At 38.0% G+C, this 144179-nt stretch overlaps 4 protein-coding genes across 11 annotated transcripts in view; 2 read left to right on the top strand and 2 right to left on the bottom strand.

Moving 5' to 3' along the window:
* BRD1 (bromodomain containing 1) overlaps positions 1–46056 on the bottom strand; it is a 60531-nt gene extending 14475 nt beyond the window's left edge. Inside the window, exons 1-9 of one of the 4 annotated variants that reach the window (XR_014619041.1) lie at positions 45678–46056; positions 39856–41236; positions 27124–27280; positions 20513–20644; positions 19180–19308; positions 18056–18368; positions 17025–17285; positions 13386–13874; positions 1924–2185 (exon numbers count right to left, since the gene is read on the bottom strand). Coding sequence is in view for 3 of the 4 variants with exons in the window: in XM_084299661.1 (XP_084155787.1) it covers positions 13386–13874; positions 17025–17285; positions 18056–18368; positions 19180–19308; positions 20513–20644; positions 27124–27280; positions 39856–41222 (2848 nt within the window). In the remaining variant the exon portion in view is untranslated. The remainder of the gene's footprint in view (positions 1–1923; positions 2186–13385; positions 13875–17024; positions 17286–18055; positions 18369–19179; positions 19309–20512; positions 20645–27123; positions 27281–39855; positions 41237–45677) is intronic. The other 3 variants (XM_084299661.1, XM_084299662.1, XM_084299663.1) reach the window with 3 other exon arrangements.
* A 10493-nt stretch (positions 46057–56549) lies between these two features.
* Positions 56550–82417, top strand: ZBED4 (zinc finger BED-type containing 4). Of its 2 annotated transcripts, XM_084293064.1 has the most exons (3): positions 56550–56699; positions 62371–62440; positions 77166–82417. In XM_084293064.1, the coding sequence occupies exon 3, from the start codon at positions 77571–77573 to the stop codon at positions 81087–81089; it is 3519 nt and encodes a 1172-aa protein (XP_084149190.1). In that variant the 5' UTR covers positions 56550–56699; positions 62371–62440; positions 77166–77570; the 3' UTR covers positions 81090–82417. The 2 variants fall into 2 exon arrangements, with proteins under 2 accessions (XP_084149190.1, XP_084149191.1); XM_084293065.1 differs by lacking the exon at positions 62371–62440.
* A 2010-nt stretch (positions 82418–84427) lies between these two features.
* ALG12 (ALG12 alpha-1,6-mannosyltransferase) lies at positions 84428–103921 on the bottom strand. 4 transcript variants are annotated; one of them, XR_014618771.1, is made up of 12 exons: positions 103530–103660; positions 103137–103253; positions 99497–99686; positions 99213–99345; positions 98521–98694; positions 96754–96948; positions 95381–95484; positions 94657–94880; positions 93765–93934; positions 93502–93577; positions 89304–89637; positions 84428–88234 (listed from the first exon to the last, which is right to left on the bottom strand). XR_014618771.1 is itself a non-coding variant. In XM_084293755.1 (11 exons), exons 3-11 carry the CDS (start codon positions 99659–99661, stop codon positions 89406–89408), a joined length of 1473 nt encoding a protein of 490 aa, XP_084149881.1. In that variant the 5' UTR covers positions 99662–99686; positions 103137–103253; positions 103856–103921; the 3' UTR covers positions 84428–89405. The 4 variants fall into 4 exon arrangements, 3 of the variants coding, with proteins under 3 accessions (XP_084149881.1, XP_084149882.1, XP_084149880.1); XM_084293755.1 differs by lacking the exon at positions 103530–103660 and adding an exon at positions 103856–103921 and having other exon boundaries at positions 84428–89637; XM_084293756.1 differs by having other exon boundaries at positions 84428–89637; positions 103642–103717.
* A 111-nt stretch (positions 103922–104032) lies between these two features.
* CRELD2 (cysteine rich with EGF like domains 2) lies at positions 104033–115943 on the top strand. The gene is made up of 10 exons (XM_084293784.1): positions 104033–104319; positions 105452–105534; positions 106435–106545; positions 108569–108660; positions 109677–109853; positions 111065–111163; positions 112481–112558; positions 112818–112913; positions 113782–113922; positions 115371–115943. Exons 1-10 carry the CDS (start codon positions 104176–104178, stop codon positions 115427–115429), a joined length of 1080 nt encoding a protein of 359 aa, XP_084149910.1. The 5' UTR covers positions 104033–104175; the 3' UTR covers positions 115430–115943.
* Positions 115944–144179: the final 28236 nt, after the last annotated feature.

The raw sequence follows: 144179 nt of genomic DNA, 5'->3' as shown, positions 1-144179 counted from the left end.
TTTGAGGACTACAGTAATTCCACCTGTCCTCCCCCCAACATATTTATCCCTTGCTTGTGGAACGAAAAATGAAGAAAATGAGACTATCAGCAGGAGCAATTTTTCTGAATATCAAGCCCTTAATGATATCAGCTTACATAGTCCAGGAGGCTCAGTTTATACAGTCTATTCGTCAGAAACTGTAAGTAATATGCAGAAATTGTAAGGAATATGCAGTATTTTAAGAAAGGAACCTCAACACTTAGTTTAAGTGAAACACACATATGTGGTCACACAAATGCAGTGGTTCCCAAGTGACAGGAAAAAAAAAACTTGAAAAAAACTTGACAGGAAAAGCAGGCAATTAAATTTATGTGCTTTATGGTATCACTGATGTCCAAAAAAAAACCACAAACAAATATACTACATTTAAATGCTATAACTGGAAATGTGTTTTTGAGATCATTATAAAACTCCTTCTCTCAAGAACCAAGAAATACCCAATCTCCTCCATCTACTGGAAGAAGTGAGATTAGAAAAATTCCCAATTCTTTTGAGGAATTTAATTTTTTTTGGCTCAAAAGATATTACTAAGAAGGTCAAATAAAGAAAATCTGTGAGAGACGTAACTCATCCTGCTTTTGCATGTTAGTAGCCTGGGTAAGTTTGCAACAAACTGGCATGAGACACTCAAATTTTCCAAGAGCTCATGACTATGTTAGATTAAATGAGCTAACACAAACTAGAACTTCATTAGGTCAGGTACTAAACTACTTACACACACACCCTTCACTAAAACTTGAGATTTTAGTGAAAATAAACAAATAAAAATCCCCCAAATCAAACAAAGGCCTTTAATTACTGGATGATTTCTTTTTCATTTCTCCTCTACTTTTAAGTTTCTTCAAAAAAGCACTCAAAGGCAGAACTCCTCTTTTTTTTTTTCTAGAAAAGGGAAAAAAAATCACAAATAATGAAGTTTACTGTCAATCTTAACTGCAGTTTAAAAAGAAAATAAGAAGTCAAAGAAGATCAGCTTAATAGTTGTTCAAAGGTTTCTCTCCTCCCTGAAAATTATGTTTATCATGGAAAGTTTCAGCTTCGTAACAGAAGCAGTTTGTTCTTAAAGTGCAGTCAAAACTTGGGCTGACTGTCTACGTCAAGCAAGTTAGGATCTTCTTGTCGATACCACATAAACAGAAGCAGGAAAAGATAACTGCAGAGAGGCAGCATACGTTTGGAAAAATGAAAGAGGAACAAAACCCAGGATAGTCCAAGGAGCAGCATACTCCATGAACATACAAAACGCTACCACATAACACAGAGCTGTGCATTTTAGACTGCAATCTGATTTTGTAGTTCTGCTGAAACAAAAATAAAGAAGCAGAACTTGTATAAAATTATTCTAAAGCAATTAAAAATGTATTATGCATAGCCTGCTGCAAAGACAAGCATATCAAAACATAAGATGACGTGCTATATTAAAACCACAGCTGAAGAGCTGAGAAATGAAAATAACAGTTAAATAATTTCAACCACTCCAACAAAGTGGGAACATTCAAAAAATGCCTTACACAGTCACCAGCACTTATATAACACTATTTTGGTTGATTTTTACTAAGCAAGGACTAATCAAGTCCTGACTTGTGCACTTACCCAGCACGAGTAACGTTAGCCTTCAGTAAATATATATATATATATATAAAGAAAAAAATGTATTTTATTAAAATTACATAAATGCACAAAATAGAGCATTCTTTTGTATGCTTTAGTTCTCCAAAGAAGATCAGACTGGGTTTTTGGGCAGGGAAGATGAAGATGGAGTGTTCTGAACTAACCTGCTCTCACAAAGCACGTATTTGGGGAATAAAACACTGGGACTAGTAAAAATCTGCGACCAATTTGAGTCACATATACTACAACATGTACAACTTTATAACTTACGGAAATGGGGCAATATATTGAATGAAGAGCATAGTTTCATATATGTCAAAGACTTCCTCCAACAGTGTTCTTTTTTTTGTTTGTTTGTTTTAAGGATGGCTGGTGTCTCCAACATGATCCAAAATAATTACTTCAAATGTAATTGTCTTTCTGCGCTCCAAAATGATCATTTAATTGGATTCCATTCCATGTTGAGGATAACAGAAAATAATTAGGATCCAAAGAGATAAATACCCAGCATGATATTAGTTAATATGAGAACCTGGAAGACAGTGAAAAAGCCATTAAGTCTCTCTGAAAGGAAACAGAGCTTTTAAATAAATAAGCCATCCCTACATCAGTGTCAGAGACAGTGAAAATGATACAAGTGCTCCACGTATTCTAATACTGATTCTCAGCTTAAGTTTAAAAAGGGGAAAACTAGATTAAAGGTTTCACTTTGATTCAGTCCTCTTTGTTGAAAGAGAAAATATATATAAGTCACTAAAAGCACAGAAAAAAATCTCCAAGTGCATGATACACATCAAGAACATGGTTTTGAAATGCATCGAAAAATCCCTCCAATAAGAAGTAGAAAGAGGATGACCCTATCTTAAGAGGATTTATGTATATAAGTATGCACAGAGAGGATAGAGGAATACTTTAAGTTAATAAATAATCAGAAGCTATTGTATTCTTAAACACATAAATGTGCGTATTATAGCAAGAGGAAGGCATCCACAAAGTTTTTAAAAACTGAACTTTACAGTAGATCTATAAATGTCTTTTTCCAACAGGAAACTCTGGAACATAGTGAGAGTAATAGAAACAATTATTCTTTTCTGAATATACAGACGAATATTTGAGCATGTCAGAGTTTACATTCCTTAACTCAGTCCTAACAGGACGCAGACAAAATAGGAGCCAGTTATTCTTAACATGAAGGTGTCAAATTTTGGGGTTAGGAGTCCCCCTGGAAATTAAGTTTTTAAAAATGAAGTTGCTTAAAATTTGGTTTGACAATTGTTCTAAGAAAGCAAAGAAAGCTCAGTGTGAGCCCTTGAAATGGCACCTACATACCGAGTAACAACAGCTTTCAAGACCCTAAACAGAAAATTCCACTTCTGTTGGTTCAGGTAACATGTAATGAATACCGCTTAGGGGCTCACAGAAGAGTCAGTTTGATATGTTTCAAAAGAATGCTTAAGAATTCATCCTATATCTACTAATTTGCTTTGAAAACTGAGAGTAAGAAGTCTCTCTGTCTGCTAAAACAGCTGAACGCGAACTGCACAATAGAAGGGAAAAGTGATCAATATTTAATAACTGCAACTTTCAAAAGACAAGGATTATCTGTTGCTCTTCTCACCGAAACAATGGGATCGTTGTGTTGTAGGATGATTGTTCAAGACAATTTAAAATACACAACTGAGAGGCAACACTAACGGGAGAGTTTGAAAACATTCCAGAAAGAAGAAAAAAAAAAAAAAAAGAAAAACAGAGCATATAAGCAGAAACAAATCATAAAAATTGTTTTAAAACTTCTAGAGAGCATCAGCTGTTCTGGTGGTATAGAAAAGACTGATGACAGCAGTAGTAGTATTACTAAAAGCCACAAAAAGCATACGTACAAGCCTAAGGAATTTAAAATTCACCAAAAATTTGGATTATTTAGTCAGCTCTAGTTGATACAATTTATGATGTGTAAAACACTCACAGATGGTTGCAAAATACAAGGCTCGAGAGCCTGAATGACACATAGATCTATCATATGTCATTCTGGATACAAGAAATACAATGACCATAGAAAATCATTAATATTTAGGAACATTTACTTCTAATTATGTTGGCCAAGACTACTTATGAAGACTTAAGATCAGTTTTCTGTGTTTACATCTAGCAAATTCTGAGATAAATCACAAAAAAGGAGAACTGAAGGGGCATTGTTAAAAACTTTGTTCTCAACTTGTATCATGAAAGAGCATGAACACTGCCTGTCAGTTGATCTTACTACAAACTGCCCAGAAGCACCTACAGAGGCAGACTATGCCATTTCCTAGTAAGTTATTTTTCTTACGTTATTATCTTAAGGATTTTATACACAGCTTTTACCAACATATTTTTTTCTTCCTTCTTTGAAAGTAAATATTTCCCTTTAACTGGGGGAACACAATTGCTAGGAATGGTATCAAAAGGAAAAGAAACAGAGCTCTTACATAAGCATGTCCAACAATCCTACTCTATTAAGAAAAAAAAAAAAAAGCATGCCATTTACCACGCATTTCCCCTTTTAGAGAAATTGGTTCTTAATTTCTGCCTCATTCCAGTACAGTGAGCAGAAACTACAGTTTCCTCTATGGATGCTGAAGGAACCAGCGCTGAAGGACACTGGTTACTTCAATGCGAAGCACAGAAGAGAGTTATCAATTAAAAATGCCCTAAAAAAAAAAAAAAAAATACCTATCTACCTATCTCCAGGACTATCTAGGATTCACAAGCATATGTGCCACTTGATACCATTTCTATTTGCAAAGCCTTACAAATACTACCCAGAAAAATCGATGAAAAAACAAAGAACAAGATTCAAGAACATTATTCTGTTTCTTCCCAGTATTTTCTTGTTTCTCTGATAAGCACTTATACTGATTTTTTTGCAGGAAGTACATTGGTCACCACCAACGCTTTTCTTGCTCTCTTGTTCTGTATTCTTGCAATTACAAGACTGCATATACATTATATATGACTGGAACTGAAATCGTATTTTATGTATAGTAAAAATGTCCAGGTTATATTTATGCTTCCCAGCAGTAGCCTGTATAGTGTTGTGCTTTGTGCTGGTGGCTACAAGAGTGTTTAAAATGCACCAGTGTTTTGGCTATTGCTGAGCAGTGCTGGCACAGCATCAAGGCTGGCTCTCAAGGCCAGCAGGCTTGGGGTGGGGAGGGAACACTGCTGGGACACTCTGACCCCAACTATCCCCCTAAAGGGATATTCCATACCATATAATGCCTCACACAGCAATAAAAGCTAGGAGAACGAAGGAGGAGGTGGGAACATTTATTATGAATGAGTTTGTCTTCTGAAGCAACTGCTATGTGTACTGAGGCCCTGCTTCCCCAGAAGCCTGCTGATGGGAATTAGAGAATAATTTACTATTATTATTATTATTCTGCTTCTGCATATGGCCTTTGCTTTCCTCTTATTAAACTTCATTTATCTCAACCCACAAGTTTTTTTTTTGTTTGTTTGTTTGTTTTTGTGTGTGTGTGTGTGTGTGTGTGTGTGTGTGTGTGTGTTTTAATTTGTTTTTCCTCATGTTATTTTCTCCTCCTATTCTTTTAAGGAGTGGGAGTGAGTGAGCGGCTGGGTGCACAGAAAGTCAAACCCCCACAACTGATTGTATTCTCTTTGCAGAAGGTTATTGTTCAAGTAGTCTACCTCAATTTCTCAGTTTATTGGATTTTTCTGTCAACGTCTGGTGTTTAATGAGTCTTCAATCAGCATTCATATTTAAAGTGTGTAATATTGCCTGCCTTCTTCAACAAACCTGTGAGTTTGACCATCTTAGGGGGCGTCCTTGTCAAACAAACAGCTGAAAAGCAGTTATATAAAAATGGGTAACGTTACACAGCTACTTAGTACTGCCACATTGATCAAGTTCTGCAAGACAAAATGATTAGGTTATAATTCCCATCTCCTTACGGTGACTGACACATAGGTCAACCTAACTCTGAAAAAGACTGTAGATGTTTTATAATCTTGAGCAATTACTAGAAAAAAAAAAAAAAAAAAAAACAAAAAACACAAAACAAGCAAGTCTTTGTGATATAGTGTCATGTTTGACGTATCACTGTTTTTACTATTTTTTCCCTGAAGTATTAGTGGAATCTATTACAACAGCTCCTATTGTGATCTTGTGATCTAGCTACAAGAACTTCAAAGAATAAACTGAAGAGTAGTTTCATGTTGGAAGACAGTGAACTAATAAACCAAGAAGAGTACATAGTTAAGCATCTTCTGCATATATCCCCAGATTTACAGGATTAACTTAATTGTCTTTTCCTAAATCTACTGGAGATAATTGCTGCTACTTTGAAGATACCAATGGCATTTCGTCAACACTACGATTATGTGGAAGATTATGAGCATTAGAGGAAAAATAAGAAATTTTAGTTCTAAAATACCAACACTGTATTTTCCTATAGCAGAGAGCATCAAAGTGCCAGTTCCCAATCACTCTATATGTGGAAGAGATTGTCTAGGCATTTCTATCTAAAAAGCATGCATAAGCATACACATACAATAATACACAGCACCCCAATTCAAGTGTCATCTCTGCTGTAACTACTTCAATCCTACTTGGCTGAAAGGATCCCTACTCCTTATCTGGCATTTCCAGTTAAAAAGGAAATCTTGCCTGAGGTCTGACTTGAAAGGGCGAAGTGAAACACTTCCCAGGCATTTTCGATAAATCAGCTCAGGGAGGAGGTTCTTCTTTGACAGTGTATTGTGTAACTGCCGCACATGATTTTCTAAACCAATTTTCCTTCATGGAAAGGAGCCTTCAGGACATGAATTTCCTTTTACTTCCAGTTTTCAATTTTGTTTACAGTATTGCCTCAGCAGAAACTTTCATCGTTTATCTTCCTTCTGACATTGTAAAAACATTTTGAACCTCTATTTTTGCAGAGGATGCAAGTCCAGCACTCTACAATGGCAGGATCCCCTCCCTCTTCCAAGTCATTATGGGGGATCTTTACAATCTGACAGATTACAGGCACAGAAAGACTGTGCAATCAAGGGAATGATTGAAGGCTGACAAAACACTATGACATTCCTGAATTTTGCTCTATCAGAGCAGAAAGAGCTAGAAAAATACAATAAATGGAGGATTAACAATTTATCACTTATGGGTTTACAATTTACTATGTCACATTTTGTACTTCAGGTGAATAAGAACCATTGTACAGGAGAAGAATGAAAAGTAACGTGTAACTAACTGATGTAAGGAGTGATCCAGACATAAGAATTACATCTCAGTATGGACAGATTCAGAGAACGTGTATGACACAGTGAGAGCGTACACACCACCATGTTCTGTAACTCTTCTTTATGCAGAAGGTCTCTTTGTGCTTGTAACCATATAATCTTTTCTCACCTGGGGAAAAAACTAACAAACCACCCTCTAAGAGTGTGTTTCATCTTGTGGGGACTGTCTCACCCTCTCTCCACTCGTATTCGAGCAAGACACCTGTATTTTTTCTTCTATTTTCATTGCCTGAAGTTACCACTGGAGTCATATTCATTTTTATGATCATCCATCTCTTAAATCAGACCTGTAGGCAAATTATGTTCTAAAGAGGTCAAAAATAATGGTGATCTGTATGATGGTGATTTGATGAACTCTGGTTCTGTACATTCCTGATACAAGGGATTCTATAACACCAAAGCGTGAATTTTAAGGTAGGTTACTACAGAGCCCCACCACCAAGGGAAGCGTGTTCTTAATTCATAAGCATAATATGGATCTCCAAACTTTTTTTTTTTTTTTAAATTACCTTCAATAAACCCCAGTTCTCATCCCACCATCTGTATCACACAGAAAAATGAGTTAGTGTTAAATGCCGCAGATGAAGCACAGAGGGTACTATGACATTTTATTTTTTAGAAAGCCAAAACTGGGCCAAGAATGAGCTAAGCAGTCCAAAAAATATGAAATGACAAAATATAGTGAAAGCCTCCACAATTCCTACAGCATCAAGAAAAACAGAAGGGCATCTAGAAATATTTTTATTATTATTATAACAGAAGATTCAGTTATATTGATCTTAGAAAACACAGCAACTCTAAGTTAGATGCTAATAATTGTCTTTTTTGTTATTCAAAAGATAGTGCTTTAAAGAGATTAACAGGTTTAAAACCCAAGAAAAGTTTCTAAAATTGTATACTTTAGCTTATGCATGCACAGACTCCACAGAAACAGAACATTTATCCATCAAGCCCCACTGCTCTTGACTATGCTGCTCTAAAGAAGCACTAAGCAAAATGGTTTTTAATGGTGAGGAAGTTAATATCATACTTTAGATGCAATCAACCAAAAGGAGTATTTATGCTTAAATGTTGATGCAACTGTTGACTGGTTTAAAATAGTTTACATTCCTGTCCTCCTTACTTATGCTCTTATTTTATTCCACATGTATTACAAAATCCTACCCTATTTCTCAAAAATTTTCAATAAATCCAACTAACAAAAAATTTAGTAGGGCTGCCAGAATTATTGTCTGAAGCATTAGTGGGCCAAACACAACATGAGCACTCTTCCTTTGCCCCCCTCTTCTCTCCATAGTCTGCCCCCTGCTCTAGGGGATTTGTCAGTTTTACGGTGGCCTACCACCCCATTTTAAAAAATAAAAAGGCAATTTATCATAAGCAAACAAAACTAGACTAACATTTCCCCCTTCACCACAGAACTGTTGGCAATATTCTAGTCAAACTTAGCTTCCTCTGCCTCCTTGGTACTTATGTGTTACTGTGCAGTCTGGTTCTATCCTGACAACTTAGCAGTCGAGCTCCTTTAGTCCCCGTATCTGTACACTGAGAAATTTAACAAGCCAGGGGACAATTCCTTTCAAGCCTTCACAATCTCCAATGCTTTGTTTGCATTTACACCTTAAAACACTTCATGCTTTGAAATTCCTGGAGAAAGGCAGCTGACGTTTTTGGACATCACTAAGTGCTTAAATATCTAAATTTCATGTCATATTTTACAGGAAGCAATCAGTATGCATCTAAAGAAAAAGAAGAAGAGTAGATGTAATTCAACATATAAAGAGTCTGGATATGTCCACAGGTTTAGTCAAATTACTGCATTTTACTCATGAATATACAACAGACACTACCATTCTTATCTATGATAACCAGACTTCAATAATTCTGTTTTCAAAATTCATTTTTTTCACTCAGCTAACTCTAGCTTAGAATTTTCTTTAGATAGAGAACATAAATTATGTTCTCAGTTGAGTGTTTCTTACTTCCATCTCTTTCATTAGAGAATGGTGATTGAATTCTGCACATGTCAGCTTGGTTAAAATTCAGGGTTCATTTGTGCTCCAGAGGCGAAGATTTAACAGAAATCATTTTGAGAAATCCAAGAAACAACATGTGTTCTATTTTACCCCACATACAACCTCTGTCCTTATCATACCAAATAAAATTGATTAAAAGCGTTCATCCCTACAATCTGAAACATATAACATACAAGTGGAATCCATGTACTGGTTACTTAAAAACAATTCTTAAGTGCCAAAAAATATTTTGTAGTAGCCAGGCAGAAACAAAAGTCAGGCCAACGCTTATTAATAGATTTATAAAGGTATAATTATGTTTGTTGTATACTGACAACTACACGCAAAGTAGTTATTACAAAACAATAATCTCCCCTCTTCCCCCAAATCTGTGTTTTTTGCAGTGTTTCTCAAATTCAGTGATCCCTGTTTTAAATGCATGCTTACATCTGTTTCAGTGCCCTAAGGAAATCTGTGCAGCTGGAAGTATGAAGAATACTGAGTAACTAGAGTTACACCAAACTATTACTGCTGCCTAGCCAAGAAGTAACTGAAAACTGCACTGTAATAGTCATTGTTTGCAATTCTAAATCTGTGGTAAGTTAAAGTATTTGCTTTAGAATGGCAAGTTTTAAATACATAGCTTCTGCTTAAAATATAAAGCACAAACACTGCAAGTGTAAATTACTATCCTACATTTATGAAAAGCAACTGATAAAACCAAGAGCATCTTCAAAAATTTAATCGAGCCTAATTTATCATCTTATAATAACCAATCAAAAGGCATCTCAAAACAGTCACTTTTCCCAGGATTTCATTTGTTTGATATTGATAAAAGCAAACTTTTAAATGCTTCATAAAAATCTCTCATATATATATTGATCAGCTTTATTTTCCTCAGATGTAATAACTCCACCATTTAATTTTCTGACATTAACCTGACCTGATGAGAAGGACTAAGGTTTATAACAAAGAGCACTGTAAGTATGTGATAGATACTTTAGGAGGGTCATTGAACTTGCAGCAGTTAACTTTTGACACACCAGAACTTCAAGAATCATACAGTGATCTCCAGCGTAACCAAAACTGCCAGAGTAAAACCTCTCTTCTTGCTGAAATTATTTGATGCTATATAAAGCAACAAGATGATTTATCTAGTACAAATAGAAAAAAATTAAACACATCTCCCCCAGTACGTAGTTTTCAGTTTACAAATAGCAACCATGGAGAAAGAGGTATTATGTATATATTATCACATACATATATGTATGTATGTATGTGATAATGCCCCAGTAGAAGAGTATTGCTTCCAATTTCTTAAACAAGGATTCAAATATAAAGGGAGGCCAGAATATTAAAGACTGCTTTTGGGCCTCTTTGAAGGATAGATAAATCATACTGTGCAATTATCAGTTATTTCTGAAAAAAAATCTAGTATTTCAATAATTATTTTGTATACAAAACCAGTAACATATGGGACACCATACTTAAAGTAGTAGACCAATGGATCCTGTATTTAACTTTCTTGCAACTAACTAGCGAGCGTACCAGCCTCAACTGTACTCCAGTATAATAGAGAGAATAATAGCAGGCAGTCAATGACAATACTGAAATGTCAGACAAAATAAGTACGGTTTCACCTAACTAGGTAAAATTTGGAGTCTTCTTTTGAACCTCATGTAGAAATACACAAGTGACATCAAAGGGGGATACTTTGAGGACAGGATAAGGCGAGGAACAAAAACAGCAAGGCATCTCTAAAGAATGACGGAGAGAGGAAATGAAATCAAAAAACAACATTGGTAAGGAGGAAGAGATGTGACAGCAGACAAACTCCACAGCAGTGCCTGACCAGTAATGACACCCAGCAGCCTGGGTGCAGCTCTTGACCAGTTTTTCTTTCTAGAGACCAAATTTTCTATGTATATTTGTATATTAAGTGAAGTCCCTGTTAATGTAATTTTTCTTCTATCCATTAGAACTGAGGATATTTAACATTCATACGAGTAAATCATGCAATACTCATTCTCTCTAAATGACAGTGATCGATCACGGAGTTGCTAACTCACAAGAATCCATGTAAGGAGCCTGAAGCATGCCTTATCTACCATGGCATGTCTCAGAAGGGAAAGAGTCACGTCTGATGAATTCTTCTCAAGAAAAACATTTTACCAGCAGTATTCAATCACACTTCATTGAAAAAAATTCCAAATAGAAATTGTGTGTACAGTAACCTTTTTTTTTTTTTTTTTTAAAATCTTATCAGAACACAGACATCTGCATGAATCTACAACAGCTTGCATAGGCAAAACTAAAATAATTCAACTAATTTTATATCTTGGAAAGTGTTTAAGGTTTGTGCTGGTTTCCTGTTAAATTGTAGCTCAAAATAGCTGCCAATTGCAAATTGGCTCAAATTACTGTGGAGACATGTTTCAAAATAATGTAAGGAAGAACGTCTGCAATGTAAAAGCAAGATTTTTGTTTCAAATTGACAAAGAATCACAAGAGTAAGATTTAATAAGTTGGCACATCTGTATGAACAATATATGCTTTGAAGGAAACACGTGCTATTCAAGGAAAAAACAGAATACTTCCAGTTGAAAATAATTTGGCCAGAAGAGTTCAGTTAACAGACAGTCTCTTCTTCAAGCAAACAAAAACATAAACACCTCCCTAAGTAATAGTTCTGCATAGATTTTATTCCATGCATAATGCGTATTCCATTTCTTTCAGGAAGAAGTTATAGAATTCTATTTAAAAAATAGTAACAGTAATAAAAATCTTTTAACCCTTTGGATTTTATTCCCATTGTTGACCTGCATATTATACAATAACAAAATACCTAGAAATTCTGAAATGGGAAGTCTATTAAAATCAGAAGAAATTATTCATAATTCTTTTAATGTAATTAAAAGCATATTTGCCCCATGTACATGCACTGCACAGAGAAAATGAATGACATGACAGTTTTTAAATGTATTCAGCTAGTCCGATTTACTTATTTAAAGAATTAAGTCAGTCTTCCTATATTAAAAAAAAAATTTAGAACGTTTAAGATAACGGTTTCATAGTTCAGACTAATTGCCTGCATGATCTAGCATAAAGTGAATCATTAGGCATGTGATAAAATGCAATCTGTATAAAGACACATGATTTTACTGTCCAGATTAAAGACCAGTAAGTTAGAATATTTAGAAACCAAAGCTTTTTATGTCATTAAAGAAGATTAGTACACTTCTACCAACACACCACCTTAACCTGATTTCTGCTTCAGAACTAAGGTATCAGATTAGATGTATGGGCTCCTTCCAAGCTTTCATAGAAAAACAAAACAAACAAAACAAACAGGGATTTTCCAATAAAAAAAAAAAAAAAGACACCAAAAATATCTCTGCACCAAAACTTATTATTTTCTTATTTTATTTTTCTAGCAATAAAATAATTTCCCTTCTCTTTTGATCATTAGAAAACAAACTAAAAGCACGTCTCTTAGATTAGGTTGATCTTTTAGGTCTGCTTTTAAAGCACATCTTCACAATAAACGTTTGAAATACATTTCTATGTCTTTCATTCAGAAACAGAAAAATTGCATGCTCTTTTCATACTTGCATACAGGCTATCAGTGTAACAATGAAACAGAGTGCTTATTTCAGAAGGTGATAATAGAAGTCATAGCAAGAGCCATTAAGGAAATACATAAGTAATTTCCTTATGCTGCTGTTCCTCCTCATATAGGGTTTTATTCAAACCTCTCCAAACAGAACTATAGTTTGCTAATACAAATTGCATTTATTTATCTATTTAAAGTGCACAGACTTAAGAAGAAAAGCACAGGAAATGTCGTCATTATTTGGGATTTTAATGCTTCCATAAAACACATGGGTAGGCAAAGCACATCACACGTATTCATCAGTTTCACAATGTGAAAATATGCTTAGCTTGTGCATTATATCAAATAAATGCAAAATATGCATTATATCAAATAAAGCCACACATGGAACGTACAGTTTCCATGCTCCTTGTAAAAATTCTAGTTTTGGCACCATATATGAAGTTTCCTTTTAATTTAACAGGGAAGTTCAAAAAAAAAAACCAGCTGATTCGTATTTCTCATTGGATGCAACAATAGGAAATAAGAAAACAAGTAAATAAAAATGAAAATATCACCCACCCAGACACGTTAACTTGAAAATTCCATTGCTAAAGTGAAACTGTGAGAAAGGAAAACTTGGTTCACTAAGTCCAATTGCAAAGGGCCAACATAAAGAAAATGATATGGTAATTTTCTGAACTGTAACTACATCTGAGTACTGAATCTGAGGAAAAACTGTTCGAGTGCTAAAATCTGAAGATTAACAATTTCAGGTATGTTAACTTTTGAGATGCATCCATTCAAATAAGTTTTGTAACATTTACCTGTATCCAAGCGCTTTACAGGGGACTCATCATCAACCTCAGAATCTCCACATGCACTCCTTGATCTTTTCCTTGGGTGCAGAAGTGTCTCCAACCTTGGAAGGACTACAGACAAAAAGGTTTTGGTCCCTAGCTGTGGAGAAGTTGGCTGGGTTTCAGTGTTCTTTGCAGACTTTTGGGGGCTTATACTTTTCGATTTGCAGAAGAGAATGGATGTACGTCTGTTTACATCAGTTGATGACTCAGCTACAGCAGAAACAGTCGACTCATTGAGATTACTGTCAAGTAAATGTTCTGGAGTGTGTCCATTTATTTCTTTCTGAATGGAAGTGCTATATAATTCATTATCAAATTTTACTCTTTTGTAAAGCTTACTCTGCTCTGGATTGAGTTCTACTGGTTTGAGGGTTGGTGGTTCTGAATTAGTCTCCAAGTTTGAAGGAAGAGGTAATGCATCTGATGGTTCAAGTTTAGGGGGAGATTTATCTCCTGAAAAAATTATAAATAGAGTGTGATTTTTGAAAACTTGTCGTTATAAAGTCTATTATAAAACTCACTATAAATGTGCAGCCCACCAAATAAATTGTTGTTTGGAAACAAAGCATAACATTTTAAAAACAATTCTTGTCTAGCAACAATCTGTCCTAGTTAGTAGTTCCTACTTTTATACTGGGAGTCTAACATGGATAGAAAAGTAGGTGTTTATAGTTGGTGTTAACAATTTACACCTGGATCAGTACTTCTTACTTCTCATGCAATTATGTTAGTTTCATTAACTAAAAACTAAGAAAACTACTTTTTTTTTTTAATACCAAGTTGGGGTGGTGGATGATTATCTGTTAAATGCACTTACACTGCCATTCAAGTAAAATACTTGATATAATACATTTTACAAATTTTGTATATTCACCTTAACTGCCTAAGACAAGTTTTATCAGATAGACATTTAAAAAGTGGTATTTGTAACCTGATCTACTAGAGTAAGTTAAAATGTGATATAAAATTACAGAAAGGCAATTTCTGCAAAGCTGTTTACATTTGTGACCAGCAGATTCATTTGCAAAACAAACAACAAAGCATCCCCTAAGCCTTGCAGCTTTGACACTTGTTGACAAATACAGACTTGACAATGCAGACTTGATAGAAGAAGTCAGAAAAACCACCCTCTACCAATTTTCTTTCATCCCATTTTTTTCTCCCCTCATTATCCTTTCCCAGATTATTTAAATAATTCCACACTGGGAGAAGACAATGGAGATGTAAGTGTGAGCATGAACAACTAGTTTCAATTTTTCATCCCAAGTGATGGGAAAGAAAATATATATTCTACTGTTGCAACATTCCTAAATACAAGTAACAGGACTACCTCACCCGTCAACACAAAAAAGATGATATACCTTCAATAGCTTCATAGATGTTAAAATTTATAGCTTCCAAGAGAATCTTTTAAGATGTGAATTAATAATAAGATGCTTATTCTGTATGAATAACTGCATGAGACCAATGGAACATTTATGCTGTCAAATCAATTTTTAAAGTCTAGTTAATTTTCTATGTCACTTGATAAAAGACATAGAACAGCAAGGGTTTAAACCCTGTATCTGTAGTGAATTAAATACTATCTACGTATTGTTTTGGCTTAGCAATCTTTACTTTGAAATCAATAACTATAAATTAAAAATAAATAAAATAAAAAAATAACTAAAAAATAAAGCGTAGAAGAACTCTGCCCTATCATTTAAGGTTTAATTGAACAATAGCACAGTTCCTATTAAAAATATAGTGCTAAAATAGTGTGACTATGCTCACATCCTTTGAAGGCATGCAAGTATTAGAGTTGGTAAATAATATTTCTGGAGCACATTTAGAATGAAATTTAGGGTCAGATAAGCATATTTACAGTAGCACCAATTAAAAAAAAACACTGTAGTTTAGAATATCCAAGATCACTATTCTTTTTGAACAAATTCTATTTTTCTCACAATGAATTAGAAAAGATTCTCAAAAAGACTAAAGCACAGAAAAACACTTAATTTAGACACTGAAAACTAAATTTCACTGCATTATTCTGCCACCACATTTTTAACATAATCAGAAATTGAAAAACAGAATTGCCAGGGGTTAATTCACAGCTCTTCTAGAATCAGCTTCTGTAATCCTGGGCACAGGATTCTCGTGGCTACCTTCCTCATCTCTCTTTTTTAGATATTTGTTCTCTTTCCTCTAAGTATTTCAGAACCAAAACTTGAACTTGACTACTACTCTTCGCTGTAACAGCAATGCCAATCAACTCTGGATGATGATCTTTATAATTTTTAAACATATTGTTATATTGTTATATTCTTTATAATTTTTAAACATATTGTAAATTTAAGAAAACAGTTACTGCTCAGTTTTAGTCTATTATTTGCACAAGAGCTGCAAAAGTTAAAGGCTGAGTAATAAAAATGTTAAGCTACAAGTAATAAAAAGTTAGTGTATTTTTTATCTGACAAAGTACATTGTTAAATGACTATATCCAGAGGCATCATCACTTGAAGGAGATTTAAATAAATAAATAAAACAGCATTAAACATCTTAAGAATGTTTAACAGCTTCACAACGAGGTAAATCACATGCTGATCCAATTACAATTTTTCTACTGTTGTCGTTCAAATCTCAAGCACATTATGTTTGGAAACCACTCTTAGTCACAGTAAGAAACAAACACTAAGTTGCTGTTTGAATGGCAGTTAAGGACAGTCTTTTTATTCACTTCACAAAAATTTTGATACCATCAAGCTGCACAGGACTGTTTTATTTATTATCATGCTTCCACTTTCCCTTCCGCTCTTTCCTCCCACAATTCAGTAGTGTTATGCCAAATGAAACATGCCTCTAACCCTCCTAAAGAAAAATAATTAGCTTTTTAGAGAAGAACTGATTATAAAATAAAACCTCTCAATAACATTTTTTTTTTTTTTAAAAGACTGGATTTGTTTGCTTCATTTAAAAATGAGCAATAAAGACCTCAGTAACTGTATTAAAAACAAAAGAATCAAATACAATATTGAACTGTAACAAAAAGTTGGGTCTTTCAATTATGTTGCTCTCACTGAAATCAATGGGAACTAGCCAACAGTTGATGTAGTTCTGAGACCAGTATTTCAAGGAGGAAGAGAGCCACAAGGGGAAGGGCTGGTTAGATTTAGCTGCCTTGGTTCTACAACATGAAGTTTGATCACTCCCATCAATAGTTAGCTTTATTAAAACAGAAAAGAAACAAATAAACAAACCCTACCCTCCACCCTCCCCAAAGAGCCTGCAGATCATAGAAAAGCTACAAATGACTGTACAAGAGCCAACATTTTCAACACGGTTGACTTAGGCTCACATGATCCCTAATACATATTTTGGCATTTAAGTGGATTTCTGGAAGTATGAACACATTTTCCACTCAGACAGTTGATTCCTTCTTGTATTACTACAGTGAAAAGAGGTTTTAACTAAAAGGATCATTCTCATATTGTACTTAAGCGGCTATTTATCCATTTAAAAATGAAACATTATATTCATTTATTACACTTTAATTCACGTGATTAGAGCAGCTGATTGAAGAAGTCCACAGTAGTACTAATTTAAACAAGATATAATTCTTACCTTCTTCTTCTCCATCCTGTTCTAGTGCTGCACTTTCTTCTTCAAAACTTCCAATACCTGATTCTATTTGAGGAACTTGGTTGTGTTGCTGACTTAATTTGTTGCGAATACTGCTGATTTCTTTCTTTAAAAGCTTTGCTCTTTTGCTCCTTGATCCACTGGATTTCATTGCACAGGTAAGATCAAGTTTTTCTAGCAACTCTCTCAGCTGTTCTTCCAAGGACATATGCACTCTGTTCGCAGGATTCAGTAATCTATCCACTGAAGTCAAAATATGTATAATTGAAAATGTGTTAGTGTTTCCCACATACTAACAGAAAAAAAAATAATCACGTGCTGAAATTGAAAACTTATCAAGAAGCTACTTAGATTAGTCTCAGTCGCTTTCCATTACCAGTAAAGAAATGCTGGCATGAATTCCAATTGTATAATGTTACTAAAATTCTTCTTAATCTGAATTTTGTTCAAGAAATCTAAGCAGTTGAGCAAGGTCAGAAGGAATACAATTAACCTTTCCCACCCTATCAGGTAATTTCCTTCTTGTCAAAGAGCAGGGAGAGATTAGTTATAAAACTAGTGTTATTTTCTTTCACTGTCAACAACTCAGAGAACTGATGTGCATTTCTAAAGGAAGCTGTTTATTTCCCAGTATTACAAGTGTGCTTGATTTTTTTTAATTCAATGGATTATTTAAAAATATACTGAAGTTTATGCATGCTGGTAGTCATTTTCCACTATATATGACCAGATACAACATATGGAAGATGATGCTGAACTTAAAACCTTTTTTCATGTATCTCTTTAAATTAGGCTTTAACATTGTTTTCCAGATTCTGATTTTGACAGTGCTTTCTAATGGCAGATCGAGTAAAAGAGAATCAACTGAAACTTTCAAACACTGTCTTTAGTGGAGAAAACAAATTCTAGTCAGTAGACTGAACAGCTACAGTTTTAAGCATTTGTATGGAGTTTACATACACCAAAAATGCGACAAGACAAAAATGTTCAAAAACAATCCAAAAACATCTTACCATCTTCCCAAGAGAAAGGCTGTGGTGACTCAAGTTTAGGCCGTTCAGGTAAGTGCATTCCAGTTTCATTATTATAACCAATTCCTTCGGCATCTCGTCTAGCTTGCCTGAGAACTACGCCTCCTTGATCTCTTAACCGCACTGCAGCTCTATAGAATATTGTATCTTTTGCATTGTATTTCATACAGTTATCTATGATAAGATTGAAGTCTTCTTCAAACTCACTGAGGTTTTTATAGCCTTGAGCATCTAACCGTTTTCGCATGGTAGAGAAATCCATAGGATGTTTTATGTGATCCAAATAGTCTGGAACCTTTGAATAAATATTTAAAACAACAACAAAAAAGGGTAAAACTATGATAAAATTTTCATATTATGGATAAGATAATATCAGCTACTAACTGATCTGCGTGTTTTAACATATTAACACCTCAGATCAAAAACTGCAAAATGTAGCAGAGAGTTACATATCTTGATATTGTAAACATTTATACACCAGTAGAACAGTACATGTCACAAGACTTTGTAGCGTAAGTCTACTAACAGATGCTGAAACTACTTATAACATATATGAAAGAAACACATAGTTCTAAAAATGTGTGTATTTGTGTATAAATACATTTAGATTATGTATTATAAATATATTTTGATTATTGCACACGTACAATACATGCATACTGCATACACACATATATGTAAAAAACCACTTTACATATATATTTCTATACATGTATACATGGATATGCACGTATGCATACATACACACATGTATATATCGCCTATTTTCCTGGTAAATGAAAAACAATTTTACCTCCAAATAATAACATACTATCCATATTTCAATTTTTAAGACGCCCTTCAAATTTTCTTTATCAAAGAATCTTATAACAGAAGATCAGTATGTTGTCATCTTATTTGGCACATGTATTTGCTAAAAATTATTTTGGTATATGAACAGATTTTCATAGCAGCATAACCGAAGTTACCAGAATACAGATTAGAAAGTAATACTATTCGGTTGCAACACTGCATTCTGTGATGCCATGAATTGCTTCTACTTATGTTTAAGTATGACTTGGTCACACATAAGGAAAACCCTGGAAAAAAATAAGCTTAAAACATACCTCCTTAAGGTTCACTGGCTGAGCAAATATACGTGCAGAATCCTTTTCCTGCAGCTGATCCAGAACTGATCGCAGAAGTACAGTAAACGGAGTAAGCTGAAGTTCCATAGCAACTTGCTCAATCTTGACCTAAAGAAGTAATAATTACGTAATGAATTACTTTTTATTAAGATACTATTTTAATGTAAGTTGTCTTGCAGCAATAGTACTTTAGATATGAAAAACATTAAAAAACACTACTTCAACTTCAGCTGAAATAGAGAGTTTTCAAAAATAACACTTCTAGATCTTAATGCTACTTTCAGTATCATCAGTTGACATGGGTCTAACACATGTTTTCAGCTGATAGCTTTATAAAAAAAAAAATCACTCATCCCTTTGTTGTACACTCAATTTCAACTCTAGCTTCTCATCCTCTCAGAGCCCGTTTTTTTAATCTGTAATAACTGAATTTTGCTTCATTTTTAATAGTAATTCTTTTCTATTAATAGTAATTCTTTTCTATAGAAGTTATTACATAAGAGATTCATATTTTTCCAACAAAAATAACAAGAATTTAAATGCAATTTATTTAAAGTTAATCTTCATTTGTAATGACATCTTCAAGATGCAAAAAGAGAACCTGAAGAACATTTACAGGCTATATAAACCCCAAACAAATGTAATTTTAAAGACTATGTCCTATACAGATTCCAAACATCATTTAAACAACCAGAATCTACATCTTCAAATACTTGGTCACCCTTCAGAATTGTCGTTATTTTTTCACAATATTAAAACTCCTCTACAGTTTATTTTCAGGACATTTCAAGAGTTATCAACACTGAAACAGTTTTGTTAAGGCAAAAATAAATTATTTATGACACATCTATGGTGTGGGTGCATACACATAAACAGACAAAGCACGTTTTACAAGAATAATTGAAGAGTCCTAAAGGCAAACTTGTTGCTTTCACAGTTTCATATAAAACATTCTCTTCCTGCAGTACTGCTTCCTCCCATCTCTTGTCCTAGCTATCTTAACCCTATAATGCTGTATGATTTAGATGCAGCTTTTTGGTTTTTGTGTTTTATGACAAACAAATAAAAGTGTTCCTCAATAAAGGGACCTATTGGGAAAATGTGATAATCAAATTTTATACATTTCTTCAGAAACCAATTAACTTTACAATGACTCGTTAAGTAACTTTACATATTTTAAACAGCTTGTGTGAGAGTGCATGCACAAACAGCACAGACTTTGCACTACAAAAACTGTGTGAGAATACTTAAATTATTTTTCCTTCAGAAGAGTTTCACCAAATTAAAAAGTAAAATTAAAAGGAACATTTACCTGCTCTCTTTTTAACTTTTCACGCTTACGTATAAGTTCAATTAATAAACGTGCCCTTTCAAGATCATGGCGCAGCCTTTGCCAGTACTTCAATTTTTCTTTTAAGGCTTGCATTTCTTCATCATCTTCTCTCTAAGAAAAGAATCAATAATTTTCAGGAAGTGAAAACACTAATCTCTTTCTATAAGCTAGTTTTATGCAATTATATAGAAGTATTCACTGGAAAGAATAAACTTTTTTTTTTTATATACATATACATACTCAGTAATAAACTTCATACTACAATTCTTAATTTTTTCAACTATCTAGCTGAAAGCAAAAATTGTAAAGCTGAAAAGGCCTATAATGAAGGTTATTTACATCAGAAAAAGCAATATAACAAATAGCAACCCAGCAAAAACTTGGTATTTTCACACCAAAATCCAAACCAGGAAAACTAGCCCTGAAGTGGTCAGTCACTTGATAACCCTTGTAGATCCCTCCCCACTAAACTATTGTATTGTATTTTATTCTAAGGATCACCAGCTTCTTCAGAAACATCACACAAGCCTGGTAGAAATGAACTCTTACTGTGCTCAACAGTCCACCTCCCCCACCCTCAGAAGAATCAGGAAACGCTTGTAAAAGCATCAAGATCATTCTGACTAGTGAGAACAGGAAATGAAAAGCAGATTGTCAAATAAAATACTAACTTCAAATGGTACTGAAAAAAAAAAAAAAAAAAAAAAAAAAAAGATATCCAGTCATACAACCTGGATGACAATGCACTTTTAGGAAGAATTGTTTAAATAGTACTTAGTTGGATCTGTACACACAGAATACAGCCTTTCCTCTTTGTTTTTACTATTTTTCATAAGAAAAATAAAGATATTGAAATAATACTACCTACAGTATTCAAAAGAGATTTATAAACTCAGAACTGTGGTAAAGAGTAGAAGTCCTGCTACTAGTACCAAGTGCACAGAAGAAACATGCTTTGGAGGATTATTACATTTTATGAGAATACTTTAATAAAGAATCTCATGAAAAGACCCACAGTTTTGTATGCTGGCCTGGAACTAGCATAATGCAATATACATTTGGTAGTTTTTTTTTTTTTTTTTTTTTTTTTTTTTTTTTTTTTTAACTAAAACAGATAAGCAAATCATAAATAAATTTCGTAAGTTATAAGAAAGTAAAAGAGGATTAAGGAAAACAGGCTAAGCAGGTGAACAGTAACCACACATTACAAACTGTGACACTCATAGAGAAAACATCCCTAATAGAAGGTAATTATAAGTCCTTTAAATAAAGCTTGTGCAATTTTTCAGCCAAAAGGTACTAAAATTGAAAAAAAGAAAAAAAAAAAAAAAAAGGCTGTTTAAAAATATCTAATAGATCTGTGAGTGCTGAGTAATCTACAGAATATTTTAGTGCTTTAAATGCCTTGGAAAAGTAAAGATTAATACCCATGGAAACTATGAAGATAGTTTTATTCAAATAAAACTTCTTAATAAGAAAAATCCGTAGTTGTTAACTAGCTCTGTATCCTGGTACAGCAATCTGGTAACAGCAATTTGTTCCCCTTTTCAAAATAACACAAAAAAGACTGAAAACTGTAACTAGAACTTTCTACTTCCCTTTCCTAAGGTCTTTTACCACTGACAGTTATTTTGGTTTTCATTTCTTTAAAGAAGCTATGTCTCGAGTTAGACACCTAGTAACTGCTGAAGGTCAGAATATTTCTGAGTAAACTTTGATAGCAGTACAAATATTAGTACGCGCATTTTTAATTCCATAGAATTTCCAGAGACTCACTGAAATAGAAAATCTGCACTGACATTAATTGCTGTTCTTGTACACCCCTCCATCTCCAAGTCCAGATCCCACATGTGGAGAAACAACCTGTTGACTGACATATTTATACTTTTTTTCCCCATGGTATTACTGTTTTTGAGAGTCAAAATTCAGCTCTGGCCCTTGTCAAAAGTGGCAGTCCTACCCTTTTGCTTGCACTCATTCAATAGTCTGTTCTTTTGCCTAATGTAATTGCATAGTTCAGATTGGGGAACTGATTCTGCTGAAAGCTAAGACAACAAAACCATAGTAGTTCTAAGGTGTCAGGAAACCTAAATAGAGCAAGAAGAAAAGTAACTTTGTTGGAACAGGTCTGGTATAGTTCATTTGGCTAAATCTAAAGGTGCAGCTGCACTTAAAAATATGTATTTATAAGATTTTTAAAAAACTAAACCACTTGTTTCACCTGCTACAGATATGTCTATGAGATAAATATAATATTTCATTCTCTAAGATAACCAGGTAGGTTTAAATGTGCCAATGTGACCCAAAGCATCTACAGCACCTTGTCTGCTTTTTTCTTGGGCATACATACACTATGTTCCCTCCTTGAAAGTCACTTGGGACTAGGGATTAATGGCAAACTTACAGTTTTGCATCACTTATGTGCAAAGTGATGTTGGCAGTTATACTAGCTGATACCAACTCTTTTTATACTTTATTAGATAACATATGCCTTAATTAAATTAAAAGATACAGGCAAGTTGAAAAGAACTGTTGATGCACTGGCTTCCTGTATCTATCTACTGAAAACTTGGATAAAACAAGACCCTTTCAAAATTTTAATTTCTCAAAACCCTGCTGACAAGCACATTTTCTATTAACTTCCTGATAAAGAGTTCTTCCCTCCAAACCTTTATTTCCATAACAAAGCCAGAAAAAAACTTCTTGCTGACAACTTAAGACAAATTTAGAACAAAACTGATGCTTTACAGTGAACATAGTTCTTACCAAACACCAAAAGATGCATTATCCAGGAAAGCTAAAACTGATATTTATTAATATTGCGTGAAAACACTTCTAAGTCTACACACAGAACATACACCAATTGAGAACTCATCTTCAGCTCCATCTCTGACCATAAAGCACATCGTACCAAGTGTCACTGTACCAGCAAATCACTCCTTATCCTGGATGTGAATATATGGGGACAGCCTCACTCCTTACAGGGACTGCAATTTAACAAGAGCCAAACAGGAATAGAATTACTGCTATAACACTGGATCTTGATTGATAGAGTTAGCTTTATTAAGATTGCCTGCTGCTATTCATATGCCAGCCAAAACCATTTTGTGACTGCAATTAGTGTTCTTACTGAAATCTTCACTGCACGTATAACCTTAACCAGCAGCACTTTCAACTTTTCCATTCTTTTTCCAAATAGCAGTTTTCAAACAACCTCTCTATAGCAGCAACAGCTATTCCACTTTAATTTCATGTTTTATTTTTATTCAAAAAGTTTCTAACTGCATGAAAATAATGGGGCTCTAAGTTTATTATTTCCAATATCTTTCCTGATTATGTAGGTGGAGAAAGAAGTGACAGCACAAACCATTCTTTCAGAGGGTTCCTTGCTCCTTCAGCTGGTGAAGTGCTACATAAAATCTTTTTTGTTTAGAACCATTTGTTGATAGATATCACCTTCAAAAGCCCAACATAACTAACCTCTAACACAGTCATTAAGAAGTAATTTTTAAATCATAGGAACACTTCTGCCAAATCTGTTCTACGAAACAAACATTGAGTAGGGATCACAAACACTTGACATCTTGAAATCAGTTTTGGGTTTTAATTCAGAATCCTGATCTTCACATTTCTGTTCAATTTAAATTAAAACCAAACAACAACAAAAAAACAGAACCACCTCTTCTGAATCTGTATTACACTGGCACTTATGTTCCTGTGACTGACTGAAAACCAGAGTTTTTGACATTTGGACCTCGAACCTAAAATCAGGTAAAAACATCTTTCTCATCCAGACCGAAATTAACAAAATCACGCTCACTTGCCCCACTTGACTGGCAAAAGTAATTTGCATCTCAAATTTCTGAGGAGTTTAATAAACAGCCATAGCTGTTTTTAATATATATATATATATATATATATTTTTATATACAGCTATGGCTGTTAATTAAAGGCTTCATTATGGTTTGGCCTACACTTGAGTAATGAAGATGACTAACACATCTAATTCTTTGTAGTTATGACTACTCTAAAAGGTATTATAAATACCTCTAGATGATGTTACAGAGAAGACAGTGTCACACACAGGGCACTTGCTACTCACTGAGCAGCACTACCTACATGTTTATCATCAAACAGGTCAATTTAAAACTCAACTTTGCTTGAAAGTTGCATTTTATTTTCAAAAGATGAAGTCCAATTCAATTGTAATTTTTAAGAATAAAGCTTAGCAAGTTCTCCAATTTTTACAAAAGCAACAGTTTCCAATTACTTAGAAAATATTTTCATTATTTACTTAGTTTAAAATAGCATTTTTCTAATTCTGTAATTAGAAAAAGAAATGAAGTAGTGTTTATACAGGAGTGCAAACATGTAAAGGCATTTTAATCAGCTCCAATCCAAGGTCTACATTTGTAATATTTAATGTTTGATCATAATCCTTTTGTTGTGGTAGTCATTATTTAAATCTTTACAAATGTTGCAGTTCTGATGGAACAGACCACACCATCTCAATAGCAGAAGCACTTCTCAATTACCAACTAGTAAATAAATGTTTTTCAGACACCATAACTATAGTTTAAGTCTGTACTTCCACACGAGTCCTGGACTTTTTTGCTTGTTTTTATTTATTTTAAGGACTCAAGTTCACTTAATATTTTGTTGATGTTGCTTTGATGCCCACTATCTGAATAATTAATCTGAGCTATTATCAGGTTAACTGTCAGACACTACTTTGTAGAATAAAAGCTTCTATTACAGAATTAAAGGATTAATCAAAAGAATAAACAGTATAAAAAGGGAACAATATCGAAACATACAAAAGATAACTTTGAACGTAAATTGGCCACTTGTTTAATTCCACATGAAAGGAATAAGGGCATCTCTCCTGTGAGGAAAGGCTGAGCGAGCTGGGACTTTTCAGCCTGGAGAAAAGAATGCTGGGGGGACCTTATCAATATATACACATATCTGAAGGGATGGTGCAAAGAGAGTGGAGCCAAGCTCTTTTCAGTGGTGCCAGGACAAGTGGCAATGAGCACACAGCAGGCTCCATCTGAACATCAGGAAGCACTTCTGTGTTGTGTGGGTGATGGAGCGCTGGCACAGGCTGCCCAGGGAGGCTGTGGATCTCCCTCCTTGGAAATCTTTGGAAGCCACACGGATGTGGTCCTGGGCAGCCTACTCTGGGTGGCCCTGCTTGAGAAGGGTGTGGCCTCCAGAAGTCCCTTCCAAACTCAGATATTCTCTAAACTGATGATTAGTAGTTTTATGTACAAAAACATAAAAATAATAAAATAAATGCACACAAAAAGGACAGATCAGTAAGGTAGGAAGGAATGCCGAGTATTATTTTTGTGACTATACCAATTCACGATTGATCAACAAATAGCAGCGTAATACAAATGAAATTAATAGTTAAGCTACAAAGGGGGAAAATTTTCAATTTAATTCAAATAAATGATAGTAATATACAAAGTTTTTAAAGTTATAGAACACATTCTGAAGATCTCGAGGTTACTTTACAGTAACAATTCCACTGGAAATCAAACACCTGAAGAATGGAGAGAACTCAGAACTGATATTATCAGTTCATTTTAAAAGGTAACTGGAATGCAGGAAGAATTTTCACACCATGTTTCACAGCGCTTCAAGGACTATTACATGGATCCAGGTATGGAATACAAAAAAAAAAGTTTTAGTTACTTTCAAAGTTACTCAGTGCCTTGAAACCAAACAACAGAAGACCTGCTTAAACCTCTAATGTTGCTAAAGTTGTTCATATTACAAAAATGAGAAGCAGAATAGAACTGCTTTATGATTGTGATACAAATCTGCATTGATTGTTTTTCTGTGTTTTTTTTTTTTGTTTTTTTTTTTTTTTTTTTTTTTTTTTTTTACAAATTTTAACTGGTAAATGCATACAGCTTAAATAAATCAAAGTTGTTTAAAGATAGGTTGAATTTAACTAGAATAAAATATAAGCATGAATTTATGCCTGCCTATAACTCCACTGAATTGTGTCAAAAGTAAAACTAAAAGTTGCATCATCAGGCCTTTGAACTTCATCCACATCTTGTTCTTTCTTTTATTATTACCAAACAATGTGGACAATAAGGTTCTAACTTGAACACAGAACTCATATGATGTTTAACCTTTTACTCTGTAAAAGTTCATGTTTTTTGTTTATTTTGTTGGTTTTTTTTTAGTTATGCATGTCAAAGAAGAAATCTGTTTTCCATCTGTTAATGGATGGACTAACTCATGGCACATTGATGAATGATTTCTAAAAAAACACAAATCTAAATCAATAATACTAGATAGTTTTGTTGAATATTTTGTGAAACATTTAGGCAAATAAAAGATTACCCTGTGCGAATATTTTTTCAGATTTCACAAGTAAAAAGAGTTAAATAAAAAGAGTTAAACGTGACTTGAATTTGAAACTGTACATTAAAAGTAAGGTAAAGCTTTTACTCAATGCTGAAAAAGAGAAAGTTTTTACTTGGTGCTATGTTTCCTGATTAATTCTTTTACTCTTTAAAATAAGACTTTCTGATTTCTTTTTCTAAGTAAAAAATTATGTCACCTACCTGTTGTGTGTTTCTTTGTGACTGTAAACTGGACTGCAGCCTTCTCAACAGAGGAACACCATTCCTAGACAGCCTTTTAAGCAACCAGTAACTGTGCACTCGTTCAACAAACTGCTTCTTCCGCTGAATGGCCACCTGATTCATAATCTTATTTAATCTAAAATATGGAAAAACTGATATTGTATTTTTTCCAGCAAAGCATAAAACATATTTGTTTAAGGAAATTTAACATCAGGTGTATATATATATATATATATATGAATGCATACTGTACCAACAGCAGTGTAATGTATCACCACATTTTTCTTTCAATTACATCACTTTCAGCACAGTTATCTCTCAACAGTATATTACAATCAGAAATACAGCATCAAGCAGATGTATTTAACAGATATGTTAAGGTACTTTAATGCTAACTGATCCTTAAGGACATCAATTTTTTTCATGATCATTAGTTTTCTCAAGAACAATTCCAGATTAAGGCTGATAATAAAACTTAATGTACATTTTAGAATAAATTTCCTTCTGAAAACAAAACAGAAAGCTTTAAAACCCTACTGAAGTTTTTGTATCATTTGTTGCATGTTTAATATTATCTTCACACAGAATGAATAATTTGTTTCAAAGACAATACATCTACAAAATTTGAACATAAAAACATGTGAATAGTCTCTGTACTTGTCAATAGAACTTGTATTATTGATCTACTGATATGAATCTTTTGGCAAATAAAGGGAAGAAAAAGAAACGTTAAACAGCTAAACACTTATGATTTTTACACGATGCATATGAAAACATCCACACAGAAAAGCTGCAACAGGGGATGATAAAAAGTCAAGCAAAGTATCTTGATTAAATAAACAGCATTTTCTCCAAACTCTGTTTAACACACAAATATTGTTCACATTGCACTTTCCTAGAATCTAACATGCACAACTACCTCAAGCGCTATTTTTTAAAATAATGACAAACTTGCCTGTTAAAACAACAGGAGTCTCGCAAAACATGACATAAACAGCTCAACATTTACAAATATAAGTTCCTTTGAAACAGATCTTCAACGCTGTGCCTACAACATTTTGAATTCACAGTGCAAAAGTACAAAACCTTGATGGTTGTAGAAGTTTTTGTCTTTCTTTGATATTGCAGGGATTTGTGGCTGATGGCAGCCCTTGCAAAATTAACACCAGGTGTCTCAATACACCAACCACCTGCACTGTCAGAAGGGTTGTTCATTCAGTTGGGTGAGTCAGAGAGAGGAAAGAATTTCCCAGAGCTGGATGCAAGACAGAGTTACAGAAAGGATAATATGAATGAACAAAAATCTGTTTGTTCTCCAGGCAGTATACCTGTAGGAAAACTCTACAATGCATAGCACTAGATCTGTCAAAGACTGTCCAATTAAATTTAATAACAAAATAGGCAAAAAAAAAGTCAAGAGGCATCCATACCATGTACCAAACAGTACCATGAAGCATTTAAATAAAAATTCTGAACACTTACATATTGGTTTTTTGTAGCTTTTTCCCTTTTAGTATTATGAATAAAGCAGTTTCTCAGCTAAATGATAGAAGTAGTCAAATACATAAAATATAAAGTTATGAGTAGTCCTTTAGTAAAATTATTTTTAAGAATGCTTTGGAAGCTTGAACAGTATTCTTCAAACAAACATGCATGCGAGTCTACCCAGAGGCCATTTATCCCTGGTTGTTTTTTCTTGGCTACATAAAAGGTAAGATGCAATAGGTCTACTCAAGATTATGCTACATGTAGCTACAGAGCTTTCAATCATCATAGGGTACAGGCATAGCAAACACAGGTCTTGAAAATACAGTCCCACTTTCTCCTTCAGCATTCTTGATAATTTCTAGCTTAACTTACAGGTAAGTTAGAAAGTCTTTCACTAACTTACTCTTAAAAGCCTTTCACAGGCAAAACAGGCATTAATATAACTATATTAAACTTCATATACAAGTTAGTTGTATACAATCACAGTTAATTATATAATTTAATCAAAAAAGATTACTGTCATCTCTGTCTTGAAAATAGCAAAACCTACTGAAGTGAGTCAAAAAAGCAATCAAATATATACCTATTTGGAGAGATCTGAGAATCATAACTCCACATGAAGAAAGGTGCACTGGCTTCACGCCCATCAGATGTGGCAAGACTACGCAAACATCTTTAATTAGAGCTTTAAGTACATCTGCCATTCACATAACAAACCATTCTATTCTTAGATAATTATGATAGCAGTGTGCTAGAAAAAGCTTTAGGAGAGATGTTTGCAGAAGATATTTTCCAGCTTTCAAAATAAAAACAAGCAGAAGGTAGTTCACAGTGTAGAAACAACCTAACAAGTTGTAGGAACCTACTGTTCTCTCCCTACCCTCCAAATAAAACCAAAGCCTGGCTGTTCATATTTCATTTAGACACCAGGCTTCGGCAGTAACAAGATAACGTGAATCACCTTTTCGTTTCTCAGAATGCAGAGGTCAGAGGCTCTTCACATCACACACATCTACAGAGCAGATGATCTCAATGACTAAAGACATTACATCTGCCATTAGCCCCTGAAAACCCTATAGTACAGTTTGTTGATCAACTTTTTTTTTAGTCAGATACTCCCAGGAAGACTTTCACTGTCTGAAATGCTTCACATTTTGACAGATGATACAATCATGTGGGAGAAATAAGACAGGATTCACCTATTGCCATAAAACCCTAGAAGTAGCTCAGCCCAGGTACTGATTTTGAAGGTCTTGCCCTTGACAGAGCTAACTACCATCATGGGAAAGTCTTACTCGGACTCAAAGATAAATTCAGCTGCGGTGAACTTGAACATACACATGAAATTAAACACACATACGTATCAGTCTTGAACACGGTGCTTTCTGCTACCTGAGCTAGAACTAAGGTCTGAAACACTGAAACTAATTTTTCAAACAAAATTTGAAATCCTTTGATGTCCTTAGGGAGCTTGCTGCATGCTTCACCTCCCCCTCTTCCTCCCTCCAATAAAGAGATGTAATATTAAAGAAATTATTGAAGAGTTAATATATATATAAGTCAGATAAGAGAGCTGTTTGAAGAGTTCATAGTTTTGCAATCCAGGATCTGACTTGCATAAGACAGGACTAACTGCTGTACTATGCTGTCAGCTCCCCCAGGAAGAAGCAGAACTTACAGAAGAATTTAGATCACCTCCCAGAATGACACAAAATACACCAGTGACAGAAATTACTGCCAAGGTACAAGGTACCCATCCACCCTAGAGCTTTTGCCAACTATAACATCATGAAAGAATAATTATCTCTAGTGTTTTTATTTTGTAAAAGCAAGTGTTTACTGTGTTTATTGTGCTAAGAGAATATAAGTCAGATTTAAAGTGCACTGTAAACACAGGTGTATTAATTTAACCCATAGTGCTTTATCTTCAGAAATAATAGCTAAGCCTCATCACAATGAACTACTTTATCTCCCTCTTTTTTTAATATATATATATATATATATATATGTATGTATGTATGTATATATTTGTTGAGACTGCCAAAGAAGCTAAGACTACTGTTCCAGACAGCCCACAAAGAAGGGAACATAGGATCACACACTTGAAAGGCACTACCAGCATTATTGCTTCCTCTATAACTGACTTCAGACATATCAGAAAATGAAAAGTCACAACTATAGTGGCTACAGAAAGCAAGCACGAGAGATGAGAACTGTCCTTGCTGCCCACGTTCCTTAGGGAATGGAGAATTAGTTAAGACAAAATTCCCAAGAAGTCTTCTGAAATGGATGACGTTGTGTTAAACAATTTCCTTTCTAAATACTTAATCAACACAATTAAGCTAAACAAGTTTTCAAGCTGTAATTCAGTGTAGCAAGAATTGATGTTCTCAGGCCTGAAGAGCAGCTCAGCATGGCTCACAGCACATTGCTTTTACCCCTCAACTTTTCACTTATTTAAAATAAATAATATTGGAGCATCACAGATAACCTATAAATAAGATTTATGTATTTCTCATAAGGCTAAAGAGAAACCATTTAAAGTTAACAGTCAGAAAAAAAAGAACATATTTTAGATTTTTCAAAATTTCTTAAACCATAGTTGTTCTCCCATGATATTTGGTACTCTCAATATGTAACTGGTCCCATAACAGAAGCATTAGGTTTCGAGTTCAAAAACCCAATGATACTGATGCCTGTTGTAGCATCCCGACCCAACCATTTTCTCAAGGAACCCTGTCTGACCACTGCAGCCTTTTGATGTTTGGCACCACCAGGCATACTCCCCATTGACTTTTTTTTTCCTGGGGGAATACATCCCAGTGCTATGCAGTTACAAGAACATTTTCAGAACTATTATATATTTGTGCCACAGGCAACCAAGAAAGCGAACACTACTTCCCTCCCCCAGCCCCACTTGTCTCCTACTGTAAAACACTGACATGCGCTACAAACATGATATGGAAATATCTTAGAATCCCATGCTTATCTTAAAAGAGAGACAGTTTGCTTTTCAACTGAAGCTTTCAAACACCATCTGCAGTTCCAAGCCTGAAACTATACTCTAGTTGAGAATAAATTATGGCATTAAAAATACAAGGCATTTACAAAAGCAACAGAAGGATAAGGAGAGGAAACTGTTTTGTTTTGAAAAGGTAAGACAGACTCAAATTTAAGATTAAAGTTAATAAACAAAAATTCCTTACCCAAGCTGTTGTATATCAGCTGCCCTACTCTACCCCTGTCCTCACACGGAGAGGCTTGATATCTCCCCTGCCAACAGCAGTACTCTTAATGGTCAAAGACATCTGAACTAAGATGTGAGAAGTAACACTAGTCCTGTATTTCTTCATTTTTTAGCTAAGTGCATAGAATATTTTCCCTCAACACAAGAGATCTGCTGTTGTGATATTAGCAATCTCAGAACTTCCTCCTTCCTACGGGTGGCTGCCTCCCTCTACCAGTTTCAGCGTAGCTGTCTCTGTGGCAACTACAGCAACTGGTTACATGGAAGAGTAAAAACATTACCTTTTGTGACTATGTGGCAGTTCAGCATTGGAAAGCCAGCAATAGATAACCTACTATTTTCTATTAATCATCACTGATTGCTGCACGGACAATGCTTGCTGTCTAACCCCACTGATATTGTTTTAAGAATTCTAATACCTCAAGATTTATACAGTATCTCTCCATCCTCAAGTTTTCAAAAATACAATCCAGAAAGATAAATTCCATCTTAAGGCTAATTTTGTTGGTTTTTTTGTTTGTTTGGTTGGTTTTTTGTCCCCCTCCACCCCCTGGATTACTCTAAGTAATTCTGGCAGAAGGAACTTCAGATGAGAATCAGCAAGATTCAGTAACAGTAAATACCCACCCACTAAAACCAATCAAATTTTAAACATGAACTAAAACTAGTATTTTAACTACTGTACTTCTCCTAAGCCTGCAGTATTGATTTGTGATTTTGTATTTTCCTTTATCCATCACAGCTGGATTAAAGCTTCATGTAAAATACCAGCAAAGACTGACTTATACTCCATAAAATTATATTTAGCATCACTAGAATACCCAATGTCTCTTGAACTGTGGTAATACCCATAAACAATCGAATGACATTCCACTTCACTGTGCGAATAAAATACCCCTATTTTCAAATACAAAGGCTGCAGAAATGTTTTTAAAAAGCTGTCAGAACAAAACACGAAATATCTAAATTGAATTAATCGTTACTAAGGAAACCGTGCATCCAAGGCTTTCAAGCCTTGCTCAGCAAAGTTCCAGAGAACATACCGAGACTCCCAGGAAACAGGAAAAGAAAAAAAAAAAGCACACAAATATTAACTACAAACGATTACAGTAATTCCACTGACACTGACTGGAAAAGAATTAACGGAAAAATGGAACAAAAAAACAAGCTGGGGAAGTTCCTGCTTTGGGAATTGGAATGAGTTCTGGCACCTGGCCAAGCACTCCTCCTAGCTCAAAACTTCAAAACTTCAGCTCTCAGAGGTGTACGTATTTTATATGTTTTAACATTCCAGATAGTAAATTTGCCTCTCTCTGTTAGGTTAAGTCTGATAATATATTTTTTTTCCTCTGATATATTTCCCAAAGCCTCAAAGTGTCTTCAGGTTCCTATTTATTACTCAAAATTTTATTGGTATTTAATTTGATTTTTACTGAACACATAGGAAACATGCTTCATGCTTCAAGTGACTGAAACTAAGCAAGCAGCTTGGAAGTTTTCTTAGGTAGAAAGTAGAATGTTGCACTGAAGGGCTTAGAAAATGCTACATTAATTCCAGTTGCTTCTCTATTAGTGATAACAGGTTACTTTGTTCCTATCCTCCCAATGAACTCTGTGACCTTCAAAACCTTTGGATAAGGTAGAGGAAAAAAAAAAAAAAAAAAAAAAAACTACAGCAGCAACAAAACCCAGTCACACTGGAAAACTTCCTTAGCCTTCTCAGAAAAAAAAAATCACAAGCACAGATTTCCTTCTGCCTCTTTCTATACATCTTAGGGTCATGACTTTTCTTTGAAAGCATTCAAAATATTTGCTTTCATTGAAGGAGTCATAACCATACTGTCTATGATTTTGAAATATAATCTCTAAAGCTAAACTCACATTAGCAAACTAATAAAATATTTACCCAAAACAGACTTTTGTCTATAATGGAAATTAAAACTTTAATTTACAATTTTTTTGTGCATTTTGTAACTTGGACTATTGAATAAAAAAATAAAAAACAACAAACCGTTCTTAAGACAATTCATACAGAAAATCTTGATTTTGTATAGAATTAGAAGATGTATCACCCTCTAGTCACCACAAAAAAACAAAACAAAAAACCACACATAATGGAAGTTCACACAATTGCTGAAACTCAGAAACACCAAGGGAAAAAAAATTATTTCAAGTAGCTGTGGTGTTTTATTACTGTTAAATTCAGGTCATGAATTTTGACCTCCCTAACTTTAAATCAAACCCTGAGGACGCACAGGGCACTAATGATGCACCATGCCAAAATATCTAAGATATTTTAATTCCACTTCTAAGCTTCTTTGACCTGTACACACAAAATAAACAAAATACACACACAAAAAAAAAAAAAAAAAAAAAAGAAAATTTTACCTATAGTATTTTCCTGTATCCCTTTTGTAAAAAGGGAGTGTTTAAATATGAGGCATCATTTCCACCCTAAGGATGAGGGAGGAATCACCCCCCCAGAAATCAGCCAATATTTGGCTTTTATTGCCAGATACAAATATGCTCTGCCCTCTCCTCCTCCCCCCTCCCTTTTAAATTAAATTCCACTTCTTTTTTTTTCCCTTAAACACATTTACTAATTCTTATCTAAAAAGGCAACTGCAGTCAAGATGAACTGGCTTGAAAATAAAGCTCATCAGTTACTGTTTTCATTATTATTTTGTTTGCTTTAAATAACACTGAGGCAAAGCTGGAGACCACTCTAGAACTTCTTTTCTCAATTTAGGCAATTATTTATTTATTTATTTTTAATTTAAGCAAGAGGGGTAGGATGACTTCAATAGATGACATCTACGCATAGAGAAGGTTTTGAAGTTGATCCACCTGATAAGAAACACCGGTGACTGACTGTTGGTGGCATCCCCTTATACTTTACACCTAAGTGGTTCCACCACCTAGGTGCAACCATAAGGCCTATCTCCATCACGCTCTCCTATAATTAAAATAAGGATCATTGTGGGGAAGTATATATACACACATATGTATTCAAGCTAATAAGCATATGGCTAATAAGCAATGGTCTGCATTTATATGGCTTCATTGCAACACTGGTCCTAGTAGCATTATCCAATGTTTTTTTCTGATGTTGAACTTTAAGTAGTATTTATTGTTATTTTCCCACACTTACGATCTTTCAGAAAGTATTAGAGAAAACCAACGCACTGAAACATCAAAATAAACACCAAGAAGAAACCCTCAAGCCACATGTACAGTCAAGATGCATCATCCACAAGAGCAGACTGACAGTATTTCAAAGGCCTTCATGTATGTTTCTTCCCACTTATATAGTGTTTCATCCATCACTTCCTCTTCATTTATTTTTCTGGTCCATGCTCCACTTTAGAGGCAATGAAGATTCCTGTGTCTAGATATCATAACTACAGTTAATTGTTAAGAAAGTAGGGTAATTTCTACCAGATAAATTACAAAACAAACACACACCAGTTCTGCCTTGAGACACGCAGCTACAGAAAGCCGGTCTTACCACCAGGAACAATGTGCTTTCTAATCACAGCAAAGGTCAACATGGAAAATTCTGGTTATACAAAACACCTAAGTGTTAATTTCTAAAGATAGCTGAAAATATCTTTGTCTTAACGTTTTTTTCTTAGTTATCTGCTTGCTGCTTAGCTACTTTCATAAATACCCTTCATGCTTTTTCAATAGTGTGATGTAACACAGCTGACAGATGAAAAGCAAGCACAATGCCTTGTTCCTATCTATTATTAAAGTGGTGGTTCTTTCGCTTATTTTTTTGTTCCCTGTACAAGTATTGCATTTCAAATGCTTTCTTAATTACAGACATTACATATATACCACATAGAAACAGAAACTAAAAATGAAAGCAAATATTTATATACTTTAAAATGTCTGCTTCCATTTACTAGAGCAGTAACTGCACGAATGGTGTTTTTAATGAAACAGATTACAGTGTCTCAGCATGTATTTCCAAAATACTGAAGATTAAGTATTTTATTTACTTTTCCCCCAAGTATATGTCCACAAAATCCTAGTTATACAAGATTTTTAGACAACACAAACACTACTATTAGCTTTGCTTTTCATAAAGCAATCACATCCTAGATGCCTCTTTCAGCACATAAAATCAAGAAATTACACCAAAACAATGTTTTTCATAATATAGAACCAAGCACTCAAAAATAAGAGAAACCAATTAGTTGTAATGTTCTCTCTGAAAACTTCCTTTGTGCATCCATCCTATTCACTGAGTAAGGTAGCTGTTATAAAGGTTAATGACAGGTAGCAACAGGGGAAAAAAAAGAAAAAAAAAATCACAAGAAATGTGCAGAGCTAGTACAAGTTAACTCATGCAGACAAGAAACAAGGTTTAGATTGTCAAGTCAACCACAAAAGCCAGAATTTCCTAACTCAGAAATTTTGGGCCTGCAATCTAAAGACAATACTTTTTGTACTTAATTAAGAAAAAAAAAAAAAAAAAAAGACTAATTTATTTAACTAGGCAAAATTCAACCATCACACATCATCGGTGAACTATGCACCTGCACCTTGGCACTGCAAAAACAATTTGCCACTGTTTCCAGACAAATTAGCTGGTGACAGCAGGAGGTTGGCATTCTGACTTTATTGCCAAAGCACCCAGGTACTGCCTGTCCCTGTCATACAGAGCTTTGGCTGGAGGCAACATCCTTCTCCCCTGCCTCCTCCCACAAAGTGTGTAGCTGCTCTGACACTTCCCAGAAGCATGAGACTAGATTAAGCTCATTTCTGTACCTTGAAAAGAAAAAGAAAAAAAAAAAGAAAATAAAAAAAAGAAGAAAAAGAAAGAAAAGAAAAAAGAAAAAAAAAAGCTGATGAATTCAATAGAAGCAACAATTTTCAACACTTTATATTTCAACAAAAAATGAGTGGAATTTCTTACTGAAGAGAGAACACACTTCTGTAGACAGAAAGATCTGATGCAAATCATGTATATACATATGAGATTCCCCATTAGTCTCATATACTATTCCAAGTGCTAAGCAACTTACTAAGGAGCCTGCACTGACAGCACTGAAAACTGAAGACACCTCCAGGCTCTAATGTGACATCCTGCACCTTTGAAAGTGGATACTTAGGTATGGACTTCCTAAAAAAAAAATGAGGTAAGAGAGGATAGATGCCCAGAAATAAAAAGAAGGGAGGGGAAACAAGTATTCATCTCCTATTACAACCATTTAAAATCTTCTGACCCTACACTCAGTAGTTCCCAGATGACAAGTCTGTGGGGCCATATAATAGACAGATTATAAATGACTGAGGAATTACGACCTGTGTAATTTGAAGTAGATACAGAAATTAATGAGTTACAAAGAGTTGTCAAAAATTATGAAGTACATTGTTTTACACCAGTATTTTTAACATACCTTGAATGTTAAGACAGATGTCTTACAGTACAGAATTATTATAATTGGTGTCAGTGTAATGTCCAGTCTTCTACATACACTCACCAACAACATACATCCCTTCTACCTTCAGCTAAACATGAAATGTCTAGCTGAACAAGAATGGTTTCCCTGAGCAGGTGTGCTCAATGGCTACATCCACCAAATATTGTCCTGCTCACTATATTCTTCACATTTGTGTACTAATGCAGCTATAGTGTAGATATTAATGATGAAGAAATTACACCAAACCAAATACCACCACAAGTGTGCGCTTCTGATACAGAATACAGTATCAGAAAATTGTATTTTGTCAACTAATACAAATATCTATGCTTGCATCCAGTAACATGAAGCTGAGCATACATGGAATACAGTTGACCCTCTGCAGTTCTGGAAAGAAGTTTAGAAATCAATACCCTTTACAAGTCTGTTCCTTGCATGCAACAACATGTAAAAAGAACTAATACAGTTCTGATGATAGTATCCTTTTAGTGTTGGTGTCTGACAAGTTACCTGTGGCAAGCATTACCAGTGCTACAACTGAGAACATGCATTCTAGTTCTCAACTCTCACATAGCCCATTGTCTTTTGTAGTATATTCAGAGAAGGAGAAAAAAAAAAATCAATCAGGATTGTCTTAATTCAGTCAAAAGGAAATTCTTTTATATGAGCTCCCCCTCCCATGGACAAAAGCACCATTTCAAATAACAAGACTTGTTGCTAACTGTCAACTTAAGCCTTTCTTCAGTGTATCACCAAACAAAATCAAGCAAATCACAGAAGTGAACAGTGTAACCATCTGATGTTTGCAAACACCACACAGGAGCTAAAGGTTGTTTGTCAAAGTCAATATATAGCTAGCTACATACACTAGCAAATCTTATTGCAGGAAGGGATTGCAATCTCAAAACATTACTTATTTAGAATAATTTAAGTGGTTTTAAATGTTCACTACCTGAAACTTTGGATCCAGCTTTCAAAAAGCATGGTTTATTTATATTATCCTAAGAACCTTGTACATGATTAAGCTGCACATGGGAATTGGTGCCTTTTTGGAGAAACTTTCTAAAGTGCTATTATTAACTTCAATAAGAATTTAATTCAAGGGTTAAGCAAACATACTGATGTTGTAAAAGCTGGTATCAAAACAAATACTCAATAAAGGCAAACTTGGTTTTAGTCCCAATAGTCCGATTTTGCATTTTTTTTAGCACAGTGAGTTATTTATCAAATGTTCAGCAAAACCAAAGTTTTATCTTTCTAACCCAGAGCTTTTCTTCGTTACTCATATCCCCAAAACACGTATTTCCACTGCTGAAATGCATTAAAAGTGAAAGAAATCTGAAATGAGACAATACAGCTCTTTTAAACTACGATGTAGCTAATCTAATTGGTTCCAAAACCGTTAACCCCTGAAACAAAGATAAACAACATTTCCATTTTGCTCCATTCTGTTATTACATATGAAAACACCACTTGAACCACCCCCACTTTCTCAGGCAGGCAACACTTCTCTAGCCTCACCAGATCTAGAGCCATCTGCAAGCCCCCTGCTCATCACTGTTAAAATACAAAAACATGGCACATTAAATGTAAAGGGCAACTTCAGCTCTGGTGTTTATATTTGCAGTAGTAATAAAAGCTTCTGCGAGAACTGCAACAGGTACACTAGTAGAAGAATCAGCTTAAACAGAACTTCTTACAAAGAATGAATTTGTAAGTGAAGACATGGTTAGGATTAAAACTCATTTGCACGTTCATTAATTATTTTTTGTTCAAACAAAGATTACACTAAAGTTATAGAACAGATTTTATATCAGAATTGTATGGGAGAGCACATTCGTTTTTGGTTACATGACTAAGAAAGAATGCAACTAATTTACAATCAACTTTTCTAAAATAAAAAAAAGTACACAGGTTAGCAAATTCCTCAAATTCTTCATAAATGCTACTGTATTTGCAAAAGGAAAATGCAGATATAGGAGAAAAATGAAAAATTACTCTGCACTGCAAGAAGAGTATTTCTTGGAGGGCTTGTTGTACCCTCATAGATCTTAAGGTACAAATTTATGCTTAAGTTATGTAAGATGAAACAAGATTCAAATCCTATATATGCCAATTTAATTTTTATTTTGGAGGTCTTAAGGTTAGGAAAAGAAGTTCAGATTCCCAAATTATGAATACATTTAACCTTGAGCTTGGCTTTTTAAAATGAATGTCAACTACACAAGCGATTTTGAATTCAGTGGATAATTTTCAAAAGTACAGCAGACAACTGCACACACAACATCATTTGGTCTGACAAAAAAAAAGTTTCTGAATTCAAGAAGTCAGACCACTTACTAACTTATCTAAAGAAGTTACTGCATTTTTAATGCAATTTCACTAAAGTACAAGGTACATCGTTCACATTAATCCTCTGAATACAGCCTTTAAGGAAGACATAGAAGAAACATACAAAGGCTTTAAGTCAGTATCTAAAAGCATTGGCTTAAGATTAAACAGGTAAATACATAAAGGTTTCTCTCACTTGGATGGTTTGCTTACCTCTGGGGGGGGATATAAGGAGCAGATACTGTTGGCATAACTGTACAGGGTTCAACCACTGTTTTCTTGGCCTTTTTTGTCTTTTTTCTGACTTTTGATGTAGACCTAGCAGTTCTGACTGATCCCTCCTTCCTACAAACACCGTTTTTGATTTCAGCTTCTCCATAAATATTTAGAGGTCTCCGTATGCAACCTGGTGGAGTATGTACATCACAATAGGCAGTCTTTTTTACAGAGAACGTTGTCCCACTGCCAGTTAGTTCTTTCACAGGTTCCATTTTCATATATAGACCAGCTTTTTGAGCACACGTCACATGGAATGCAGTATAGCAGTTTGCTTTGTGGCACTGGATGCAGGCACCAACACCTTTCTGTTTACAGAGGTAGCATGTTAACTTCCATCTGGCCGGGGGAATGTTCCTGACACCATCAATTGGCTCGATAAAAACTGTATTGGCAAATCCAACTTCTGGAATCCACAAAGCACACACAACATGTCCCCAGCGATCATCATCAGTCTTTTTAAAGGCACCTCCCTTGTTTGGGCACAGCACACAGTCTACAGGCCGAGAACGGGACTGCAGACAGTGTCTGCAGAGCCACTGACCCTCAGGTATATATGGCACCCCATAGCATTCCTGATGTACTGCTAAATTACACATATCACAAAACAGGATTACATTGCTGTTCTGACATTCACCATCCATGCATATACAACACACCGCATCTTCATCAATTAAAGACTGATGATCACCCTGTTTTTGGTTCTCACAATAAGACTCCTTTTCAAACCTATCCATAAGGAATTCAAACATGTTTTGTGAAACAACTGACACTCCGTCACTTTTCCGCTTTTCATTTATTATTTCTAACCACGCATAATCTTCCTCATCCATGTCATACTCAACTTCATTATCAAGTTCTTCTGCTGACTTCTCAATGAATTTGTAATAAACTGGAGGTCTCCGAGGAGCTGAAGGGGGACTGTATTCAACAATCCGTACTTTTGGTTCTGGAAGAGGAGTTGTTGTAGCAGGTATACCGTGTGAGCTCGGAAGAACTTCATTTTTCTTTTTCACTTTGTTATTTTTATGCCGTTTGCTTCTTAGACAAACTGGTGGTCTTTCACTATTTTCCTTATTGCTGTTGCATTCACTCATTTCCTGGGCTGTAAGATCATCTTCTAATATAATCTCTAAAGGATCAAAGATACTGATCCTATGCAGGCGACCTTCAATTTCTATTTCAACCATTCTTTGAGCTTGAGCGTACGTCAAGGTTTCTCGTGTAGGGGAGTGCTTAATACTGCATGGGGAAGAAGAATGCCTTGCTGCCGATACTCGATGGCATCTTCCTTTTCTCCTCATTTGGTAATGTTTACCTAGAACGAGAGCAACAGTTAAAACTATGAACTCTGAAAAATGACTTGAAAATGTTAGTTTTATTATACTAAAAGAAATAACTTAAGTCCTATGGCTCCCAAGCCACCTATCCAATTAGAAGAAAAAAACTAGCAACAACAGAAAAATGCTTCTCACCCTTGGTTTATAAGACTGCTCAGGCTTGAACAAAGTAACTTGATGATAAAATGATCTCCTAAATGCTAGCTTCTCTAAGTAAACACAGCTATATAAAATCCATAATAAAAATGCTGCAGAAGAGCTAACGGGAACAACTCTGCATAAGAAAAAAAGAATCAGAAATGCCACAGAAAAATAATAGAGCTGTTACATTGGAATTACTGTATTAAAGATTTTCTTAAAATTGCTGAGTAACTAGAATTGCAATTAAAAATGCAGTTTCTTTTTTTTTCCCCTGAGCTTCAGATTTTTCAGATTTTTTTCCTCTAGGTCTCCCATCTGAAAGTACTAACATAATCCTGAAAGTTTTTCCCACAACTGTATCCAGTGCAGTTTGAAATACATTAACAGCTCAGTTAGTACACCTATGCTTACAGCTAGAAAAACATATATACCTCCAAGTTTGACAGCCTTTTTTTTTTTTTTTTTTTTTTTTTAATTCTTCATGAATCTATTATTCTTTATCTTACCACACTTACCCACAGAAATGGTTCTAAAAGCATTGTATCTGAGAATCACATCATTGCCATGGCCACAAAGTTACCAGCATCAACACACATTTTACTGTTTTACATAACTCCCATAGTAGCAGGTTGAATCCCAGTCAGCGCCAAAACTTTTGAATACAAAGAGATGCTCGAAATGACAAGAACACAATTAAACTTGCAGTGACTGATACAGTGAAGTATGGGCTGCAGTTATGAAATATTCCGCTTGTAATTTGACTTAGGCTCTGAGTACACACTGGGTGCATCTGTGCGTGCACGCATCCCTCAAACCCTTGTCCCTCAATCCATTCTTCAAGAGTTCTCCTCAGCAACTGGAGTAGGCAATTAAAGACAGGTATCTCCCTGTCTTTAAATTCAAGCCCAAGCTCTTTATAAATGACATAATTTCCAACTTTATCAGCTGCTGGAACAAGATCAGCACCCATTACACACAACATACCAAAAAAAAAAATATATATACTTTCTTTTCCCTAGCATGAAGCACCGTGACTAGAACAGGAATGCATTTTGACTACAGAAATTCTCATTAACAGCTTCCATGCTTACACTCTATATGACACATTCCCTTCCCACCCCCCAACAAAAAAAAAAGGCTGAACACTATTACAGAACCAACCAATAACCTCAAGCTTAAAAGTTCTTTTACTCCCCTTCCTAATAAATCATTAATAAAGCAAACTTCAACCTCAGGTACAGAAAAAAAACAACTCTTGATCTTTAATCACCTGCTTAAAGTATTATTAGGGCCTCCTATTTTAATTCTGAACAGACAGAAATACTGCGACACTAACAAATTCACGTCAGTGTCACCTATTAGTTAAAATAACTCAGCTAGCATCAGCACGTATTGCCAAAAGAGCACACAATTACAGAGATCAGAGCACAGTTATTGTCACAAAGCACTGTAGCTATTTTATGAAGAAAATAGCAAAGCCTGGAACAATTAATACACAAAACATCCTGTGCAGCCTGCCTTTTGCTTTTGTTGTCTGACACCAATTTCAAGAAATCCACCTTCAAAGTCCCGAAGGAATTCATTTTAAGGGAAGACCAGACAATTTAGGCAACAAGTGTTAAAAGCAGCTCTTGAGAGGGTCTTATCTATCTGTTATCACAAACTGACCTTGGTTTCCCAAAGAGAAATTAAAAAGATGAATCTAAGCTACCCTTATTATTCATGTAAAGATTAAGCATATTACTCACAGATCTGACTTTTACACAGATATTCCTTAATTCTTATTACTTGTTTTTATAGCACAAGCTCAAAACCAGACAACAGTCAATGTTTAATCATCACACACCTCTGATCTGCTCTTTATAAATAATGGAAGAATAAAAAAGGTTCCACCTCTTCAAACAAGTTTGGAGAAATATTTAATAATCTAATTCTGTTAAATAACATAGGATTAAATTAGACCTATTTCTTAACTCCAGAAGTTTATACCACTAATGCTGTTACAGAAGGCCCACTAACTAGAAACAGACATACGGATAATTTAACTGCAATTAGAAGTTAGTTCCCACAGTTTCACAATAGATTTTGTGATTCAGAGGCCAAAGATATCACAATGACCCTGATTTGTTTATTAACGTGAACAAATATGAGAGATTTTTATAGCTAGTACATGATGTGTCAGTGTACAGCAACCTACTACAGATCAGTATGGTTTCATTTTATGGTATTTTTTGATACTTGTCTTGAATTTAGTCACCAATAAAAACAAACAAATAACAAAACCCTGATCATTTAGTTATGTTCATCTCACACAATTGCACAATTTTGTCTAGATGTAAAGGTCTGTGTTTTCTCTTTAAATCTCTCTTCCTACTATTATGAACAGATACATAACCAGCCAAGATATTCATGAAGACAGCCAGTGTTCTGAACAAACTACTGAGGGAGACATGGGAGGTAGCCTTCAGAATCAAAAATTGTGCTACTTGTCCACATTTAATTATCTAACCTAACCCAGTATTACAGTACTATAATAATAATTTCCAATCTCTCTACACCTATCTTCCTGAAATTCTTAGGCACTGCTGCAAACAGACAACAAGAGGAAGAAACTATTTTGAAGCACGTGCATTCTCACCAAGGACTACTGCCAGAAACGTCAAACTGTATGAATCAGTGCTAAACAGTGGCTGAGCTAACATCTAAGCACCTTCCTTGTAGTATTCAACTGTACATAAAGCTCAATCATGAAGCAAATTATGATTTGCTGGTACAATGGATACCCTACACATATAACGCAGTGAACACAGATCTGGAATTGGCACTAATCTGGCATAATTTCACTGAAACTTAAGTGTGAATAACCTCAGCACTCCAGGAGCCAAAGCAGCAGTAGCGTTGTTTTGTTGCCCTCACAAGTCTTCTATTTGCAAGTGTCCCATAAATATTCCAGAGGAAGACTGGGTTTCTACATAACAAATTCATGACCGGCTTTTGGTTTGCTTTTCCTGGTTAATTATCAGACACCTCTCTTCCCTCTCCCTCTACAGTGTCCCGCAGGCCCCCAGGAATGAAGACTACGCACGTAACTTTGAAAAGCAGTGAACTATGCCACCAGTTTCCAGTCGATATTTAAAAAGCAACATCACGCTTTTAGCGGAGTAATTTCAATATACTTCTGCCACAACTTTTCTGCCTCTTTCAACAAGTCGAAGAGTGTAGGAGGTCAGACAGGAAAGTTTGCAGCTCTTCCCTCTCGGAATTACCTCAGCTGCTTGGGAAGAGGCGCCAGCAGCCAGCTTGCCCCGCCACAGCCCAAGCGCACGAAGACAGCTGTCTGCGAGGGCGGCAGGAGGCGCGGGATCACCAGCAGGAGAGGCACCACAACGCAGCCCTTGCTCACAAACTCCTCTCACAGCCTCGGTCCCGGTTACCTCCGCCCTAACCGCCCCGCTCGGTGGACCGGGCCCCGCCGTTCCCAAGGGGCCATCGGACGCAGCGCGCCCCGGGGCGCCGCTCAGCCCCACACCATGAGGCAGGGCAGGCGAACGCCGCTGGGGGGGGGAGGGGGGCACCACCCACGGCCTCGGAGCGGGAGCGTTTCCCCTCGGGGGAGACTGAGGAGGACAGGGGCGGGCAGAGGAGGCTGAGGAGGACGGGGGGAGGCGGCTCGGCCTCGCCGAGGCCGCTGCGGTGACCGCCGGGGCTGCCGCAACGCGACGCCCCCCCCCCTCAGCCCCCCCAAGGCCTCCCGACCCCCGGCGCCATCTCGCCCCCCAACCCCTCAGGCCCCGCCCCCTCCCTCAGGCCCCGCCCCCGGCGGCTCCTGCGCGGCCACTTCCTGCCCACGCCCAGGGAGCCTCCAGCGCGCACGCCCCCCTCCGCGCCCGATGGTTCCTGCCCGGCCCCGGCATTGCCCCCCCCCCCCCCCTCCTCCTCCCTTCCCGCCTCCCCCCCTCCGCCCCCGGGAGGATGGTTCCTGCCCGGGCCCATCACCTCCCGGCCCTTCCCAACAGCCGCCTCCCTCCCGCCCTCCCTCCCCTCCGCGAAAATACTCGGCCCACCAAGATGGCGGCTGACAAAACAGCCCGAGCGGCGCCCTCCCCCAGACCGCCGCGCTCCGCTTCCCCCCCGCGCAGCCTTCCCCGACCACCGCCGCCGCCGGGCCCGGCCCGGCCCTTCCCTTCCTTCCTCCCTTCCCACCCGCCCACCCTCCCTCCCGGGCCGGTGGTCGGCGGGCCCCGCCGCCCTCCGCCGCCCTGCTCCGGCTTCACTCACGCTGTGGGAGCCGCCGAGGCGCGGCTGACAGACCTCCCGCTCCGCCTCTGCCGCCCTAATGGCGGAGCTCCCGCCGCTGCTGCTGCTGCTGCTGCTGCCGCTGCCGCCCGCTCCCGCGGCGGCGGGCGCTGAGAGGGCGGCGCTGCCCGCGGCGGCGGCCCGGCGCTGGCTGCGGGGCTGCTGCTGTTGCTGCTGCTGCGGCCGGTCCGGGCGCATTCGTGAGGCGCGGCGCGGGTCGCGCTCCGGCTGCGGGCTTCGGCGCTCGGCTCCCGGGGCTGAGCGGCTCCCCTCCCCCCTCGGCACAAACAATGCGGCTTCACCACAGCGCTGCGCCGACGGGGGGGAGGGAAGGAGGGAGAGAGGGAGGGAAGGAGGGAGAGGGAAGGGACGGGAGGGCGCCAGGCACCGCCCAGACCCGCCGCTGCTGCCGCCGCCGCCGGGCGGAGCCTGCGCGCCGCTGCCCGCCCGCCCCTCGATGGCGGAGGCAGCGGCGGGCCGCGCCTCAGGGGACAAGGCGGGAAGGCTCCGGCCCGGCAGGGAGAGGGGGCACGGAAATGCCTCAGCGCGGGGGGATTTAAACCCGGGCGAACAGGGTGTGTGTGTGGGGGGGCGGAACGGGGGAGGGCTGCTTCACTGCAAAACCGAGGCTGGGAGCTGCGCGGAACTGCGATTTATTATTTCTGCGGGCAAAGTCCAAGCTCGAGCTTAGCGACTTCGCTTGGAAGTTCGCTCTTACGTCGTCTCCGGGTCGTGCTTCTGCTTTTGAGTAACTGGGATCGGCCTCTACGTTTTGAGCGGGCAAAAAACGGGTTGGTTCTAGCTCCCTGCGCAAAGGACAGCCTTTGTGGAGTATTATTTTTAGACAGCCATGTTCGAAATCTGGAGGATTTTACTGTGTGTTTCCGTGGGACAGCTGCACCCACATGCTTCAAAAACTTCTGAGCTAGCCCTGTCTGAGGGAAACACTTGTCTTTGCCTATCACACAGAGTCCTGCGTGCAGTGAAAAACAGCAAAGAGTAGGTGTGGCGCTCTTTGCCCATCTGCAACCCTTTTATTTCTTCAAAACAACTTCATAACTCTTTTATAACTTTTTTTTTTAATATATATTTGCCAGAATCCTTTGCCTCAACCAGCAGTTACTCCACCAACAGATTTATGGCTAGGAAATCAGGTATAGATACACCTGTCATTACTTGCAAAAAGTGAAGTAAGGTCCTAACAGCTCAAGTAACTTAGCTAAAGAAATCTTGTTCAACAAGCAATATAAGTACTTTCTGTCTCGCTTCCTTCCCCCCCCCAAGGACCATCCAAGCAGGCTGCTCTCTAGCAAAGCAGAGGGTATTAAAACAGGTAACATTTGTGCACTGCGCTCCCTGTAAAAGCAGATCTGTAGGATCACATTGGCACAGTAACTTCAACTTCTGACTTCAAAAAAAAGCATGTTAACTATACAGGTCATCTGTGTACTGCTTATAAGGAATTACTCTCTGGTTAGATGGTCATACCATCAGTCTCAGAAGCCTTACAAGACGTTGATTTAAATTAATATAGAATTCAGCTTGTGACGGATACCAAAGAGGAAGCAGCGTACTAAATCATATATGTTAGTGTACAGTCAAGCAGTAAAAATGACTAGAAATTACAAATATTGTCAAGAAACTAATAATGAATATAATAAAATCCCTTTTATGATAAAAACCATGTTGTTTCATCTTTTAACTGATAATCCACATATGTATCTGTCCTGCAGCTGTGCAAGCACTTTATAACTGGAGACAAGTTTTCCACAGAGCTTGATGGTGTTCATACTCCCCTGTGTCTGATGCGCAAGTAAGTCTGGCACTTTTCCTTTTTTTTTTTCCTGCCAGGTGGACTGCAGCACATGCCTTCAATAATGCAGCATTCCATACATGTATTTGTACCATTTAACCATCTTTTTGCAGTTTAATCTCATGTTTCATTCTCTGGTAAGCTCTACTTACGTGACTTTGTTGAGATTCATCTTCCAGCTCTGCCTGCCCTGTGCACAAGGCACATTTGGTAAAAACACCCCATCCGTAAAGTGTAATGTCTTAAACTTCACGCTGATAAAAAGAGGAAGTGGTAGTTCAAAAGTCATTTCATTATAAAGACAGTGGCAGCATCATTGATTCCCACGACCTCTTGACCAAGGACTCATAGCACAGCCTGAATCAATCATGACAATGTGTTACAGTGCCAGGATCTGATCTCCCAACTGATTTGAAATGAGAGGCTTCTGATCTATTTTAGCGTAACACAGAAAGGCCTCTGTGCTCCTCAGATTCTCTGCAGAGTTTCAAAGAACTGCTAAGCTTCATTTCCTAGTGCCCATACTAAAGACGGTAAATCCACTTCAAATTACTAACTTAGAGGCAGGGTTCATCAGGGCTCTGGATCCTTGCAATTAACCTCAGGAAGAAGGTATGATTTTTTACTACGGACTGCCCAGGCTCTGGCACAAAATGCATGCAATTCCTTGATACAGTGTTTCACAGCAATGGCACAAAGATCAGAGCAGGCCTGACACACAGTCCAGTAATAGGAGCCTTACACTTTCAAACCTCTTCTCATTGACCTTATGAAAGGCTTCTAGATCAGGATCTTCAATCCTCAATGTTAAATATCTGTGATGTTAGCTCGCATTATTTCAAAATGCAATAATGTATGGTATTACCTGGTATATTTGACCAGACCTGAGCACATGCTTCTATAATCTCAAAGATTTGTTTCCTTGCCTGCTCCATCTCACAACTGAGACCTAGTACCTCAAAATAGTTTTCTTTCCATTTTTGGAAGAGGCGGAAACAATTTTAATGGGATGCCGTTCAGTTTCAAGCAAAAAGATAACTGGCCCTCTGCATGATAGTTTGATGGCAACAGGACTCTCATCACCTTTTTTGGCACTAACTCAGTGTGGGGGGGAGGGGTTGGTCCCGCTCCATCACAATCTTCACACTCCTGCTTAGCAGCATAAGGTTTTGATTCAAGTTGCCACTGCTGACTCACTCTCCAAGAAAGATTTTCACAGATGGAATATCTTCTGCTTACCAGCTTTCACCTGCAGTAGTTATCAAATTCTTAAGACAAACATTTCAAGAGGAAAGAATCGTGTAAACAAACTCAAATGCTATCCATCTGCTCATTTTCCCTTTCATAATCAACCTTTGAGACATTACTACATTGCTCAAGTATATCACCTGCACAGCAAAACCTTTGTTCCAGATTAATAGAGATCAATTTGGACTTGCTGCAGCCCTTAATTTTTGGCAGTGGTACTGATCTTCTTTGGACAGAACTCTGTATCCCTTTCCTTCTTTGAACAGACAGCTGCTAAAGGGACAAGCAAGAGCCAGATCCCATGCCACATGTTCTTTATAAGTCATAAGAACCTTTCAGTTTCCAGATAGATTTTGAACTGCATGCATGAGTCTTCACGCCAGCATGGCGACAACTCTGCCTAACTTCGCTAAGACATTGAACACCACTACATGATTCCGCAAACCAAACTGTCCCCATAAAATTTCCTAAGTCTCACTTCCCCACTATATGGTTTGCTTCTTCACACTCAATACATAATTATATTCCCCCAAAATATGTCTGATAACATATGTTACTGTGGTTTCTCACATCCTGTAAGGCGGATGCTTTTCCATTTCACTTACCTCATCAGTTGTGGTGCTGGCAATTTACTCAGGGGACCTGACTGTGCAAGGCCAGCTGTTCTTAAAAAAAGATTGTTCCCAAATATTGCGGAAGCCCGGACAGCATACACTGTGATTAAGATGCTGCAACTCTATCACAAGACATGTTACAGCAACATGCTGACAAAAACACAACTGTTCATTCTCAGTCTGTATGGTGGTGTAGCGTCCCTGCACCTCTTTTGGCTGATCTCCATGAACTGCTATATTTAAGTACAAATCCACGTATCACTGATCCATCTCCTATATAACATCAATACTTTGGCAGAAAGACAACATCTTCATATGAGACTGAAGAGGATATATGGTCCAAAGTCCTAGATGGCAATTCCAGAACCTTTTAGCTTCAAATACAGAAGAAAAGCATTGAGTCTTTTCATGACAAGATTACTGCACATCTTCGTTGTTCTCTGGTTAGTAAGAATCATGCATTTCCTTTTTAATTTCATTCAGTCCTGAAGATTTTGACCACACTGTGACAAAGGCTTAGGTAAGATGAAATAATATAGGTGTTCACCCCTGTTCACTAACTGCTATGGAATCAAAGTATTTTGGTTCTTTTGGCCTCACTAACTCTTACTTTCTGTATGCTCCATCTTTATCATCCTCAGAAAGAAAGAGGTTCTCTATAAAATTGATAAGGAGACCCTTTAGATCTCCAGAACAGTTCATGGTGATCCAAAAGAACAGCCTTCTCTGAAACATGTTTTAAAACAGACAGCAGTCTCTCTCAGTGCCTCCTATGGTACTGATAACGACAGAGTCCTTTTATCATCAGAGCTCCACCAGAATTCAAGCTACATCACTGCGCTTGCTAAGAAATACCTCTGTGACTTGCATCTGCTGAGCAGTCCTGTGGAATGTTATCTATAGATAATACTTACGGACCATTTGACAGAGTGGTCATTAGGCTGTACAGCTGCTATGCAAAGGTCCTTACCCTATTTCCATTTAAGCATTTGTATGAACTACTGCTTGGAGTCACCTATTTCAAGAAAAGTTATGTAGCCTTTGTAGTTAAACAGCTCTTTGAGAGGCAGAATTGACAAAGAAACCTACTTCCTGCGTTCCTTACCCTTCCACTGTTCCAAATCCTTTAGCATCACATACCTTTGGGATTTCGCAGTTATAAGGCTCTCTTTGCGGATTGTGCATATAACCTTTGCATAATGGAAGGTGGGGCTTGCAATTACCCCCACAGGCACTGCAAATATTAAAAAAAAAAAAAAAACAAAAAAAAACATACAAACAAAAAATATACAGTATTAGAATATATGTTAAAGCATATCTGTGTTACACTTCACAAAAGAATCATCCCAAATTAACTTCTATTTTTTCAAAACGCTGCACCAAAATCACAGAGATTACCCATCTACTCACCTGTAGGTCTTTTAAACAGCAAAACGGAACTACGCTTAATGAAAAGGATAATACAATGAATGTATCCTTGGTGATTCAATATATACAGCCATAGAACTTATGTCAACCACATTGCTGAAATTTCAGGATTGTTGTGAGGTAAGAAGATTCAAAAGCTCAGAAGCAGGTCAGAAATAAAGCTGTATGTCTTAGTATTTCTTCTTAAGCTGATTAAAAAACAAAACAAAAAAAACATTTGAGCAGTTATTTGGACTCATATCTAATGATGTTGTTTACAAAAGAGCAGACAGAGCCTTAAACAAGGAAGTATTATTCCCCTTCTCTCCCGTCATTGCCTCTTTGGCATTAATTATTCAATTCCTAGTGCTTACAGATTGGCACCTTTAATATGTTCTGTATGGTAACTCCACCTGCAGAAGCCTTTATGGGAAGCTATCCCCGCCAAATGGTAATTGCCATTATAATAACCCTTCACTGTTTAGCCTGTTGATTTTCTGTTTAGTCCTCTGAACTGCCTCACTGCACAATCAGACAAACATGATTGCCAGGGCAAGGAAGGCAGCACGAAAGTAAACCCAGGGTCTGAGTGCCCCTTTAGTGTTCCTAATTATTAGGCATCATTAGCTTAAGCTGACAAAAGAAGCTGCATGTTTAGAATGGGAATGTCTGTGTCAATTCACATAGAATAAGTAACTGAGCCAAGTTATGGGCAAAGAGAAAATGTCAGCGGTAATGGGTGGGAATCAAAGAGCAAAACAATAATTGCTATGTGAAAAGTTCTAAATATATCGTACTTACAGAGCAAAGAACTACAGCCACTGTGGCTAAACAATTTACATTGTATTTTGACTTTCTTTTTTCCCCAAGATGTCCTGAGGAACTCAGCAGATGAAGACTATTTATAGAAGGTTAATGAAACAAATTAAATTATTTGAACTGAAAATTTGTGTCAAAAAGCAGCCACAAAGGGGGGGGGAGGAAGAGAGAGGGGGATTGCTCCCCACAAAAGTACTTGTCACACAATGTATTTTTCAAATCAAACATCATTTTCAGTAGTTTATATCTTCTTCCTGTAGTTGTTCTCCTCATCAGGTTTGGGTTTCAGAAGATTTTTCTTTCAACTTGAATTCAGGCAACTGCTTAAGCTGGCATGTAAACAATATTACTAGAAACACATTTTTATTTTCTCTGATAAACTTTATGGAAGGGATCAGGAAAAGGTTAATAACTTATGCTCTTTATGTATTAAATCACTTAGGAGACTTCCAAGGAATTTCCAATTTCTTGCTGTCAGTATCAGAACTTGTAACTCTTAATATCTAATAAAACACAAATTTCGATTTTTTTTTTCCTAGTTAGATCACTCACAAAGGTGCATCTCTGAGAAAGAATCCAGTGTTTACACCTAGTTAATACTTCAGCTCTGGTATAATTAAATTAAAATTCAATCAGCGATGAAACAAATCCAGCCTTAATTACTTTACTACCTCTTCCTCATTCATTCTCAAGGACAGACCTGGTCTGCAGATGATTAAGATGGTATATAGCAGAGGAAGCCTTACTGTTGGAATCCCCAGTCATTTACTGCAGAAGTAATCCCAGAATAGATGGGCTCATTTAGAATTAAAACCTTGTCTCCTCATTTACATGAGGAAAGACAACAAAGCAAGGTGACATCACCTTGTGGAAGTGAAAAAATAAATCAGGAGCAAGATTCTGAATGCATGATATCCACCAAAAAAATAAACAAACAGGAAAACCAGATATAGCTCATACCTTCAGAAAGAGTCCAGAGAAAAGATGTCCCCTGATCACAGAAACCCTACTCGTATGTATCAGATAACAAGCAAGCAGTAATGAGCCCTGTGTAGGTTTTCTTTGCCTTATCTCAGACCTGGCGACCTTGGCCAGTGCCTGGTGCTGGATGATAGAGATCTCCCAAAATCACATATATATAAATCAGTTCTAATATATAATATGGCCTCATAAAGCAAAATGAATCTTAAAAAAAAAAAAGTAGGATCTTCAATGTGATCACTCCTCATAGGACTCCAGATATTCCAGCATCATCCTCATTCCACACAAAGATTAAATATGAATAAATCCTCTGAACTTCCTGTCATATGCACAGCTCCACACCAAAATTACCAACATACACTCCTAATGTGCTATAAATCCAGGACAAAAAAACAGATTAGACAGTTGTTTGTGACAAATGAGGTAATTAATATAAAAGCACAAAGGCATCATGGCTTTGGCAGCAAACGCTGTTTAAACTTGCTCAGAACCACTGCATAATTGTTCATTCTTTCTTTTCTGAGCATCAAGCTTGACACCTTGGATATGATGAGCAGAGCCAAGTGCCTGCTGAAGTTAATGGGGTATGTATGCTAAATATATAAATACTCTCCTATGTTAAGTGTTCTTAGAAACCATACCCTTGTGATACTAAATTGGACATCCAAATTTAGTACTTCTGACCTTTATTTTAAGGTTTTGATTTTAAGTTGGCACTGTCTACACAGGGTCCTGGAAGAGGCTGGAGTCTATACAAGAAAAATAAATCATTTTATTTAATAAGTTATCACAGTGCATACAAGAGGTACCGAATCTTTATGCTTGATTTAAGAAGTATTATTTAAGACAGTTTTTGTCTTAACGATTTCATACGGAAAATGCACTACCAATACACGAGGCATTTGAGGTGAAGCTAAAGGTTTGAGTGATAAGTTTGTTTCTGTTACTGAGTAAGAAGAGGTTTGCTGTTAAATTCTGCTAAAACCAAGTAATAGCAGCAAAATGGTTATTGCTCCCACCACTGGTATTACCAGTATACCATTATAACATTAACTATCTCCAGTAGCATACACATTCAGGAAGACAGAACTACATTAACTTATCATTGCACCATCACTGTTACCATTACTACCAAGAAAAAAATATAAACAGATAAGAAAAATAAATTCAAATTAAGATGAGAAGCTTAGTGGCTGGAGAGACTCTGAGACCACAGAACACAAAGCTCTATCTGCAGCAACTGCACCTCTGCAATCTTCTCATAGCTTCTAACAGCATATTGACAGAGAAACAGATACATTTAAGGAATATATATGTTCTGTCTGTCACAGTAGGAATGGACACCAGGTTTTCACCTAGTTGCCTGCTGATTTTAGGCTTTTATTATAGCCTGCCCTTGTATTGAGGATGACAGAGAGCTATTGACTTACGGTTAGTGCAGTGATATTTCCTTCTTCTCCGAGTCCATAACACCTGTTCTCCAGAGAATCTGAACAGTTTCTTTGGGACCATGCTCTCTTAGCCTTCTGATACTCCACAAAACACAACAGGGAGCTAGGTACTTTGCAGTTTACTCCAGGGACTGAGAAATGAATTTTTGACATTCATTTAGTATCAGATCACTTTTAATTCATGACAGGTTAAATTAAAAGTACAAATAAAAGTGTTTATTCGCTATACCTGAAACAGACAACAAGTTCACAAAAATATATAAACGGGGGGGGGGGGGGGGGGAAGATACTCTTTGAGGTTAAATAAGAAAATTTTTGGTTACTTACTGTCAAGATGCCTTGTGTAAGCTTTCCTAATATCCATCTTTCCAAAGGCTTATGTTCTTTCACATACTTACACCTCAGATTGCATGCTTTATGCAGAATCTATATCTTTAGACTATCACTACACCCAAAACTGTGACATCCACCACAAGCTGGCAGTCTGGAGCCTTCCCCAGGTATTAGTTACTTTCTTTCCTCTACAGTCACCTTATCAGATCACCCCCATCTCTTTGATTTATTCTTCATATTAACTGATTGCTTGAGAGAAGTCTTTTTGAGCTGTTGTGTTCAGATTTTTGAGACTGGCTTTCTTACATTTCTGGTGTGTTTTTGTAGAACAGAAGGAAGTTACAGCTATATCACACTCTATGTGTGATATACATCTATACACTGACTGGTTTTCATGTAACTGAGATGATTTAATCAAAGTAGATAATTTCTTTAACCATAGCTGAAATTTTCATACTAGAACATGTGAAAAAAAAAAAAAAAAGACATTCAGAAAAATGTGTAGAGAATCAGGAATGTGCAGTGGGAGAGTACAAAATGAATTTTCTTTTCTTTTTTTTTTTTTAAACTTACTGTACAGTTTTCAACTATAAATTGAAAACTCTTGAAAGTCATAACTACTACAAAAAAAAAAGTTGTCACATATTCTTATGTTGTCATGCCTTTCATTGTGCAGTGAGAGTAACCATATAATTCCAAGTAACATTCAACACATTGTTACAATTTCATAGTTCTCTAAGACATGCTTTTTGAGATGATACATTTCTGTTTGTTATTATTGCATGTTAAATAATCACCATGATTGCTTGATCACTAGTCAAGAGACTGGTGACAGTGCCTTAGCTAAGCTCCCACATTTGTTACAGAGTCTGAGAGACCTGGCCAAGACCAAACTTTGTTTTTAGGCAGCTGTATCCATATAAATGCATTTTTGTAACAGTGGAAACTGGGCAAGCCGGAGTAACGTTGTCTCAAATTACTCTGGCCTGGAAGTTAGTTGGCCTCAATTTTCTATAGTAGCAGCTCAACTGCAAAAACATAAGTTAAATAGTTACACTGTGGAACCAAGAAGGACTGTCAGCACACACTCTAATACCTACTTTATTTCAAGTCTGAGCAGCATATGAACTTTGCAAGAGATTTCCCAAGGAAGCACTAACTATAACAGACCATTTACTTCATGCTGACCGGCAACATCCACTTGGAAGGCTGAGCAAACAGTACAGAAGTACAGCCATGAAAAACAGTGTAGAAAAATGATTAAGAGCTCCACTATTTCATATTGGAGAAGGGTCAGCTGTTCCCCTTCTCCCCCCCCCCATATGCACACATACATCCACCAAGACATTATGGCCTCAATTTGTTCATTAAAATAAATAAATAAATAAAATCAGTTAACTGATGAAGACGACTCACATCAAGAAACAGGTACTTGCTTAAATATGATGGTTGAAGAAAATGAACTTCTCTGTCTAAACACTGACTCAATTTAAAACATAGCACTGCTTTAGAAAACAGAACAACAAAAAATGGATTTTACCATCAGTATTGCGACTGCTTTTCTCCTGCCGAAGGCAAGATGCGAGTTACCGTCACTGATGACACTGAAGTCAAAGTAACGGGTGCCTATGACCGCCACCAGGAATCTGACAACAAACGTCAAAGCCTCACCAGACCATGTTTCCACTCGGCTCTCCATACATTAGAAACCATCACCTACCCCACTTCATCCCCTTCCCCGAACGAAAAGCGTGGGTCAGTCGGTCCACCTGGGGACCCTGACCGATCCTTCCCAAGCACGGAAGGCAGCGAGCCAGCAACAGCCGGACACCAGAACCGGAGAGCGCTGGGATCCCAAGCCAGCAGGAACCGGCACCACGAACACCACCGATCCTGAACGCCTCTCCTTGCGGCGCCCACACAGGAGCTCAGATCCAGGCGCAGGCAGGAGACGCAGCAGCGGCCCCGTCCCCACCGCCTCCACAGCCGCTCCGCCGCCGCCACCGGCGCGGGGGCGGCCATTTTGCGGCGCGGTGACATGTTGTGCGTCGTGCGTGCCGCCGCCGCTGCTGCCCGCCCGCCGAGCGCCGGCGGCTGCTGCTGGTGCGGTGCCGCCCCTCGGAGCCCGGCGCCTGCGCAGCGCGCCCTGTGGCGGCCGAGCCGGGGCAGGCTGCTGAGCGCCGCGGCGGCGGCGGCGGTCGGCGGCGGCTGGAGACAAAGCGCCCGGCTAATGAATGGGACGGGCCCGCCCGGCCCTTCCTTTTAACCCCTTCGGGCCCGGCCGGGCGGCGGCGGCAGCGGCGACCTCCGGCTTCCCCTGCGGCGGCCGCCCGGGGAGGTGAGTGGCCCCGTTCCGGCACCGGGAGGGGGCCGGGCTGGGCCGGCCGGGGCGGGCCGGTTCTCCCCGCCCCGCTCCGCTCCTCTCCTCTCCGCTCCCCGCCGCCGCCCGGTGCCGGTGCCTGCGCGCCGCAGCCCCTCGCCCCGGGCCCGGCGGCGGTGGTGCCGGTGCCCCCCCCTCCCCCGTCCCGTTCCGGCCGGGACAGCGCCGCCAGGCCGGGCAGGGGGCGTGTGGCGGCGGCGGGGCGGCGCAGGAAGCCGGGGACTAGGCCCGCGGTGCGGGCTCCATTGTCTGCGAGGCCCTGGGAGGGGGCTCCGCCGGGCGGGGGCTGCGCCGGGGGGCGCCGCTCCCCGGGGGCTCGGCGGCTGGGGGGGGGGGGCCGGGGGCGGCCGGCTTTGTGTGCGGGCCGGGCCGGGCCGGTGGGGCTCGGTGCCCTCTCGCACCGGGCCGGGGCCCCGCCATGTGGCCACCGTCCCCATCTCGGAGGGCCCGGGGCGTGCGGGCTGCAGGAGGGCTCCTCCGCCAGGGCTTCGCCCGCGGGGCTGCGGGGCCGAAAGGGCCGGGCAGCCCCAGGAGATGTCCCCCCCCACACACCCCACCCCGGGACCGGGGAGGCGTCCGCCGCTGGTTTCGGTGGCAGTGTAAACAGCGCATCTCTTCCTGCGTGTCCTGTGAAGTTTGCAGCACCGTCCTTCCCCGGCAGAGCCCGGTGTGGGCTCCGGGAAGGTGTGTGTGGAGGGGCTGCAGGGCTGAACTGCTCCGCTCCCCGCTTCCTTTTACTTCGGGGGCCGTGGTTTTGCTTAAAAATGTCTCCTGTAACTCCTAGGGCTGCCCCGAGACAGCTGCTGACAGCAGGCAGTGTTACGGTGCTCACCGGGTGCTGGAGGGTGCTGCACGCGTTAGAGCTGCCTGCTGCACACGCAGTCTGCTCAAAGTGTAAAAACACTTATTAATCCCAGGGAAGTTAAAACAGTCAAAGACCTGCCTTGCTTTAATGACGATTCCGTACATTATCATGAAGTTTAAGTGTTTGGCTTTGCAGCGTAGAAGAAAGTCTGCTCTCCCCCATCCTTCTCCCTGGCGCTTCTGTGTGAGAAGCAGCCATGTGCTGTTTCTGGGGTGTATCTTTGAGAGGTTTCAGGAATTCAGCATGAGCTGTCATGCTGCAACTGTAAGCCAAGCAGAGAAAGTCTTTCAAGCCCCTGTAACATAAACATGCTTCTCAGGCTTTCCTTGTGGGCTGTCTTCCGCGTGGCCCATGGTGTATGTGCATGTTTTGCTTTTAAAGAGTTGTTTCCTTCTGAAGGTTACCTTCAGGAATGCAACATTTCCCTTCAAACACAGACAGGCACCCTTTGGGGGGACATTTGTGGAGTATGTGCTGGGGGTAGTGAAGCCTGGAAGACTTTATCAAGCATCCCCAAGATACCAAGCTGCTTTTAAAAGTCCTATGCAAATACTGGGCAGGGGCTTTCTAGTTATTATTTGCTATGGAGGTTGGTTTGGGGGAGGAAAAAAATCTGTCACTTTATTGTCTGTTAAAAGCAGAAGAACTCCTTTTGTGGACTCTTAGAAATGTGAGTGCTGCCTGCTACAGACCAACAGTCAAGGATCTGCAAGTTCCTGTATATTCGGATATCTCAGTCCTTTGGGATTTACAGTGTTGCTGGTGTCTTCCTACTTTAACAGATGTCAAGGAATTTATGCTGTAGAAGTTCTCTGGATTAAGAATTGATTGACAATATGTGAAATGAAGTAACAGAGCATCTCAGAGGAAAGTGTTTCCTAAACATTTGTACTTTCTAACACCTGTCATCATTTACTGGTACTCTGTATCAAGCAAAATTCTTGTGGATGCAGCATCCCCAATGGTAAGGTCAAAGTCCAAGCCTGCAGTGGTGGAAGGCTGGAAGGTGGTGAGCTTAACTACTGGTACCTGACGTGCTACAGCCTCTGTTTCTGTTTGGCTGTTCTGGCACACCTTAAACCTAGACTGCAAATATCCTGTGTGAGAACTGTGTTTGCAGAACAGCCGATATCATGGGGTCACGGCTGGTTAGGGAAGGGGGGAGCTACTTTAGTGCACACAGTACATCACTAAAACTTATCATTTGGCAATGTAAGAGGGCAGCTGAATTCCACAGATGTTTATTTAAAATGATCTATGTCTTAACATCTTATACGTAATGTAGAATAAATTATATCATTCTATCCATCAATTCTTAAGAACTAGGTAATTCTGAAGGAAGTTCTGGCAAACTCTTGGGCTGTAAAAAATAGTTGCTATTTTATGTGGTCTTTGAGCCTGCTGTATCTTTTTACCCCTTCCCTTTTTCTTGGAAGTTGATTCTAATTTTCTACAACCCCAACCATAGTGACTTTGTTGAGATTTCTCTGTGTCTCTGAGAAATTTTAAATTAAGGAATGCAAAGGTTTTGGGTCATATCTCTGAACACTTAGCAGCATTTTACCACTATTTACCGTAGAGTCTCTATAAGGGAGCATTTTGTAAATCCTATCTTTTGAGGCTTGCTTTTCATTTACAGGAGTTCTCATCTCCGAAAGGAGTGTATCGTGTTATGAGCTTGCCATTGTAATGTACAATTAAAATTTGCTTTATGCAAATAAATATGATTATACATGTATATTAGCTTACTTTTAGGTAGGAAGCACTATTATAGATAGTTTAGTTGCGGATTTTGCACACTGTAGGCCATAGTGTTTAATCCATCATTGTTTGACTTTCTCTTAAATAAGGAGAGTTTAGGTATTTTTACTAGTATCACCTGTAACAAATGTAATTTGCATAATGTTTGCTGTTCTGGTGCACACTTTCCAAATGGGCTTAACAGAAAGGTGTCCTGTTGCATGTGGCAAAAGGACATTGTTTTCTGTACAGCTTCAGCTGCTTATTTTGCATTTGCTACTGGCATCATCAATTTCTGTCAGCAATTCTCAACTGTGAGATTGTTTAATTTCATCCAATTGCTGAAAAAATGGTGTAGTTTCTGTAGCCTAAAGGTACCTTTTAAGTGAAATATGGAACTTTAAGCACACTGAAGAAGGACTAAGAACAATTAAAACTTTAACCTTTTTTTTCCAAAGTGTAGGAATGGCTATCCTAAATTATATAGCGATAAATAGTTTAAACATGGTAACAGAGTTGTGTTTCTTTCTTTTGTAATGAGGCAGAGCATAATGTGATGGCCAGTTAAAATAAAAGCAGCGAAGGACCTTGGTTTTAAAGGTCCTAATTTCTGTTCAAGTGTAATCAGAACAAATTACCGAATTTTTGATGTTGAACAACATGTTGGAGAGTGCAACATCAGTCTTTCCTGTAACCTGTGTAATACTAATTTTCAGTGGATGTTGACATTAGTAAGTATTACCATTATCTTTATTTAAACTTGCAAGCTGTGTGCTCTTCAGCCACTACTGCACACTTGCCTACTGTCTCTCTCCTCTTTCCCCTCCCACTTTGCTTTGTAATGACAAAGCAGCAAACAATCATCCGTTGAAGGTTTAGAGGTCTGCTATTTCATTTTTATAGCTTTCTGAAAGCTTGTTGAATATTTCATTTTTTCAAGTCATGCCTGGTAGTTCGCAGTCACTCTGTCTATATAACATACCTGCTGTACATGTATATTTTTCCCTTGGTGCGGTGCAGTCATTGTAGCTCCAAGTGCTCTGATTTTCTGTACATCTAATACAAAAGCCAGTTCTGGATTTCAGTAGTCAATAGCCTGAAATTTATGGCTGAAAATAGGCATGTTTTGGCCCATGTGATATATTCTAGCAATACTTCTTTGCAATTCTATACAAAATGTATGGAAAAGGTATTTGAAGTTAATAATATGCTAGTAATTGTCTTGTATGACAGTGATCAAAGAATTTGTACCGGTTTTGCTCCAACTGCTTTCATTTCATTAGCATTTCAATAATTATGCCATTTACCTGTTGCTGTGGTTCTGTATGCGGTTTTCCAAATTCGTGTTCTGTGCACAGAAAAGAAGACCAGAGCCAGCTAAAATGACTTTTTCTTTGTTATTCTTTTTGCTAGAAGAAACAATGAGGAGAACCCAAATATTAATTTGAAGTTAATAAAATGTTTGACCCAGCTCGAAACTGTTTTACAGGCATCTTTAACAAATGAGAGGGGAAAGGGGTGTGGTTTTTTGTTTTGTTTTGTTTTGTTTTGTTTTGTTTGTTTGTTTTTTTTTTTAAAAAAAAGACGTGAGGGAGGATAAAGGCACGTTATTTGTACCCTTTCTTGCCTGTAGTATGATGGCAGTGGCACTTGTGAGGAATGCGGGAGAGCCAGGTTAGCTTCCCTTCTTTGCCCTGAGGAGCTGAATCCAGGTCTCCGGAGAGTTCCCTAACCCTGTCTGATGAGCCTTGGGAATGGGGTGGGTCCTGATCACCTTGGCTGTCACTTTCCACCTCGTGTACATTATTTAAATGTTTGCTATAGAAGGGACAGCCAAAGTGTCTCATCTTAACAGTCAAATTAGCCAGACACAGGGCTCTGGAGATGTTTTCACTTGCTTAATAGGGAGTATGGACGTATTTTTAAATGGAAAATGTCAGTAAGAGAGGTTACGTGTAATTCATCCACTACTGCACAGTAAGCAAGCAATCAGGACTTTCCTTCCTCTGAGAGGTGTTTTGCTTACCAAGAAATATAAATCTGTAGGCATGTGTTTCTGTCTAACAATCTGAACATGTGCAGTAAGCACTGACTGTTGGGGTTGAAAGTGCTTTGCTGGCTTAACCCCTGTTGATGCTTGGTCCATATGATGTTTAGAAGAAGAGGACAAAACATCTTCATGACCATTAAACTGTAGAATCCAGCTTCTTTTTTTTGTGTGTGTGTGTGTGTGTGTGTGTTCAGATTTTGAGTAGAAGTTGCCATACTGGGTTTTTAAAGATAGCAAAAAGATGTCCTGGTGTTTTTTAATGCACTGGGGCAGTGAAACAGACAGGGGGATACTCTGGCACAAGGATGCTCAGGTCTGTATAGTCAGTGGGGCTAAAGAAGCAAAACTCCAAAAATATGTCCTGTGTTGGATTGTTTTGGTGGGTTTTGGTTGTAAGCCAAAATATCTGACTTAATGTGCTCCACTTTCAGTCATTCCTTTCTTATACATGGGGAATGAGTCTTGTGCTCACCCTGTGTTATTGCATGTTGGTTAATAGACATGCTGTGTGCAGTGTGTAAGCATGTTTCACTCATTAAAGGAAGGCATAACGAGCTGCCAGATGAATCCTGTAGTGCATTACCAGGTGCCCATAAGCTCCCTTGAAATGTTGTATTGTAGCTCAGACCACTTCAGTGTGTAGTATGTTGCCTTAGTTTCTTTCATTCCCGAGAATGAAATGCCATACAGTCACCCCTAGGCAGGAAAAAAAAATCATGGATCAACACCAAGACATGTACAATAAATGACTTTTAATGTCATTATTTTTTGCTTTTGTGCTCTAGAGTTGAAGATGTCTAACTTTTCTTGACAATTATGAAGACTAGGGATCTTGAAGAAAGGGGAGAGCTATTTGTATAAGTGCAGCTCCTGGAGCTGTGACCTAAACTTGAAACATCCCATGACTTGCCACTGCAACAGTTAACATGACTAAAAAATTCTATTAAAAGGAATTACTTTCTTCTTCTCCTTAGATACAATCATCGTCTTTGAGTAACAGGTATTTAACCTGAAATGAATCCTCCTGCATGCAGTGGAACAGATGTAAGTTTTGTTTTGTTTTTTCCCTCAATGAATAATTGACAGTTTGTTTAGGGTCTTACATGATTGTTGTTATTAGTATTAATTTAGAGTAAGCCAATGGATAAAGCGTATGAATAATTATATATATATGAATTAGCTTGTATGGAATTTAGGAATTTAGCAGCCAGCTTGTGTTAGTGTCTGAGATTTAAAAAACAAGTTTGGAAGCCTGGCTATCTTTACAGTGTTACAATAATAGTAACCAGCTTATGATTTATGGTGTACCTTTTACTCTGTGGTAACAGCTGATACGTTTACATCCTTACCTTCTACACTACCCCTTAAAAAAGGGGGAAGTAACTTGTATGCCCTACATTCATCCTGTACCCCAGTTATACTTGCTTTTTTCATGTTTTTGCATCTTCGTAGATAGAATAAACTGTAGTATTTTCTTTACGGTTTTTGTCACAAATGTTTTTTTCTTTATATATTCAATTTGAGCTGTGAGTAAAGATTTTTGGAAGCATAAGGTTATTTTCATGCATGAAAAAATCATTTATATGTAGATTAACATTTATATGAAACCTAAGAGTAAGTGTTATTCTTGTACAGTTTTTCATATAATGCTGTTCCCCCCCATTTAAACTTTTTTTTTTTTTTTTTTTTTTTTAAAAAAAAACTTTTAGGCTGTCTGTATTATTGGTTAACATGCCTGTTAGCAACAGGTTGACAGAAGGTTTAAGACAGGTAGAAAGGTGAGCTACAAAGTCTTGTTGGGGTCATCTAAGAAAGGCCTCCATAGGAAGTGAAAAATAAAAGCATGACTCATTCATTTCTTAAAGGAAACTTTTCCTAGGTGACACATGTGGAAGATGTGGGGAATTTTGTTACATACTAAGTCTGCTTGTGGATCTTTCATTGTTGAAGTATAAGCAAAAATTAGTAGTGCTTTCCAAGCCTATAGCATAGCCAAATAACAGGAAAGTGTAGTCACCATTTGCAGCAGCCTCACAAGTCAGTTCTTGACCACTGTAAAGCCATCTGATAAAAGGGGCTATGTCACTTTTGCCAGGACACACAAAAGTTAACTCATGTATTTGATGTTTAGTTCTGGTATGCTCATCTAAGGGTCACTTTATACTCTGCACTGTTTCATTATATGATGTCAAACACTGTAGCTTCTTATAGTTCTACCTAAAGTGTCTTTCTAATGTGGCATTCAAGGTTAAAAGCCTCCACTGAAAATATCCCCTTTAGTACTACCTGTCAACTGAAAACTAGTATCTTGCCTTAGCATCTTCAAGCACTATTTTTTGAACTATAACGCAGTTGAAGTAAGCTGAATTGTTCTGGTAGATAATAAAATCTGTAAGTGGTTACTCTTAAAGAAGTTAAATGCCAACATGAGCTCCAATAGAAAAGTATATACCTACTTATATACTTATATTACTTACTTTACTTATGGGTAATATACTTATATTATCTACTTATTATCATATTTGTGTAGTTCTTTGAAGTTCAGATTGTGTACACTGTGAAATAGAGTTGTGGTAGTTCTAGTCGGCTTAAAAGAGCATTCATACAGCATAATCTGAGTTCCTTGCAACAAAGCGTGTGTTTGTTTTTCTTTATTTTGTTAAGGTTTAGTAGAAGGCAGTAATTTTTACATGTTTATTTTGGGGATCATAAAATATGAGGAATATACCAAATATATAATGTGTTAAGTGGTCTCATACTATTTCTTGCTGGGGATTGCTTTTCTGCTTTATCAAATTAGCTTGCAGATAAAAAGATTTCTGCTTCCTGGCATGGTAGTCATAGGCTGACTTTGTTTTTCCTTTGCATTTCAGCATATCAATACGTGATATCTGATGTGATTTACCACTGCAGATTGCCCCATACAGCATATTGAGAATGAATTAGTTATTGCATACTAGTTCCTGGAGCTGAGCATGCATGGCCTGAAGAGCTAGCACTTCGCAAGTGTTCTTTTTGGTGATGTTTCTTCATTAGTGATTCATTAGGCACTCTTAGTAGGATGGGTACTTACACAGAGCTGAAGAGTTTCCTGAGAACAAAGATGGAAATATTAATCTGTCCAAACGTTAACATTTTGTTTCAGTAGGTTGTAAATATTACAGGTCTTCTGCATCCTTTAACATGCAGTATAAGAATTATAGCCTTTGAGCACATATTCAATGTAGTAGCTTTTATGTGCAGTTTAGATCATAGAAGAAGATCTAGTTCCTGATTAAAGGGATCTCATAGATCCCTTGATGTGTCATGAGAAGGTGGAGAGGAAAAGGGCAGTTCTGAAAACGCTGCCTGTTTAGAGCTCCCACCAAACTTTGGGCTCCTAGCTTCTGGCAGCATTTCTTATTTAAGAAATTTAATTATTGACTGCAAAGACATGCTGAAATAGGTGATGGCAATCATATTTTTTATTTACTGCTCTTATTCTCTTTTTTCTTCTGCATTAGAGGTAGGAATAAGATATGCTGATAACATTGTTGGAGCATATCCAGAGACAGAAAGAGAAAACAGAAGGCAGTGGGATAATCCTCATTACATGGGAGGTTTTCGCTTGTTGTGACTTGCATCAGTAGCCACATAAATGACGTGTGGGCCAACTTTCAGAGAGCCAAGCAGTGGGCAAACCATGCTGTTGGCAGTACGTCTGCATTTGATGCTGGGAAATTGGAGGAATTGAGGCTGCTTTCTTCTTTTCTCTTCCTAGTAACGTGGAGTTGTCCTCTGAGATTTCCTGCGCTGTGCGGAGACCGTAATCTGTTTATGGCAGGAAACACAGTGATGCTCATAAAGAACAAGGAGCTTCCCTATCCTTCTCCTTTCTCTAAATGTTTTTATTAATTTCCCTTTTGCATATCTTACAAAACATTGGGTTTATTGAAATTATTATTTTGGCTTTTGTGTAATGACAGGAATTAAACAAATAGAAACAGTGGGGGCTATCTTTTTCTTTACCTGTTCTTGTAGTAAAAATGTCTTAGACTGTGCTCTGAAAAAACTCACATATCTGTATTCTGTGAAATTTATTTAAATTACAGCTTCCATTACAGAAATTAAAGCTTTGCATTTGTTAGTGTAAGTTCTACAAAAAGCTTTATTTTTAATTAAAATTGCATTTCACATTAGCTCCCTGAGCAAAATCCTGTTTGCTCAAATTAAAATACAAGTCTACAGCAAGGGTATAGCTCTCCTATAAACCATTTCTTTTGGGGGAAGAAGACTAAGCTATTTATTTGCCAGGGACAGGAGTGTCTTTTTGGATTTCCTGCTAATGCTCAATGTGGTGCTAGTGGAAACAATGCTGGCTTTCCTGGCTGGTTTGCCTGTGTCGGCTGTGCCTTTTCAGCAAAGTCTCACCTTGTCTGGAAGAAGGCAGAGAGAACTGCGAAGAGACAGAGTGGGAAAAGACCCTTTGTCATGGAGGTTAGGCACGGGCTGGTTGGCAAGTGAACGGGAGACCTCTGTGCATGCTTCTCTCCTTCTCCCCCATGTTATGAATTGGAACGCCTGCTTTAAGAGGGTCAGAGTTGAAGTTACTGGGTTTTTAAACCAGGATATCAGACGGATATGTCAGTTGCTAATGGTGTTCGTACAGTTTCCTTAGAAATACTGAATGACAAAAAATACTTAAAAGTAGCTTTAAAAAGTTCACCCCAATCATGGGTATGGTTGATTATGCCCACGTTACGGGATTTATTTCTGTTCTAGTGCTCATTGGCAAGATAAAACAGTCCTTCTACACTCATCCTGTAAAATTTTCTTGGGTGGTGTTGTGGTTATTATTTTCTGTTTATGCTTAATAAAGTAGATGGGCTTTTCCTTTCATCAAGTGAAAGCTAGATGTATTTCTTCAAATTGTCATTTGAGGAAGAGAAAAAGAGTTTGTACAGAGAATAAATGTTTCTTAGAGAAGCATATGCAATTTAGGGTAACCTGGTTTGAAATAATTTTTTGTAACAAAAGAATGATTAAACATAGCTGTAAAATTCCTTATAAGGTATTTAAAATACTGTTTATCCTCTTGAAAATATTTTCTGTCTTTTCAGGGACTGTGAATTGTGTTCTCTTAACTAACCTGCCTTGATGCGCAGAAGCTATCAGTTCTAGGATATGCCTGTATGTTAAAAAAAGTAGTACTGTGTCTTATTACATGTATACAAATAGGATGTAAGTAAATAATGGAAAACCTCTCCATGAAACTATCACACGTGAAACTATCTGAGGATGTGTAGCTAACTGGCATTAATATGAAGAGAAAGTTACATTAATGGGTAGTTATATATTCTGTTAAACATTGTGTTTACATTTTGTGAGGCTTTTTTTTCTATTAATACTTATAAAGATGTTTTCAGCAAGACTTCCAGGAAGTCTTACCCTACTCTAGGCATGGCATGCATCTCAAAACTCCTCTCTCATTCTCTGCCATTCTGCTTGTTCAGCTTCGTAACCCTCAGTTTTCTGCCTTTCAAATGTCTCATTTTTAACTCTTTGGAATAGTCCTTAAAGTTCTTAAGGTTTCACTCTTGATGGGCTTCAAGATAGACATCTTAAAATATATATATACATATATATAAAACAAAAGTATATGTACCTTGCAAAATATGAAGATAGATTCATCAGGAGAAAGGGGGGAAAAAAAAAGAAAAAATCCATTCCTAATCCTATCTCACATGTTTTCTCATCTGTACAATGCACAGGAGGAAGAAGAGTAGAGTCCTATGGGCTAGACAGAGGAACTGATCACCTGGGGGGAAAGAAGTGTTGGAGGAGCTTTGCTTTGAGTTTTCTGATGCTTTTCTGAAAGCAGATTGCTGTTCTCTAGCAACACAAATAAATGTTCTGTGTTTTGTCTTTAATTCTTTCGGAACTTATCTTTTATTCCTGTGTTTTTGGTTGTGCTTTTTTTCCTGTTCCACAATAATACTGCTGCATGTTCCCTACTTCTGTTCTTATTTTATCTTCTGCGTTTTAACCTCCAATTTTGTTATTGGAGCCTTTGTTCGTTTTCCCTCCCCGCAGCCTCAAATTGTACATGAGATACTGAAAGCAGCTTTGATGTCCTACACTACAAAAATACTATAGGCTAAACAGCACATACTTCAGCTGTTTAAAAAAAAACACACAAAACAAAACTTTTTTTTCTTAATAAAACTTTCTTCTAGCATTGTGTAAGAATTACCCCATTTTATTAGCATGTAATACTTTTTTTGTCTAAAAATGCAAATGGTAATATCAAAATAGAAGCAAAATCTGTTGTTTTCACTTGAAGCAACATTGAACTGATACGTAAGACTTATGAAAATTCTGTTAAGAAACTATTGAAATCAGTGCTTAAAGCATCAGCACTTTAACAAGTGACAGGCAGATCTGCCATTTGGTAGGTGTGAACAATAGCATAGAAATGGATCCTGAAAACATTGCTTAAGTAGCATCACACCAGATAATGAGAAAGAAGGTTCTTCAACTCTTGAGAGACAGTTTGGATCATAGACAAATATCAACATAATTTACTTACCGTGACAAATCTGTCTCTTTTTTTTTAACGAGCAATCTCATAGTAAAAGCTGTGACAGAAATGATTACTGTATGTACATCCTACTTTTTTCTTATAGTGTGCAACTATGAAAGGTAACAAAGGACATGTGAAGGAAAATAGCCCCATTTGAGATCCATTGGTATTTTTAGTGCACTAAGAAAAAAAGATAGCAACAATTATAGGCGTATCAGGTGGATGTGGGTAGAAATACTGTGTGTGGTGATGTGCAATATTATGTATGATGGTAGATACAACATGGTGATGATATTTATTTTTTGTGTAACTTTGGAATGGGATTGAAATTTGATGGGTTTTGTTATTGTTAGTCTTAGTTGTGTGTTCTTATTTTGTTTTTGAAGTAAATGTTTTTTGAAATCGTGGAATATGGATTTCTGTGTTATGGATTATGGACTTTATAGTGTTTAAAACATAGTGTTGCTTAAATCTAGGTAATGAAGGCTGAGTATTCAAATAGATGAATATTTAATAAATTGACAAATACATGACAAAGTCTGATGTTTTCCAGAAGTCAGTTTGATTTTTGTCCTTTATCTGATGCTTGTTTTATCCTAAAACATGCTGAGCCTCATTTGCTAAGGTCAAATGAAATATTTGGGTACTGAGCATGTTTAACAAATCTGGCTGGGCACTTAACAGGGATGCAAGAACTAAACGTCAGATGGAAGTGAGTAATGTGCACGCTAACACAAACACCCTCATTTATATCAGACTTCAAAAACAATGAATAGCAAATATATAGTATTAGAAAAACACACTACCTTTACAAAAGTTAGGAATATCGATTAAGGATATGCTGATACAAAAAGATTAAAAGAAGAACGTTCTTTTAATTTTATTTTTGAGAATGAAACCTTACTTCACTTCTGCTTTATGTGTATTTTGAAATATTTTTAAAAATGGTTGTAACATTGGTCTGTTACCATACTCATACCGTTTGCTCTTTGGCTTTGCTGTTTTAATGAATTATTTTCACATCTTTATTGCATCAGTGTAGAGCAGGTATAGTTCTTTGCAGGGGAAGCTATGGCAGAAACAAAGTTACACTTCTTGAATCTTTCCCGAGGTTTCAGGGAATATCTGAAAATGATGGGTAAAGAGTTCCATGGACTTTCCTATGTTTACAGTAATAGGAGGAAAACACAGGTTTGTTTATTTTAAAGAAAGGAAGAAAAAAAATAAACTGGATTTTCAAAGAGAAGGAAGGTAAATCAGTTTGTGTTGATGAAATGTTACCTGCCTTCTGTGTGCTGGTTAGATTTTAACTTGACGCTGTCCCTTTAGCAAGAGCCTGAGACAAAAAGTGTCAATTCTGAGCTGTGCTGCTGATTATTATCTTCCTGCATTACTTTGCATTTAGTAGTGGCGGGGAAAATAAAGAGAGAGAAGTCTAGAAACTGCTAAACCGAAAAATGTGACTTGATGCTAGCTGGTCTGTCATACAGCTAAATATAAAACAATCCAGATTCCCAGTAAAATTACTTGATATTTTGTGGGGTGGGAGGCAAGGAAAGGGGCAGTATTTACATGTAGCTGATAGTCTCTCTTACTTTTCAGTCTCTGTGCTTTATGTGAATTCTTGCCTTTGTAATTAGGGTTGCATATCTAGCTCTAATGATGATAGTTATGGCTATAATACTTGTCTCTCCACAACATGTTTTTTCTCTGACAGGGATGAATGACTGCTTTAGGCCTCAGCTTACATCAAGCACTGAGGATTTTATCAATGTGAAGAGGCATGAATGATCTTTATGCATTTAGAAATCAGAAGTCTCTGTTTTGTGTCAGGACAGGTAGCACAGAAGCACTGGAGCTCATGTTCCTTCCTTTGAGAGCTCGCATTCTTTCTGCCTCGTATCCCGAGCCTCTGAGCATGTACCTTTGTCCCATGACTTTCCAGAGCATATTTTCATCTCGCTCCTTGTGCGCTACTCTGGATATATTACTTTCTCTTTGTGAATTGTCCTGGCTTCTCTTCTCTTCAGGGAATGTGGGAGTTAAGGGCATCAGCTGCTTTGCCAGGATGTTACCCTGTTCTGTCCAGCAGGAGCTGCCTGGTTCCTGCCTGGTACAGCTCCTACGTGTGGCATCCTGCTTGGCCACCCACCCAGAAAATCCTCAGTCTTGGGAAGTAATTGGGAGTTAACTGCATTTTTTTTTCCCCAATACCAGCCCCAGTCCGAGAGCTGAAACAGTCTTTTCTTATTTACACAAACATATAAAACTGTTTGTCCCCTAGGATTTTTCTATACCAAAATGTTTGTCTCGATCCAAAATAGCATTTCAAAAATATTTACAAAATATTTTTTTATGTTGTCTTTTTTTTTTTTTTTTTTTTTTTTTTAAGAATTGTATCAGGAGTACTTGAGTACTTAGAGGCCCTTAGTGAGAATGAGACTTTGATGGATGAGCCATGTGATGACTTTGTAAAAATTGAAAATCGTAGTGGAATAGAAGAAAAAAATGAAAGATGAAGTATTACAGGCATCCTAAGTAGATTAGGGTCATGTAGGGAAAAATTTAGACTTCTGCAAGACCAAGTAGCTTGTGATTAAACGAGCTAAACCTAGATACTATTATTTCTCAGCAGGGCTGGAAGGCTGCCTGGTAGAAAGGGACACGGGGATATTGGTCAATAGCTGGCTGAACATGAGCCAGCAGTGTGCCCAGGTGGCCAAGAAGGCCAACGGCATCCTGGCTTGTATCAGGAATAGTGTAGCCAGCAGGACCAGGGAGGTGATGGTACCCCTGTACTCTGCTCTGGTGAGGCTGCTCCTCAGGTATTGTGTTCAGCTTTGGGCCCCTCACTACAAGAAAGACATCGAGGCCCTGGAGCATGTCCAGAGAAGGGCTACAGAGCTGGTGAAGGGCCTGGAGCACAAGTCCTGTGAGGAGCAGCTGAGGGAACTGAGGTTGTTTAGTCTGGGGAAGAGGAGGCTCAGGGCAGACCTTATTGCTCTCTACAACTACCTGAAAGGAAGTTGTGGGGAGCTGGGGGTCGGCCTCTTCTCACACATAACCAGTGATAGGATGAGAGGGAATGGCCTCAAGTTGCTCCAGGGGAGGTTCAGGTTGGAAATTAGGAGAAATTTCTTCACTGAAAAGGTTGTGAGGCATTGGAATAGGCTGCCCAAGGAGAGTAGCTGAGTCACCATCCCTGGAGGTACTCAAAGTGTGTAGACATAGAGCTTAGTGACACAGCTTAATGGTGGACTTGTCAGTGCTAGGTTAAAGGTCAGACTAGATAATCCTAGAGGTCTTTTCCAAACAAAGTGATTCTGTGATTCTAAGAATATTCAAAAAGGTTATATTTTTCACTACTTCCATATATCAATCTTAAAGATAAATGTAGAGAAAAAAGTATATGTTGCTAAAACTTTCAATAAAAATACTTTCAGTTTTGACCACAGGGTGGTTGTCTTTTCCTCCAGTAAGAGAGCACTTTTAAGGGTAATAGCTTCCGTTATTTTTTTTTTCCTCTTTACAACTTTTTTATTTTTTATTGACCTAGATACAATTTTGGTGATTGTTTCCCATTCCATTAACTGGATTTTTTTTTACATAGTTGCTGTGAAGTACACAAATTTGAAGTACACTTCAAATCTTTGATATGAAGTTAAGAAAAATGTCTAATATTATTTGTCCTAATTGTTATATTCTGTTTCAATATTAGGTTAGGGTGAAGAATATTCCTGTCAACAAGGAACAATATGCAGTATCGATGGTGCTATTTCCACACTTTACTCTTTTGCGTCCAGATGGAGCATTTGGGGTTGCAGACATGAGGGTATTTTGCAAGCTGGAGAGAATACCTTCATAAAACCATAGAAGTTATGGGTTAATGTAATTTGGAGTGCAGCTCATTGACATTCTGGATTAAAGGAAGTAGCTGCAGCTCCAGATTTCAGGTGTCTAGAAAGGTAATGGAATAGTAAAGCTAGCTTTACTTCCTCTTTTTTTCTCTCCCAACAATCCTCTACAAATCATTAGGTCTTGTTTCTTTCATTAAGTCTAACTTTCTCTACTTTGATCCCAATTATTCAGTTGCATCCACTAGTTCATGCTTGTATATCTGTGCAGGTGCCTGTGAACTTCATTGAGACCTGAGCATAGGACCCACCTCCAGGCAGAGTATAACTAACATGTTAATTTTGCAGTCCGTTCTAATAACACATCTTAATCACTCAGTATTTTGCAAACTGTACGTATGGGTGAGCTGTGACTGATTGTCAGAGTAAGTTGCTATAGAAAAAATCTCTTGCTGTTCTTGTTTTCCTATTCAGGGGGGTTGTAACATGGAAGGCAGTAAGGTTTCTCTAGGCTAGACATTTATAAGGATTTGTTTGCTTATTTTTTTTTTTTTTTTAATCAAATATTCTCTAAGTAGCATAGTACCTGGCATTGAAGTGTAAGCTAATAAAAATTTATTAAAATGTCTCCTCCTCATTGCTTTTGTACTTTTAAGGATTTTCTTTTTACTTGACACTCTTAATGATGTTGCCTGTACATTTTCAAAAATAAACACAATCAGCACCATTTATTCCAAAACTGACATCAATTTCTTCAAATTGTTTTAAATACATTTTAACTACTTCTGACTCCCAAAATCTATTGCTGCTTTTAATCTTTGAAACGAGTAAATAGTTTTGCTTTCACTTTGTCTCCACTTTTTGCATCTTTCTTGAAACCGCTACCCTTGCATTTTACAGGTGCACACGTGTCTATATTTACATTATGCACTTACATAATAGTTTAAAACTACAAACTTCAAATTATTTTCTCTAGACAACTCCTTTCAGGTAGTTGCATTCTGTAATATAATCAAGTCCATGATTTAGCACCTGAGTACTCTGTCTAAAATTGTTTTAAACTTGCAGGGCATGGTCTGCTTTACAAATAATCTGCTCGTAGTTCAGTGTTCTTGTACGCTTTTCATGCTTCTCTGTATGGTAACATGTAAATATATTAACACAATCCCAAAACACTTTTTTTTTTGCCCCCCCTTCCTTCAGTAGTGATTTCTTCAGGTCACGGCAGTGTGATGTGGCACTCTTTGGATCAGTGACATTCTCCTGACATTTCTTGTCAACCACTGTACACTCAGTAATCCAATTTTGAATGGAAAATCCTATAAAATGTTTCTGCAGGCTTCTGACCACAGCAAGCCACTGACTGTCTACTGCTGTTTAGGAACTAATAGTCTGAGAGCAGATTTGAGTAGGTAATTGTTCTGTAGTTTTTCTTTCCATTTATTTTCTTTGAAGATTTTTGTTGCAAGGCGACACTTAATTTTTATTTTTATTTTTTTTTACATTGCTTGCCTATATCTAACTGAGGAGATTTTAAAGACATAAATCCATTCTAATTTTGAGCTGATTGCCTGTAGCCTTCTGTGCCTTTGAAGAAATTTCTGTTTCCTTGAATATCCTGTTTGTTTAACAGCAGTTCTTAATTTTGTGTAGTTTGTGTCCAATGATAATTAAGCTACTTAAGGTGATCATAAGCAAATTCATACTTTATTCTAGAGTACTATAAAATTTTAAAATAGAATGGAGTGTTGTTTGTTTTTAAAACAGATGTATTCCTTCAAGGAATTGGCATAGGAGGCAGAGACTCCTTCTACCCCAGCACATCTTGAGGACTATATTCTAAAGAAAATTTGGTTTGAAGTACCTTCAGGGGTGTCTGTGGGGAGGGAGTTTGGCTTAATTTTACAGTCTGATGTAGTAACACTCAAAGTAACAGAGATCAGACTTAGGTGTTTGAAAGAAGATAGAAGACTTTGCATGTATTTTTTCCAAGGGGCAACCAACTTTGAGGATTTCCTGAGAAGGGATATAGCAGCCCTAACTCATCTCATCTAATAATCTTAGCTCTTCTGCAGATGTGGAAGGCAGCAATCCTTCAGAGACCTGTAACACATACATGAATTAGACCGGATATAACTAATTTCTTTTTGCCTTAAATGTAGATATAACTACACATCAGTAGCATAACCAGCCACAGTACACAAGCACTTCGTAACAGTGCTGATAGCCTAGCCCTCCTAACATCATGAAAGCGTATTACATCACAGATAAGCATAAGTATAGAAATAATACATAGCTGCAAATGGAGAGCCATGTTTAATTGCACAAATGGGACAGAAGAACATGTAAATCAACAATTCAAGAAGTAAAATCTGCAGATAAAACCAAAGGGTACTGAATAAGCAGTAAGGATTTCTGGTGGAACCGGAACAGTTTCTGGTACTAAAGAAAATGAGGTAAGTCATGCCAGGAGCAGATGGGATTGCTTCCCACACCCTTTTTTTGGTAAAGGAGACGACAAGCATTAGAAACCACAAGCAACAGGAAGGAACATTTGAGAAGAAAGATGTCTACCACCATGATTATGATTCCTGCTTTGAGTCTAAATAGCTGCCTTGCCTGTCCACCTCTGCTTCAGCAAACAATCAGGCCATCAGTGTTTAACTGCCTGGCATCATCTCAGTGGTGTTGTGTACTCAATGCTAATGTAGGATAAGATGATTAGGACCTAACTGTTTGAATGTGTAGTGATAATGATTGCTAGTGATTAAGAACCAACCATTGTCAATGTTTATTGTTAATGAATGTCAATCTAGTAAGGTATTGTTATGAACCTTGCAGTTGGTCTCCTTTATCAGTCTTCCAAATCTTCCCATTACAGTTACCTCATGTTTAGCTGTGTTAAGCAGTAAGTGGTTATCAGGACAAGTGAAGTATCTACATGGATTTATCTGTTAAAAGCCTAGAACTGTGCTTTGTGGTATTTTTTTTTTCCTCATACAAAAGAAATTACAAGCTAGAGATACCAGTACCTGTTCTGAGGCAAAGAAATTGTGCTCTACTTCATCAGCATCAGCTTCTAGTGGATACATGTTTTCTGTGAATCTAGTTAAAGATTTGTAATGTGCTTGCTGTAGCTTGGTGCTTGATACATAATTTATGTTTTGTAAGCTCTGCACGGAGTGAATGGTTTGTGAGCATTTCTGTTCTGTGATCCCATGTCACAACAATTTCCTGTATATTCATGATTTTGCATCATTGCAGTACAAGTTCCATATTCAAAACATAGATCCAAATTCAGATGAAAAATATAAAAATCCCGTTTGATTGATTTCTATTCAAAATGTTGACTATTGTATGCTGTCTCCCTCATCCCAGATGCACCTGCTCCATATCATCAACATGTGTGATTTCTAGCTTCAGTTTCAGTCATTATTATATTGAGTGATGTCAATCTAATCTCTGCTGCTGGGACTGTTCTCAAGTGTAATTTTACAAACCTGCGGAGAGTACCAGGTAGCGTGATACTGAGATAGATCTTAGAAATGTAAGATGGTTCTTCTTTAGGTCTCTTCTTTACCTTTCCCAGAATTAGAGTTCCCTTTTGGTATCTGAATATATATTTGTGCTTTTTCTTTCCTCCCCTTGAGAAAAGCAGAGCAGAAACACCAAAACTTTCACAGAAAGAAAAAGGCAGAGTGGCTGCTTTCCTCTTTTTCTAAAAGTTTTGATGGCTCCATCTCCCTTTTCTTAAGATAGCTGTAATAAGCTGATTGCTTCTCCTTTTCCCAGCTCCTTCTGCTGCACTGGAAAAGAGAATGTTATTACTACAATAGATTTTACAGAAGTCTGAAATCCATGGAAAAACAGAGTTCCTAGCTGTTCCTTTTGACCTCTCATGCAAACAGACCATAGAGAATTACAAAGCTGATATGACATTGGTCTTGACACAAAGGAAAAAAACTGTGCGAGTACAACTTTGAACAACCTCGACCTATGTATCGTGTCTTGTAGTTGTGACTAATCTCATCTTTTGTCTGTTGAAATCCTCCTTGTGTTTGAGTAACACATGAAAATTGTGCAACTGTTTTAAAATACCAAATTTCAATTTGTGTGTTTGATCTTCAGTTTAGGTGAAAGTCCCATAAAATCCATTTTGTACAAACTGGACTGGATAGTGTAGCATCGGCTGTGTGGTGAAAAAAAATATTTGCCATCATTAATAAAGTTACCAATAACTAAGTTAATGATGCAAGAGAATAAGTGAGGGTTTGGCAAAATTTAGAACCCTGGTAAAACTGTAGTTAAAAAAAAAAAATCAAGAAAAGAAGGGTCTGACAACAGCAGACATCTCTGGGCTTGTGTGGGGCTGGTGGGGGTTGTTTTTTTTTTTTGAGCCTCAGTGATTGATTATATACATATATAATATGCATCTTCCAGACCAGCTCTTTGTACTGGAATTGTTAGTGGGGAAAATCCTTGCCCATGAGAGAAATTAGCTGTCCTGGTGTAAATGGGATTTCTCCTATTAGATATGTAAGGAACTTGAGCTGGCAGTGCTGCACTGGACAGCAACATATGCACCTGTATATATCTTTGTGTCTGAGTGATGTTGTTGCTATTGGGTGACCTCAGTGTTTATATATAGCATGTGCATAGCCCAGTTGTCCTGAATTAAACATTTCAGTTTTTAATCCTGAAAGTCAAAAAGTAGCTTGTTTCTATGGTATGGTGTTGTCTGGGAGCATTATGGCGTGAATATAACCATGAGGACCATGTCAGAGGAACAGAGATGAGTGTAACTAAATGCTGGACACCCTTACAAAGGTTTATTGCAAAAGGTTGTATTTTTTTAGACACAGCTGTCAATACTGAAGGGTTCACATGTACCAGAGAATACTTTTCCATTTGTTCTTAAGTGCATATGTTGCTAACATGACTAAATGCCTGCTTGTCTTTATATGTGTATCTATGGATATAGTTAGCTGTACGGATATATGTGTGTGTACATATGTATTACACAGTGGTTCAATTAGGATGTAGGGTGAGGTGTATGTATGTACAAGCAAACACAGAAGTGATGTTTGGAGTCTAGATTTTGACAAAGTTGGCCCAGTGCTGTGTGTGTAGACGTGCATTTGCCCACCATAGATTCATTGAATAAATTGTTTTGTTTTAGAGGGGAGGGGAAGGTGAATAGCATTTTGCTGATTTTTTTTTTTTTTTTTTTTTTTACCTTAAAGTGTGGGGAAAAAAAACACACAGAACATCTAGTGCATGTTTTCAGTTGATGTTTACAATAGTTGTTTAGAATGTGTTAGTCACCTTTGTCTTCTGATTGTTTTATTTCTAGATGGTGCAAAGGAATCACAGTTGTCCAAACAAGATGAACAGAATGGCTTCCTTGACCAAGAAAATAGAACATTCATTTTTTAGGATTATGTCTACAACATGAAGCATTTAACAGTAGCTGTCTTTGAGAACATTCATCTATGACCTGAAATGTCCTGATCCTGGGAAAAAAAATGAGATTCCATTAATTAAGTCTATAATTTCTTAATGCAATCTTATGACTAATCATATTTGCTTGTGTACAACACAGATGCAGAATTCATAAACCAGAGATTATTTTAACACGCACATTTGTGTCTGTGCACTCAGTATACAAAATACATCACTTTAATCAAAGTTTAAATAATCTTTTAAATTATCTATATTTATTAATAAATGAAGACTTGGCAAGAAGAATTTGTCAGCCATGGAAAACAGTAAATCAGGTTGCCCCCAAATGGATGGTAATTTTGTCTTGGGTAAAATCAACAACTTAAAAGTAGAGCAAGAGGAAGACACCATTAACTGTACTCTAGAACGAATGGATATAAAGACAGAACAAGATGATTTCAAACATACAGACAGCAGTGATGAACAAGAAGACAAAGAAAAGAACTTTATTAGCAACAACCCTAGCAAATATTTATCCACAGAAAATGAAGATGATTATGGATCTCTTTTTTCTCAGTATAGTAGTACGCTGTATGATGTAGCAATGGAAGCTGTGACACAAAGCCTTCTTTCTAGCAGAAGCATAAGCTCCAGAAAAAAGTCACCTGCTTGGAACCATTTTTTTATATCTCCTAGAGATAGCACTAAAGCAATATGTATGTACTGTATGAAAGAATTTAGTCGGGGTAAAAATGAAAAGGACCTAAGTACAAGTTGTCTCATGAGGCACGTGAGGAGAGCCCATCCTACTGTACTAATCCAAGAAAATGGAAGTATGCCAGGTATATCCTCCTTTCCTTCACCCACGTTGTTACTGCCTCCTCAGTCCACAGATGTTGGAGATCTGAGCTCTATGTTATCCCCTATAAAGCTGGTCAAGAAAATGGCTTCTAAAATACCATCTCCAGATCGAATAATTGAGGAATCTGTTTCTATTGTTTCTTCTGAAGAAATAGCAGATCTCTCAGTTTCTGAAAAATGCAACAAAGAAGAAGTCATGGTTGGGTCATCTCCACAGCTACCCAACAACCAGTATGATGAAACTGTGGAGAACGTAGCAGAAAAAACTGTTGTAATTCCAAAGAGCACATCGGGTTCTAGAAGGAGATCTGCTGTCTGGAAACACTTTTATTTATCACCTCTAGATAATTCTAAAGCTGTTTGCATCCACTGCATGAATGAATTCAGTAGAGGAAAAAATGGAAAAGACCTGGGAACAAGTTGTTTGATAAGACACATGTGGAGAGCCCATCGTTCCATTGTCCTGCAAGAGAACGGAGGTGGTACAAGCATACCACCTCTCTACACTGCACCTCCAACTCTGTTGCCTTCTTTACTACCCTCAGACAGTGATCTGAATTCTATGTCATCCTCTCCTGGAAAACTAATGAAAGAACCAACTTCTGTTTGTTCTTCTCCAGACAGAATCTCTGAGGAGATCCATACTAATCTCTCTTCTGGAGATGCTCTAGTGGAAGATTCAATGCTGTCATCATCTGATGATATAGGTGAAGTCTCCTTTGTTTCCTCACCTGAGAAACAGTGTGAGGGATTAGGTCCGCTAATATTTGAACCTACTGCTGTATTTCAGCAAAATAAAAGGATAATGAAAAGGCTTAAATCAGAAGTCTGGCATCATTTTTCACTGTCACCTGCAGACAGTCTAAAAGCAGTATGTAGATACTGCAGTTGTATGATAAGTCGTGGTAAAAAAGGAGATGTGGGCACAAGCTGCTTGATGAGACATTTATATAGACGCCATCCCGATATAATTGGAAACCAAAAGAGCTGTCTTGATGTTAGTTTGGCAAATTCTCCTTATGCCACTCTGGCTTCTGCAGAATGTTCATCCTCAAAGTTGACTGACTTGCCCACGATGGTTACACATGATAATCAAATTATATTTCCTGTTACTAGCAAGAAGACCTCAAAACTGTGGAATCATTTTTCAATTTGTTCTGCAGATTCAACAAAAGTAATATGTATGCACTGTGGACGTACAATAAGTAGGGGGAAAAAGCCAACAAATCTAGGCACAAGTTGCCTTCTTAGACATTTGCAGCGGTTTCATAACAATGTATTAAAAACTGATGTCTCAGAGACTGTATTATCCTCATCTACGGATAATCACATGCCACTGAGCACAGAATTGTTAGCGTCTTCAACTTTTGATGAAACCAATGACAAATTTTGTGACTCTCACCCAGTTGCCAAAAAAATCACAAGTCTTGTAGCTGAAATGATTGCACTTGACCTTCAGCCATATTCTTTTGTAGACAACATTGGCTTTAACAGGCTGCTTGAATACTTGCAACCTCAGTATTCTTTACCTTCTCCATCTTACTTTTCTAGGACAGCAATTCCCAATATGTATGATAATGTAAAGCAAATAATTATTTCACATCTTAAAGAAGCTGAAAGTGGAGTGATCCATTTTACGTCTGGAATATGGATGAGCAACCAAACACGAGAATATCTAACCCTTACAGCTCATTGGGTAACGTTTGAGTCTTCATTTCGACCGCAGTGTGAGGATTACCATTGTTCAGCACTATTAAATGTATCACAGATTGATTGTGACTACAATGGAATCAGTATTCAAAAGCAGTTAGAGTATTGGTGGGAAACATGGATTACTTCCATTGGTCTTCAGATTGGGATTACTGTTACTGATAATCAGAGTATAGAAAAAACTTTAAATGAAGGTGATCATTCAAGTGTACAATGTTTTAGTCACACTGTTAATGTCATTGTAAATGAGGCTATTAAAAGCCAGAGAATGGTTCAGAATTTGCTTAGTATTGCAAGAAAGATCTGTGAACGTGTTCATCGGTCAGCAAAAGCAAAAGAGAAGTTAGCTGAGCTGCAAAAAGAGTACGAGTTGCCTCAGCATCAGCTTATACAAGATGTTCCATCCAAGTGGAATACATCATTTCATATGCTTGAACGTCTCATCGAACAGAAAAGAGCAATTGATGAAATGTCAATAGAGTGCAGCTTTCGGGAGCTAATAAGCTGTGACCAGTGGGAAGTTATGCAGTCAGTGTGTCATGCTCTTAAGCCTTTCGAAGCTGCAAGCAGGGAGATGAGTACCCACATGTCTACTTTAAGCCAGGTGATTCCAATGATTCACATACTTAACAGGAAAATAGAAATGCTATTTGAGGAAACAATGGGCATAGATACCATGCTGAAATCTTTGAAAGAAGCTATGGTGAGTAGATTGTCCTCCACACTTCATGATCCAAGGTACATTTTTGCAACGCTTCTGGATCCCCGCTATAAAACATCCTTATTTACAGAAGAGGAGGCTGAACAATATAAACAAGACTTAATCAGGGAGCTGGAAATAATGAGTTCTACCTCAGAAGATGATAAACCTGTTTCCAATGGATGTGATATAGGTTCACCATCTACAAATTCATATGGGGAAGATAATCTTTGGTCACTCATGGGTGACATGAAGAAAACGAAAGACCTGAAAGAGAGAGCAAAGTTACCAGAAGAAATGGTGCTTTCTTACTTGGAGGAAGAAGTGCTTGAGCATAACTGTGATCCTCTAACTTACTGGAACTTTAAGAAGTCATCTTGGCCAGTACTGTCAAAATTGGCTGTCAGGTTCTTGGGTTGCCCACCAAGCATTGTTCCTTCAGAGAGATTGTTCAATACATCCAATGAAAGCAACAACTTTAGTCAGTCAAGATTAATGATTGAACATTTTGAAAAACTTATCTTTTTGAAAGTAAATCTTCCTTTAATATACTTCCAGTATTGAAAATAATGAACAAACTGATAGACTAAATCTATTGTTGCTCACTGGATATTAACTATCTGTAACTTGGATTGTTAAATTGCTCCAATAGGGGCCATGTATGACATCTAATCAGTGACTATAATTCCAAATTTTAGTTCCTTTTTTTTTTCAGCTTTCAATATGTCTACATGTGCCTTATTCATAGTACTTCAGGCCAGATATTGTATATATGTTTTTTTAAAAGTTCATACTAGAGATAGCCTGTCTTGTCAAATTATACAAAGTTATGTAGGTTTTAATCCATAATTGTAAATGAACTTTAAAAAAGCTCAGTCATTTGTTTTAATAGAATGGCAAAAAAAAAAAAAAAAAGATGTAAACAGTTCTATTCTGTAGTTTTTTATTCAATTATTATGTAAACACCATAAACCAGGTACTGTATTTTAGTTGAACATTGCTTTAATTGCAACAAAACAGCTTTTGTAGTTGTCGAAAGAAAGCTGTAGATGAAAGATGGAGTTCGAGCCATCTTTTTATTATGTGATGTTCTTAACTGCAAGCCCGAAAGTACTTATAAGATAAAGAAGCGTTATGGACGAAGGTGTTTTTACAGGAGACTATTGACTTAGTATCTGAAAACAAATCTTAAATTTGAGATGATGTGGAACATCGGTTATCCAGCAGTCTGTAGTAAAGCTTCCCATCCCAGCTTCTCCTGTTCAGGTTTTACATTTTAAATGAACTAAAAAAAAAAAATATTCTGGTTATTTATAAAAGCTCTTTGGAAGGTTTATCAAAGTTTATGAATCAATGCTTGTTATTTAATGCTGTGTACAAAAAGAAAAAAAAAAGCAAGAAATCTATAATGAAGACTGTAATGTCATTCTAAAACCTTTTCTAATCTGTAGTGCATCGAAACTGTAAGGTTCCTGATTGTAAAAATTGAGCCCTTATTCCCAAAGTAATTTCAGTTGTGTAGAACAGCCCATCTTAAAGCTCCTAGTACAGAAATAACTTATTTTCTGATTTTCAGTAATAGCCTTATGGATATGGTGCACTGCTTAGAATTTTATGTAGTAGGGTTGGTTCTTAACTGTCACAGGCCATCGGGCAAATGGGACATAGAGCCCTCAAAACTTCAAATAAGGTGGGAAAAAGAATAGCCAGCATTTTAATTTGAAAGGAATGTTCTCCAATTTTTTTTTTTTTTTTTTTTTTTAACTCTAGAAAGATTAATCTCCTCATTTCAGTTTTCATTAAATACTTTTTGGGAAACAAGTCATCATTTGTCTATGACCTTTTAGAAATGTTGTAGCTTTGTTAAAATACTGTACCTATGCCTAATCTAATTTTGCATTTACTATGTTTTAGTGTATTTATAAATGGTGAACTCAGTTTCTGAAATTAAACGTTTTATTTGCAATTTTCTAGTGGTAGTCAACACTGCCTTTTTTTTTTTTTTTTAGATGGATTAAAGACAACCATTGAATAATTTAATTGTAATCATACATATGTAATCAGAACATGCTATGTGAAAAGACTGGTTTTCCATGTATCTCTTTGGACAGAGATACACATAGATTCAAGTTCTCTTAATTTCACTCAAGGTAATCAACAGATTTATTGAACTCTTTCCCAGGTGACTTTTGGGTTTCCGAGATCTTCCTCTAAGCATTCTGTCCTTTCAAGTATTTGAATTGTTACTCAGTCAGTTACACTTAGACCTGAACTATTTCAGTAAATTATATAGTGCACTTAGGAAGAACTAATACCTTTTAAAATACTGAAGACAAAATGCAGTAATTTGTAATACTATGAATAGCCAGCATTTCTCTGTTCTTGTAGGGTTACATGAGAACAGGTACACGTTTTTTCTGCAGTAATAAAACAACTTGTTCTAGTTCATGTATAGTTTGAACTAGGTGAGTTTGAAGCAGTTTATTGAGAAACACATTTAAATGGCTACTGGTTAATTATTATCTCAAATTTTTTCCCTCTACATTTTAACCGTGAATACAGCCTTGACCTTTGTAAGATGTTTAATCTCTCCAAACCAGGAGAGAGGTAGGTGGAGGGTGAAGGAACTTTTCTTGTTTTTAAACAAGGGATAATTTTCACTCAAGACTTGCATATGACTATGAATACAGCCTTAGGCTTAAAGCATTGTAGAGCCACGCCATACCAGCAGGACCTTACTTGAAAATCCGAGTTCTCTGGAAACAAGGATCGTGGCTCCCATGCTTTAAAGCAGACTATACTGTAGCTCCTGCTACTCTTGTGTGGAAAGCTGTAATGATGGCATTCTGAGATAGATAGCCCTCAATTTGTATCTTCTTAGGGATACTTAATTGTATAGTCATGGGTGTTGTCAAAAATTTTCCTGAGAGCATGAAAACTAGTGACTATTTTAAGAAGCAAAACTACTTCATAAAACTACATTTTAAGAAGCAGCCTACTTCATTTGCAAGTGCAATGTACTTTTTTGAAGGGTATTAGCTCTTAAAAATGTACTGTTGCAGTATCAGCTTGGTTATGAATGAATATTAAGCTTATATTAGAGCTTTTTAAGAGACAGTACACAGGTGTAAAAAAAAAAATCAGACATGGAATCTCTTAAATAAAAACAGGAGAGACTGGAAGCACAAAGCTGCTATTTTTTGGATGTAAGTCTTGATTCTTCTATACAAGCTATTTCCATTTCCAGTTCAAGCATTGACTTTGAGAAATGAATGACTTCAAAAGCTGAAAGCTTTCATTGAGGTATTGAGGTAAGTTGTAGTATGCATGGGTTTTGTATTGATTTTTACTTTATAAAGATTATTTTTAATCTTAGTGAATGCTAAGCTTTCATATATTGCAACTTAATATATGTGATGAAATTACTTTATTTGAAAACTCTCTTATTTTTACATCATATTCTCCCAGACTATAAGGAAGTGCAAGCTCTGTTAAGTGGGAGCTTTCAAGTTGAGTTTTTTGCTGGACCAGTCCCTGCAGCAGCATAGTTCCCTAACATGTAATGACTTGGTGCATCCCCAACGGTGATACAAACTTTATTTAAACAGTTAATTTTAGTACATTAGCAACTTCAGAAATAAATTTGGAGCAGATGGTACTAGAGATGTCATAGTAAGGATCCAATAGCTTCTGTGTCTTCTAAGAGTAGGCAGGTGTAACCACTACACATACTGCAGCAAGAAATATTTTGCAGTACTGAATGTAGGAAGGAGAAGAAGTAGATATGTGTAATGGTCTTTTAAAAAAACTCAAGTCTTGCAAAGGTGTATAAGGTATTTATTGATATATATATATATATATATACACATATATATATATATTCTGCAAAAGTAACCTGTGAATAATGCTCCTCCCATACTGCCATTCCCATTTGGCCTCTTTTCCTACCCAAGTAAAAATGAAGTCAACCTGCCTGACTGCAGAATTTGGCTGGTGACCATCTACTAGGAATGTTCATGGCATCTCCCTACCATCCAAGAATACCTTCTCAATTTACAAAGGATACAAATCTCAATATAGAACAGTTTAATTGTGGCATAAGGATGTGATTAATAAAATGTAGATAGAAATGACAAGCTCAAAGCAGATATGTACAGTTGTTGAAATATCTGTCCATTAAAATAGTATTTATTTTCATAACTATACAGAGCTGACAGTAACAAACTGCATTTAGGTATTTCCAAACCCAGGAAAAATAAACCTGTAATTAGTGAATATCACTTTCTAATTACAGATTTACATTTTTTCTTAAAACCAAATATTATAGTCCTCCCACAAGTACATTCATCCTTTGCTTTATTCTTAGCAACAAGGAAGAGTGATTCTTTACCTTCCTGGCAAAACTGACCCCAAACTGCTTTGTTTCATAAAATGAACATACCAACCAGAAATGGCAACCACAGTGATGTCCCCAACTTAAGTATCAGCTTGGATTCCAAAGACTAGCTATGCCTAAACAGTCCTTACTCCCCACCCCCCGCCCTTTTTTTATTTTCCTCTGTGTGAACCAATACCTTCTTTTAGTCTTTGGATTTAAATTGGCAGTTTTAAAGGAAAAGATGGATTCCATTTCAGAAAGCATTTCTACCTTACACTTAACTTAAATGGACAGAAATCAAGCCTTGCTATGGAACGAAAAGCAATTGCAGCTGAAATAAAGCAGAATTTCTGAAAGACTGTCCATGACAGTAAGATACGGAATTTCAGGAGAAGAAAAAAAAAACACTGACTGTCCTTGCTATCTTAAACTAAGGTCTGAAACAGACAACCAGAAGTAGCTGTATTTGCTCATGGTAATCTAAAGAGTTGATTTAAGTTGCATATAAAATGTGTTATTCACTTAAGCATAAGAATCATATTTAATTTAAAGAAAATCTTTGCTGTGAGGTATTCTTTGTCACCAAACCAGCAACTTTTGCAAACACCATTGTAATCTTCTGTGTTGTATGTTAAGCAGATAGTGACAACTTTCATTTTAAGACATAGCTGAGACTAATTATGTAACCAGCTAACTGAGAAAGCTGTGGCTAAACAGTCTTGCTGACATTGGTGATAAACTCAGTCTGTGGTTTTGTTCTTTTCCTGCAAATAGAAAGTGAAGTCATTGGTAAAAGAAAGACTCTTTGAATACTAAATTACAAGGAAACTTCTCCGGGGGGGAATTTAAGAATGAACATAATAAAGTGAGGAAGGCAGCACTAGTCTTTTGTGTAGCTTCTCTTGTATCTGGGAAAGTGCTTAGATGCAAGGGAAACACATGCTCACTCACATTGAAATTGAGATACAGTAAAGGAGTCCATGAATTTTATTATCAATCAATCAGCTTTCAGGCTCTTTAGCATTACAGAAAGAAGTAGAAGTGCTTAGGAATAGTGGTATAGTCCTAGAGCAGTTAACTATGGCACATTCTCCATCTTGTAATGGAGAATTCTCCAACGTGTAATCTGTTTCACCAAGGGGATGTGTGACAGGACCATGGATGGAGTAGAAAAAGGAACACGATCAAACTGCTCCCAAACATGTTATGTGCCTATGTTGCACTGATGTATTCTGAGGGCTTGAATGACACGGATGGTAAAGGAAAGAACTTGAGTAAGGTTCCAACTGTTCTCAGAGAAATATTTCTCTCATTAACAGAGAAATATATTTTATGTCTGATCCAGGACAACCATTCTCCAGCTCTCCTCACCCCCACATTCTCTTGAGACCCACAGCACATACAGGTATAAGGTAAATGCAGTATGGATAAAAATATAGCTCTGAATGCTTTAACAGAATCTGTGAATTGGAAATTATTCCTTGATCCTTTTTAGTTTGTAATGGAAGAGTGAGCTGTTTAATCCTATTTTGAACTTGCTTTTACTTTCGTCATCCAAATATCTTCTACCAGTAAGTCCTGCAACTTTTTGCATGCAATATGCAACTGCTTTATTTAGTTTTACACAAGCTCTCCTAAGCCTTATGCTACAGGACAGTGGTTATCCACCATCTCTGGGCTACTCCTGGTGCCACAACATTTTGACATTTGTGCCCAAATCTTTTGTTAGCCCTACTATTTACAGGAACAAATGTTGCTTGTAAGAAATTAAGTCAAGCTTCAAATGTGATGTTACACAACCTTCTATGACCTTCAGGGAATTTCATAAGACATGCTAAAATTTTGTTCTATAGCAGCATTATACACGTTCAATGCATTTTATTTACAACTCCATTCTGTGTTTGACTGTCATAGACACAACATAATTTACAGGTGGACCATACCATTTTTTTTTTTGCTTTGTTTATTTCAACCTTCAATTACTTGAATATGCTTGCTTCATTCCATTATGAAAAGCTGTAGCCTAAGCCAAGGCTATTTGTAATCAGTCAAGAAAAAGGAGTTTTATGAATGTTAATGACAAATTTATTATGTTGAAGTCCCTTTGTAAGTTCCTAGTAAGTTTTCAGACCATGTCTCTTTCCTGTACCACACCTGTAGCAACTCAAGGCTTCTTCCAACCCTAGCTCCTAAAAGCAAACTGGGTGCTTACGCAAGTTTGTAAAGGGAGTGGGAGATTTCCTTAATGTCCTCTTACAGCTGAGGGGGCTTAAACCCATGCTTTCTTCCATGAAAATATCCTGACATTAATGTATATTAAAAGAGAAAAACTCACTTGTGGAAGGTACTTGCTTTAAAGAAAGGCAACACAAGACATACAAGATGAGAGTATTATTTAAAAGAAAGGTGAGATTGGTTTTATTTTCTCTTCAAATGACTTTTTTTTTTTATTGAAAGTGGCCTTTGGGGAAAATCTGCAGTGATCTTTGCTGCAGTTTGGCAGGTGCCCCTTTCTTATTCAGAGTGTGGGTTACAGTAACACTCCCAGCCTGTGTTGTAGGGGGCTATACTTACTGACTGTCATGTCAGCTACGCAGCCCCTGGTGCTACAGTGTTGCATGGGTCATGATCTACAATCCCAGCCAGGTTTCAGATCGAAGAACTAAGCGCTTTCCAAGAACCACATATATAGCTCAAGATGTAACAGGACCTAAATAAACTTTAGAGACTGCCCAAAACTGCACTTCAGAATCTTTTCTGCCATTTACATATGCACTTTTATTTTCTTTTCTCTCTCCCCAACATATAAAAGTTATATATATACACACACACTAAACAGGCCAAATTGAGCTCATAGCTTCTACCTTCAGCAGCACCAAGGCTGCAAGCAGTAGTACACACTGTTACCACCGCCAGATATTTGTCTACACCTTGGGCATGATAAATTTTGCTTCAGGTTCTCAAGTTACAGCTTACACTGTGGGGGAGTTATATAAAGTAAATGATTAGGCTTAACATATAAGGACTTACATCCTTACTCAAAAGTTTTCCTTCATAGTGTTCCAAGTTCTCAGCTATTTGCACATTTACTTCCTTCTGTATCATGTGAATTAGTTGATGTCCAAATTGGCTCTGAAGGAAGCTGAGTTTTCTTCCAAAGACAAGTCAAATAGATAATACTTCAATGATTGCAATTTCAAGAGGAGCCAGGGACTGGACTGACAAGTTCTGCAGGTCGCCTTTGCCAGATCTTGGTGTGAGGAAGCCTGCACAACAGCCACCCACAGTGGAGCAGGCTCCACCCCACCAGATCAGTTCCTTGATACATAATCTAGAGGATAAAAAGAAAACATGATCCTAAAAACTGAAACATAATGCAGGTAAATGTAGTTCCTGAATGAAATATGCTCAAAGAGTGGAAAAAAAAAAGTTACTCAATAAGAATTTTTTACTCTTGAGTTCTCAGTCAGCAACAAATAGCTTTCTGCCCATTCTTACTTCACAAATAGTGATTTTTTACACTAGTGCAGTCCCTGTCATGTTACAAGTGGTTCTAACTGAAATGTTAAGTTTTCTTCCTTAGTTTACCCCTTAACTTCTTCCATTCTGCAGTCTAGGCAGACATCCCTAACAAAGACATCTAATAAAGAAGAGATTACAGAACATGCTATGTTACAGCATTTTAATTCCAAAAGGACTATTTAATAAAGAAACAAAACAACACCTATCATCTTCAAGTGTACTTGATTACATATTTTCATAGGTAAACTTTTGTACTGCAAATTAAGATACTGCAGTAGAGGGAAAATACTATTTAAAAAAAAAGTTTCCTGTGAAATCCAAGTTGTACTGCTTATTCATGAACTATTGGAATAAATATAACCAATGTTCAAGTCTGTTACAAGACAGTGCTTGCCAAGAGGTCCAACTGCTTTTTAGGTGAACCTTTCCCTTTAATTAGTTTGGTAGCCCACAGGGCACAATTAGGTATTGTGATGAAGCTACAATGAATATGGCTTTCCTATGCTGATAACATCATTCAAGTTTCACACAGGCAATCTGACAACTAAGGGGGTTACAGTCCAGCAGATAAATCAAGTAATGCATCTGTGCACATGTAGATTACATATCAAATTATTGCCATAGCACAATCCTGTTCCATAATGTATCTTATATAGGACAATTAGGACATACCTGTGCTGCATTATGAAACAGACAGCTACCCAAACCAAGTAGACAAGTTTTAATTAATAGCACTAAACTTGGAGGTAGCTTCTCTTAAACACACCTAATAATATCTAACTTGGTATTTGAGTATATATGGACTAGGAATGCATTGTACTATTAATGTAAGAAAGAGGACGGAGCTAAATATCGATAAGTACAAAGATTTTCTGTACCTTTTCACAGAAGCTGAATTGCAGTGCTGGAATGACAATTTTCTGTTGTCATACATTATTCAGTCATCAGCAAAGTTACATCAAAAGACTTAAAATTCACAGTCAGGATGATAAAGGAAGTTTTTCCAACAGTACTAATTTTGGCTTTAAGTTTAAAGTAAAAGGAGGTAGTGCAGTAAGGTTCAGCCCAATTTTACTGATGCCAGGTATATTTGCCAGTGGCCTGTGGGTTGTCTTGTAATGTGATATTTGAAGAGGGTTTGTTTCCATCAGTATGTGTGTGTAAGAAAACATCAGTTGGTCTCCTGGTTTAATATCTTCTCTTTTGTCATACCTGTAAGGAATACAGAAGGCTTGTTTACATTCATACAACTGCAACATTCTCAGTCACATCCCTTTTTAAAATCAATTAGTACTGGGAAAGAAAATGTTATTTTTGAAAAGTTTAGGGAACCAGTTGATCCGGGCAAGTCTTTCTACTGTTACTGTGGTCTACTTCAGGACTCCTAGAAAATTTCTCATCCAGTACTCTGAGTTTTGTGGAAAAAGCAGCAAAACCTAAGACTGCAGAAAACTCCGGACTTATTTCTAAGTTTTGTTCTACAAGAACTCATGTTTGAATTAGACTTTTTTTTTTTTTTTTTTTCCCAAAAGAGTTATGAAACACTTCAGCAGAAACCTCTCTTCTGGTATAGAAACATTAAAGTAGGAGCCCCAGAAAAGAGCAGGGAAGAGGCTTCCTTATACACTGCAGGAAGAACAGCCTGGCAATTATAGTGTTAACCCAGCATTGTTATTTGTTCAATTTCCTGATCTACTAAGTGTTAGTCAGGTCACTTTGGGTCAGCTTTTATAAACCTGTTTGAGTACCTTAACATAGATGTTATTAAATATATACACACACACATATATATGTATTTTATAAAAGCCAACTACTGAGTTTCCAAACTAACATGTCCACTGAGACATTTATTGAAAGGGTTTATATTCAGTCTAGCTGTAGAAAGACTTTAAGTGATGAGAAACCAAGTGACTTAAGCATTTAGCGGGGATGTGAGTAATTCAGGTGTAAGTTCAGTCACTCTGCCTGATCTAAGCTCAGAACTGAGCTGAAATTTCTTTCTCACAGAGATGTATGAACCTAATTTTCTACATCTTGAGCTTACTGTCCCATGAAGACACCGCGCTATTTCGCAACAGTTATTTATTCATTCACTGAAGATAGGAGAGGCAGGTAGAATTTATAGCCCAAAGGCTAGGATGCTCATACTGGACACTTCAGTCCTAATAGAGTCCTCAATCCAACATCTTCAAAAGGGTTTCCCCTTTTGAGTAAGTTAAATCAAGCCCACAACACTCCATAGACCATTGCTTCCTGTATTTCTGAAAGTGCGAGACCTGGGTTCAAATCTTCGGTCTATATTCCAAAAAGATATTCTATGCTAACAATGGGAAACAGTACAGATGATAGAGGTTAAGTTGCAGGTTACTTACCTTTAGTTTATGACATGACAGTCTCAGGTATCTAACTAACTATACAGAGCGTTCATATTCTGTAAGCCAAGTGAAGAGTGGTGTAGTTCACCCTTCCTGTTGCCCTTTTCTGCAAACTACTCTCCACCAGCTTTTGTAGCTCCTGTTCTTAGGTGCCTGACTCCTCCCACCCATTTCACAAGTAGCTTCTTCAAGTCTGTGGCTTTTGTTACTGCAGTGGACACCAGTAATGAAGTGGTGCAATCCCAACCCTAACCACTCTTAGATGCACCTAGGGATAAATCCTGGTTGCATCTTCTGCCATGTGTAACTTTTTTTTTTTTTTTTTTTTTTTATCTGGCTTCCCACTTGCCTGAATTCTCTATGAAAAACTGGAAACAATAACCTCACTATAATTTTACAGCATTCCCTGAGATAGCAAAGTCACTAACATTTAAGGTATTTAAAGCAACAAGCACTGTAGCGAACTGGAGGATTTGTGTGGATTATTAATGAAATGCAGAAGTAGACCTTGCACACCGAGTAGGTGCTTTCTTCTAAAAATCTTGCACACTCATTTAATCTGCTATTTCTAAAAAGGTTGTAATGCCAGTTAGGATAGTACGTGTGTTCAAGCTGGCAGAAAGAATAAAATACTTCATAGCAGCTTAACTAAGTACTAATTTTGCATTTTTTCATCAGCAAATAAAAGGCCTTTCATCTGGCTGCAAGGATTTCTGAATTTTATTATTTTTAAAATACTTTAAGCTTACACAGCATATTTATTCCTGGTTCAAAGAGACTGCACTAATTGAAGACAAGATTGTAACACCTGTTCTGTGTAAGAATCTGCACCAAGCTTCTTTCAGTCACCCTTTGAAGAAAAATAATGGATCCCTTGAATTTTTCTTGAGGCATATAGATCTAATCTAAGCACACCACTGAAAGCTTTTAACTTTTAAGACACTTCTATTTGTGGACTGTAGTTATCCTGATGAATCATCAGTCTTCATAGCCACTCCATCCATAAATCTGTCTATGAAGACGGTAGGTTAGTTTTCACCTATCTGAAAGACTGTCACATCCTTAGTTAACGAGAAAATGGACAGCTGGTGCCACTAACCCCTGCACTATTGTGCTGCCAGACAACATGGTAGTCCTGTGTATGATGCGCTGTTGAAGGTTTTGCCTGACCCTTTTTTGTGAAACCTTATGATAAATCAGCCCTCCCTTGAGGTCTTTTTATGATGGGGAAAAGATAAAACTGATACAAAGTACCCAATAGCTGCAAAGCTATGAACCATCCATCAGTGACGGGGATATTCATTTGCTTTTCAATCCCACTGCACTACAGCCTTGCAAGCAAAAAGTGAAGGAAAAAAGACAAAAACAAGACATCCAAACAAACAAAAACCCTCACCATCTGAAAAAGCCCATTGAAATTAAGCATTGTTTTAGGAGCAAAGTTGCATTTATAGTCACATTTAAGAGTAGTACATGTCTAAATATATTCAAAACCAGAATGTAACATTTTAGCTATCATACATGCTCCATCACTTGTACTCTAATAATTTAATGTCTCTTCCTGACTGTTCACATATTAAAACCTTCTCTAGATTGAACATGTAAAAAAAATGAAATAAACACTGGATTGGTAAATATGACAAATTCAGCTTTTAGCTGTCAGTACCATCACAACATTACAAGAAAGCACAACAATAAAGTAAGGCATAGCAAGCTAGATGATTCCTAGTTGTCCCAGAAGCACAGTTTTCCTTCAAGATACTTTTTATCTCAAAACATGCCAATAAATTAACTGTATTTCTTCATTTTATTCTGAACACCTCGGCTGGGAAGAAAACTCCACGTTCTGAATACATCTTAACAATAAACCAAAATCTGTTTGTACTGCTTTTGTTTTGTGCAAGTATAAAGTGAGGCTTCTCGTTTACATTTTAAATTAGAAACTCTGATTTCAGCTGATGAGGTAGGCCTAAGACCAGGAAGTTGTCCTTTTTGGTATACATCCTGAAAAGCAAACAATGCCATTCCACAAAAATCCCCTACTATTCGTTTAATAACGATTCTGATTCTTAGTATGGCTTGTACATCACTGCTGCTCATGGTAACAAAGCACTCAACTGCTCTCCCTCAGAGCTAATGAACGTGACCAATAGTCCACATGACAGCAACTTCAGTACCATCTATTTGAAGGATGTTCCACATTAAAATAGACTTTTAATATTAACACATAGATAAGCCTCACATTGCAACACATCACTTAAAAACAAATAAAATGAGATTTTCCCACAATTATATATACTGTTCTACAAAGAAAAATGTTCTTCTACTTTTGTTTTTTATAAAATCTAGTGAAATACCAAACATAGCTGTATTAAAGATATTTGGAGGTTTAGTAAGGTACTTTTTTTTTTTTTTAAACACTATTCTGATATCTTTAAAGATTCTATGATATTCAGGCAAAAAATAACCAATACAATTCAAAAACATTGCAGTGATCAATTCCTCAAGTGGCAGCACTGCATATTTCCAAATTCTTTAAAAATCTCTAAAGATTCACATTGTTCTTGACCTGGCTGAATAAATATGCTGTACCAAAAAACTAATTTGTGATGCTTGCCCTGTGTATATTAAAAAAACTAAAAGAAAAAAGGAAAAAAGCAGATGCTAATCTTCAGTTCAAAATACCATGTTCATAACATACCTCCAATCTGAATTGATTTCTAGAAACCGAGAGACTCCTGTTTGTGCTGCAGCCACATCAATATGAACGGAGACCTCTACATAAACAAAAAAAACATTTTAAAATTATTGTAAGAACACTCAGATTATTAAATAAACAGAGTAGGAACAGAAAATATACACAAAAACAGTACAAAGAAGCAATGTCCAATACATATAAAGATACACTATCACTAAAGTTACATTTGAAATTAGGTGAACATACCTCAGAACGGCTTTACATACCTGCTGTTGAAGGTACCAACTCATGAAGCTTCTGGATTGCTACTCCTCCGGGATAATTGAAATGTGAAACATATAACGATGTCCCTGAATAGGCAGCATTAACTACAAGATGCATTATAACAAAAAAAGATCCAAGTTTATACAGCCAGGACTTCCGATAGTTATTCAGGCTGTTGAGAGGGGAAAAAAAATAAATAAGACTTACTTTTGTTTCATAATGGTCATTGATTATTGTTATAAAACTTTTATGAAAACCCCACTGCTAGGTAATAAAGATCAGTACAAAATTTATTAGAATTGTGTATAAGGAATGCATTTATTATTAATTGCTACAAGACTAGCTTCTAGTGACAAACACATTTCAATATTCTCATTAATAAAGCTATTGAAAGCTTATCAGTAAAACTATTTCTGTGTTTTTAACTTCTAGCTATGAATGTATTCTCCTCCAAATAAGTTCAGAGTTCAACTTAAATTTGTATACTCAATATACCCAAGTTTAACTATTTAATACAAACTCCGTATTTCATAAGCTCCACTAATTAAACTACCTTCTGAGGAAAGTTATGTTAACAGCATACTAGTACCCTGGAGTGTCTTTTTCTCTGGTGAATAAAATAAACTGAATTGCAATAGCATGATAGAAAAACCAGAACTCTGCTCTTGACTCTGCCATAGACTTGCCAAATTATCCTTCCAAATCCTATCGGTTTTCTTTCTTAGTTTCCCTCACTAGTAGCATGGGTACGATGATGCAGACCTCTTTTCTAGAGCATCTCTAGATCTTAAGATAACCCAGACTCCAAGATAGAAAGACGTGCATAAAAGTAGTAGTAACAACTTTACTTCTTTTTTACATTTTCAGAAAGAAAAAAAGTAATTTTAAACTTACATTCGTGAGCATACTTTAGCAGCCACTATGTTGAAGACCGGGAAAGTATACATGATAAAACGCAACTCTTTGTGTGGGAGAAATGAATACAAGAAAATAAAGCCCAGTGCTGGCAAAAGTAATATCCGAGTTCTCTTTTCTGCTGCACCTAAAGGTACAAATATAATGCTGCATCCCAACGCACGAGGCAGGGCTGAATAGAAATACCACAAGAAGGGGGAAGTCTTCAAGGTGAAAAGGAGAGTTAAGGATGCTCTCACTAGCAAGTAAAGTACCTATTCTTTACAGTAGCATACATAAATTTTACAAATATGCAGTAGATTTTTTCTGTATCTTACAAATACCCTTTTTTGTATAACACAAATCACTTGGGATATGGTTTACTCCCTTACTCTTTAAGAAATAAAAGCAGTTGCCTAGTTACTTGCCTATCGTCCAGTGGAGGTATATCAAACAACGCTAATAATAAGGAAATATAGAAAAATTACGGGGAAGAAACCTGGATTTATACTGGTAGAACACGAAGAAGCAAAAAGAAAAAGTAAACAGAATAAAGTTTAAATTTAAGGAAAGGTCTAAGAAATGGACATTGCCTCATACACTTCAAATAAATTCAACTTTTCATTAAGTATTTTGTCAACACCAAAACTGAGTCTCAGGAATAGGTTTTTGCTTTAACTGACAGTGTTAAAGACCTTTTTCCCCTCAATGTTTCAAAGGATACTCCCCAGTTGGAACTTTTGTTTAAAACTGTATTATACCAGAGCACTTTCCCTTCAGGCCACACAAGTTGTCTCCAGAACAGAGAATCCACAGCCACTGTTAGCCCTGAAAGAATTAAATACAAATCTGGGTGAATTAAAAAACAGAAAACCAAACAAGCACATCCACAGTGCACACTGACTGACAAGAATAACACAAACTGGAACATGTACTGTAAGCCTCACCCAAAGCCACAGAGTAGGTTGAATCTGTCAGTCTTGTAATGGAAATGCAGGAGAGGGAGGCACTTCTTAATGCAAGTCTTAATAGAAGCATGTCAGATAGGAATCTGATTTGAGATTTTCCCCCACTCCAACCCCAGGTGTGAAATACAATGGTTTAATTAAAGTTTGTTTTAAAAAGAATGTTAGAGCATTAAGTATAATGAATGGTAAGGAATACGTTTTAACTTAAATGATACTAAGTGGATTTTTATTGTAAAGCTGATAAGTTAAGAATTCTGTTACTATTTATTAGGTGGGAGGGAAGAATGATAAGGGATTAAAGGCAGACAAAGAGCAGCAAATCCATCAGTCCCATCTCCTCCACTCAGCTCTGTGAGAATTGCTCTGGTATTTGCAAGCTTTGCCAAGGTGAGATTGGGAGTACTAGTCAAAATTCCCATTGGGCTTCTTACACTATGAGGTACCTCCAAACGCACATGCAATGATCATTCATTGTTTCTACTGTCCACACTGTGCAAAGCACAGCACACTACCAGAGTTCATCATCAGCCATCTGATGACAGCATTTTTATTAGGTAGGCTGGCAGAAAAGCTTACTTATGTGCACAAGCTTTCTGGGAAAATTTCTCAAACTATTGCAGATAATCACACAAGCTGTTCAAATTAATGTAATAAAGAAACAGCAAAACAAAAGAGAATTTTCTGAAACCTCAAGCACCCACAAAGCTGAACTGTGACTCTCCCCACAACCCTTTTGCTCAGCATCTATGTCTGTCACACTTCTATTTTATCCAGGTTTCAGTTTGTCATCACAGCAATAGATACTACAGCTGATGATGCACCTGTGACTAAAGACAGGTACTAATTATACTGAACTAAACATGCACATCCAAGCCAGGACTTTAGATACTGTAAGCATCTAAAGGCAGAGGTCATAGAATCTTTCTACAGCTCTGTGCACAATTAGTTCCTCACTCACAAACATTCTAAGAAATAATTATGTTTGCGGTGTTACTAGCAAATGGGATCACACACAAAAAAAACAAAGCCACAAGGGCCAGGTCACCAGAGAAGACAGGCAAATCTCCAGAATTCCACTAAATTTAGTATGTGGCTTTTTTTTTTTTTTTTCCCTTAAGCAAATACTTACCCAAACAAAAAATTCCAGCAGGAACAGCATGGGAAAGCACCTTCAAAACGGAGACTCTTTTAGTTAATAATGTTACCAGAAGCATGAGGCCTAAGAATATGGCGAGCTCTGATCTGAAGATTATAATTGCCAAAGCTGAGAACCAAACAAACTGCCTCTGCTTCTGCTGTATCCAATATGTCAATGCCAGCAGCACTGTAAAAATAAAACAAACCTGTCTGAATTATTTGTTTCCTACAAGGTAACGCTTTTATTAATACAGGCACCTTGTTACTCAAACTTCCCACCCCTTGCCACCTTGGTCTTCCTATTATTTCTGGTCCAGACATTCTCCCTCATCAGAGAAACTAATAAAAGAAATATGTTTTAGAAAAAACAAGCAACATACTATAGCTGGTGATTAAGTAATCAGGAAAAGCATAACCAGTGAAGGAACATCTGGCAACTCTTTCTAAACAGTACATTTAATAGCTTTTGATCCCCATCTCCTTCAAACTTAAGGGAGTACTAAAAGCCTTTCAAACTAAGGCTCATAATTATTATTGCTCAATATCTGCTGAAGAGTTAGGTTTCTCTCCCCAGGGAAGTGATCATGGCACCGAGCCTGCTGAAGTTCAAGAATCATTTGGACAATGCTCTCAGACACATGGTCTGGTTTTTTTTGGGTGGTCCTTTAGGGGACCCAGGAGTTGGACTCAATGATCCTTGTGGGTCCCTTCCAACTCGGCTATTCTATGATTCTTCTCTTGGATAAGCATATCCTCTATTAATGAGAACTGGAACCTACTTCAAATATGAAAATGAGACTACCGATGATCACTGAGGAAGAAGGAACTCTAAATCCATTTGCATGGTTAGCCAGAGATGCACTCTATCTCCACAGATGAAGTTACCTCTACGTTTTTACAGTTCAAATCACACGATAACACTGACTATACTGTAAAGCAGTCATGAACCCTAAGCAAAATACAAGAGAACAATACCAGTTGATTACTTGTGAAACAGTTAACAGTACAGACACATAAATGAACTTGTATTTTCTAATATCTACAAAAAGGATCTGGAAAGTTTGCTACTATACAATGTTTATTTGACAATTCAATCATTCTTTGTACTGTTTTCAGTTCAGCTCTACACAGGTTCTTATACCAACCTCATGATTTTATTAGCTGAACAGCTTCCACTGAAGCATTAAGTGACTAAGCTAATATCTGTCATACACAGTTAATTTTTCCTCTTGTCATCTCTGGGAAAAAACTTGTATGTGTAAGGGTAGGGTTTTGGTCTTGATTTTTTTTTTCCTGTCTCTTTAAGTGTACAAACTGCTACATTTAACTCCAGAAGAGGAAGGTGGAGAGTTTGCTGTGGGAGTCTGTTACAGAGTCTCACGAGAAAGCTGTTTCCTGTGTAGATTAAGTTCACAGATTTTCTTTCTCTCTTTTTTTTTTTTTTTTTTTTTTAAACTGCAGGTGTACCTACTGCCTTTTCAATGCCTCTGTTTTATGCAGAGATGTGTACTCAAGACTGTCTGACAAACTCCATGTATATTCAGATTCAATACAACTAGATTCAACAGTCATTGTAAGCATGCACAGTAAAAAAGAAAAAAGCCACACTTGCTTAAGTTTTCTCACCTCATTATCACACCATATAACCAAGTATATATATATATAAATTTGGTCTAACCATACTTTTTTCTATATTTTAACTATCCACACCAGATTTTTTTTTTTTATATTTTAAAATTATTTCTATGCAAATACTTACCAAAAGGAAGTGCAAACACATTAGGAAGGGTTCGTGTACAGTAAAACATCAAATGAAACTGAGTAACAGTTATGAGACAAAAGACGGTTGATGTAGTTGCTCCAAACTGCTTTCTAACTTCTTTTTGCAACTTCCATAACGTGTAAATCACACTGAGCCCCAAGCTTCCTCGGACTATTAGAAGAATAAAAGTGGTAAAATATGAGTGATATCAGATTGATCTCTCATGGACAAACATGTACTTAATAGGAAGTTATTAAGAATAATACAAAAGATCTCACAATATAAGCCACTCTAAAGAAGAAGAAGAAAAACACCTACCCGCATTAATTTATTTAGTTTAACCCACTTTTAACTTGCCTGATACTTTTCCACAGAGGTCAATGCTTCTATGCCCAAGTCAAACAATATTTTCTGAAGTCTTCATGCAAGTATACATGAGAATGTATTCTCTGAAGACACTTGCTTCTTCTACACTGTTAGACATCTGTTAGCAAAAAACTTTCTCTGTGCTGCTAATTAGTCCAAAAAACAGAGGTAAAATTTGGCTCTAAGTAACTATAGTTTGCAAAATCCCTCATTACAAAAAAGAGTTTTAATCACTGATCCAAACACTGACTGTTACAACAACGTTAAACATTAAAACAAGTTTGAATATATGTACGTTTACTACTGGACTGAAGTTCTCATACCTATCAGCTGGGAGTAAAACTTGGACATTTTAAACAGAGAGAGTACGTATATTGCAGGGCTGGAAAGAGCAGCGATAAAAATTGGTCCAAGGAACGTTCTTGGGACAACTCCAGGAAATTCATGATGGTCATACTGCAAAAGGGAAAACATAAGTAAGATTGCCAAACCAGAAAGAAAGGAAAATCAGGATAAATCGTATTCATGTTGCATTTATCCTACTCATACAGAAGGATGTTGCAGGCTTTAACAGCATCCACAGAAGAACACTTTTTTTTCAACTCACCTTATCCAAGTCCAGCTGGTGGTACACAACATCGTGGATGGCCTGTAGGTTAAAGCTTTCCTCCACTTTTGTGAATGGACAGACAGTTAAATGAACAAAGGCCACAACAATCATCATCAGCAGCAGTGGGAATGACCTCCCACTCGAACTCCTCTTCTGAGCCATCCTGGGACTGAAACTTGCATATATTCTATTATTTTTAAAGATTAAAAGACCATACATTAATAAAACATCATGAAGCAAGCAAACTAACAAATGAGATTGATAAGCTTGGTTCATACAGGAAGAAAAAGTACTACAGTAATATACAAGTCTAAACAAAGAATCATTTGAATCACGTATCACAATTTCTGTATGCATTCAATGAATAACATAGATAGTAAAGACATATTCAGGCTGCGTTTCAGGATTTGTGCCGTCTTCTGCAAGTGCAAAGACTTAATTTTCAATCTACAAGACATCAGACAACACAGACCCTATTTAAGGAGACATTTCCCTTTGTGCCCCATACTGCCACCACTGCCAAGAGCACCATCTCAATTATGTCTGTGTTTTGTGGGAGAGACAGCTTTGTAATTTACTCTCACTTTAATCTCACACTGGAATTACACACGATCTTTAGAACATACTATCTCTCTTGTCTGGGACTCTGAAGTTCGTGGGAGAAGAGGCTTGAGAATGATTAATTGTTCAGAACAGAGTACTTTGAACTTTTGAGTTTGCTAGCTTGCCAGTGGCTAGGTCTAGAATCAGCAAGAAAAGGATGAATCCCCCTTGGCACCCACACCATGACTGGGTCAGCATCATCCGAACCCAGACCTTTACACTCCTACTTGGAAATAAAGGCCATCTGTCCCCTGTGCTTTGTTTCATGACTCTATGGTGACCCATACTTATGGTATTAACTGTGATGTATTTTAGGCAACATCGAGGGCACATGAAGCACAGGTATTTTAATGATTATGCAGCTCATCTTTACTAGTTTCAGTTTACAGAACAGTAAAAAGAAGAAAAAGTTCTGTTGCATGTCCATTTTGAGCAAAAACATAGCAGTCTACTTCCTATTAATTTAAGCTTCCCACTTTTCTGAGTTTACAGTTTACTAAGAGATGAGATTTTGTTTGTTACTTGTTTCCCTGCAAACAGAAGAAGAATAAACTTTTAACCTAACATCTTTAAGGTACAATTGGAATTTTGGTTAGAGATGTTTTCTTCTGTGTTTTGGTAGACCAAACAGATGTAAGATAGCTGGCAAATTTATTAAGATTACTTAGCAACTGCCTCCTAGAGTTACCTTTGATACATCCAATTGATACGTCCTGCTCATTAGTAAAAATAAACAGATAAAGCAACCTAAACATTCCTTTTTTCCACAGCTAACACCAGTTAATCCTGAGATTTATGTAATCCCTGTAAATTGTATGTATCTACATATTAAACTATACATACACACACGCGTTCCTACATTTATCATGTAATAATTTTCTACTTCTTGTAATTCCTACTGCTATGAAGCTCTAATCCCAGGCACAAAGACAGAGTTCTGTGGTAAGTCTTATATTTTTTGGATTGATTTGCGATATTAGAAGCCTAAGTAAACACAACATCCCAGGAAGTAGAACGTCTTTTTATCCTGTGCCTAGTATTTTAAAACATAAACAACAGGAATAAAAATACAGGGATGGATAAAATTAAGTTATGCTAAGGCAGAATCATTTTTCCACAGCAGCAGTAAAAGAAATATTGGACTACCACCAGCAGCACTTAGAGAAGTGCTTGGTAGGAATTAAGCCTCTGTGCAGTGCATCTCATGCACATTCTTGCCTCTGGAAAGCTCTCTTGTTGAATTCTTCCATTAGGTACAGAGACATCTCACATTTCTGGCCAAATCCACCCAAGAGAAAAACGGACACTGAAGGATCAGTCTAGCTCAGGCTATACAGCAAAACAGGCATTTGAACAACTTGACTTTCACGTGAAGCAGATGTAGTACAGCAGCAGGTTGGGTTTTCCTCAATGACAATTTTCAGCTTAACATTTCAGATATTTTGGGTTATTTTACAAAGATTTTTGGGGTCCTAGGTGTCAAACAGCTTTATGTTTTCATTCTTAATTACATCATCTGCCTAAGAAAAAAGTTACTAGTATAGACTGCTACTGCTATCTTTAACTGATCAGCACATAACCCCTTACTTCTAAATTGCAGTGAAGCTGCATATCCCAAACACAGCTTATCACAACACTCCCCCCGAATCTTGTTGACTCCGGTCCTAGCATACGCCTGAAGTAAGCAAGCTTGCCAGTACACTCTTAGATTTTCAAGATAACTGTATGCATTATACATACTAAATTCCCTGAAGGGAAACACACTAGAAGATTAAAAAACAGAGCATGAAGACAACACCTAGGTTTCTGAGATAAAGTCTAACAAATTTAATGATCATGTCAAGTCTCAAGATAACCAGCTCTGTCAAAAACTGATGTTGGCAAAGCTTAAGATTCAAGTGGAATTTATCAGACAAGTAGACGCCGAATTTGATGTTTAGAATAAATTTGCTACATAAACACAAAATGCATGCAGTTTACAGCTTTTATTTTTAAAATGTCAAAAAGCACAAAAACATAATTTCACTTAATAAAGAATTTTAAATAATGATGGATAGAGGAATATAGTAAGCAAATACAAATATTTTCACGTCATTAACATTCTGACAACTTTTGAAGAATCTTAATCAGAGCTACACAACACAGCAGTACTTATACCTTCCCCCCCCACGCCTCGCAAAGGTCTGCCTCAAGATTGAATCTTGAAAGGCTGAGATTTTCAATGTGGGGAATTCACCCCTTCCTGGAATTAAGTTGGTTGTCAATATTTTTTTTCCTCATAAAAAAGCCTAGAACATTTTTTCCCCAAGCAGACTTTTTCAATACTTTTTCTGCGGAAGTGTCATTAGTTCCAAGAATGGACTTCTCATGAACAATCTATTATATTTGGCTCACTTATGTGTTTTGGACACGCTTTGGGATAATTATGTTAAGAGCTTGGCAGCCAACCTGAATGCTGAACTTATCTGCAGAGACTGCATTTCACCCCCTCGCATGCTCTGTCTGGGAGCATCCAGGCAGAACCACCAAGAGCATCCCAACACGAGGTCCTCCCCTTTTGGCTTGTGTAGAATGTACACAGTATTATCAATAATTTTTATATTATTGCCATGCTTTCATAGCTGTTTCAACTTTGCTTTAAAGCTGACCTCCAAAAGAGGTCAGATTTGAGCCTTGTAGTTGCTGGGATCGCTTTTTCTTCTTTTATAAAAAGGAAGATGACAGTTGCTATTTTATATACCTATCCTCATGAGTCTGGGGACTTAGTAAAAGGAAGAAAAAGCAACAGAGATGAGAAATTTCAGCCAAGAAACAAAGACTGTGACAGTACTAGCTACGAAGGCACTACGCAGTTATGCAGAAGATGTTAACTCTTGGGACTGAGGAAGTGACACAGAATGCTACAGATTCCAAAACCAACCAGCAAAAACCAACCCACCACCCCCCCCACACCCGCCCGGCCGCTAGGTGACCACCGAGGCCATCCACACAGCCTGCGACCCCCCTCTAGCGGCGGCGGCGGGCACCAGCCTACCTCTGTGTCAGCCGGGGGGGAGCAGCGTGCGGAGCCGGGCCACCTGCAGCCGCCCGGCTCTCTCCTCTTTCCTTCAGCCGTCAGTGACCGAGGTGCAGCGACGTCGCGGCTACTGAGCTGTGAACAGAAGAAACCCTTAATTAAGGGCGCTGCGTGTCACATATGACAGCCCTCATTAGCAATTAACACCTTCGTTCTGTCCTGGAGGCCCTCGGCCTTGCTTAGCAGTCGCACAGCGGACACCTGCAGCCGGTCTGTGCGCCCCGCGCGTTAATCGCGAAGCTGAGACCGCAGCCCCCGCGCCCCCAGGCCTCTCTCCGCGGCTTCACCTCCCCCCCCCGCGCCCCGCACAGCCGGGGAACGCCTCGGGGGCCGCCCCCCACCCTGGCCCACCTCAGGGACTCGCTTGCAGGAGCCCGCTCTGAGCCCAGGGCGGGGCGGGGCCGGCCGCTGCCTCTCCTCCCCCCGGTCGCCCCCCCGTGTCCCGGCCCCGGCCCTCGCTCACTGCCACCGCCTCACAGCGGGCGCCGCCGGAACGGGGATGAGGGACGCCGCGCCCACGTGACCCGCCCCCCCGGCGGCCATGTTAGGTGAGGGCACAGCACGTTCCACCCCCCCTCCCAGCCCCACACGCATCCCCTCTATTCTGAAGCAGCCGCAGAGGAGAAATGGCGGCCAGCTCTGAAGCCGGCGCGGGGAGCGCGGCTGCCCTCACCCACCATGGCGACGCGGCGCTCAGCCGCTGGGCACCACCCCGCCACCCCCGGCTCCCAGCGCACGCGGGGGACTCCGATTGGCCCGCAGCGTGGCGGGCGCCGGTTGGACCACGTCCCTCCTCTCCGCCTGCCTCCGCCAATGGGCGCCGGCGGGCCGAGCGTGCGGGCGGCTGACGCGGAAATCCGAATGGGGCTCGCGGGCCGCTGCCTCCCCGGTTGCTACGGTGGCCGGGGCGGGGCCAAGCCGCGCCGGGCGGGCCGGGCTGAGGCGCTCGGCGCTCGCTGAGGCGCTGAGGCGGCTGCGGGCACCCCCCGGCCCCGCCATGGGGTCCGGCCCCGCGCCGCGCCCGGCCCTGCTGCTGCTGCTGCTGGCCCTGGCGGTGCTGCTGCCGCCGCTCCCTGCCGCCGGTGAGCGGCGCCGCCTGGCGTGCTCCACCTGCCGGGGCATCGTGGACAGGTTCAACCAGGTGCGCGGCGGGGGTGGGGGTGGTGCCGAGGTTGGGTTCTTCGGCGGGGCGGTTTTGGTGTTTTAATGGGGAGAGAGGGGCTCGTTGTGCTGCGCGTGGGGTGTGGGGTAGGTGCTGGTGGAGGGCACCGTGCCCTAAAAGTTGAGCCCCTCGCTGCCAGAGGGACATCGAGGCCCTGGAGTGTGTCCAGAGAAGGGCTACGGAGCTGGTGAGGGGCCTGGGGCACAGGTCCTGTGAGGAGCGGCTGAGGGAGCTGGGGATGTTTGGTCTGGAGCAGAGGAGGCTCAGGGCAGACCTTATTGCTCTCTGCAGGCACCTGAAAGGAAGCTGTGGGGAGCTGGGGGTCGGCCTCTTCTCACAGGGAACTGGTGACAGGACCAGAGGGAATGGCCTCAAGTTGCTCCAGGGGAGGTTCAGGTTGGCAACGAGGACCCATTTCTGCTCAGAAAGAGCAGTCAGGCACTGGGACGGGTTGCCCAGGGAGGTGGTAGAGTCACCGTCCTTGGAGGTGTTTAAGAAGAGGTTAGACATGGTGCTTAGTTACATGGTTTAGAGGGCAATAGTGGTGGCTGGGTGATGGTTGGACCAGATGATCTTGGAGGCCTTTTCCAACTCTAATGATTCTACAGTTCTCTGCATGTTGTCACCTGCAACAGTCTTGCATTGTGGCAGAAGCAACAAGGGACCTCTGTAGCTTGGGACAGATACTTAATACTTTTTGTGCTTGTATTTGCTGTTGTATATTTGAACTTCTGGGTTTTTTTACAAGGCATATTTAGAGGAGTATTGACTGTAACTCAGGGAAGGTGTGCAGGTCACACCGAATTATTGTTGCCTTTTTACATATTAAAGTTACAACATGGCAAAGTTTGGGCTAAATACTACCAAAACGGAATGAAGCAGAGGGCCCATTTGACTTTTTAATAAAGTTCCTAAGAAGTTAAGACTCTCCCATAGCCATGTCTATGTGTTATAGCACAAGATGATTTTTTTTTTATTGAACAATTTGATTGTCAGCTTCAGAAGTTTACTGAAGTTTCTGCAATGACATGGAATTGTTTAATGCTGCTGTTCACTTTTGTTAGAAACAAACTATATTACTTAGATTCTTTTGGTGCTTTTCGCTTGCCAGGGATTAGCAGATACTGCGAAGAAGAACTTTGGTGGTGGAAATACTGCCTGGGAAGAGAAGACATTGTCGAAGTATGAGTCCAGGTAAACTGTCTCAGCGCTTCAGCTTCAGTAGCGTTTCATGTCTGCTGCATGTAACTTTGCAGAACTGGTGTTCATCTGGTACTTGAATATTGAATGTAGCAGCTAATGTTTCATATGTCCAAATCCTGAATTCATTTTGACTAAAATATATCAGATTACATTGTATCTGCAGTTTAAAATGAAGATTGACATCCCTTGTTAACACTTTGATTTGTATTGCTTCTGAAAACAACAAAAGTGAATACCATTGTTTGTCATGGTATTTTTTATTTACCCAGTGGAGTCCTAAAGTGACAGTTTTAAATAATGGTCCATAGTTAATTGTTTGTCTTAAAAGGGATGTACATATCTTGGTGTACTGCAGTACTTGGTTTAGAATTAAAGCAGTAACTGCTCCGTATTCAGTATCTTAGCACTGAATAGGAAACTGTTCAGGCTAAGATTACTGTACTTCTTTGCATATATGTTTGATGACTGAGCAGTGTGATCTGGCATCTTTTTTCCAAATCTCAAATTCAGTTTTTATTCTTAATTGGAATACTGAAATGCAAGGGTGGGATTTCTGAACCTCAGTTACTGTCCAGCTACATGGGCTTTTATCATATATTAGCAATACCTAAATTTTACTGTTGAGCTTGTTAGAAAACTCTTACCAACATACAGTCTGCAAGCATAAGTGCAAGCAAGCTGAAGCTTTTCTTGTGGTTGTCCTAATCTTCTTAGTTACCAGAATAAAGAACTAATGAACTTTACTATATTTGCTTTGTCTTGGAACTAGTTCAGAACACACTCTAAACCGATAAAGTATCCTAGGCTGAAGTCTAGCTTCTGTAACATGTTTTGTGTGGTGCCAAGTAATATTTTAAAATTAAAATCATGACTTTTCTTCTCTGCTTGTAGTGAAATTCGTCTTGTAGAGATCATAGAGAATCTCTGTGACAGCAGTAACTTTGAATGTAACAACATGGTAGAGGAGCATGAGGAACATATAGAGAAATGGTGGTTCAAACTGTAAGTATCAATTTTTCTATGTAGATCTCTGTGCTGATAAACATCAAAGAGGATGAAATATTAATGGTATATTTGGTGCCTGATCAATAGGAATATATTAGTTGTAGCAGAGATGGAAAGTGTATAATTATAAGTCCACTTTATTCTCCTGTCAATTGCAGAGTACAGGTAGCTGTGGAGGTTCCAAGAGTCATCACAAGGCAACTTGGAGCTGTACATTCCAAATTTAATTCAGTGCTGCTAATTGCAGCCACTTCTGAATGAAAGTAGTGTTCAGCTATACAATAGCAGAAAGTTAAGAGAACATCTATACACATTTTGGATGAAAAAGAAAGCTTGATAGGATATTTTGTTTACTCAAAGTGAGTAATACTCATTCTCTTATTCAGAGATAACAAAATCATTAAGTGGGTGTTCTTTTTATTACCTTGAGTTGATAAGGTAGTAGACCAAGATTTTTCCAGTCCCTGTATTGTTTCCATGGTATAGGAATGCTTTTGGTATTGGAATACGTGACTGTCAGGTAGTGATACTGAGTGGTTTGTGTTGGGGATCATACAATGTGGATGAAGGAGCTGGAAATTCATGTAGAGAGTAGCTCATCTACTGTTTCTGTGTCCCCTGCAGAGGTGGACAACCTCCAGTCAGGTGTAATTCAATAGGGTGAACTATCATGAACTACTTCATCACTGGATAAGGATTTTTGATAATCCATTTTTTTTAACGTTTGCTTTATTGCTTCATACTTCTACCTTGCTGTGTGGTACTGAGTATACATTTAACAGTCAAACTAAGGAAAGGGGAGTTATGCAAGCCAGATCAAACAAGACTGCTTCAGAGAATGCTCTAAAATTTGCAGGACTGAAAGAAACTGATCTTAAATAGAGAATTTGACCAAGTAGACTTCCTAAAATCTAAACAACAACAACAAAAAAATACATTGTTTTTTGGAAAGCTTCCTTATTTAAGAGATCTGTTGAGTGCAGTTGATCAATTTTGCCTTCTGTCCTTTAATCTAAAAATGTCATTCAGATTGCGTGGTAGTTTCCAAAGACAGTTTCTTTGGCTATGGATACCTTTTTTAACAAGGCAATGGATACTTATGGATACTTTTTTAACAAGGTCTCAGTAGGTTTACTTTTCAGGGTCTGGGCCTTGGAGTGAATACAATCAGCTCTAATAGTTTAGAAGGAGAAGGTGTACATGCCACAGGAGTTGCTGAAGACATAACTTCTTTCAGACTTCATAATTTCTAAACTTTCCTTATGGCTTTCCTTTGTTAAGTTTCTGGAATTTAGTGTCTGTGTGATACTGAGATCTTTTGTTTGTCATTTGAAACTGCAGCAGTCCTTGTGCTTGCTTGCAAAATAATACTTAGTGATTTTATTATTAATCAGGTGTATACTCTAGTGCTAGAGTATCACATAACTATAACTTCTTAATATAAAAAATCTTTCTGAAATATTACTTGATTCGTGCTTAAAAAAAAAAAAAGGAAGACAAACTTTAATGTGCACCTTACCATGAAGTCAGGTTGGCTATAAGTTGAGCAAATGTTAATATCTGTCCTGGGTTCTCTTCCATGTAGTTGAGGTAAGCACACAACTGTTATCTTTAAGAGGAATATATAAATATGACTGTTTAAACTATATACCAACTTTCCCTTAAAGTAAGGTGCTTAAGAAAAAAAAAAAAAGGAGGGGGGTCTGAAGTCATTTTGTTGGTCATATTTCACTTTTTCATAAATATAAAATTTAGGTAGAGTCTAGTAACAAATAGTAAATTAAAAAACAAAACAGAACAAAAAACCTTACATTAAAAAGTCTTCCAGTTACTAGGAGGACTCGTAGTAGTTGGTTCCTGAAATAAGGTAGTTGTAATTTCAGAAGAGAAAACATAGGTTTCTAATCTCATGTCATATACAACAGATTTTTTGGATGACAGTGTGCAGGTTCATTTTTGTTAGTTGACTGTTAAAAAATGTAATTCTTTTAATTTGTAAATGAATGTCTTTCATACACAGAAAGAAGAAGTATCCTGATTTGTTTAAGTGGTTTTGCATAGAAACAATAGAAGTTTGTTGCCCAGCTGGAACTTATGGACCAGATTGCCTCGGTAATTTTTCTTTTAAAAAATATAGTCACAGATGTGTTCTTCTTCAACCATTTGTTTGTCTCAGCCTTTCATAACAAGGACATGAAGTATGATATTTTGCTTGAGAGAGTAGCTGCTGTGTAGTATGTACCTGCCTGCTGCATGGTACTTAGCTGCCTTGTGAGCTTCCTCCCTGAAGAAAGGTGTTTAAGGCATGAAGTAACGTATAAAGCTGCATGGTACTCGTGCAGAATCCATCTGATTAACATTTACATCTACTCTTGATCTCTGCTTCAAGTTTCTCTGTGGTGAAGTCAGTTGTTTATGTGACTTTTCAGAAGGTATACAGGCAACAGTCCTTGAGCGGTTTCAAGACTAAATCAGCCAAAATGCTCTTGGGGATTAAAGGAAGAAATTCACAACTGAGAGTGAGTTAAAAAGAGAGTTGGAGAAATAGGTGGGGGACAGTTGTATAAAAGTAAGGTCTATGATGCAAAAGTGATTTTTTTTTTTTTTTTTAAAAAAAGGAGTTTTGGCCACTGAGGTTTGTATAATTTATAAATCTGTAAAACCTTGCACCTTGTTACAGGTCAGTTTTGTCCTCTTACACTGACAGTTATTGAAAATGAAGTGCTATTTCCTGACATTGATCCAACAATCCTAAGTTATTGCTTGCTAGTAGATTCTTTCTATAGCAGTGTGACCATTCTTAGATATCTGTAATAAAGACACGAACTTTAGCCAGCAAAAATAGATAAAACTAGAAGTTACAGTCATTAGCCATAATTTTTATAATTAAACTTCCCTGGAGATTGTTTTGAGTGTCCTTATACTTGGATATATTAGCATTTTGTGTTCCATGCCTTCTGGTTGCTCTCAAGAGAAAAAGATTTTGAAAATTGGATACTGTTATGGGTATATACTTTTACATCGTACTGCCTATGCAGAGGGAGGCACTTAGGGTGGTTGTGGCTGAGAATAGGAAGTTATTTCTTGTGACATCTAATTTTTTAAAAAGTGTTTTTCATCCTTTCAAGCTTGTCGTGGTGGATCAGAAAGACCCTGTCATGGAAATGGCCACTGTGATGGGGACGGAACCCGTGGTGGAGATGGCTCCTGTAGCTGCAACAAGGAGTATACAGGAGAATTTTGTTTGGACTGTACTAGTGGTTACTATAGTACCTTGAGAAATGACACACATTCTGTTTGTACAGGTAATAAAATCTTTGATATATGCAAAGATCTTTGTCTTCTAATTTTAGTTTTTGTAAACAAAAGTAGAAACAATTCTAACAGACAAGTTAACAGAAAGTAGTCACAGGAAAACAATCTGATTGCTCACCTTTGTCCATAAAGTACATGCCAGTCATTTTGGTGAAATTCTAAGAATTTGGTAAGTCACCTTCCCAGACTGCCCTTGATTTTTTTCCCCCATTCCCTCCGCTTCCTTTCTTTAAATTAAGGAGCAGAATTCATCTATATTGTGAGGGAGATGAGAAGGAAGAGCAAGCTTTGTGCTTTTTTTTTTTTTTTTTTTTTTTTTTTTTTTTTTTTAATAAGGTCCTGTACAGTCACTTCAGTTCTAGATTTCCATATAGTGGACTATTTTAAAGCTAGTTTTACCTCATGTTTCAGATAAATTAACTGGAATAAGTTGGTGTGGGAACAGCAGAGCTGTACTGTAAACTACACAGGTTCTACTTAAAGGTGTATTACAGATTCCAGTTAAGTATATCTAATATCAATTAAGAAACAAAGTCCATCAGGCTCTAGGAATAAATTTCATCTTTTTTCAGTTGTCCAGATTTTTCATCTGTTTGTACATTTTGAATAAGATTCTGTAGCAACTAAATCCTGACTGTAGGATTTAATGATTTTTTTTCCGATATTATCTTTTTTTTTTTTAACCTGGAAGTGTAGTAATTCTTCCATATGATTTGTTTTATATTGCAACATAACAAGCATTCAGTCAGCTAGATTTCTAGTATGTTCCCTTGTTTTCTGAAGACTGGTATCACTTCACACATTTGGTAGGAAGGAGTATTGAATCCTACGGTGCTTAAGCTGTTGTCCCAACCCTGAGAGGCTGAACAGTTTACCTTCTTGCTCTCTTCTTCTCAAATATTTCAGAAACTGGACCTGCCACTTTTAGGCAGTAGAATTTCCCAGCACTCAGTTTTAAGTGATGCAGAAGTCTATTAATTGCCAGGTTTGGCTTCCTGTACTTTTGTTAGGACAGAACTGCATTTTTGTAAATGATGTCTCTGTATAGTCAAGATTTAATCCTGTGAATGCAAGGCTCAAAATACTAAAAGGTGATGGTTTCTAGTGAATCCTAAATAAGATTTTCTTTGAGAATTTGTGAGCATTAACTTGCCTTGGAATTTGTCAGCATAGCTTACAGTGTAGCTTTCTCTCGTTTCAGCCTGTCATGCTGCTTGTAAAACTTGTACTGGTTCAAGTAATAAGGACTGCCAAGACTGTAAAGAAGGCTGGATCAAAAATGAAGAAGCAGCTTGTGTGGGTGAGTAATATTTAGTACACTTCAAACAGGTTTTGCAGCAACATTGGATAATAAGATTAGATTACGTCAAGTTTTATAATATTTTATGGAAGTGTTTTATGAAAGAAATCTGCTGAGATTTCTGCAGTCTGCAGTTTCTCTTTTCCAGACTTGTTTCACATTGTAGGAAAGCAGTGTTTCTTCCACACTCATCTATTCTTATCTTCACATTTCAATTGGTTTGTGAGGAGATACATATGGACACTTAAGGAAAAATGCTAATAATGAGTACACTCCCAATGCAGAACTGGACTAATCTGAGAGTAACATATTCTACTTAAATTCTGTAACGGGGATCAGTAGATGCAGTATCCCGTATCTAACTGGTCAAATCAAACCAGCAAAAGACCCTTAACGTAGTGTCTGGAAACAATATCTTAAAAGTTATGCGAATGTGGCTTCTTGAGAAAAGTGTTAATGAGAATGAAGATTTGAATTACAGCTACTGCGACACCTGCTTAGACAACTGTAAAACATAGTAGGAGGGTTTTTAGATGGTCTAGTATTGTCTTCTGTACAGCTGTTTTTTCCAAATAGTCATTGCAACTGATCAAGTGCAAGTTACTTGAGGAGCTGGTAGGAGTGATAACAGCAACAACAACGACTGAAATAGCTTTTCTTTGTCCAAATATTTTAGTATGAATACTGTTGTGCCCTTTCCTTGAATTCACAGGACTAGAGTATTTTAACTTCCTAGGTAAAACTGTTCTTCAACTTGGCTGGTCCTAACCATAACTTGGCTTTTTTCAGTATGCTTTTTGTAGAAAACTATGCAGTTTATGTGTGTGCATTTGAATGGATTTTTTCTTTGTACTATACTTTAGAAAGTTCCATAGTTTGGTAATACAGGATAGAAAATCAACAATATCCCAGAAGAGTACTCTGTCTGTCTGTTTTGCATGTATTTATGCTTTTTATGCAAATAGCATAACACTGACTTGGAAATGACAAGAATGGCAGGTATTCTGGAAGCTTTATTTAACTCGATCTCTTCTGATATGTCTGTTATCATCATAGAACAGCTTCTGTGGATCACAGTTTTGGTTTGTTAATATAACCTTATGCTGAACAAAACAGTAAATAAGTTACCATGTTACATGTATTTGCAACATTGCATATCTGAGCATAAACTCATTGTTATGGTTACTCTCAAGGCAGTTTGTTTACAGCTTTTGTGGGCCAGTTCTTATAGATTCTCTAAGTGTAGCATTCAAATATTAATCTGTCTATTTAACCATGACTACTATTTTAGGTAACTTGTCACTTTTTATTTTTCAGATTTAGATGAGTGTGCTTCTTCTCCTTGCAAAGATGAGCAGTATTGTTTGAACACAGAAGGATCTTTCTCATGCAAAGGTTTCTTTTTAATCTGCTTGTATTCTGTATCATCTAGAATCCTAATCTAATGCTAGAGATAACACTAGAGAAGGCATTTAGTACAATGTGTTCTGATCCTGACTGGGCTGGGGAAGGATGAGGCTTTAGACATATGATAATATGAGGAAGGTGAGAAATTTCTGGCTATTTCTTGTGGGTGTAAGCTGGCTGACTTTTTAAGGGGTAGTATTTTAAACCTAAGGTATTCTTATTCTTATGTTTAAAATATTTTCTTTAGCATGTCATGCTAGCTGTGTAGGTTGCACAGGGGAAGGTTCCGACAAATGTAAGACCTGCGCATCTGGATACATGAAGGAAGATGAAAAGTGTACAGGTTGGTGGATTTAACTATATATGGCAGAGTGCCAGTTAGCTCACTCAAGATAGCCACGCTGAGCAGCTCTTAAAGTGCTTTCACTTTAGTCTGGCTCAGTTTTAAAGCCTATCAAAATAATCCCCGTTGTTGTGGCATTAGCAGTAAAGACTTCATAATATTTTACTTATTTTATTATGTTAATATGCATGACAAAGCTTAACGGTGAAACACTCCAACAAAAGAATCAGAGTATTTTATAGTTGATTTGTGAACCAAATATGCAAGCCTTGTCGGTTACCTATCATTTCATTAGAAGTGTGCATCTGTATTCATTTTGCAGCAAAAAGGAAGGTATGCAGTATGGAGTCTTTCTGTTGATCCATTAATCTCCAAATTCTAATGATACAAATTTGTAGTGAATTTTAACACATAAAACAACAGTAAAAGAGTGAAATCAGAGTTTCTCTGTGTGGGAGAGGTGAAGGTATACAATCTTAAATAGCTCTTAACTGTGATGATGTAGTATTTACAGGCTCTCTTCCCTTTTGTTTTACCTTAGTGGCATCAACAGAAAATGACCATGGGAAATCTTCAGTAGGTTAAGACAAATGACGTAGCTTAATTAATTTCTGCACATTGGACCTGCAAAACAAAAAAATAGCCTTCTATCTGAGCAAGTTTGATACACAATCTGAAAGATGAAGAACTGTAACAGTTTATTTTAACAGAAGTCAAATCTGTTGCAGCAGCATTCTGCTCTTCAGTGCTTTTACTAAGCAATTAATTCCTGCGTTGGAAGTGGCTGAGGTAGAATCTCGTTTGACTGAGCATAAGTAAGTTATAGAACAAAATAATAGCAGTGGACTCTTTCTTTTCCTGTCTCTAGATATAGATGAATGTAACCTTCCTGAAAAGGTATGCATTAAAGAGAATGAAGACTGTGTTAATACTTCAGGTAGTTACAAGTGTGTATGTTCAGAAGGGTTTGAAGATAAGGATGGAACATGTGTTCAAACCGTAAAACCAGGTAAGTAGCTTTTTAATGATGTTTTAAAATTATATATATGTACACACACACATATATAAAATCTTCAACTGTATTTCTGCCTAAGGATCTAGTCACTTGTGAATTAATCTGTATAATTTCTCATCTTCCTAAAACTCTAGTCTTTCCAAAGTTTTTGTGGTTGGCCATGTATTCTGGCATGCATGTTTTCTTCTTCAAAGATGAGTATTTGTGTTTTAAATGTTCTCGTGTTGATTTTTTTTTTTTTTTGCTTAAGGTTGTGTAAGATGTTTGGTTTCATTACGTAATTAAAGTGAACTAGCAGATTACTGCTGTCATAAAAAGGAGGTCATCTTCCTTCCCACTTTTTCTTTATTCTCATGATTTAGGGGTTTATCCAATTGCATTCAAGCTGCTTCAGCTTGGTGAAATTTCAGAAGACTAAGCAGAATTCTTTCTTGTTGGCTGAGTGAGCCAAATTTTGTTTATTTTGTGATTACACAAGTGCCAGAACTGGTGAATGAGATGATATATCTTTCAGTAGTAGAGAACTGTTTGGCTTGACTTAAACTGTACAATTCCAAAGTGAAAACAAGGTTATTTTTCAAAAAAAGAGTGTAGGAGGATATATGAGAGAGACTCATTATTATAACTTTACTTTCTTTCTACTTCTTAGTGTTTTTTTTTGTTTTGTTTTGTTTTGTTTTTTTTGTTTTTTTTTTTTTTTTTTTTTTTTTTTTTTTTTTTTTTCCCTAAGCCCTGTGGTCTACTTTTTCATCTTGCATTACTAAGTTGTGATGGTCTATGTAGTATTGCTCATTAAGGTTATTCAATTCAGACCTTTACTTTCAATACGTGGTGTTATTAGTCTATTTAAAAAAAAAAAAAAAAAAAAAGCACATGGTAACAGGTCTCCTGCATAACTGCACAGGAAAACTACATAACTGCAGTTTCAGTGTAGTCTGACACTTCATGAGAATAAAAGCAAAATTAACAATTTACAAATTGACCTAACTTTTTTCTTAGATTGCTCTGCTTTTTAAAGGCTCTTTTAACATCTGAAGCAAGCAGTTTGCAATATAGAAAGTAATTCTAAGTAATACTTGCTTTTTGTGTTCAAATAGTTTGAGTGTCTTCTGACAGGTGATATGGAAAAGAGAAAATTCATTGTGAATAGCTGAAAACAAAAACTTGGAATAGAAATAGCCATACTGCTTTTATCTCCAACTACCAGTATCAAACCAATTTATTTGAATTTTATTTTTTTTTTCTGATACAAATTTTGTAAGCTTGGACCCTGACACTGACGCAAGTAGCTCCGGTCTATGATTTTATTCTCTGTGTGGTCTTGCAAAATATGTTGATTTGGGTTTGTCTATTAAAAATTCCTAATGTATTGTTAATTATATCATATAATTTTTGACACATTCATTTTTGCATTCTAATAGTAATGATGCTTAATTTCACAGGAGGGGAAGTCGAGACTGAAACAACTGAGCCTTCACATACTGGACATGAGGACTTATGATGTGCATCCAGAACCAAAAGACATTCCTATCTCAAGTTTTAAATTATTGGACTAAGTCTCTGCTAGCTGACTTACTGTGGGAATGGTATTAAACATGCAGGTTGCCATTAAGATTTTTTTAAATGGTGATAAACTGCTCTTTAAGCTGCATTTCTTTATTCTTAAATACCACTTTTTTATAGTTCTTTAAGAACAACGGTCTAGATGGGTAAGTATAAAATTTGAATTAACATAACATTGTACCCAACAACTGTAAACAAATTGAAGATCTCTCATTCTAGTGCCTACTGGTAATTGTCATCCTTTTTAGGAAGGACTTAGTTGCACTTCATAATTCAAGAAAAAATCTAAACTGAAGCTTGGTGTTTCTTGACATGAGAAATATTTCTGTAACTGAAATACAGCTTTTAGAAATTGTCAAAGGGAATATCTTTGGGGGGGGAAGGAGAAACTGTTCCCTTAAACAAAACAGAATGCCTAACACTGCATTCAATAAAAGTTTATTTTGTTGGAATGTGCCTTAAAATTTTTAAGATGTTAATACCTTGCTGTGTTGTCACGTCTATTTTTCATTTGGACAGTGGGGAAAAAAAAATCCAGACACCTATAAGCACTGTATTTCAGTTCAGCACTGAGCACTTCTTAAGTTGTGCTGCAGTTGTGGGGAGGGAAATATCACTTTTTTCTAAAGGAAGATATATGTTAAACTTATTTCCAGAGGCTGGCAGACAAATCTTTCTTCCAGATATTTCCCATCACTGTATAAACTAGTTTACACACTTAATACAAGTAAGTTAATAGCCGCACTCAGTCACTCAAAGCTGTTATGAGTGGCCTCTGGAATTGATGAATACTTACTTTTCATTAGAATCTACTGCTGCATGTAATAGTTTCTTGTCTTTTTCAAAGCAAGCATACTACAATCAATTTTGTTGTTTCTTGTGCTGTTTTGGAGGTAAAGCAAATAAGCTTAGCATAGACACCGCTTCCTACATTTGTTCCTAAGCTTAAAGGCAAGTGTAAGAGTTAAAATGGGTATATTCTGCAGGACCGTCACTGTAAATAAGGCAAGGACCATACTGCTGCAGTGTTTAAAGCTCTTACGGAAGTAAGTGAAGTCTGACATACATTAAGGTGATGGATACAGGGAGCATAACAAAGTAGTAGAGAATATAGGTGAAAAGAACATAGTTTAGGCTTGACTATGAAGAAGCTATAGTCTGGAAGCCATCAACAGTACCCTGAGGTAAGTGGAAATAGAAAGGACCGACTTGTTGAGCAAGGAAGTCCAAACACTTTCTGTATACTTCTGAAGACTTCTGTATTCAAAATGTCTTCATCACAGTTCAGTTTGTGAGCAGTGCATGTAGGATTTATATGTGCAATAGATACTTGCACAAACAAGAGGATTCTGTTGGATTCTTACGTTAAAACCTGTGTAAGCTGATTTTGTGAGATGTAGTTTAAATACCCAATGGTATTAAAATGTGACAGTTTTCTATAAGACAAGTTATTTTCCTTCAGCTAGATGTTTCTTAGTTTGACAGTGAGAAATAAATCTTTTAGTTTAGTGCTTTACCTACTCTAAATGTCAGAGGTAGACCTGTATACTGCATATCTTTAGAGTTATTGTGTAGATGTTTTATTTAATAAGTGCTAAAATAGAGAGAGTAAAAAGTAGACAGTTCTGGGAACACAAGAAATACAACTTGGAGACTTCAAGTTGTTTTTTTTTTTTAGTGTTGGCATAGCCAATCATGGTAATAATATCAAACATTAAAGATCATAAAGGAGTATAGCTTGTCTCTGCTGCTCAGTCATTGTCACTTAACTCCCAGGTGTTCTAGATGATGGTATAAATGCTCCTTGTTAACAGTGAAATGAAATGTCAATTCTATCTAGGAACTACTATAAAGTGCTACTCAATAGAATTCTCTCTCCATTATAAACTTTCATTTATGTTTTGTGCTCCCTCACGAAGAGGAATTTGTTCTGATTTCCCTTCAAGCTGACTTGGCATTTTAGGGGGATATCTGACAAGGTGCTTTACTACAGCACACCTCAATGTGGAAGCATTGCTTTCCTTTTTTTTTTTTTTTTCTATTTTTTAGGACAAAAAAATCTGAGCTGAATTGATCCTAGTTAAGCTCGCCTATGGGATGAAAAATCTTCAAGATTTTTTTTTTCTCTGGTGATAGAGAAGAGAAACTCTTCCTATGATGAACCACAAAATGCATCAAACTTTAAATAATGAAAATATAATGATATAATGTATGATATATTCAAATTGTTGTTTGGGTTCTAGAGCATGCTTTCAGCTCTCCATTACCACATTAAAACTATCGCTTTTGCCCTAGGAAGCATAAGAACACTGTACCTGCATATTACAAGTTGCTATTATCTTTCTGCATAATCCTGTCACTCCCTCTACCCCTACTCCAGATGATTAGCTCCTGTTGCTTTCTTAAATTATTGTGGATAATCTTGAACTGTTTAGGATCTGTAAAAGTGAATTTAAGTATTTAGAGCTTTCTGTAAGAGAACTTTACTGAGGTATGTATTTGATACATATTTAACAATAAGTATGCTACTGCCTCAAGCCCTCTGACTGCTAACGTTATAAAGTTGGTCCTCTTTTGTTCTGTATCCTCATTTTACTACTTCAGGCTGTGACTGTAACTGTGCTCTCTTTTAAAGGTCAAGAACTAAAAATTGTTCTGACTGAATTCATTCCTTTTTGGCTCTCTGACCTGCCTAGAATGGGAATAGAATCACAGAATCATTGAGGTTGGAAGAGACCTTCAAGATCATCTGGTCCAACCATCACCTTACTACCAGTATCACCCACTAAACCATGTCCCTAAGCATCAGGTCCAACCTTTCCTTGAACACCCCCAGGGACAGTGACCCCACCACCTCCCTAGGAAACCCATTCTAATGCCTGACTACTCTTCCTAAGAAGAAATGTCTCCTAAAAATAGGACAATCCTCATTAAACTGAGCATTGAATTGGGTGGGAAGGCATTGGCAATTAAGGTCAAGTGCTTTGTGTTAACCAAGCCATTCTAGGGTATGAATGTTATATGTTTTTGTCACCGAAGGGTTAAAATGTAAGAGCAACAGCTTACTTTCTTCCTTTTGCAGGAAGATCTGTTTATATAGTACAAGGCTTTGTTCTTACAGTTGGTTGGAATTACAGGTCTCAAACGAACTTCAAATCAAACTATATGAACACGTTGAAGTGATCTGAGATATCCAACAGACAAGATGTCCCTTAGGTGTTGGTTAGGTACCTTTATCATAAATACTGCAGGCTAAAGTTATTGGTGAACCTTGAACTTCAGATTCTCGGCTATTATCTTAAAAAGTTGATGCTGTGGACTATCAAACTAAAAATTATATCCCTTTTGTTAGTTTGTCTTGCTAGTTCTCTGGGGTTTCTTGGCCAAAGAGTAAGCCCTTTTTTGCAGTGGGAGATAAGCCACTCAGTATCATCTTGTCAGTACAGGAAAAGACCTGTCAGGTTATAGTTGAACATCACAGAAGGTCCAGCTTGTACTCAAATAGGGGTGTTTTCTAGGAACAAAAACAAAAACCCTACAAACCAGTCTACTTCAATTAAAACTCTAAACAAGGCCAAGAAAGTCATCGTACCTGTGCACCATATATACCATGGTACTTTTGCAGTACCTAAACTTAGGCATCTAAGCATGTACAGTAATGTTTTCATCTGAGTATTAGAACATAATCTCACTACTAATTTTTTTCTTTGATGTGTGTTCCCACCATAACTATTGTAGTCACTGAGTTCTCTGCAAAATGTATCATCCATTCATAAATACAATAAAAGAAGCCTCTTTTGCTGAATAATCTGATAATTTAGTTAGTTCATTTAGTAAGGCAGAGATCTGACAGGATTCAAATCACTATCTTATTTCTCTTATCTTATTTCTCTCTTATGCCAAAGCCCATAGGTTATAGATGAGATCAGGATACAGGTTGCTGTAAAATACGTAGGATAAATGGAGAAATAGTACTGGGTTTGTACAATATATTGTTGACAAGGATTGATTATATAACATATAATGACCTAGGAAGAGGTTCTCTTCAGGCAGTTGTCCTTCCAACCTTTCAACTGACATCTGCAAGTTGAAAAAGCACCAAAATTTGTGAAAACCTCCAACTCACACTGGTTATTAAGTGCTCAGCATATACATATAAGACAATTAGCCCTGAGAAACACGGTGCACCCTTCCCTTGAAGTTACATTCAGACCATTCTTTTAATGCAAGCTTTAAAGATGTGTACACCTAATCTTGTGCCGTATTAACAAGTGACTAGTTGAAAAGAAGGTGTCAAAGGAAAGATTTAAAAACCCCAAGCAGTCCTGGATCAGGTGTAGCAGTAACATGAATGACAGTGCTCTGTAATGGTCCCAGCTGGCTTGTTAACACCCTTGCTGTTTCTTTCCTCCTTCCATCGGTCTGTCATGGGTTGTTTTCTGAGATTACACTGTATGTGTTCTGAAGTAAAGCTTCTAGAGTTATTCAGAGCAGCTGCCTGTCTCTATTTTTTTTCCTTCTTTGGATCAAAATGAAATTCTACCCATCTCTTTCAGCTTCTTCACACCACGACTAGCTTTCTGGCTTCAGCTCTGTTAATCCAAGTATGATCAGTGGATAGATCTCAAATGTGTCTGCAAAGATACTCTTTTTTCTATGATTTCTATAAGATTTTAGTAAGTGCTACAGTCTTTCCTAGTGTAAACCAGCATACTAGATTTTCTTTCTTACTTGAAAGTAGCTGTGAAATTGTATTAGTTGTATTAGACTTTTTTTTCCCTAGTCTATCTGTTTTGTCTTGATTTGTCTTCTGCACTTACCCTTGCTGCAGCCAGAATTCATTCTGCCACTCAACAAAATTGAACTTTGCCACTGCCAAGAATAGAAGCCAAAAGGATTTCTGAGATGAGAAAATCACGGACTGGTTGAGGGTAGAATGTGCCTTTAGATGCTATCTAGTCCAACAGCCCTTCTCAAAACAGGGTCAGCTAAAGCAGGCTTATCAGGGCTTTGTTTATGTGGGTGTTGAATAAGACCAAAGATGGAGACTTTACAACATGTCTAGGCAATCTATGCCAATTTTTTAACTGCCCTCACAGTGAAAATATTTTTCTTATAAATACAAGAAAGTCCATTTCATCCTATTTGTACATGTTGTTTTTTGTTCTGTCACTGGGTACCATTGAGAAGGACCTGGCTCTACCTTCTTTACCCTGTTTTTTGTGCACACTGCTAAAATCTACCCTAAGCCTTCTCCAGGCTGAACAATTGTATCTCTTAGTTTCTTGTGTAATAGGTACTCCAATCCCCTACTCATCTTTGTGGACCACAGCTAGACTTGCATGTCTCTTCTCCTGGGGAGTACAGCCCTCCTGATGTGCCTCACCGGTGCTGAGTAGGTAGGAAGGATCACCTCCCTCAGTCAGCTGGCAATACCTCTAATGCAGCCCAAGAGGCTTTTGGTTCCGTGCCTCAAGGGAACATTGCTGTCTCCTGGTCAGCTTAATGTCTGCCAGGACCCCCAGATTCTTGGCAAAACTGCTCTCTTGTCTCACAGCCTGTCCTGGGTTATTTGTCTCCAGGATTTGATGTTTCCTTTTGTTGAACTGCAGGAGGTTTCTGTTGGCCCATTTCTTCAGCTTTCTGAATGTCCCTCTGAATGGCAGCACAACCACCTGGTCTATCAGCTACTGCTCCTGTGTTTGTATTATGCAATTTTGCTGAGAGTGCATCCTGTCCTATCTTCCGTGTCATTAATGAAGATATTAAACAATATTGCCCTCAGGATTGACCCCTAGGGGGGGCCAATAGCACCATTGTGGGCCTGTAGCTATGTATCATGCCTTTGATCACAGCCGCTTGAGCCAGGCAGTTTGGCCAGTTTTCAGTCCACATCACTGTCTACCTAGCTGATAATGATGACATTATCAATGAAGATGTTATGAGAGACAGTGTCAAAGGCCTTACTAAAGTCAAGTGTGTTCTGCCCACATACATCAAGCTTGTCATTTTATTGTAGAAGGCTGTCAGCTTTCTCAAGTGTGCTGTAAACCTGTGTTGACCTGAGCTCAAACAACTTTGTGTTGCTTGTATGTCTGGAAGAGGCTTCCTGGAATATTTTTTCCATCATTTTCTTACCATCACTTTCTTCGGGACTGAGGTGAGGGTGGTTGGTTGTCCTATAGTTTCTTAGATCCTCCTTCTCAAAACAGAAGTGACATTTGCCTTCTGCAGGTCTTTTGGAATCTTTCTCAATCATTTTAACTTTTCAAAGATGACCAAGAATGGCTTTGCAATAACATTGCCTAGCCTACACAGCTCATGGGCATATCCCATCAGACCCTGTGGACTAGTGCCTCACCAGTTTGTTTAAACATTTCCTAATCTGATCCTCCTTCAGACAGATCTTCTTTATACCAGATGTTGATGTGGACCTGGGAATCCTGAAAGCAAATCTTATTAGTAAAGACCAAATCAAAGAAAGCATTGAATACCTTGGCCTTTTCTGTGTCCTTTGCCACCCAGTCCCCTGCCCTGTTCAGCAGTAGGCTATTTTCTGTCATCTTCCACTTACTGTAGACATGCCTGTAGCAACCCTTGTTGCTCTTCAAGTCCCCTTCCAGGTTCTACTCCCAAGTGGGCTTTGGCTTTCTTGACCACATCCCCTCATGCTAAGACAATGCCTCTGTGTTCCTTCTGGGTCACCCAACTCTGTTTCCACATCTAGTATTTATGTTTTGAGTTTAGTCAGGAGCTCTATATTTGTTCATGTAGGCTTCCTCCTGCTTTGCTTGATTTCCTATACATCAGAATTGGAGAAGGCAATTGGTGAAAATCCTGGACCTATCTGTCTAGGACTGTCTGCCTCAGCTATCCCTTCCAAGCAGATCCTGGAGAAGGCCAATGTCTAATTTCCTGAAGTCGAGTAGTACGATCTGGCTATTTGCCTTGCTGCAAAGTGCTATTTACAGAACTTGGTCTGTTTGAATTACAAATATTATCTTTCTTCTTAATGGTGCTCTTTTATTGTATTTGACCCTTCCAGTTTATCTTTGCTCAGTAGGTAGACTATAGTCTCTCTGGGACTGAGGGTCACATTTTTGGTCTGATTTTGTTAAATAGAATTGCGATTAATTCCCTCATATTGCATCGTAGCATTTCATTTGTGGGATCTACATCCACTGCTGCATCCTCTAGTGCAGAAATTTCTTGAATAGTAGCTAGAAGCTGTGCATCTAGGAGAAACATTCTTCTACTGCTCAATTCATCTGTACTCACAGGGCAGAACATCTAGGGCAGGAATGGATCATAGTAGCTGTAAGACAAATACTCAAGCTAAGTTTGTTAGTGTTGGGACATTTGTCTTTAAATGCATCTTGGGACTGCTATTTCTAGTTATTACTAAGCATATTTAAGAAACCATTTGGTAGCGATGCTTTATGTTCTGCAAATCAGTGATGTTGGTGCAGTATAGTCTTTCCATTTTGGTAAAGTTTCTATACAATAACTTTAAACTCAATTCTTGGGTTTTGAGAGATCATACCCAAACTAAGCATATTTATCTTGCTTGAGTAGAGAAGAAAAGGAACATTAAATTGCTTCACATTGATTTTTCAGTATCTTCTAGGAATCCAATATGGGTCCTGTTGCCTGCTGTTTGTGCCAGTAAGAAAGAAGTTATTTCCAGTTCCAAAATTATTTGCATTGTTTTTCTTCAGTATTTCTAAGGTAAAAAATAAGAATAATAATAAAAATTAAAGTTAATGATTGTGAGGAGAAGGAACACACACCTTAAAACCAAAAAATAACAAGACCTACATGTATTCTTCTATAGTAAGAAAACAAGGCTCCCCAAAGAAAGGATGTGTGAATAAACAGTTTGGTCTTCTAACAGAAGAGATCTTGTGGGTCATCTTATTCATCCCTAAGATAGAGCCAAGTGGGATTGTTCTTTTTTGTAACACTTGGAAATGCAATATTTAATTCCAGAATTGCTGAGGCAATGTCTTTTCCATCATTCCCTATAATTTGATCTATCAAAACATATTGTCAAGTACGTATTTGATAGTAGTTTTTTAATGAGCAGCAAAATAAGAACCATCTGCATGCAGCTGTGATCCCTGCCTTATTTGTTTAAGGTAGTAATCTTACAGAGGAGATAGTAAGATATTTGCCTCTGTAAGATATTTGCCTTGCGTAAGTGGAAGAGCAAGTGTTTCAGAGAGCTGAGGCTCATCTTTGACATCTAACGTAAATAATGTGAAGTCCTTCCTTCCTTGTTCCTGGACTGGGCAATGTCACATTATCACATTTTCAAGCACTGAAGAAAAGAAGGCTAGAAATTACCATTTAGAAAATCATAACAGCTGGAATTTTCATATAAAAACGTTTCCTAAATGAAAGGGCTAACCATAAGCCTTGGCAGCGATGAAACGTACAGTTTTGGCTCAGAGGCCCACTTCAACTTGCTCTTGGGAAATTCATTCAGAATTCTTGCTGTGCGAGTGCATCGCCTAGTGTCTTCATAGCATATTTTAATATTATTATTTCATTTCTTTATCATATGATAGGAAGTTTAGCTTTGGCTGCTCAGCTGTCGTAAACAGATCTCACATCACTGAGAATACAGAAGAGGGCAAGTCAGAAGTTACCAGGTGTAACAGCCTCCAAAATGGAATGGTGAGGTATCAATGGCAATATCATCAATGACAGTATCTTGGAACTCTAATTCTGCAGTCCAGGAGTCTGGACTGAAGCAGCAGCTTCTTAGTAATTGGTTAAGAAACACAGAATTATGTCTCAACTCCATTTTCAGTTTTATTTTGAGTCTAAATCTAACTGCTTACATATATGTGTTTAAAGAAGTATTTTCATACGTAGGTATATATAGATATATGCACAAATCGAGCCATATTGTAGATTAATAAGCACCTTTTGATTGCAGTACTTCATAATTATATTTTGTTATCTGTTATAATTAAACATTATAATATATGTAGTTTTCTATTTTTTCTCTAGTGAGATTAGAAATTCTTCCTATCTGATGTCAAAGATACAACAAGAAGTTCAACTGCAGTGCGAGCTGCAGGAGGTAGAATTTCCTGTTAGCTCACAAGGGCCTCCAATACCTAAAGGGGGTCTGCTGGAAAGCTGGGCACAGAGTCTTTGTCAAAGAGTGTATTGATAGGACAAGGAATAATGGCTTCAAACTAAAAGAGTGTAGATTTAGATTAGATATTAGGAAGAAATTCTTTACTCAGAGGGCAGTGAGACACTGGACCAGGTTGCCCAGAGAAGTTGTGGTTGATTCCTTGTCCCTGGAAGTATTCATGGCCAGGTTGGATGAGACTTTGAGCAATGTGGTCTGGTGGGAGATGTGCATGCCTATGGCGAGGGAGTTGGAACTAGACGATCTTTAAGGTCCCTTCCTCCCTTCCAACCATTCTGTGATTCTAAGGGAGAAAGATGAGTCATTAGGACACAAGCTGTTCTGTCTTTCAGGACATTTTTCTCCTATCAATTCATTACACACTGTTCATGTTCAAAACAAACAGTGCCCCCAGAATAAGTCTTACTTTATATTCAAGCTCTTCACACAGATGGCGTTTGACAGGCTATTTGACAAGACAGGCATCCTAATGGGATGACAGCTCCGGAATTCCTGTTGCTTGGGAAAGAGAACTATACAGCAGGCACAGTTCAATGTTGCTTTAGGCATTCCCTTTGTAGATGATAAATGTTACTGCACAGCTGTTTGCCCCATGCAGAGATGCACAGCTGTGCTGCACCAGGAAAGAAGTATATCTTTACAATGCTATTTCATTAGATCATGCTACAGATTTTTACAATTTTCATGTTAAGCCAGTAGAGGGTACTCTTAAGCTTCCACAATGTTATGCTGCTTCGGGAGGCCAGTATGTCAAAATGATTTGCAGTACCAAGGGGAAAAAACAGAAATGTCTTCCCTTTAATGACAATATATGGGCACGATTGCATTTAAGTAAAACTGATGAATAGTTCATATACTTAGTAAGTTTTCTATACTATGTTCTTTCCATGAGCACGAACAATATATTCTCAGTCTTATTAAAACAAGATTTTAAAAACAGGAAACTTCAGCTTGGAGGAGACTTCAGGATGTCTCTTGTTCAACTATCTGCTGAAGTGGGGGCAGCCATGAGGTGTGACCATCAAGAGATGCCTCATCTGCTTTTGAAAGTCTAAGACTGGAGGCTGCACAATCTCTTTTGACAACTGTTTTCATGATCAAAGTGTTTTTCCTCTACATTCAGTCTCAGCCTGTCTTATTCTATCTTATGCTGGGTGTCTCTTACTGTGCTCATGTGCGCTGTTGTGAATCCTTGCACTTGATCTGCTGGCTCTGCTCCTGTTTGTACAGCCCAGGAGGCTTGGCTGGTGGCCGTCTCTGCTGCCAAGACACTGCTGGCTTGTGGTTGTCTTGCTGCCCACCAGGACCCCTAGGGCTTTTTCCACAGAGCTGCTTCCCAGCCTGCAGTCTCCAGCCTGACTTGTTGCAAGGAGCCCTTCCTTATCAAGTGTAGGAATATGAATACAGATTTATACATAAAACTACTACAAATAAAGCCGTAAATCAGGTTATGGATTTATAACCTACTCAGCAAATAAGTGAAGAACAGAGTTTTATCTTTTCTTAAATAAATAAAAAAAAAATAGTCTCATATATTTTTTGTGTGATGTGATAGTCAAGATACAAGGCATAAATGCACAGTTCACTACACCTGACAAGATAATATAAACTGCATAATAAGTACAGTCTTCATTTTTAATGGCTCATGATCTTTCTCTATAAAACATAGATTCATGCCATTACTCACCTGTACAAATACAGTTTATTCAGATAAGAGCATAACTTGCTCCCTTACTGCTTTTCAGTCTTTTCTTCTGCCAGTCAGTTATATCACCAGTTGTTCCTATTGCCTACAGCTGAATATTTTCTGCAGATTAGAAACAGAGCAATGAGGTAGCCAGAAACACCTGGAACCTCTTCAGGATTTTTTTGCCGCCACATCTGGAGCTCCCAGATTCATCAGAGCACTAGGAGTAACGGACCACTTTTATGATCAATTTGCAACCTGGCACCCCCTGAACCAGATGTGCTTTAATGAAACCTGATTACTTATTAGGAGCAGAATAGTACTGTTTTGTAGATTCTTGACACTACAGCCAATTAAATTCTACCTCTTTCTTCCAAAAACTTTGTGGAAACATACTCGGGCAGTAAAAGTATGGCTTTGTAAAGGTCATAGTCTGGTGTACTACCCCTTGTATTTCTTTTTATGATTGGATTTTTAGGAAGAAAAAAAAAAAAAAAAGCAAGGAGGGAATTAGGTAGTGGAATATGTATAGACCAGACAGTTAGCATTCTTGTTCCTGAAGAAGGATGAAGGTGAGGTCAGTCTTTTGCATCTTAAAGCTATTTTATTTTTTCAATCATTATCACTTTAAATTTGCAGATTTAAATTTAAATTAAATTTAAAGAATTAAATTCTTTAACTCTTCTTTGTTGCTATGATGAAGACCATTTGAATGGTATAGAAATGCCAAACATTATAATTACAAATGTAATTAAATTCGGGTTGGCATGAGGGATATGCATTGCTTCAAGCATAAAATCCTTGTATATGTATTTTATATACCTATACCTGCATAAGTCTTTATATCTCACCTGGTATAGGTACTATTCAGAAGAATGTAAATCCAAAGAACTATATACATCCATCCTTATCAAGGAACATGTAAAGTTTAAGTAGAAAATACTCAATGCCAAACTTATACATAGACCTCTTCCCGTAAAACCTGTGGTATTTAAGCATAGGTTTAACCAATTTGCTGAATCAAGCACATCAGCATGGATGTGTGCTTAATGCTGTATGAACAATAACATGCATCATTATAAGGTTATGAATAATCTCACTGTCTTCAGTGTGACTAATGCAATTAAAATTTAATACGTTTAAGAGGATTTGTCGTTGGCTTGAAGAGTTCAAGTACATTGCAATATTGAAAACAGAGAGATCTACATGGTGGTTGAATTGTTTCAGTCTATAACAAGGATCAGCAACATATGGCATAAGTGCCAAAGAAGGGGGAGAGCTCACCTGAGTGTTACTCAGGTATAAGGGGCAGGAGTTACTGAGTCCTGACAAGATATTTGGTGGCTCCTCTGACTTCTTTCCGAGTTCAGAGCTTGGAAGTACAAGATTCATGTAGAGGTGAAACAATTGGCTGCATCATTCTTTTCAGAAGCCATATTTCCTAACTCCCACTGAGTTTCTTCCAGTGCGCTTAGCTTCTTGTTTGGAAAAAAAAGTAGTCTGGCACACTGCACTTGAAAAGATGCTGACCCTTGTTCTACATCTCACACTTCCATGGGAAACATCCATGGTTGTTGAATTTAGCTATATCAGAGCATGTGTTCCAAATCCTGTGAATTTATGTGTCTGTTAACAGCGATTTAAAAACCTGCCAGTTTTCATAGTATTCTATAAACAAGAAAATGTAGTTCTTCTGAAGAGTTATCTGTCTGAGAATAGTATGATATTTACCAGGGAAGTCATCACCAGTTGTAGTACAAGCTCCCTATTGGCTTGCATTCTTTATTGTAATAATATTTGGGCTTCCCATAATATGAAGTAAGAACACAATGTTTACATGAGTTAGAAGCGCAGTACTGGAAAGGAGCAACTATATGAGTTAATGTTCCTTGAATAGCAGTTGAATAAACTTCCACGGGAAATTTGTTTATTTCTGAACTTTAAAATGGTTCCAGGAAATATTCGTGCTTTGACAAAGTTTCAGTATTCTCTGGGGTAAAAGGGGGATTTTATCATGGGATCATAGCACTCTTGAGTTTTCCAGTGAAAGAATGGAAATGCTATGTTTTTTATCTTGAGTCCTTTTGTTTACAAATACAAAAAAAAAAAAAAAAAAGAGAGAAAAAAAAATCATAGTTCTGCAAACTAAGCTTGGCAGTTGTATTTAAGATCCCAGGAAAGCCTTTAAAAACCTTACAATTCATACTAGCAGGATTAAGGAGATAATGGAGACTCATAAAAATAAGCAGTTGTGGGAATCTATCAATGTTGAGACTTGCAAATCTAATGCCATTGTCCTCTAAAGACACAGTAAACATAAGATTTTTACCACAGCATCCAAACTATAGTTAAGTTTCACTCCAGTATTATTATTTTTAGACCAATGGAAAAAGCAGATGTGATGACATGTAGAATACAACATAGAATCTTATGAAAACTAGAATAATCCTGAATTTACAATGAAGTTAATTGTAAGTGGAATGAGCAGACCCTTGCTACAGAAATTATTTAAATGGCACAGCAACATTTTGCTTTTGGTCTTCTGAAGGAGGAGCTGTGGAACACATCTCCAAAGCTTTTTGTCTTGCGCTGGTATGACAACAGCAAGGACACATGACTTATGAACTAAGATGGTGTAATGGTAGCACACCAAGGCATCAATTAGCTGCATCGTGCAAGATAACAGCAACGATTGCTGTGATTTTTTCCAGGGACACCTTTGAGGCACCTTCCTGAAAGCACAGGATGTTCCGATAGTGGATGTTCCCTCAGACAAATCTGTGGGAAAGGACAGTCTTGAAGTGTGCTGTCAGGGAGGAGATTTCTGAGATGTAGGTCCAGTTTTGCTGTAAATTACCTGTGTGATTTTGGGATCCTTTGCTTCACCGCTGTGTACTTTATTTGTTGGGCAGGCCTGTACATGATAGGCTCAGTAGCCTGGCTAGCTTGGGGAGTGTTATCCTAGTGTGAGATAAGATCTTAATGTATCATCTCTCTTAATACACAGGGAATATGCAGCACCTTCCATTGAATTTTGGAAGCCAGACTCAGAAAATGAAAGCTTTGGCCTTAAGCTGGCACAACAACAAAACTCAGTTGGCAGGGTGGCGCGTAGCCAGTGTTACTGAGAGCATCCTCAGGGCTGCTCTGGAGAACCTGACAGGCCTGTGGCACCCTAGGCCTTAGATGAACACACTGGCATCTGGTGCAAACAGAACACCCCTGGTGAACACAGGGATCAAAAAGTGTATGTGCTTCCTGATGGTTTTGTGAAGTCCGTATTACCATCAAAGTGTGATATGCACTCAGATGCCCCAATGAGAAGTGGCTAAGATGATGAAATAACTACAAGATTTTGGACTGTGGAGTGTATCTTATAGCAGTTCAAACAAAACTGAGGATTAATGCAGATTTTTTAAGGACAGGCGGCTGCAATTTTTGGCAAGAACTCAAGCAAAATACAAGCATGGAGAAAAAGTTGCTTTTGATTATACAAGGTTTGGTTGTGTGTTCATAACTGGAATTTACACAGCGTCTTGTTCAGGGAATCTCCGCTTTGCTGCGTTCCCACAGCAATAATTAAATAGCTGTACAGAGAAAATGACAAAATGTAATGTGGTGACTACATATCTTCTCTTTTAGAAATGAAAACTTATGAAATCCCCCTCCCCCCCCTCCCCCCCCAAGAAAAAAAAAAAAAAAGTAGCAGTTCTAATAAAAACAAAGCTTGTTAGAAGATGGCATTAGCAGCAGGACAAATTGTTCTTTCTTCTTAGTAAAATCAACTCTCCCTTAAGAGGAGATGTGTCAAGAAATACTAAACTTCATGAAACTTCTTTAACCTCTCATACTTTTATAGCAAGTGATGGATGTCCTGGTGACAAATGATGAATGGTTTTGTCGAATGCTTGTTTCTGCTAGCAGGAGTCTGGACATACCAGAGGGGGGAAAAAAAACATTCTTAGATACAGCGATTCATGTTTAAAGTAGAAAGTGATTTTCAGAGTCTTTATTGTAGTTAAAATTATTGAAACTGGACAAAAGGAATTCTTATTATTTTCCAGCTGCAAATGCAGCTTAAGTTATTTTACTTGGATGACCTTCTCCAACTTCAAAGTTATGCCCAAGCATTTAGCTGATTAGCAAAGTTGAACTTGCATGCATGCAGGAGAGAAGCTGAAGAATACTTCTGGACACCAAACCGATTTTCAAAATGACTGGTGATAGTGATTAAGCAGTGCTGGAGATCATTCTTTCTGGCTAACCCCTCCCTTCCCCACCTGCTGCATTCCTCCCCACTCCCTCCTAGCTTTTATCTCAGCCTCCCTCCTTCCTCTCAGACCACAGCTGTCCTCTGCTTGCTGCTTACATTTTTTCCATTCTCTGTCTCAGCTTACCTCCCTTCTGTTGGCATCTAAAGAGATGCATCAGCTGCTTTCCCTCCCCAGTAAAACCCTTGATGATTCCTGGGGATTCAACACTGCAGAAGGGAAGAGGCTAATCAGCATGTAACTAGCCTGAATTGTGCAGCCAACCCCATCATTTTAAGATATAGCTGCAAGTAAGGTCTGACCGTAGGTGTGATCAGTGGGAGTTTTGCTCAGAGCTTTGAACAGGACCATGTCTGAGACCGTAGAGCAGTGAAAATGAATGAGAAAACGCAACAACCTTTCTGCCTGTATTTTAGAGGTCTGTCACAAGGAGAATACCTCTGTCACTGGACTCCTCTGTATTGGAGTGAATGAACTTTCAAAAATGGACAAAAACTTAAAAAGGAGAGAAGAAAAATAGATTTTATCTGAATACTCCACTTGGAGTGTTACAAAATAATTGGGAGTGCCTTATTTAGTCTGATCTTCTCACAAAGAAAAATCTTGAGCTCCAAAGAAATGCCAGAAACAAAGGAATAGATACCAACTATTGAATAGCAGAAGGTTTCCCTTGCCCATGTGTAAGAAAAAGACCAATAGCTTTGCATACCAAACTTTAACATGGGAAGTTCTTGCAAATAAGAAGGATGAAATGTGACCAATGCCAGGAATTTGGATGATACTGGTAGCGGCATCTCGGGGCCTGCAGGTGCCAAACGCCTCAAAACATTCTTCTCCTGAAGGGCAGGGCTGGGGTGGCTGGAGATCTCTTGGGATGGTGCCAGCCCACAGTAGGTGCTCACGGAGATATGGTGAGTTGTTTGTTATGACTGCAGGCTTTCTCCACACAGGTTAAGCAGTAATGAGGAGGATTGGCAGTGTGTCTGTATGCCTTAACCAACAGCCTGATAGTCTGCGGAGTAAAATTGCAAATAAAAATATTTATGAAACTGTCCTCCAAGTAAAACATAGATAATATTTTTGAACACAAAGACTATTACCCATCAGTGAATAAAATGCTGTTATCTTGATGATTAATTGCTTATTTTGGATGTGTCTGTGGCTTAATATGAAACCTGACTATTATATCCCAATGAAGCTGAGAAAACAGAGTAAGTAGTACTCAGCAGACAAAATCAGTCCCTCCCTTTTTTAGAAATTTATAGTCTTTTGTCTTGCAGGGAGGCTTAATTTGGTTTGAATTAGCAGAGATGTCATTGTAATGGGTGTACAGTGATGGAAATCCAGCCTGCCTGCGGAGTACTGCACCACTTTGAATGCATGCTATTGCGCACCAAAGGTACAAACGAGGCTTGGATGCAAAAGCACTAAGACTTCAGCATCAGCATTATTTTTCAAGGTAGATCTGCATTGCAGTTTCACCAAGGAAAAGAACAGAAAGATATGTCCTTTTTTATTGGAAATATTTCTTTTGGCAGATTAAACACCCCTATGTCAACAGATAAATGTATTTTATAGAGTGTATTTTTTCAAATCGGTAACAATTTATGCCTGCAGAAGTGTCATGGGAGAGAAGAATGATAATTAATCCTAAATCCCATTAGTTGTTTAGTAGCTTAAGTGCTACTATATGTTACTATTAAATAGCAAGCTGTTTCTCTGAGGGTGAGGCTTTTCATGCAAGGAGTATATTTGCAATGTAAGGCTACTGTTACGCTGCTTGAGTATGCTTACAAATTCAATAAAATATATTTCTCAACCTAATTACCCTTTATCATTCATGAAATAATTTGCTATTTGATTGTGTCTTTCAGCTGATAACAACTGCCTGTGAAAATCTGTTTTCTGTATGAATTTCACAATTTCTCCAGAATTGACTAAAAATTTAATTATATGGAACAGTTTGTGGTAAGTCATCATATGCCTTAGGTAGCATTTAGGACCAGACGTGTGTGTTGTAATTAAATTGTTTGGTATTTGTGATAACACACAAATTTTCTGTGTCCAGCTTTGTGAATATAAAATTCATGGTGACCAATAGTGGCAGCTTTAGGGCTACTTGGGAATTATTTCCTCCTCTGTCAAACTTCTCTTATTTATTTATTTATTTTTTTTCCCCTAACTATGCACATCATATATAGTTTATTCTATAATACCTAGGGTGCACTGTGCCATAGATTGCTTGTATGGAGCCAGCCATACTGCCAGGGCTGTTTAAAAGTCAAGAGATGCTGAACATAAGATCCTCAGGGGCTCCTTGATGTAGATGTGTTGGCTCTGCATCCGTGTTCATGTCCAGCATTGAACCCTGTCTCTGGACTTGCTCCAGAGAGGAAGCATGGGGACCCTTGCTCAGCTTTGTCTGCAGGCAGCAGCCAAGTTTAAGAAATCCTCATCCAGATGTCCAAGAGTAGAACAAAACTTCCAGATTCACAGGTTGTAGCCAGGAATTTTTGTGCACACAGCGACAGGTTCTTGTGCACTCCTGTGTTGCACAATGTGTGGTGATTTGCCCAGCTGGCCAGCCAAGGATTCCCTTTGCACAGAAGTTGCCAGAATGGATTTAAAACAACACAGCAGCAGGACAGATTTGTATCCTAATTAGAAACATAGCTCTCAGTAGCAGATCTTAGGCTGCTAACTTTGAGGTAACCTTTGTAAACCCCTGCAGGAGCAACTTTGGCCTCACATTGCGCTGAAGGTTGTCAAATAGAAAAGTACATCCCTATTTCCCATGTGCTCCCCAGCGTGGGAAGGCTGCCCCCTCCTTAATTTGTGGCAAGATAGACTTCTCTTTACAAGGCCCCTGATGCTAAACATGTCACACAAACTCCATATAGGGCTGCTATGCACAACCTGCATGAGCACCTTCATTTGGTTGGAGGCCTGTGACTAGCGGTGTTCCCCAGGGGTCGGTGCTGGGTCTGGTCTTGTTCAACATCTTCAACGACGACCTTGATGAGGGAATAGTGTCTGCCCTCAGCAAGTACACCACAAAGCTGGGAGGAGTGGCTGACATGCTAGAAGGCTGTACTGCCATTCAGTGAGACCTGGACCAGCTGGAGAGATGGGCAGGAAGAAACCAAATGAGATTTAACAAGAGCAAGTGTAGAGTCCTGCACCTGGGAAGGAACAACACAAAGTATCAGTACAGGCTGGGGGACAACCTGCTGGAAAGGAGCTCTGAGGAGAAGGACCTGGGGGTCCTGGTGGACAACAGGTTGACCATGAGCCAGCACTGTGCCCTTGTGGCCAAGAGGGCTAATGGGATCCTGGCGTGCATTAAGAGGAGCGTGGCCAGCAGGTCAAGGGAGGTGATCCTCCCCCTCTACTCTGCCCTGGTCAGGCCTCACCTGGAGTACTGTGTCCAGTTCTGGTCTCCCCAGCACAAAGACAGGGATCTTCTGGAAAGAGTCCAGCGGAGGGCCACAAAGATGATACAGGGCCTGGAGCATCTTACCTATGAAGAAAGGCTGAGAGACCAGGGTCTGTTCAGCCTGGAGAAAAGAAGACTTAGAGGAGATCTCCTCAGTGTATATAAATATCTGAGAGGTGGGGGACAGAAGGATGTAGCCAACCTCTTCTCAGTGGTTTGTGGGGATAGGACAAGGGGCAATGGCTGCAAGTTAGAGCACAGGAAGTTCCACACTGACATGCGAAAGAACTTCTTCACTGTGAGGGTGACGGAGCACTGGAACAGGCTGCCTAGGGAGGTTGTGGAGTCTCCTTCTCTGGAGATATTCAAGGCCTGTCTGGACGCCTACCTGGGCAGCCTGCTCTGAGGAACCTGCTTTGGCATGGGGGTTGGACCTGATGATCTTTCGAGGTCCCTTCGAGAACCCCTACAGTTCTCTGATTCTGTGATTCTGAGATAGATCTCTGTGTTTATGGAGCTGTTTTAGCGGTTAAGGTTAGGAATAGGTTAAGGAATGTAAACCATCTGTGAAATACTAGACACTCACTGCTTATACCCAATCAGAACAGGAAATTACTTTCTTCTTAGGATATATTCCTCCCCTCAACTTACAACTAAGCAAAACTATCATCTAAACACCAGGCAGCACTTATGTGCTATGTGGGTGACTAAACCTTGGCACAAGCTGCTCAGGGAGGCTGTGGGGTTTCCCCCTTGTAGACCTTCAGAAGCCGCCTGGACGTGGTCCTGGGCAGCCTGCTCTGGGTGGCTCTGTGTGGGCAGGGGTTGGAGCAGCTGGCCTCCAGAGGGCCCTGCCAGCCTCAGCCACTGAGGCCCTCTCAGTGAGACAAGAATTTGGTGAAATCTGGAAGGAGAAAAATAGATTCTTATTTCTCTTAGACTTTAGAAGAGTTAAACTATGCTGGGAAAGTGCTGTCCATATTCTTATAACCCAGTTTCTGCCAGGTGTTCTTAATAAATAAATAAATAAATAAATAAATAAATAAATAAATTATTGCAGAATATAACAATTTATAAATCTTAAAACATAGGCCACAAAAATAACTGAAACCACCTGTTTCCACTTCCTCCCTAGAAAAGAGTACCACAACATATAAAGCACAGAGCGGTGAATGTCCTGAAGAGGAATCATGGCTAAAAGACCTGCACAGAACTTATTTACCAGGGAAGTGGCATGTCCCCTTCTTTTCCACTTTAAATCCAATCATTTGTATTCAGTGTCTTTTGTATAGTTTCAGTTTACTTGACCATAAACCTCACCTACTAGAAATTTGGCCTCAAATTGTCTGTGCTGTTGACTTTGAGTAAGATGTAGGATTCCTTCCAGGCTCTATATTAAATGAGTTGTGTTTAGTTTGGAATCTAAGGATGAAAAACATTGCATGTTCTCACTGCAGTGCACAAAATACATTTTATTCTCACTCCAGCTGGAGGTAGTGAAAGCTACCATAACAATAGCTCCCATTTCTTACGGTCTCCTGCTTAGATACAAATCTAATACTGATGTTAAGTGGTGCTTTACCCTGTGAGTGCCCTGCCAGTTCTTGTTGACTTCATCTGTATGTTCACTATGTAATTTGTAACCGTGGCCAGCAGATGATGCATTCCTTCTGTGTGGTCTCTTCTGTTGCTGGCCAGTACTGAGGAAATGTTTTGGGACTTCACTCTCCCTGCATTGCTCAAAACCCCATAAAAGCATTTTTAGGGTATGGAATAGGTAGCTCTCTCTAACACTACTGCCTTTATAAGGACAGTCCAAACACTTGTTCTCAGAAATGCCAGGTGTTCTTATTTCCCATCACATACAGCCTTTGCTTTGTGTACTTTGTACAAGTATGCTCCTAACTGCAACTGATCATTGCACTAATATTTGAAACCACTATGTCTCCAAACATCAGGAACTCATTGCTTAGGAGTTCCTGATGTTTGGAGTTCCCTTTATCTTTTATTTCTGTTATTTTACTTAATTTAATGAAATAAGTAAAACAAATAAAAAAAAAAAAGGGGGGGGGGGGGGGGGAAGAAAATTTTCCTTAGCTGTCAAAACTGCAAAATTGCATCCGTTTTTGGGGTGAGGCATTCAGACTCTTGAGAAATTGCCTCTGAGATGGCTGTATGCTATACACATTATATATAATGGTTTGCTGCACAATAGCAGCTAATTGATCATCAGAAAGCACTGTTAGTAATTCAGATATCATTAAGTATATTACACATTAGCACTTCTTGTTAGCTGCAATTACGACATTCCTGTGATTGACATTTATGTTGTCAACACTCACTCTGCAGCATGCATGGTTAAATAAGCATTAATGTTACAAAGTCTGGTTTTAATATCTGCTTGAAAAACCGCAGTTATCCAGCCTGCCTCATTGTTGCAGCACTGGCCTGGAGTGAAGATGTAGGAGTTTGTTGTGCTGGATGATGGGATGTCTTTGTGATTCGGTTCCTCAGAACCAGTTTCCCTTCAGCCCTCCAGTGACACAAAGGTGACTTGCCAGTGCTGGGAGCCAGTGCAGCTATGCAAAGCATGTTTGCTTGGTGTCTCTTTGCAGTGCTGTTCAGGTTTCCCAGGGGGGACAAAGTGGTTCAGGAAAAATAGCGAAATGACATATGCTTGAACTAGGAGCACATGGCATCTGTAAAACTTCCATCCTTAATGGCTTGGCAGTGGATCATTTGGGAATTAGGGATGAAAGCAACAGATGTTATGCATTCAAGCACCTGGATAAAGAAATAAAAACCCGAAACTACATATATTATTTTGACAAAGCAAAACGGTGAAACTTGTATTTGTCTGTGATGTTCCATCTTATTCAGATAAGGTGCTGTTTGTTTTTAAATGGAAATATGGCTTGGCATAACATGACAAAACCATAAAGGCCCTTGTGTCCATGTTACATCTGGGTCAGATGTATTTGATGTTCTTACTTTGATCTCCTGTGTAATCAGTGTGTTTTCAGCTTAGATCTTGAATCCACATCTCCTGTAAACAAGAACCATTCCCAGACCTTTTGATCTGCAAAATGACTCATTCTTCCACAACTCTACTCCAGGACAGCACAGAGAGGGATTCCTGTTCCTGGGGGTTTCTTTGGCATGCTCCTCTGAGACATATCCAGCTCACTCCTAAGAATTTAAAGAGACAAACTAAGGGGTCTGATGGATCTCTGTGAGCCTTTCCTTTGGCATTCCTTCCATAACTTTTTTTTTGGGACTTTAGAAGCTTGGATAAAGTTCCCTATGACAACTGACTATCTTGACCACATTGCCTGAGACTTGTTAGATAAGGAAATTGGGACTGTAAAGGGAGAAAGGAAGCAGTGCATGGTGTAAAGACTGATAGATTGTGAAGGAAGCAAAGAAACCGGAGAAAAGGAACCTACAAGATAAGGTTGGACAGAGGGAGAACAGAGACGGCAGAGCCAGCAAGGAGCTTGGTGATATCTCCCTCCTTGCAGATATTCAAATGCCATCTGGACATGATCCCCAGCAGTGGAACTGAGGTGCCTGGGGCAAGGCCATTGCACTGGCTGAGGAGTTTGAAGGAGAAATTAGAACTCTGAGCTCCTGTGATCAAGACCTCAGGGTAGGGAGATGTGACAGGATGCAAGTGAGATGGGATCCAGGCTGCATGAGTGGTCCAGGGCATGGGAAGCAGGCCTGGCATGGGGAGGAGCAAGCTTGCAGGGACAGGGGTGGGGAAAAGAAAAGACTGAGGTCAGCCTGAAGGGAGAGAGAGTCTTGGAAAATGGGTGAGAAGTAGTGACTAATAAAAACATACTGTTCAGTATATGACCATACTCCTGACCTTCACTTTCATCCACACTTGATACTTTTAATGGAGAAAACTGGCAAAATATCCTGTTCCTTTCTGAGATTGTGGAAGCCTCTCTCTCTTTTCTGTGAAATTAACTGGTTAGGTTCTATAATTAAAACCAAAAACCGAATGAACCACTATGAAAACAATTAGCTTCAATAAAATTTTAGGGTTCAATTCAGTCCAGAAAGATACCTTTTCTTTGAAATATTACAACCACTTTGGAAAACAAAACAAAAAAAAAAAAACAACACTTTTTCCCACCCATCTCTCCCATTTGACCTGAGAGCACTACATGAGATATGGTTCTTATGGTTCTTACCAGAAATAAGAAGAAATCATGTAAGGAAAGACAATGCTGATGCTTTTACAGAAGTCTGAATCAGACTAATCCTTTATAGGAGTGCATTTTGACATTTCAAATCACCCCTAATTGTGCTCTTCTAAAAGATGCTTTTCCAAGACTAGATGGAAGCATTTCTACTTAATATCCTAAGACGTTACACATGATTTCTATTTCTGTCTGTCTTCTCTATTGTGCCTCTTTTGTGTGATATACTCAGAATGTGGGTTGTAGCTGTGAGCTTTATTTCTGTTGTGTAATGCAATAGATGTGAGCAATGAATCCCATTACAGAGACAGAGAGGAATTCTGCAGAACATATTTCATTTGGTGATATGAAAAGTATAGAACTTACAAATAATGTGAAATGCAGCAACCTCCTAGGTTGTACACAATGAAGCATGAAACCTGTTTAAGTGCAAGCAAACAGAAATGGAAAACACCGACACATTTTTCTCCTAGATGGGTGAAGTCCACCTTCTAAACTCATTATTTTTATGCAAAGCCACGGCACAGGCACAAATCTTATTTTTGACTTCTCAGTTTCCCAGAGAAATTTCCTGATGTTTCTTTTCTTTACTCAGCTATGCAGATAGTGAGTATCTACATGTCCTTACCTTACTCCTTTAAACCTATGTGGTTTTGACTTTAAGACTGCTCACTGAGAGCAGTGCCAGAAAACCTGCTGTCACATATTGTCCCCTGCATGTTTTGGTGGCTGTGTATTAGGGACTGGCGGTGTCCGCTAAGGACATGGATTCCAAGCCAATGACTTTCCCTGGCATCACTTTCACATAATGCATAAACACATATTTAAAATACTTGCTGTGGGCCAAGTCCAGCCGTCCTGAGTGCCCTTTTCCTTACTAAAAGTACCACTGGCTCATCAGGTCATTTTTAGCTTTTGGCTAGAAAACTGCTCGGATTTACCGAGAGAAGCTGGGAGTTTCCCTGGTATTTTCCGTTGGAAGAAATCTACATCCTGTTATTGGAATGCTTTTCCTCTTCCCTTCATGAAGTGAAAAATGTCCGGGAATATGTTTTGTTTATGAGCAGCAAGTGTCTAAATAAGAAGAGAAAAGCTATCTATCAAGGTGTTAATTTAAAATCCAACACAAAGTGAACAAGACTACAAAATATGAACAAACATATATGTACATCTAAAGGCATTAAATATGGTGGGTTTGGTCCTAAAAAGCCTGTCTTTCTGGCCTAAAATGTTTACATTCATAACTGAAAATATATTGTGCACATACATCCTAACCTATTTCCGTACAATGTGTATGTGTGTGTTTGCCTGTCTGTTGATTTCACTGAGTTGCATAGACCTGTGTAAACCAACCAGACCTTTGATCCTGTTAGTGTTGGTGGGGTTTCCATGATGTCAGATAGCCACTAGAGGGGACTGTGACTCTGTGCTGGAGAAGCCGGATTTAGGGGCTTTTGAGCACGGACTTTCTGTTCCTAATACGTTTGTTTAATGCTTCGTTGCCAGGTCTGGCCCGTGTCTGTGATAAGTCTAACACAGCAGAGAGGTAGGTTGTGCCTGGAGCTTTCCCTTTCACCCAGTTGGAAGCTGTGGGAGGAGGGATGGTGTTGGCAGCCTCACTGCATGTGCGAGGCTGGATGGAGGGAGGCTACTACAGTCATGTCAACATCTGACCAAGCTTTCAGGAGGGCAACGGTGGCCCAAAATCCTCTATTGACCCCTGTGGACACCTTACTCTAGATATTTACATGTACTCAAGTGATGTATTTGTTATGAGACTACTGGTTTCACCAGGAATCCTGGTAGGAATTCACAGAAGAAAATGAAATCTGGTCAGGGAAAAAATTATTTCCTTAATATCTCTGAGCCCCAATTCAATAACCAAGATAGAAGTGTATGCAAGTTTGGCTGCACAAGAAGCCCATTCAGTAATACTTCTGTAGATCATAAATATATTTAGTTTTCTAATGGAAAGCAGAAAGCTTAAAATATGTGTGAGTACACACATAGGTATACATGATGTTGGTGATATAGCAATACTTTGTACAGTTATAAGTAACTTCTGATCTTTATTCAGAAACAGTCACATGATGAAGTATGCCGGGACAGTAGATGTCCTGATAGAGTTGAGACACCTAATTCATGTCTACTGTTGTTTCTACATCCCTAAAGTTCATTACATAGCCGTGATGGCTTCAAAGAAGAAACCCATGTGTGTCCTTTGGGACAAAGAGAACGCCGCTGAGCTCAGTGATCCTGTAGTAATGATACTAATACCGTATCCATTTCTATCGAGCATAAAGAATAACATCTTCTCTTGCATCATTCCTTGTCACGTCTGAGTGCTGTGCCAGGTACCATCTTGCTTTACTGCACCTTCATGATATATTGTTCCCTTGAAGCTTCTCAAAACTCTAAAATGCCTTGAAAACTTTTTGGGTAGTCCAGTTTGTGCAGTCAGTGGAGCCATTTAGAAATATTTCACTAACTTCTGTTAATTTGGGTAAAGCTTCCCTCCTGCTCTATAAATTGTGATCTTTATCTTATGCTTTTCAGTACTTGTGAGATGGAGAAGCATGTTAATTAGCTTGGAATAAGCTTCCAGCTGTGTAAACCATCATGTGTTGTCACTAAAGTAGCTTTAATGTATGTAAATGCCTGAGCATGTGGCACTTGATTCTCAAAGTCTCAGCTAGCCAAGAGCTAGCTCCTAAAGCACCCTCTGTACTCTCAGAGCATGCTGAAGATTTGTTTACTTTTAAAAATCAACCTGAAGTCTTCTTCATCTGAGCTTCTGCTGCCTTTGGTCCATGTGACGGACAAAGTGTCAGACAGTGAAGCTTTCAAAGCATCTGGTATACCCATGGGAGGACATGGTGTAATGCAGTGCCAAGTTAGTGATTGCCAGCCTGGAGCTGGACATGCCTGATGGCATACAGGAGCCTCTCAGCAGGGGAAAGGAGCCCACCAGCAGTGGTACTCATTTTGCCTGATTTGTGCATCTCCATGGGACTCTGTACTCTGAGATACTCAGAGGAGCAAAGAAGAGAAATGAGAGAAATCATCAAGATTTAGTGGTTTCTCAGAAACCAGATGATATAAGAAAATGAGCTGGAAATCCTTTCAAAAAAAAAAAAAAAAAAGAAAAAGGCAACTGCAGGTCAAAAGTATACCATCATTACAGGCAGCAGTGCGTCCAGGAAGGGAAAATGAGGACAGCCTGGAAACAGCCCTTTTAAAAGCAATGGGAGAGGGAATCCCCTGAGTTCCAATTTATAAGGAAGTGTCAGGAGGGAGGAAGCAGGCACTGTAGTTCAGCTGCAGTGAGAAATAGGGCTTTTGTGTCTTTCTGTGTTAACCGTGGGGTTCTGAGAAGTGACTTGACATCTTAAACACTGGTTGTGATTTAGGTCAATCACCCCAGGTAGGGAGAGAATGAAAACTCCACAGTCACATAGACTATGTCCAGGGCTCTTGAAGCCAGCTGGAAATGTGTTACTCATTTCAGAGAGTCACAGATATTGCCCTTTTCTCTTCTCCAACAGTGAAAGGCATCAGGTGTGGTGCTGACTTTAAAATTGTAACAACCTATACTACAAAAAGGCTTCTGAGTAACCAGGATATGTTAAAAAAGGTTTCAGCCACTAGCTTTGAACAGGTGATTAAGTGCTTTATAGCCTGTGGTATACACACCAGACCCTATCCGACTCATATCAACACTAAGCAACATGTACTATTTCCCATTTTTCACTTATTTATCTTTGCAAGTTTTTATTGGTGTGTTTTCTCTGCTGCTTGGTTACAGATTTGTTCCGGACTGTGAATAATTGCTTTGAATGGTTTCTTGCTTGTTTGGCCTGACTGATCTCATTGATTTAAAATAAAAGCAAACAAATAAATAAATAAATCCAAATGAATATAAGAAAGAACCAAACTGATTGCGGAGCAGGTTGTTTTTAATGTCCTCATTTTCACTTACTGTTTGACTTCGGTCTGCCATGAAGGGCCAGCCATCATGTGTATCTGCACAGAGACACACATGCACACATAAACACACAATGGACTCTTTCACAGCCAGACTCTACCAGTAAATGGAGATAGATATTGAATGTCTGCTGCTCTCCTGCTCATACAATTAGTTTGGATTTGATTGTGCTCACTTTTGATTGCCGCCTGTAAGGTGCTTCATGACCTTGGATGTCACACAACATTCCTCTCCCGTCCGTCAGTCAAATACCAACCTGCTAAAGCATGCCTGGTTGAAGTGGGTTTCAGACTTACTGGGAAGGATGCTTTTTATTCAAACATTCTTCATAAGTATGCTTCAGTAAATGTGCCCTTTGGTTTAGACAAGGGTATGAAAAACTTCACTTAATGGTATTACTGAGGGCACAGAGTAGTGAAAAATGTAGGAGCCTGAGAATTTTTTACAGCAGGGTTTTTAGCAGATTGAAAATCAAAAATATATAAAAAATAAAAATAAAAAATAAGTGTAAATTAATTCTTCTGTATAAACATTTCATAGTGCAATGGTTCAAGAAAGATCAAATTCAACACAAATTTTATTCTTTAGATATAAATGTCAATTTCTGAGCAACATTGCAATGTTGCAGCCAGATCATATCACTGTGGAGACAAGGGATCACTTGGTTCTTATGTCTCTCCAAATGACCTCTGATGAGTTATGCAGACATTGATAATCAAAGCCCAAATTAATAATTTTCTAGGTGAATTTCAAAGCCCTATTACTCTAACTGGTAATTGTGAAGTGCTGGGCTGGGGGATGAGGAATGAACCAGATACAGAGTTAGCTGAGAAAATAAATGTCAGACAATATCATACTAGCAAAATGTGTGTATCGAATAGAGTGATTTGAATTTGCATATTTGGCACTGTTTAATTTTTAGTTCCCTAAAACATTGAGGATAGTTATATCAGCCAAAGCTGATAAAAGTGGCATGCTGTAAAACAAGTATTTTAAATCTTAGTAGCAGTCTCCCTTCTGGTCTGTAAGTACAATGCCAGCTGCCACTGGTCAACCTGATCCTGCACATTTGTAGAGTGATCACCAAGTAGAAGGAAGGCCATAATGATGGAGAGCAGCTGGGATGATCTTGTGCACAGCCCAGAGCCAAGACAACATTGCTGTCCATTTTTCAAAGCATAGTGGCTGATACGAGGACTTGAACATTCACCTCCTATTCTTGCTGAAGGCACATATGGAGTGTGTGCCTGTGGATCTTATGGCTATGATCTTGCACACTGCCTGATCATTTGGGAACAGGGTATCACTGATAGTTAAAAACAGATATGTGTAATGAGTGCAAGTTGAGAAGAAAATGTGGAAAAAACACATATTCATTACATGAACGAAAGTGGTAGGAACAAAGTTCATCTTACGGAAGTTGTTCAAAACCCTAGTTACTTAAACCGAAGAAGTCAAAGTTCAATTTTAATTAATCCTAGGTTAGAATCGCATGCATCTGTTTTTTGCTACCTAAATATAGATGCCTAAGTGTCATTTTATATGCTGTGGGACATCCCATCTGGTCTCTAACTGCTGTTCCAAAAATATTTCAAGTCTTTTGCAAATTCACTTTTATATGCTAGCCCTGTGAGGAGGATACCTCGATAGCTTGGAGTGCCTAAGTACTTAAAGGAGCACAAGACACCAAAGCCTCATTGTCTTAATCTACTGCTAAATCCCACTTCTAAAACTCACTGATATCAATTCCAACCAACAGACCTCAGAATATCAGCTTTGCAAAAGTCCAGCAGTATGCTCACATTAGTAATTAGATGATCAGTATCACACAGATTTAGTAATGATATAGGCTTTGGAGAGGATTAACAGATTTAGACTAAGATGAGAGACAGCAGACCTAATTATTATTCTTTGCAAATAGGAAGGAAT

Source organism: Netta rufina (assembly GCF_964035555.1).
Source record: "Netta rufina genome assembly, chromosome: 1".
NCBI lineage: Eukaryota > Metazoa > Chordata > Aves > Anseriformes > Anatidae > Netta > Netta rufina.
Note: the sequence above shows the minus strand (reverse complement) of the source record. Positions and strands in the feature narration are given on the sequence as shown.

Bases quoted from the DNA above. Each gene is read 5' to 3' on its own strand.
- ZBED4 (XM_084293065.1), top strand. From the start codon at position 77,571: ATGGAAAACAGTAAATCAGGTTGCCCCCAAATGGATGGTAATTTTGTC.
- ALG12 (XM_084293755.1), bottom strand. From the start codon at position 99,661: ATGGCTCAGAAGAGGAGTTCGAGTGGGAGGTCATTCCCACTGCTGCTG. The intron at 96,949-98,520 runs GTAAGTATTTGC...TTATTTTTACAG, and splicing joins TGTGTTTGCACTTCCTTTTG to TGCTGCTGGCATTGACATAT. The intron at 95,485-96,753 runs GTAAGTATTTGC...TAATTCTTTCAG, and splicing joins TGCTGGAATTTTTTGTTTGG to GGCTAACAGTGGCTGTGGAT.
- CRELD2 (XM_084293784.1), top strand. From the start codon at position 104,176: ATGGGGTCCGGCCCCGCGCCGCGCCCGGCCCTGCTGCTGCTGCTGCTG. The intron at 112,559-112,817 runs GTTTCTTTTTAA...TATTTTCTTTAG, and splicing joins AGGATCTTTCTCATGCAAAG to CATGTCATGCTAGCTGTGTA. The intron at 113,923-115,370 runs GTAAGTAGCTTT...TTAATTTCACAG, and splicing joins TGTTCAAACCGTAAAACCAG to GAGGGGAAGTCGAGACTGAA.